The sequence below is a fragment of the Sarcophilus harrisii genome, chromosome 3 (genome assembly GCF_902635505.1).
Source record: "Sarcophilus harrisii chromosome 3, mSarHar1.11, whole genome shotgun sequence".
In the NCBI taxonomy this organism is placed as follows: Eukaryota; Metazoa; Chordata; class Mammalia; order Dasyuromorphia; family Dasyuridae; genus Sarcophilus; species Sarcophilus harrisii.
The window spans coordinates 590,265,672-590,403,983 of record NC_045428.1 but is presented as its reverse complement, the minus strand read 5'-3'; the positions used below and the strand labels follow the sequence as shown (position 1 = coordinate 590,403,983).

The window sequence follows — 138,312 nt, the reverse complement described above, 5'->3', positions numbered from 1 at the left end:
GGTATAGAAACCTGGTATAAAGGTCAGAATGAATACATGAAGGAACTCCCTGAAGCCGGCACAATGAATTCTGGGTTTGGAGTGAACAAAAAATAAACAGAATTTAAGATCCAGTTTCAGACACTTAACATAGCCATGTAGTGTTGAGCCAGTCACTTAACCCGCTTCTGCCTCATTTTTCTTGGCTGTAACATAAGGATAAGAATAGCACTGACCTCCCTGAGTTTTTGTGAGGATCAAATGACATTATTGCAAAGTGCTTAGCACAGTGCCTGGTACACAGTTGGTACTACATTAATGTATATCATTATTGTTATTTACTTTTGAAAAGTGTCAGTAATATTACAATTCAGAAAGAGCTGGTGGCTAGTGAAGGAAGCCAAGGACAGCAAAAAGGGTTTTTAATTATATTGGTAAATAAAGGAGGATCAAAGAAGGGGTGGAACCTTTGCTTAGCATGGATGGGATGAAGGTGATTTCTTTTGTCATTATTATTATTATAGTTTTTTTATTGACAAAAAATATGCATGTAATTTTTCAACACTGACCCTTGCAAAAACTTCTGTTCCAATTTTTCCCTTCCCTCCCTCCACCCCCTCCCCTAGATGGCAGGTCGTTCCATACATGTTAAACGTGTTAAAGTATATGTTAAATCCAATATATGTAAACATATTTATACAATTCTCTTGTTGCACGAGAAAGATCGGATTTAGAAAGAAGGTAAAAATAACCTGGGAAGAAAAGCAAAAATGTAAGCAAACAACAACAGAAAGAATATAAATGCTATGTTGTGGTTCACACTCATCTCCCAGAGTTCTTTCGCTGGGTGTAGGTGGTTCAGTTCATTCCTGAGCTCTTATTGCTTCATCTTATTGCTAAAGATGGCCAGGTCCATCAGAGTTGATCATCACATAGTATTGTTGTTGAAGAATATAATGATCTCCTGGTCCTGCTCATTTCACTCAGCATCAGTTCATGTCAGTCTCTCCAAGCCTCTCTGTATTCATCCTGTTGGTCATTTCTTACCGAACAATAATATTCCATAATATTCATATACCTCAATTTATTCAACCATTCTCCAATTGATGGGCATCCACTCAGTTTCCAGTTTCTGGCCACTATGAAAAGGACTGCCACAAACATTCTTGCACATACAGGTCCCTTTCCTTCCTTTAAAATCTCTTTGGGATACAAGCCCAGTAGTAACACTGCTGGGTCAAAGGGTATGCACAGTTTGATAACTTTATGAGCATAGTTCCAAATCGCTCTCCAGAATCGTTGGGTGTATTCACAATTCCACCAATAATGCATCAGTGTGCCAGTTTTCCTACATCTCCTCCAACATTCTGCATTATCTTTCCCTGTCATTCTAGCCAGTCTGACATGTGTGTAATGATATCTCAGAGTTGTCTTAATTTGCATTTCTCTGATTAATAATGACTTGGAGCATCTTTTCATATGGCTAGAAACAATTTCAATTTCTTCATCTGAGAATTATCTGTTCATATCCTTTGATCATTTATCATTTGGAGAATGGCTTGATTTCTTATAAATTAGAGTCAATTCTCTATATCAATTCTCTATATATTTTGGAAATGAGGCCTGAAGGTGAATTCTATGTCAACAGGAAGGATGAGACTTTGTTCATCTCTTATTTGTTTTCTTTATCATCGAAGATGATCTGTACACAAGAAATGACAACAAAAAGTGACTTATGGGAGTTGACCCAGAGGGTAAGAAGAAAAGAACAAGAACATCTGGTTGTCTTTGATCCAAGAACCTGGGGCAGGTGAACCAGGTAATTTGTGAACTAAATAGGAAAAGCAATAATTTGGAGATGATTCTGTTCTGTGATGGCAATGGAGATTATGTGTCTACTCACTCTAGGCTGACTCAGAATGTCTGACCTTGACCAGATGAAATTGAATCGGGCTGGTTTCTCCATAGTTCGTTGGTTCTCTAGCAGATAAATGGGGGGATTTACTGCACATGGCTTAAATTATTTCCATTTTTTGTATTTTAATTCTGTGATTTTAAACCATAGATGTTACACCGAGGAAATATTCAAAAGTTGTAACTCGTAAGGAGCACACTTCAATGACTACTAGTAACAATTCAGTGGCTACTGGTGTATGGAATCTAAGCATTTCAAAAATCGTTTAAGCCTAACATGAAAAAGGATCAGTCACACCAAAGTATAAATGAAAGTGAGGGGGGAAACACCCTAAACTGGCAAACTATGGCTGCCCAACTGCCTAATGAATTCTCAGAAACACAAGCAAAAACCTTTGGAAGGACACTTGGAAAGATTGTTGTTTATTGTTCTAGAGTATGACATAAGCTTTTTGAATTTGGAAGAACAGAAAGAAAACCAGTTTTAAGAACACTGCTATGCAGGATGATTTCAGAAAGGCCTGGAGAAACTTACATGAACTGATGTTGAGAGAAATGAGCAGGACCAGAAGATCATTATACACTTCAACAACAATACTATATGATGATCAATTCTGATGGACGTGACCCTCTTCAACAATGAGATGAACCAGATTAGTTCCAATGGAGCAGTAATGAACTGAACCAGCTACACCCAGGGAAAGAACTCTGGGAGATGACTAAGAACCATTACATAGAATTCCCAATCCCTCTATTTTTGCTCGCCTGCATTTTTGATTTCCTTCACAGGCTAATTGTACACTATTTCAGAGTCCGATTCTTTTTGTACAGCAATATAACTGTCTGGACATGTATACATAGATTGTATTTAACTTATACTTTAACATATTTAACATGTATTGGTCAACCTGTCATCTGGGGGAGGGGGTGAGGGGAAGGAGGGGAAAAGTTGGAACAAAAGGTTTGGCAATTGTCAGTGCTGTAAAATTACCCACGCATATAACTTGTAAATAAATAGCTATAGAAAAAAAGAACACTGCTATGGGGGGCAGATAGGTAGTACAATGGATAAAACACCAGAAGTGGAGTCAGAAGGATCCGAATACAAATCTGGCTGCAGATATTTAATAGCTGTGTGACCTTGGACAAGTCACTTGAGCCTGATCACCTCAATGGAAAAAAAACAAAAACAGCATTGCTATGAAGAAAAGACTTATTATAATCAGAATCATTCAAAGACCAGAGTACTAAAGACTGATGAGGAGTAGAAAATTTATATACTAATGAAACTTACTTTTCCTATTCTTGACTTCCCATTGATGGACATAAGTCCATCTATAAGATTTGGACATCTTCATCAGGCATAAAACATCTATCCTTTTAAAAATCTTTTGAAAATTTCTTTTTACTTCTAGTATATCTAGAAGTCTCATCTCCATTAAGGAAATGATGAACTCAGATTAACATGTTAATATTGTGAGAAATAGAATTACCCTGGAATGACATAAATCCCTAAAGAGAAATGGAATATGATCTTACACCATACCACATATCAAGAAAGGCTAAAAAATGTATCCGAGATGGAGTTCAACATGTTAAATGACTTGGGAAGTCACCTGATATAAACTCCATTGAAAATATATGGGTTCCCACTACATAGAATTCCCAATCCCTCTATTTTTGTCCACCTGAATTTTTGATTTCCTTCACAGGCTAATTGTACACTATTTCAAAGTCCGATTCTTTTTGTACAGCAAAATAACTGTATGGACATGTATACACATATTGTATTTAGCTTATACTCTAACATATTTAACATGTATTGGTCAAACCTGCCATCTGGGGAAAGGGGTAGGGGGGAAGAAGGGGAAAAGTTGGAACAAAAGGTTTGGCAAATGTCAATGCTGAAAAATTACCCATGCGTATAACTTGTAAATAAAAAGCTATAATCAAAAAAAGGAAACATTTGGGTCCCTGTGCCCTTTGATCTATCAGTGTTACTACTGGTTCTATCCCAAAAAGATCATAAAAGAGGAAAAGGACCCACATGTATAAGAATATTTGTAGCAGCTCTTTCTGTAGTGACAAGGAATTAGAAAATGAGTGGATTCTATCAATTGGGAAATGACTGGATAAGTCATGGTATATGAGGGTAATGGAATACTATTGTTCTATAAGAAATGAGGAGCAGGCTGATTTAAGAAAAGCCTTGGAAGACTTATATGAACTGATGCTAAGTGAAGTGAGCAGACATAGTAACAGACATAGTAATAGCAACATTGTATGATGCTCAACTACAATAAGACTTAGCTTTTCTCAGCAATAGCTGATCCAAGATAATTCCAAATAGACTGGGGATGGAAAATGTCATCTGCATCAAGAGAAAGAAGTATGGAGACTAAATGTGGACTGAAGCATACTAGTTTTACCTTTCTTTTGTTTTGCTTGTTTGCTTTTTCTTTCTAGTGATTTTCCCTTTAGTTTTGATTTTTCTTTCCTATGTGGAAATATGTTAAAAATCGATCACACATGTAGAACCTATATCAGATTGCTGTTTTGGGGAGGGGGAAGCAAGGGAGAGAGGGAGAAAAAATTTGGAACTCAAAATCTTACAGAAATGAATGTTGAGAGCACCAGCCCTGAATTCAGGAACCTGAATTCATAGCTGGCCTCAGACACTTAACGCGCCCTAGCTATGTGACTTTGGTCAAGTCACTCAACTGCAATTGCCTTCCCAAAAAAATGAATGTGGAAAACTATCTTTACATGTATTTGGAAAAATAAAATACTATTGAGGAAAAAAAAGAGAAAATGTATGGGTGCTCTTATATCATCATTTAAAATCCAACTCTCTGCAAGTCTCCCTCCATACCATCTGTCACAAGTCTCCCAGTTAGCATCGCTGCTACAGCAGATTGATGATAAAATCATCAGAATTATTGGCAGCTAAACTGGACTAAATTTGGGCAGCTAGGTGGTACAGTAGCTAGAATACCAGGTCTGGAGTCAGAAAGACCTAAGTTAAAACCTGGCTACATCAATGAGCAAATCATTTAACCTTGTTTGCCTTAGTTTCCTCATATGTAAAACTGGAGAACTGGAAAAGGAAATGGCAAACCACTCTAGTATCTTTGCCAAGAAAACTCCAAATAGGAACACGAAGAGTTGACACAACTGAAAAATGATTGAACGATTTCCTGACTCCAGGCCCAACACTCTATCTACTGTGCCCCTAAAGGAGTTATTTAAAAACATAGCAAGTGGATTCTGGGAATTGTTAAATTAGAGTTCTATATCCCAGAGAGGTAGATATCCGGGCAGCAACGGCAACAACAGACAGAAGGAAGGGGTGCTGCAGCTGATAGATGAGGTATTATTGGGGGTCATGGCTGAAGTCAACAAAACTGGACCAAAGTTTTAATAGCTATTATGATTCAGGATTGCCAAGAAAACCCTAAATGGGGTCATAAAGAGTTGGACATGACTGAAAATGACTGAATAACAAGAACGATCCAGGTTAGATGATATTGTCTATGGTGGAGATCAAAATGACAGTATCCTGGGGTAGATATGATTATGCTTACCAAATAATTATGGGAACCATAGATGTGGTCAGGAATATAGAAACCACAGTTGTCCACAAGCCTAATATGGCCAGGCATCCCAAGGGGGTGGTAATCAATAAAACAGTGACTAAGGAGACAAGTAAAAAAGTACAAGACAAGTATAAAAGGAGACAAGGGGAAAACAGATTTAGATGCTATAGCAACCTATCTGGCAGGATGATGACTCTGAATAGACAGTGGTCTTCTAATAATCTGAAATGTCTGCTTTGCTAAAAAATTTTGCTGTATCTGATTGTATATAATAACCAATTGTTGTCGTTCTTCAGTCATGTCTTCATCATGACCTCATTTGAGTTTTTCTTGGAGTGGTTTGCCATTTCCTTCTGCAACTCATTTTACAAATGAGGAAATTGAGGCAATCAGGGTGAAGTGACTTGTCCAAGGTCATACAACTGTTCAGTGTCTCAGGCTAGATTTGAATTCAGGAAAACTCATTTTCCTGACCCCAGATGGGGTTCTCTATCCACTGCAGTGCCACCTAGCTTCCTAGCAACCGATAAGTTTTCTTATTTTTGCTTTGTACTTTACCATCTGTGTCATAACATGTGAATTTGTGTTGACACATATTGTATTTATACTTGATACTAAATGATTCTCCAAAATGAATTACTTGCTATTGTTTTTATATGTCAGAATATTGCATATAATAATGCAATAATATTTTCTAGGAGTCAGAGAATAGGGGAAGGAACTATGATCTTTGAAAAATGATGAATAGAAAACTCTTACTTTAGTTATCGAATTTCTCTACAAGGTCCACGCGAAAGATTCATGTCTTTAATAATCATAAATCCTACTGTATAATAACTGAATCATGCATATCTGCCATATGCATCCGTGGGATCTTCCTAACGAGAAGTGTCGATTCAACGTGTTACAAGTAGCTGAAGTTGTTTCTCTCAGACCAGAGATCCCTTGACTTCTATTTTCAAGAGAATCATTTTCTTAATTAAACACATAAAATCAGGCATCATTAATTGCTATTTTTCTGTTATGACAAGATGTTTTGAATCTTTTTTAAAAAATTAGTTTTTTTAAACTTAAAAAAATTAGTCAACTCTTGCATTGAATGTGAGTGCAGTTCGACTTACATGTTTCTATACTTATCCATTGAAACTGGATCAAAGATTAATATGGGCAAGATTTTTACTATAGAATTGTAAACAAGTGAATTGTCCTCTGAAATAATGCATTATGTCACTGTTACTGCCAAATCATAAATAGTGATTTCCTGTTGGAACACAGATTTGGAAAGTTTTAGTAGAGTTACAGCTTTTATTGTGAAAGTTTTCAGGAAAAGTCATGATAGTCAATCTCACAAACTTATGAATCGTTTTGTAGGCTAAATAAAGGTTATTTTCCATTTTAAATAATATTTTTTATAAAAGAAAACTTGAGGTATATAATCAAAGCTAGTCACAGAGTATTTGTTTAAAAAATACACTTAAAATTCAAAGTGGTATATGGTTTCCTCATGAGGAATTAAGGAATGAATCAAGATTTCTGAAACTTAATAGCAAATCATATAAACAAGTAATAGGAGCAAAAGCAAAAGGAGGATTCATTACACATTAATGTTTTTTAAAAACTTATTGTAAATTTATTTTGGTGTTCAGTCATGTCTTTGGAGGAACATGAGTATTTCTGACTCTAGGACTAGTACTCTAATACTCTATCCACTGCACTTTCTAGCTCAATCCTAATTAATTTATACACCACTGTACATTTTGGGGTGAAAAAATATCGAAAGATCTGATAACAGACTCTGTAAGTGATATTTAAAAGATTATGAGGAGGCAGCTAGGCACAGTGGATAGAGCACCAGCCCTGAAGTGAGTAGGACCTGAGTTCAAATCTTGCCTCAGACACTTAATTCGTCCTAACTGTGTGACCCTGGGCAACTCACTTAACTTCAATTGCCTTCCCCACCCCCCAAAAGGAAGACTATGGAATGCAAGAGAGATTCCATAAAATAGGCAAAGAATAAATGTCCTATTTTTAGGAAGCAGAGTGAATAAATCGCCAGGCCTGGAGTCAGAAAGACCAGAATTCAAATGCAGTCTCAGACACATTCTAACTGTGTGACCCTGGGCAAGTCACTTCACCTTGTTTCCCTCAGTTTCCTCATCTGTAAAATGAACAGGAAAAAAAAATGGCCAACCACCCCAGTGTCTTTGCCAAGAAAACCCAGAAACGATCCCAAAGAATCAGACATGACTGAAACACTGATGTATTTCCTTCCTTTTTGCCTTTCTTCCTTCTTTCTTTCTTTTCTTCCTCTTTTCCTTTGTTCCTTCTTCCTTCCTTCCTTCTTTCGTTCGTTCCTTCCTTCCTTCTTTCCTTCCTTCCTTTTTTTCTTCCTCCTTTCCAACTGTGAGCTTCTTGAAAATTGGGACTGTTGAAAGGGTATCTCCTAAGTTTAGCACAGTGCCTGGCACTTAGTGGGCACTTAATAAACACTTGTTGACTTGACTTGACTTGGAAAAAGGCATAACCAGCATGTTCACCAAATCTGCAGGTGACATAGAGCAGAGATATATAAATGACGCAGGGGCACTAGGAAAAAAAGAAATTCAAAAGGGGCAAATGTGACTCTCACTCTTGGGAGCCAAGAATCCCCAACTACAAGATGGTGGATGGAGGAATGGAGAGCCTGCAGTTTGCACGACACTGGAGAGGGCAGGGAGCGGTACTGGGCAGCAGGCTCTGTGTGAGTCAGCGCCGATGAGGCAGCCAGGAAATCGAACATTATCTTAGGCTGCATTAAGAGAGGCAAAGCTTCCAAGAAGAGGGAGGTGATTATTGCACCCTCCTCTGCCCTCATCCGACCTCATAAGGAGCAGCGGGTTTGGTTCTGGGCCACACTGAGGAGGTACTGTAGCTTTAGTCAAGTATAGGCTAGAGACAGATAATTTCTACTTGTAGGTTTCAGTTTTCTCATCTGTAAAATGAGAGGACCAGTCAGAAGGAAGTATGGTACAGTGGGTAGGGCACTGAACTTGGAGCCAGGAAGACCTAAGTTAAAATTCTAGCCGTGACCTTGAGCAGCCCTTGAGTTTCCTTCTCTGTAAAATGTCACAGAGGTATGAAAACAAACTGTTAATATACATAAAATGCTTTGCAAACCTTAAAATGCTGTGTAAGTGCTAGTTATTGTGCTTATTATCTGTCAAATGAAAGAGTTGGATTCAGCTCCCTGAGTCTATGAGGTCTATGATCCTATGGTCTAATGAAAGAGAGGAGACTGGAGGGTGGATAGAAGGAATGGAGAGGACCAGTTAAGATACTGTTAGTCGGTCAACCAGAATTTCTTTTTCTTTTTCTTTTTAATATAGTTTTTTATTTTAAAAATATCTGCAAAGATAGTTTTCCACATTTGTCCTTGCAAAATTTCATGTTCCAAATTTTGTATCCTTTCTTTCCCTCTACCCCCTCCCCTAGTCAGCAAGTAATCCAATATATGTTAAACATGCAATTATTATCTGTCAAACGAAGGAACTGGATTCAAACCTCTGAGTCTATGAGATCGATGATCCTATAGTCTGATGAAGGAGAGGAGACTAGAGGGTCAATACATGTGACTTGCCAGGGCCATTATGATACTGTTAGTCGGTCAACCAGAATTTCTTTTTTTTAATAATAGTTTTTATTTTCAAAATCATAAGCAAAGGTAGTTTTCAACATTTTTCCTTGCAAAACCTTGTGTTCCAAATTTTTTCTCCCTCTCTTCTCCCCACTCCCTCCCCTAGATGGCAAGTAATCCAATATAGGTTAAACATGTACAATTCTTCTATATATATTTTCACAGTTATCTTGCTGCATAAGAAAAATCAGATGAAAAGGGAGGGGGATGAGAAAGCCAACAAAAAAGCAAACGAGCAACAATAAAAAGGTGAAAATACTATGCTGTGATCCACACTCAGTTCCCACAGGCCTCTCTCTCTGAATGAGATGGCTCTCTCCATCCAACTGCCCTGAATCTCTCACTGTTGAAAAGAGCCACGTTCATCAGAATTGATCATCGCACAATCTTGTTGTTGCTGTGTACAATCTTCTCTGGGTTCTGCTCACTTCACTTAGTTCACGTAAATCTCTCCAGGTCTTTCTGAAATCCTCCTGCTGGTTATTTCTTATAGAACAATAATATTCCATCACATTCATATACCACAACTTATTCAGCCATTCTCCAGCTGATGGGCAGCCACTCAGTCCCCAGTTTCTGGCCACTACAAAGAGGGCTGCCACAAACATCTGTGCACATGTGGGTCCCTTTCCCTCCTTTATGATCTCTTTAGGATACAGCCCAGCAGAGACACCGCTGGATCCAAGGGGATGCAGTTTGATAGCCCTTCAGACTGGAGATTGCTCTCCAGAATGTCAAGCAGCATTTCTTAGGCATCTGCTACCCGTGCCTGTCATTGTGCTGAGAGCTGAGGCTACAAGAAAGGGAGGAATCCCTGTTCTCCAAGGGCTCAAGGTCTAAGATGCGATTATGTGCAAACCGCCATGGATGGGGTCAATGGGACCTAACTGAGAGGGGAAGGCCCTGGAATGAGGGGGGGCTGGGCAGGCTCCTGGGAGAAGGGGAGACCTGAATGAAAGGGGAAAGCCGGGACATGGAGAGGAAGAAGCACTTTACAGACCTGGATCCAGGCGGAAGAAAGCCAGCGCTTAGAGATAAAGTGTCTTGTCTGCTGCGGAGCAGGGAGTCTGGATGGAAGAGTATGTGGGTCTGGGGCTGGGAAGTACAAAAAGCCTTAGCAAGGGGACGTGGGGGAGGGGGTCCCATAAAGGACTTTGGACACCAATCAAAGAGTTTTGTATTTGATCCAGAGGCGATAGGGAGCCACTGGTGCTTATGGAGCGTGGGAATGACACGCTCAGACTGGGGTTTTAGGAAAACGTTCTGGTGGCTGAGTGACCAGGGGGAGAGAACTGAAACAGGAAGACCCGCCATCGGGCTGTTCCACTAGCCCAGGTGGGAGCACGTGCACCAAGATGGTAGCAAGTTGGAGGAGGGAAGGAGGTGAAGACAAGAGGAGCTGCAGAGAGCACATAGTCCTGCTCCCTCCATTTGCAGATGGGAAAATGAGGCTCACGGAGGTTATTAACCCCAGTGCTGGGGCCTCCTTTCAGCGGATGTTCCAGGAGCACATAGCACCTCTGGGGGTCCATTGGGAGCGCAATCTCACCATGTACCACCAGATGGCGATACGAGCCTCGAGTTCCTTACCCAGCTTCTAACTAGCGGGTAAATATATTCCCACAGCAGTTAGTTCATAATTGATTGAAGGAGCTTCGCTCGTGCCCTCGTTCCCATTATGAGTTTAATCTCCTTCCACGGGGCTCCTTACATGCATTATCTCAATGGCGCTAATCTGAAAGGAGCCGCCGCTGAATTAAATGTGCTTTCTCTTAACCGGAGCCCAAAGTGGGGCTTTGGGTATTGGCTTCTGGGCTCCCGTACACGGTCCCTGGCACAATCTGACAGCCCGATGCCCCCCTTCTGTCCGCCTTGTTTGTCCCCACAGGCTGAGGGTCACCCTCGCAGCCTCCCTGGGCTCCGACATGAGAGGGGGTCCATGCCGCCGCTTGCGCCAAATGCCTCCCACCGCCTCCCAGTCCCGGTGCCCGGCAATTCCCCCCTCCCCAGCTCTGGGGAAAGCCCCTGGCTCCCGGCCTGTCCCAGCTGACACCCGGAGCACCCGGATGCGCTGGACGGAGGTAACGCGGTCCCCGGTATGGCGGAGCTCACCAGCTGGGGCCGCTGGGCCACAACTCCTGCTCCAGGCCCACCCTTCCTGTCCTTGTTTGACATTTAAAGGATTCTGGAACTTGGGAGGGAAAGGGCTGATTTCACTGGCTGAGAGAACAACCAAGGAGCAGAGTTCTCCTCCCTGTAGCAGCCAGCATCTCTCCCCCAAGGGAAGCTGGAGGAACCACTAAGGTGGAATGGCATGGTGACCATCAGGACCCTCCTCTGTCCCTGACCTGGCCCAAAGCTCCCCCCCAGAGGAAAGCTAGTCCTGGTTCAGGGGGCAGTATCTGGGCCCTCTGATTCTCACAGAACAGTTTTCTTGTTCTGTGACACTAAGAAATCCGGAGAAACATCATGAGCCAGCATTTATCTAGCGCTGGGAAGTTTGCAAAGCGCTGTCTTAGAGCTTCCCAAAGGAAACTTGCTCTGTGGAAACTAGCCTCACGAGACACAGCATGCGGTCAGTAAGCCCAGAGGACCAATGACAGCTGGGCAACTCTGGGCAAGTCACTTGCCTCTGTTTTCTGATCTGTAAAATGGGGAGTAATTGAAATTAAAATCCTTAAAGCATTATATAAATGTTAGCTGTGTTATATATGTTAGTGTATTATATATGTATCTATGCAGTAGATATGTATTATATATGTGTGTGTATATAACATATATATATATATATATATATATATATATATATATATATATATATACACACACATATTTATTTTCTATTTCGCTTTATCTGCCCTTTAGAAAGTAAACTTTATATGCCTGGCATATAGTAGGCGCTTAATTTGGACTTACTGATTGATTGGCCCTTCCTACCCATGAGACACCCACCCACACGCCAGGATTGGTTCCAAAGATAGCAAGAAACTAACCATTAACATCAAGAAAGCAACAATGGCCTAGCAGTGGTTCTCAAAGTATGGTCTAGAATCCTGGGGATCTCTGAAACCCTTTTAGAGGGTCAACAAATTCAAAAATAGTTTTAATTTCCAATATGGTAAATGTCTAGAAATATAACCCAGATAAACAAAAACGCTTTGGAGAGATCCTCAATCGTTTTTAATAGGATAAAGATACTGAAAACAAAAGTTTAAGAACCACTGATGTTTGAGCCAATGAATTGGAGAGGAGAGGAGACTTACTGCGCTCGGGAACTGCAGCCACCAGAGGGCGCTGCCCCACCACTTACCATACTGTGCAGGATGGTTCTGTGATTGATGCAAAGTGAGACCCCAAGGCTGACCTCCTGCAGAAACAGGCCCCCAGGGAGGAGGGCGTGATGGGAGCACGGCGCTTCTCGTCCCTAAGAGTGAGGTGAAATTAAGCCTGATTTGTCTGGAGCAGTAGAGGATTACAACACACTCTTTAGGAACTGTGAGGAACCAATGGTCAAGCGCAGCCCACTCAAGCCGGAGCGGAGGGGCCGGAAAGCTAGACCCATGAGGCAGGGCATGAGCCAGTGAACTTTGAGTCAGTAAATCCTGGGTTTGGATAGCTCCTTAATTTCTTTGGGCCTCAGTTTCTTCATCTGTAAAGTAAAGAAGTTAGACCAAATTGTTTATAAAATCTCAACCAAATCTAAATCTTGAATCCAGGGAGGATTTTTCTAGTAAGGACAGTTTTCTAGTAAGTCTGGGACAATTCAGAAGCAAGGGTTGTATGTGTGAATGAAATAAATTTTATTTATTCCTTTTTATCCACTAAAGCCCATGTCACACGCTATTCTTCTCTTCTAAGAATTCTCCAGCCGTGTCAGCCTTTAAGTCCTCCCCCAGTTCTTGGTCTGTTCCTCTAAAAAGTATTTAGCCCACACCATTCTGTATGTCAGTTGGCTGTGGGGTTTGGGATTGGAGCAAAGGCATCGAAGGAGCCTCATGGTCAATTTAGCAGAGTTAAAGCCCAAAGATCTTTGTTCTAGCCCTTAACAGATCTCTCTCTTGATTTTTCTCCTACCTTTTTGGCCCCTCCTCAGTACACTCTGCAGAATAATGACCCTTTCTTTTTATGTGGGAAGGGAAGAAAATAAGCATTTATATAGTGCCTACTATGTGCTAGGTACTGTGTGTAAGTGATTAGTACTAATATGATCTCATTTGATTCTCACAATACTGGGAAGGAAGTGTTATTATTTCCCCCATTTTACATTTGAGGAAATAGGCAGACAGAGCTTGCCTGACTTGACTGGGGTCACACAACTAGTGAATTTCTGAACTTGGATTTGAACTTTAGGTTTTCAAACAGATAAAGTTCTGGGTCTGGAGCCAGGAAGTCCTGAATTGGAGTCACTTCACTCTGCCTCCGTTTCCTCATTTGTAAATGAGCTGAAGAAGGAAATGACAAACCATTCTAGTTATCTCCACCAAGAAAATGCCAGAGTCATAGAGAGTCAATCATGACTGAAACACTCTCATAACTGAACAACAACTTTCTAACTTTGGGTCCAGAGCTCTAACCACTATACCACGAGCTGCCTCTAAGTAAGATTACTTCAAAGCTCCATTCTAGACCCTGGCCTCCAACTTATCATCAATAAAAACTTTTGCAAAGACAATTTTATTCACCATCTGTGCAAGGAATATGCACACACTTATGGAAAACACTAAATTTAGTAGACTTGAAAGATGAACAGCTCTTTTTGCAAGAGAACTCAGCAGGTATCACATCCAAACAGCAGCCCTAAGTGAAACACAGCTGGCAAATGAGGATATATTTTTCTAGAGTGGTCGAAGTAAAGGAGCACAATGTAAAGTTGATGTACATTTTGCAAGCAAAGCTAATCTAGTCAACAAGCTCATATGCCTCCCCAAAGGATCTTTTTTTATTTTTTTAAGTTTTCTCTTTTCAAAATATATGTGCAGATAATTTTTCAACATTGACCTAGCCTTGTGTTTCAGATTTTCCCCTCCTTCCCCCCACCCCCTCCCCTAGATATCCATGTTAAAATATATGTTAAATCCAATGTGTGTAAACATATTTATACAATTCTCTTGCTGTGCAAGAAAAATCAGATCAAAAGGAAAGAAAATGAGTAAGAAAACAAAATGCAAGTGAACAACAACAAAAAGAGTGAAAATGCTATGTTGTGGTTCCCACAATCCTCTCTCTGGGTGTAGATGGCTCTCTTCATCACAAGATCATTGGAACTGCCATCAATCTTCTTATTGTTGGAAAGCGTCACATCCATCAGAATTGATCATCATATAATCTTGTTGGTGTGTGCATAATGATCTCTTGGTTCTGCTCATTTCACTCAGCATCAGTTCATGGAAGTCTCTCCTGGCCTTTCTGAAGTCGTCCTGCTGGTCATTTCTTACAGAACAATAATATTCCATAACATTCATATACTTATTCAGCCATTCTCCAATTGATAGGTATCCACTCAGTTTCCAGTTTCTTGCCATTACAAAAAGGGCTGCCACAAACATTTTCGTACATGGAACACCAGGATCTTGACAATGCAATTGCCACCTTCAGAAAAGCACCATGATGAACCTTGATGAAGTCCAAGAAAATTTTTATGACAGCCTAAAGACCCTTATCATTAATGTGCCAAAAGAAGACAAGCTTAAAATTTTAAGTGATTTTAATTCCAAACTAGGCGAAGACTATCACAATGTGGCAGAGAGGCCTTGGGAGGAATGGAGTTAGAAACCGTAATACTAATGCTCAAATTACCAGTGAAAACTTGTGCATTCTATGACCTAAAAACTTTGAGGATGCTCGCTTGCAGCAAACATTGGCATTTATTAGACTATGTGACTGAAGAAATGATAGATAGGATGTGAGAGTGATGAAGGGGAAGAGTGCTGGACTGATCACAGACTTATCCTCTTTAAGCTAAATATTTGCAATCAATAAAAGTGGAGGCCCCAAGGCAAAATGATGAGGAGAAAACATAATGTCAATGGACTGGAGCTGTTCTTTGAGCAGAGTAGTTCATTGTTAAGTTGGAGGGAAAGCTGTGGATAAGTTCATTTACTTCTCCGGGGATGTCCACATTGATAATGAGATCGACACACAATCTGCCAGAGATAGCTTAGTATTTGGGAAGCTTCACAGGAAAGTATGGAAGAGAAGTATTAAAGTGATTATCAAACTGAAGATCTACATTGTGCTGACTTCGTTGTATGACTGAAACCTGGACATTCTACCAGCACCATTCCAGGAAACTGAATGGTTTACATTTGAATTATCCCAGGAAGATTCTGAAGATCTCCTGGCAAGATAAAATATCAAACACCAAGGTCTTTTGTTGAGCTGAACTGCCAAGTATTCAAATTGTACTGCAGAGTGTACAACTTCAAAAGGCTGGCTGCATTGTTTGAATGTTAAATGTGTTTGTCCAAAAGACTTTTTACAGAGAATTTATGTGAGGCAGGTGCTCACATGGAGATCAGAAGGAGAGCTACAAGGACACTACCAAGGTCTCTTTGAAGAACTTTGGGATGGATTGTGAGACATGGGAGATACTAGCACCCTATCACCCACCATGGCGTGCCCTCATCAATAATGGTGCTGTGTTCTATGAGCAAAGAGTAGGGATGAACAGATTTCACTCCAAAGGTTCGCATGGACTATTTGTACTCGACCTGTGGCAGAGCCTTCTGAGCTCACTTTGGTCTGATTAGCCACTTATACTTATTTGATCCCCACATAGTGATGTCATGTTGATCTTCAAGTGCGAGAACCAATCAACTTATTTTTTCTAAAAAATCCTCTACAAATTTCAATCTTCTCTTTCTTCTGAGCACCAGGTTCACATCTTCACCAGGTTTTCTGGTAGTTATCTCAATCATAGCATGCGCGCGCACACACACACACACACACACACACCTCCTTCCTCCATAAATTTGCTATTTCTGTTCAGGATATCACTAATTTTTCATCTATACAAGTTCATAATGATGGAATCATCCTTCATTCTTCATCCGAGTTCAGGTCCTCATTTATTTCTCACATGGAACATTACAAAAATCCTTGCCTTTAGCCCCTCCCCTTCCCAATCCATCCTGCATATGGCCTCCAAACAGATATTGGCCAAACCATCAATGGCTCCCTATTTCCTCCAAGATAAACTCCTCCATTTGACATTGGTGGCCCTTCACTTCTGGCTCAACCCTATTTTTCATTACTCTCCCTTCCCACCCTACAGTATATTCTTTATTCCAGTCAAACTATCTTGTTGCCTTAGTTAAGATGATGATGATGATCTCCCAAAAGGTGTTGATTAAGAATAAGTTGAGTAACGACCCATTCTCTGGCAGGGAAATGGTTTCCAAGAGTCACCCAGAGCCATCCAGAAGCATCCCGAGAAAGTGAAGTGGGCAACAAGGCCACGGGGCGGGGGGCCCTCTCCTAGCCAAAAGGGTCATGGGGTTTCCAAGCCCAGAGTCACAAATTCTCTTCCTCTGAACTGGGCTTGGGCAACAACCATAAGACAACAAGTAGAAAAAGGAAATTTATTGAAAAAAATTGAGGGGGGCTGTCAGGGAAAGGGAGGGGAGGGAATAAGCCAGGACCAGGCCTCTGGGCCTCAGTGTTCCCTTAGGGGGAGCAGGATCGCCGTAGGCCCTGGGCCAAGGTGGAGGGCGTGTGTCCGGAGTGGTATCTGTCTGTCCCTCTGCCCATCTCTCCATCCATTCATGTGTCCCGTGCATCTGAGCAGAATTGTGAGCAAAGCATGTGTGGGGGATGGGACACGTGTGTGCAGAGTGTGGTGGGGAGGGGAGTTACAGTAGATGGGGCTGGCCTGGGGCTGCGTCAGCCACGTCCAGCCCCTGCTGGAAGCAGGCTCTCGGGGGCTGGGTCCTGAGACCTTCTGCGATCCCTTCTCTGGCTCAGCCCAGTCCGTGGCAGGGGGCTGACCTGGCTCAGGCTTGGGGGCGGGCAGGGACACACCGGTGAGGCTGATGTGACGGCATGTAGCCAGCCCGGCAGAGACAGCGGAACGAGCCATCGGAGTTGAGGCAGCGGCCATTGACGCACAGCGAGTTCCGGTCCTCTGCCTCCTCACACTCATTGATGTCTGCAGGGGAACAGACAGGCTGGATGGGGAACCGGGCACTCGGGAATCCTCACAAAGAACTGGGACCCAGGAATCCCGGCCCCCCTCCTTAAGGGAGCCAGACCTCTTGGTCCTGGGGGAAGGGCACCCAGACCCTTTTTTCCCTTTCAGACCCGGGGATCTGAGCACTCCACACTTTGCCTCCTTGGGGATCTCTGGGTTGGGGAGGGACAGCGGCTCTGACGCTCTGCCCATTTTCTCCTGCCCTCCTTTCTCTAGGTCCCAAGCTCACCCACGCAGGCCATGCGGGTCATATCCAATCGATAGCCCTCAAAACAGTCACAGGTGTAGCCCTCGGGGACCCGGATGCAGTGCCCATTGTTACAGCCGTCCAAAATCCCACACTCTTCAGCCTGCAGCCCCTCGAAGGGCTCATAGCGGCCGGCTGAGGGGGAATTAACATCATGGCGCCACAGGTCCTCTCCTGCCACCCAGAAGCCAGGAACCCTCGGGGATATGAACGAGAACTGCCCGGCCTCAAGCATCAGGCAACCACGGTGGGAGGAGCAGGGCGGGAGGAGCGGGGCAGGAGGAGTGGGTTAGGAGGAGCGGGGCAGGAATCGCCTGACCAGGGCTCAGCCACTAATGGACCGGTCCTGTCAGAACTTTTGTACAACATGAGCAGGTCCCGCCATGGTGAACTTGAGCACCCTCCTTCCTGCTCCAGGACCAGCCAACCAGGCAGCCCTCCCCAGCGGGGACGGATCCTGTGATCAACTGATCTTGGCCGAGGGCCTTGGGGGAGGCGGGTGGGCAAGGTCAGGCCATCCTTCGGATTGTGGCCTTTTCAAATCTGAGCTGCCCCTTTGGCGCAGGCCAATAAAAGGGAGTGGGCAGCAGATGTGGCCAAAACGGCAGATATTGTGACAGACACCAGATGCTGGAGGATGGGTTTTAGAAGGTGGGGAGGAGCTGGGGGGGGGGGCAGGAGTGGAAAGAGGCCCAGAGTGGTGCCTTCAGCAGCCCAAGAGCCCCGAGCATGCTCACCAGCATAGGGGGCTCTGGCTTCCTCTTCCTCTTCCTCCTCGGGCTCTGGGAAAGAGCCCCCCGTGTCCCGGGGCCGATAGCGCCAGCGGGCAGTGGAATCCAGAGGGGGGCGGCCCTCGGGCTCCCCGTAGGCTCCAGCAGCCACCGAGTCAAAGTCGGGCACCTCGAAGGGTGGTGGGCCATAGGGGCTACCTGGGCCGGGGAAGGGCAGGGCACCAGGAGGAGGTGGGTAAGGGTCATAGCCCAGCCCAGGGACTGGTGGGGGTGGGGGTGGGTACAGCTCTGGTCCGTAAGGGAGACCTCCATAGCCTGGTCCAAAGTCTGGTCCGTATTCGTAGGGGATTCCAAAGCCTCCCGGGCGGGCTGGCCCATAGGCCGGTGGGCGAAGCACGTTGCAGAGAGCCTCAAAGTCGTCTGGAAGAATAAAAGGAGGCCCAAGAGCCCAGATCAGCCCTTCTGTCTGTCAGGAACTTGCAGAGGAGCTGCGAGTCTAGGAGGCTGAGTGCTAGGCCCAGCTCTAACTCCCACTGACTTAATTAAAAAAAAAAAAAAAAAAAAAAAAGGTTCATCTGTCTTTTGTTTATCTCTATCCCCATCCTTTCCCCAGGGTCTCTTCCTTCTTTTCCCCAAAAGCCACTGCATAGAATGAACAATTCTGTCACTGACTGGTATAAATGTAGACATCCCTCCTGGCCTCAGTGTTCACATCTATAAAATGGGAGCACCAGATTAGATCTCTAAGGCCTCCTCTGATCTTGTGAACTAGGTGAGATTACAGCAGGCAGACAGATTCTGGAGTCAGAAGACCCCAGTCCAAATCTTGCCTCCAATACATTATCAGCCACGTGGTCCTTCTTTGGGTGTCAGCTGGTGACTCCATTGGTCTAGGTGACCAGCCCCTGGTGAGGTGATCCTCCCTCAGCCAATGCGGACCTGCCCCACTCGTCATCTTATACCCACCACAAACTCGGCCTTAGGCACTGAGAGGTGGAATGACTCGCCAGGGTCACCTAGCCAGGAGGTACTGGAAATAAAATGGGGGCTCTCCAGTGGTCCTGCCTTGGAGACCGGCTCCAGTGACTACATCGTGGGCTCTCCCTCTGTGGGGCCCTCACTTCCCCCCCTACTCCTGTGTTCGTTCACCCACAAAAACGGGGAGAACACGGATTCTATCTCACGGGTTTATCGTGGGGGACTCTTAATGCTGACGAAACGGGAACTGGAGCAGCATAGGCGTCCCAAGTTGGAATTCGGGTGAATATCATGAATGATAATTAACACAATAATATAATATATAATATTAATATAACTAATGCCATCATCAATAATATTAACGACCAATATTATTAACTAGAGAAATACGCTGTAACATTGTGATATAACAGCATGTTAATAATTAATAATATTGTTTGATTACTAATTTATTAATGGGCAGTTAGGTGGTGCGGTCCATTAGGAAGGATTTAGGAAGATCCTGAGTTCAAATACAGCCTCAGACACTTCCTAGCTGTGTGATCCTGGGCAAGTCACTTCATCCTCTTTGCCTCACTTTCCCTGTCTGTAAAACGAGCTAGAGAAAGAAATGGCAACCCATTCCTGGTATTTCTCCCAAGGATACCCTAAATGGGATCACACAGACATAGCCGCAAACAACCGAACAGCTAGTTATTAATAATTAAATAATAAACATTCAAATAAACATGATATAATAAATAATAACCTAAAATAGCAAAATTGACTATCAATATTATGAATTATATTCATATGTATGACATGTATGTGTGACACAACCCCTATGATTAATGCTAATTATAATGTTATCGTGTTATAAATATTATAACACACTGTTATTTTGTTATGATAATTATTAATAATAATTTAGAATAATATTGACCTATGTCCAAAACTGGGCTCTGCCGCTTAAGGCTGACATGACAGCCGTGGACGTTAACCTCTCTTCTCGGACCCTCGCCCGGTTATTGAGGGGATCTCTAAGGTTCTCGAGTTCTAGATCTGACTCTTCGCCTTCCCCCTCTGACGCTGGGATTGCCCGAGGAGCCCCGGCTGTCACTCCAGCCACGGCCACCAGGGGGGCAGGCGGTACCCACAGAGCCGGCCGCGGCCTCTCCTGGCCCTGACTTTCTGGGAGCCGGAGATGCGCCCGAGGCCCCCGGGCCGGGGGAAGGAGGCCGTACCTGAGTCCCGGGCTGGGCAGAGCGCACAGTCCATGCTCCAAGCCTCCCCGTAAAGGCAGCAGCACTCGGTGTAGGTGGCCTGGCGGTCCAGTCGAGGGCGACTACATACCAGGTCCGGGCCCACCTCCTGCCAGCACACGGCCAGGTTGTCGTCTGAATGGGGGGCAGAGGGAGGGAAGGATTTGCCCACGCTCCGTCTCCTGCCCGGTGCCCCCTAAGCGCCCCTTCAGTTCCTTTGAAAGCCGTCTCCCACTCTCCTCTCTCCACCTCCCAGGCCCACTCGGGCTCCAAGATCCTCTTCTTCCCGGCCCTCTGCCTCTCCCAGACTGAGCCTCCCCCAAGACACTGCCCCCCCCCCCAAGGCCTGGGTGACTGGAGGACTCCGGGGGCAGCCTCCGTTCTCCGGACAGAAAGCGGGCCCTCCCTCCAGGCCCGGGAGCGGCGAGAGGGTCCCTCGGGTTACCCAGACTCTGACTGTCGTTGGTCACGCAGCGCCGCCGGGAGCCATCCAGCACCAGCGGAGGGACACAGGTGCAGTGATAGGAGCCCACGGTGTTGACACACTGGCCGCCCTCACATGCCTCCTCCTCGTCCGCACACTCGTCATTGTCTGGGGAGACACGGGGCTGAGGAGGCAGGGCCCGAGCGCCTCCCCCCCCCCAGCGCACCCCCTCCGCCAGAGCAGAAAGGACCCACGGGAGGCTTTCCAAGGACTGGGGGGAGAGGTGGATCCGATCTCATGAGAAGGAATGGAAATGGGACTGGAGGACCGATGTCAGTCCCTCCCAGAGTCCTCTGCGCCCGCCCACAAGTTCTCTCCTCAGCTAGGAGGGAGGAGGGGGCAGACCTGGGGTGGGGAGGCCTTACCTATGCACTCCAGCCTCTGCGTGTGGTAGTAGTAGCCGTTGCTGCAGTAGCAGGAGTAGCCGGGGGCCGTGTTCACACACACCCCGCTCTTGCACACCTGGTCCCCGAACAGCTGGCACTCATCCACATCTGTGGGAGGGAGCCGGTCACTCAGCCCCGCCCCCACCCGCCCGGGGGGGCGGGATCCCAGACCCCGAGAAAGAAACCGGCAGACACAGCTCTGCCAAGGAGGAGCCGCAAGCTGGGATGGGGGGCCCGGGGAGAAGCGGGGAGCCCCAAATCAGGCCAGGGGCGGCCCCTGGGCTCCACCCTGGAAGTCAGCTCGCACTTCCTTCCCATTTTAGGGATGGGAAGTGACCTGCCCCGTGAGAAGAGCAAGGAGGGGGGCGGGGGAGGGGGAGATCTAGCCCGTGGGCCATCATCCTCTTCTACGCTGCCAAAAGGCTCACCTCTGCGGACGCTGGGCTCTCCCGGCGGGGACAGGTAACCCCGGCCATGTGGGCACAGAGACTGGTATTCCGCTGGCAAAGAGAGCAGCTTGTTAGTGACTTACTGAGGTAGGGCTCAAACCCAGGGTTTCTGGGGACTCCGGAGTCCCAGCTCCTCTCCTCTCCTGTGTCTCTCTCCCCCCTCTTTCTGTCTTTGTCTCTCTGATCCCTCTCCCTTACTTCCCCCTTCCTCTCTCTCTCATCCCTCTCCCTGTCTTCCTCTTTCTCTTTTTCTCTCTCTCCCTGAATGGGGGGGAGGGGGCAGAAGGAGAGAAGGAAGGATTTGCCCCACTCTCTGTCTCCTGCCTGATGCCCCCTAAGCACCCCTTCAGTTCTTCAGAGAGAAGATCTCTCTCTCTCTTGCTCTCTATCTCTCTCTCCCTCTTTTTCTCATCCCTCTCCCTTCCTTCCTTTTTCCCTTTTTCTCTCCTTCCCTCACATTCTCTTTCCTCTCCATCCCTCCCTCCCCCCTCCCCATCTCACAGTACTTTCTCCCACCTCCCACCCCCCCCCACAGGGGGCAGGGTCTGGCCTCTTCACACACACACCCCCAACCCCGGCACCTGTCTCAGGGCCTGGACACTGCTGGATGCGGCAGCCGTTGCCCCAGCCCTCGCCCACAGTACAGCAGCATTCCCGCCAGGTGACGTTCCTCGCCAAGATGTTGTCACAGGCGTCGGGGGCCCCGGTGTCATAGTAACACTCCCTCCGTCCGCTGCTAGCCTCGGGGCCAGGGCCCGGCCTCGGTGCCGTGGGCCTCCGAGGAGGAGCTGGTGGAGGTGGTGGACGGGCAGGGAGCCCAGGATTCGAGGGCAACTGAGGACTCGACCCTAAGAATGGAGAAAATGGGAGGTTCTCATTGAGGCCCCAGGACAAAAATATTCCCAGTGTCCCTAAAACCACATCCACCAGCAATCGGGAACATTAGTGGGTCAGGCCTGAGCCTCAGCCGGACCTTTTGTAACTAATGGCCCACTAGCCATGATCGGGAATGTGTCAAAATGTCTGTCAAGCTGGACCAGTCAGGTGACTGTGCTATGATAACTCGGGCAATCGAGAATTTTTAGAGCTGAGGAGTCCTTGTGGCCCCATGCTCCACACCCTTATTTTAGAGACAGAAAGAGTCCAAGCGAACAGCGGTCACAGCCGGCTTCCCTTTGTCCTCAAGGCTGACTGCTGATTTTTTATTTTACTTGTTAAAAATCTTAAGGAACATCTAGGTCACTGAGTGGCTACAATGCTTGGTCTGGGGTCAGGGGGACTTATTTTCTGAAATCAAATCTAGCATCAGACGCTCATTAGCTGTGTGACCCTGGGCAAGTCACTTCATCCTGTCTGCCTCAGTTTTGTTCTCCATCTGTAAAATGAGCTGGAAAAGGAAATGGCAAACCACTCGTGCCTTGCCAAGAAAACCCGAAACGGGGACGGGGGGAGCATGACTGAAAAATGACTGAGCAAGAGGCCTAGACAAGCAGCCCAGAAACCTTTGCGATGGTTTAATGGCCTGTAGGCTGCCACAGGTGCCTGCTGCAACCCTCAGTTAAACAGAGAGAGGAACGGCACTCACTGGCAGGGGGTCTTGGCGGAACACAGCGTCCAGTCATGGGGTCGAATTCATCGGGGCTGGTGGGGCAAACGCAGAGGAAGGAGCCCTCCACGTTCTCACACAGTGCGGCCCCACACACACCTTGGAGGGTCTCACACTCATTCACATCTGTTGGGAGTAGGAAAGGCAAATCTGGCTCCCTTACACCCACCAGTGTCCGCATCCCCTAGGACCCCCTTCCCCCAGCAGCCCCCGTCATACCCACACAGTGGCGCCCATCCCTGGCTCCTTCATAGCCCTGGTCACAGAGACATTGGAAAGAACCCGGCAAATTCTGACACATGGCGTGGGCCCCACAGAAGGTTCGGTTCCGACATTCATCCACATCTGCAATGAAACCAGCAATTTTACATGGATTCTTACCGCCCTACTCCAGTCCTAGGACCTGGAGAGAAAGGGTTCACCCATGTGGCACAGCCCCATGTGGCACCAGCACCCTCATGGCACTGGGCACCATGGCACAGCCCCACATGGCGCCAGCACCTTCGTGGCACTGGGTGCTATGGCACAGCCCCACGTGGCACCAGCACCCTTGTGGCACTGGGCATTATGGCACAGCCCCACATGGCACCAGCACCCTCGTGGCACTGGGTGCTATAGTGGATGGAACACTGGACTTTGGGATAAGGAAGATCCAGATCTAGATTCCACATGTGTCATATTCAGCTGTGAAATGAGGTCTTAACAACCTCTTTAAGGTCCTTCCTGGCTCTACACCTACTAAACCCCAGGGAATTCTCTAGGACAGGCAAAAACCCAGGACTAAAATGTGGAATTCATATAAGACCATTGGAAAACCCTACCAGGAAAGGACCCTGGCAGCTAGAATGGACCTAGAGGACTGGGATTGTGGGCCTACCGTAGGGAGAGGGCTGGAGGAGATGTAGACTTCTTTGGTGTTTTTTTTTTGTTGTTGTTTTTGCCGAGGCAGTTGGGGATTAAGTGACTTGCCCAGGGTCACACAGCCAGGAAGTGTTAAGTGTTCTAAGACCAGATTTGAACTCAGGTCTTCCCGACTTCAGAGCTGGTGCTCCATCCACTGCACCACCCAGCTGCCCCAGACCTCTTGTTTTTTTTTTTTTTCCTTTTAAACCGGCATCAAATTATTTGGAACAGCAATAGTTATGGCACTGGCTTGGAGGACCCTGGCAGCTAGCTGTGTGACCCTGGGCAAGTCACTTCACCCCATTTGCCTCAGTTTTCTCATCTATAAAATGAGCTGGAAAAAGACGTGGCAAACCACTCCAGTATCTCTACCAAAAAAACTCCAAAAGGGGTCTCACAGAGAGTTGGAAAGACCGAAAAATGATTTACTAACATCAAATCATATGAATAATTATTACTTTGTAGCACAGTTTGAGATCTGGTACTGAGAGACCCCCTTCCTTCTCACTGTCATTTTTATTCTATTGACCTTTCCCCTGAACAATAAATCTGCCTCGGGTTACTTAGGTATGTCTATTTCAGCAAAGAACACTTTATATGTACATGGATGTATATATACATGCAGACACTGTGTAAGTGCTTATTTCCTCCCCTGGCCCGCAGGGAAGATTGCCCCGCCGTTCCTCCCCTGCCTGCCCCGGGAGTTAGCGCTACAAGTGGCTTTACCTCCATCATATTACAGAGAGGGACACAGTCCCAGAGCGCAAGAGCCCAGCGGGCCCCAGATGTTGGGTCTCATTCACTCAGACTACACGCGGTCATTACCCTGGCAGCCACCGCTGGGCGTGGGCTGGTAGCCCGGCTCGCAGACTGGCACACAGCGGTAGGAGCCGGGGGTGTTCTCACAGCGCTGGGTCCCACACAGCACAGGCCCGTATTCTCGGCACTCGTCCACATCTGCAAGGAAAGGAAAAGCAGTAGAAAAGAGAAGGCACAGGAACGGGCGTCGGCACGCCCTCTCGTGGGCAGCAGAGGGACCGGCTGCCCGCAGCTCTGAGAGACGGAGTGCCCAGAAGCGGACCACATCACGGGCCACTCCGCCTCGGCCCTTCCCGTGGCCACGCGGGAGTCTGCCGTAACTCTCCAAGATAGAACGTCAGGCCCGGGGAGGCGCGAGCTGCCCCGTCCCAGTTTGCCCCCCAGCCCAGCCCACTTGCACCTCCGGGCAGGGGAGGAGGAGATGGGCTATCTTGGGCTCCACGCGGGTCCGCGCGCTTTCTCACCATCACAGTTGCCTTCGGGACCTGCGAAGTAACCCGGGTCACAGTCCCGGACGCAGAGATAGGAGCCTGGGGAGTTCTCGCAGCGCTGAGTCCCACACAGGGCCGACCCTCCTTCGCGGCATTCGTCCACATCTGCGGGGACACGACACAGCCCCGGGCTGGGGTCAGTCCCTGGGAGATCTAAAGACCCAGGCCTTGGGGGGGAAGGGGAAGGACGGGCCATCACCGAGGCACGAAGTGAGGTCGGCACTGGCCCGGTATCCCGGAGGACAGGCGCACTCAAAGGAGCCGTCCGTGTTGGTGCAGAGGCCTCCCTGACACAGGCTCTCGTCTCGGCACTCGTCCACGTCTAGGGGACAGCGGGAGAAAGGAAGCGCAAGGATGAGCCGCCCCTATCCTCCTCCCTTGTCCCATCTAAGCTTCTCCCCCGAGCCCTTCTGACCCCGTCCCAGTCCCAGATCTCGGTTCCGCCCCCAGGCTGGGACCCATCGCTGTCCAGGATGCCCCACATTCTGATCCCTCCCACGAGGTTCCAGGCTGGGTCCCTCCACAGCTCGCTTCCGTTCCAGGGCCCGCCTACCGATACAGGAGGATCCGCGGGGCCCGGTCTGGTAACCCGGAGCACACGTGCAAGCAAAGGAGCCGTCGGTGTTGAGACACTCCCCGTGGGGAAAGCAGAAGTCTCCCTCCAGGCACTCGTTCACATCTAGGGAAGGCAGCAGGGAGAGGGGAACGGTGAGGGCCGGAAAGCCCGGGGCCTCTGCGGGACCACGGACGCCCCATGCCCCTGCCCACCTGCACAAGGACCGGGTCGCCCGCCCGGTGGGAGCCGGTAGCCAGGCTCGCAACTGCAATGGAAGGAACCGTCCGTGTTGGTGCAGTGTCCGTGGGGTCCGCAGGGGGCACCTGAGCTGCACTCGTCCACGTCTGAAAACAAGGAACGCCAGGCCGTGAGGCTCCGAGCGCCGGACAGCCGGGAGGGGGAGGGGGAGGCCGAAAGAACAAGCTGAGGGAGTGAAGGAATCCGGGGCTCGCCGGGGTCTGGGCTCCCCAGATCGGGAGAGTGGAGGACGACGGGCCTGTGCCTCCGTCAGAGGGATTGAAGGCCTGGGATGCAGGGGAGAGACGATGCTCCAGAATCCTCATGGGAGAAACTGGAGGCACGTCTTGGGTCTCTGGGTCAGAGGTCTGAGGGGCTGGGTCCAGATCACACGATGGGGAGGGGGGAAGGGCAGATGTTCCAGGGCTTTCCCGTGGGGAGGGTTGGGGGGGGGGTCACCGGGCCCCCAGGGCAGAAGGAGGAAAGGTCTGGGGTTCAGTCACAGGCTGTGGGAGACACTGTTCAGGTCCTCCCAGGCAGAGGGAGGGGGAGCGGGAGGAGAATGTGCCTCAGGGCCCTAGTCAGCAGCACAAGTGTCTCAGCTGGGTGGCTTGGGAGTGAAAAAAGTCCCGGGCCGCCCATCTCACCAGCGCAGCGCCCCTGGAGCAGCCGGTGGCCGGCGGGACACGCCCGGCACTGGAAGGACCCCGGGGAGTTGACACATTCCTGCCCTGGGCAAGCCACGTGATTTTCACATTCATCAATATCTGGGGGAAAGGAGGAGCGGAGGCAGGGCATGAGCCCCGCCCTCGGGACGCCCAAAGCCCGCCCCTTCCTTTAAGCCCCGCCCCTCACCCTCACAAGCCTGGCTCCCGGCGTTGAGCCGGAAGCCCGTGGGGCAGGTACACAGGTAGGAGCCGTCCACGTTCTCGCAGCGCCCGTAGCTGCAGGGACTTCGCTGGCACTCATCCACGTCTGCGGGAGAGGAGACGCCACAGGTGGGCCGCGGGGCCTAGAGACCCCCGCCCACTCGCAGGCACACCCCGGCAGGGTCTTCCCGAGGTTGGCCACCGCCCCCTTCCCTCCGTCGTGATGGGACGAGCTCTTAGAGCATCCAGAGACCCCGTCTCATTTTACAGACGGGGAAACTGAGGCTCAGCGAGGCAAAGAGAATCACCCCGAGGGCCAGGGCCAGAACAAGGAGTTAGAGGCCAGAATCCCCAGTAAGATGCCAGTCTCCACTTCACTAATTTGCCTGAAACATACTCCATCCTCCACTCCATCCAAGGAGCAACTATTGAGTACAATTTGCTCCTCTCCCTCCCCTCCCCCCACCATGTCACAGATAGTAATATAACCGTTTCCAGTGTAATGGTAATGAAGAGACTGGGCTTGGAGCCAAGAAATGTGGTTTGGGACTCCAGCCTCCATATTTACCGTGACCTTATAGGGAAGCCCCTTACAATAATAGCTTGCGTTTTGAAAGCTTTCCCGAGTTCTACTCTCACCACATTATAAGTCTTTGTCTCTGTTTTACATATAGGGAAACTGAGGCTCAGACATCTGAAGGGACTTGTCCAGTATTACACAGCTAGCAAGTGTCTGAGAGCCCTTTCCTGGTCTCCTTTTCAGCAGAAGCTCAGAACTGGAATGACTTGTAGAGTTTCCAAGTCCATCATGTCCCATTTTTTTAGATGGAGGAACCGAGGCTGAGAAATGGGAGGGGGCTTATGTGCTTTTCCTAGGCTGGCCCAATAAAAGGGATGTCAGGAGATGGGCCAGGGAAGAAATGGGGCAACGTGGAGCACTGGGTAGAGTGCCGGCTTTGGAGTCAGAACCGGGAACTGGGTTTTGACGCCAGCTGTGTGATTCTGGCAGGTCATGTGATCTAGATAAGACTATCCTCTTCTGTCAAATGATGCCCCCTAAGTTCCCTCCTAGCTCTTAAATCTATGAGCCCTCCACCTAATAGGAGAGAAAGGCGTGGGGGACAATACCGGGGACAGAAGGGGCAGTGAGGATCATACCAACACAGGGTGCTCCAGGCCCATGGGAACGATATCCGGCGGGGCAGGCACAGTGGTAGCTTCCAGCTGTGTTGTCGCACCGGCCGGGCCCACAGGGCTGGGGGTCCCGGGCACACTCATCTATGTCTTCACACTCGGGGCCTTGGAAGCCGGGCGGACAGGAACAGCGGTAAGAGCCAGGCAGATTTTCGCAGTGGCCCCAACCACAGGGCCCCGGGCTCTGGGCACATTCGTTGATGTCTGAGAAGGGAGACAGAACTCACTTCACCACCAGTCCACGTGGATGTCTCAGGAAGCCTTTCTGCCCTCTACGGACCCATGGGATCCCTCGGCCAGCCTGAGAACTCAATCCGACTTTGACCATGGAGCCTGCCCAAGAGGCCCGATGCTTCGAAGACCACTCTCGGTGCCCTACTTTGTCCTTCAAACCCAAGCTCCTACCCACCATGTCCCTCTGACTCGCAACTGTCCACCCTGTGTATACACAGGGCCCTTGGTGTCCCTCCCCCATTTCCTTTGTCCAGCTGCCTGCTGATTCCCCCCCACCTTACCTTGGCAGCCAGCTCCATGGGGAGCAGCCTTGTACCCAGCCGGACAAACGCACAGGTAGCTGCCGGGAGTGTTCTCACAACGCCCGTTGGTGCAGGGCTGTTGGACGCATTCGTCTATATCTGCAGGCAGAAGGATGGGAGTGGAGCCGGGCAGCAGAACTGGGAGGGGGCTAACAAGTCCAGCTTCCATCCCAGGCCCAGGTCTGGCCTTTGGGGGTATCCTACCAAAGGATCTACTGCTCCCCCCTAACCCCAGAATTGGTCATAGCGGTTGGAAAGGACAAAGTGTTTAGCCTGTCCGATTCTGGAGAAAGAAAGGACAACAACTCACCCTGACATTCAGTGCCCTGTGGATTGGCATAGAAACCAGGGGCACAGATACAGCGGTAGCTGCCTGCTGAATTCTCACAGCGCCCATGGGCACAGGGTCTGGGTATCTGGCGGCACTCATCTACATCTGTCTCAGAGAAGTGGACAGGGAGGGGAGGTAAAGTCAGAGGGGTCAGAAGTGATGAGCCCTCCTCCCTCCAGGCTCCCCCATCCTGCCCCTTTGGTCCCAGGCTCACCAGAGGCGGCCATGGGTTGCTGGGCCAGGCCCGAGTCCCAACACGTGTTAACCACCCCTGGGGGGGATACAGCGCCCTGGACCACAGATCTGGGGATTCCGCTGACACACGCCCCCTGCCACTGGGCCTGGTGGGCCAGCCAAAAATCAGCATCTTCCCTCAGCTCTGTGCCCAGTCTCCTTCCCCATGAAATGGGCTTCTCATTCCCTCTCCCCACAGACTCTCCCAGAATCTCTTCCCCTCCGGTCCCTTCTCCACTTAGCGTTCTCATTCCAGTTCACCCATCATCTGGGGCTCCTTACCTCTTTCAGGAACTTCAGGGATTGGTTGAATGGGGACAGTGGGCAGGGGTTCCTCGGGCCTAGGCTGGGGCTGGGGCCGGGGTCTGGGTCTGGGCTCAGGGTGGGAAGTAGGTGGATAGCTCCAGACAACTGTACAGGGAAATAAGTGAAGGGTCAGGTCAAGATTATAGCACCAAGAGAGTAATGGTGCCTGATGCCATCCATGCCTTCCTCTCATTTCCCAGCATTGCTACCCACAATCCTTCATTTTACCTATCATCTAGTTTAAGGCAGATGGAGAGATTCAAAGACTCAGAGCTTACCTGTAGGAACCCAGACTGGGGGTGCTGAGCTGGCAGGTGCAGGCACCCGGGGCTGACTGATGGGTACTCGGGGTGGTTCCGGGCCCAAGGGGCGAGTGTTGTATCTGAGGTCAGAGGCCGAGTAATGATAGCCAGGGCCAGCTGGACATATCTCTCTGAAACCCTCTGTAGGAGAGATGGCAAAGGGTGGAGGGAGTAGGTCAGCAAAGGGAAATAAAAAGAGAGAGACAGGGAAGAGAAGAGAGAAGAAAAAGAGACACAGAAAAGAGAGAGACGGGGGAGAGAGAGAGAGAGAGAGAGAGAGAGAGAGAGGTGAGAGTAAGATGAGGAGATACAAACAGCAGGACTCATAGAGGTATTGATGTGGGGTATATGAGGCAGACTGGGAACTGGGTGTGGGGGCCCCAGGCACAAAGATGAACAGGAGCATAGGTCCTAGGGGAGGTGTTACTGGGTAAAAAGGCTCCAACGACTTTGTGAGTGTCCAGCCTGTGAGATGGGAAGGGAGCTGGGGTGCAGAGCTAGCCAGGACATGGGATTTGGGTGACTGGGGGCTGGATGTGTGACTACAGGTCAGGGCATCCCCTCAGGATGTGGGTATTGAATAATCAGTGGGGGATTTGGAGGATGCTGGAGGCTGAGGTAATAGTTGGTGGAGGGAGGTCAGGATGTAGAAGAGGATACAGAGACCAGGTTATAGGGGAATCCCGGAGCCCACCTGAGCCAAAAGGTGGGCACAGCTGGCAGCTATGGCCCCAGGCCTTGCCCACCCGACTACAGCAGCAGATTTGTTTGGTGATATTGCGCAGGATGGGCAGCGAACAGCCTCCAGCCCTGAGTACCCGAAAGCAAGGGCCCTTTGCTTCTGAGATCACATGCTGGGCTAGAGAAGAGCCGGGGGCCAGAGGCCCGGGTCAGAGGGCCAACTTTGGGAAGAGGGAGACCAGCGGGGGGGAGGTGGGATGGGGAGGGGGGAGGAGCGGGAAGAGATCGACCTGGGGTGAATCGGAGGCAGGTTTTGGAATGGGGTGGACTGGAGCAGAGAAGCGGGTGTTTGGATTGAGCAGAGAGGATCTTGGTTTCAGGGGCTATCTGAGGGCTGGCTTGAGCGGAAATCTTACAAGTTGAGAAGGGCAGATGGCTTGGGGGAGAGTGGAATGGGGCGGAGCTTAGGATTGGGGGGGTTAGGGGTGGGCGGCTCCCGGAGGGAGGAGCGGAGGAAGCCGAGGTGGGCTCTCTCACAGATGCAGCTGCTCCGCGAAGAATCCAGCAGGTAGCCATCGACACACGACGCAGCCGCCATGAGTGTCTCGCTGCGACTTCGTGTTGGCAGCGCCTACCGGAGCACTCATCCACGTCTAGGAAGGGGGAGGGGGAAATGGGGGCAGGCGGTCTGGAGGAGCCCCTGCGCCCGTCCCGTCCTGCGGGCTCTGGCCAGTCCCGTTCCCGGACTTTAGCCCCCCACCCCCACCCCCACGCTCGAGTACCCCCTCACCGACGCAGGAGCCGTTGATTCTTTCAAAGCCCGTGGGGCACGCTGCCTCCGAGGAGCCCACCCGGCCTACGGCGCCTGGAGAAACGGGAGAGAGCGTGCTTGAGCCGGCCCCGGGCCAGAGAAAGTCGGGAGGGGGCGGGGCTTGCTGCTAACAGGCCTCCCTCAGCCCGGAGGGGAGAAGCGAAAGGGATAACTTTCGGCTGACAACGCCCGCTGGGGGGGTGGGGGGGGAGAAGGCTGGGCTAGAGGGGAGAGAGAGGGTAAAATCTGGCGCCCCTTCTGGCGGGCGAGGCAGGGAGGGGGGTCCGTGCGCCTGGGGGGCTCGTGCCCACTCCAGGCCAGCTCCCTTCTTACTTAGGTGCTCGGAGCAGGGCTGGCAGTCGTGAACTCCCCAGGCCAAGCCAGCCCCTCGACAGCAGACCTCCTGAGTTCGCAGCCCTGGCAGCGGGGAGGCACACTGCAAAGAACAAAGGGAGGGGCTCGGCGCTGCCGGGCGCCTTCTCTGCCCTCCCGGGGGGCCCAGCCCCGCGGCTCACCTCGCCTTCGCGGAGTTGGCGGAAGCAGTAGCCGAAGCCCGAGGCGTCGGTGTACCCGCCACCTTCCTCCTCCTCCCCCCGGGGGCTGCTCTGGGCCAGCACCGTGTACAAAGCGGCGCGGTCCGAAGGCACCCCCGAGGCTCGGGCCTGGCTTTGGCCCGTAGCTCCCGACTCCTCGGGGCCCAGGCTGGGCCCTGGGCCGCTCACACGCTCCACTTGGTGGATGATGACTGAAGCCTCCTGAGGGTGTTCCACATGGACGCTCACCAGAGACGCCACGCCTGGGGTGGGGACGGGTGTCAGAGTAGAGTGAACACATGTTGAGCCAAGACTGGAGGTAACCCAGCCCGGGGTGGGGGGTGAGGGGCCCATGGGAGAAACCTAAGTGCCTTCGGGGAGAGCAGGTCTTGGGGACCTACCAGAGAGAATGGAGGGACAACATTCTTTCCACAAGAATGGAAAGCTAGGAAGGACTTTTAAGAAATTTCACAGGTGGGGAAACTGAGGCCAGTGGACTGGGAAGCGGGCTCCCAAATGCATTAATCGGATCTTAAAATTACGTAAGTGAAAACTGGGAAGAGAGCATTTAGAGCTGGAAGAGACTTTGGAAATCATCGAGTCCAAGCCCTTCACCTTACATATAGGGAAACTGAGACCAAAGTCCGAAGGCAGCTCTTTTCCTATGACATCCTGCCATAGATGTCTTTTATACGGACCTACAGCTAGAGCAACTCGGGCCCAGAACAGTTTGGCCAAGACTACGCCCAGTGCGGGGGAGCTCCAGGGGAGGCCGCAGGCCTTCTTCACCCGGCCTGGACCTGTCTCCCTAAAACCCCCTTGAGAGCCCCCCCGGGCACTTCCCTCCCGCCCGACTCCAGAGGGGTGGCTATTTTGTGGGCTTGTTCTCCCCCTGCCCCTCACCATCCCTCTTTCCGGTTTGGGGCGGGCAGGTGGTAATACTTGGGACCCCAGGTGGGGGAGGGGGGGGGGGGTGGCGGGAAGGGCTGGGTTTGCTGTGAAGTTTGGGGGGAAAGGGGGTTTCAGCAACCCCTGTTTGGAAAGAGGGACAAAGTAGGGAAGGGGGGGGGTGGGCAGACCCCCTTTGCCTTTTGAAAATCCCCCTAGTTTTTTTTGTTTCCCTTTTTGTCCAAGAACCCATTTTTTCTTTTGGTTTTTTTTCGTTTTAAGGAGGACAGCTTTCCCAAATCCCTTTCAAGGGAGGTTTTCCTGCCCCACCACCAACACAAATTAAATGTTCCTTTCCCCGGCTCCCCAATTAGGGAGTTTTCTGCCAGGTCCCCGGGAGGGAGAAGGTGGTTCCCAGAGGGGAAGGGGAGTTTGCAGGGGACATTTGGGGGGGCCAGTGGTGAGGAGGGGAAAAAAAGGGGTGGAGGAGGAGGGGGTTTCCCTGGTTTTGGTGGGGGTTTTGAGGGTGAAAATTTTATTTTTCGCCTTCCCTTTTCTTGGAGATGAGAGGGAAGTTGTGGGAGTGTTTTGGGGGGAAAGGGAGGGGTTCCTGTTTTCCTTTCCCTTTTCCCTGGGGTTTTTCGGAGTTTTGAAGGTTAGGGAAAGGGAGACAGTTGGGTGGGGGGGGGGCCAAGGGGAGTGGGGGGGGAATGGGTCCTGGGCAAGGTGGAGGGAGGCAGAATTGGGTTTGGGGAGGAGAAGGAGGGGAGAGGGCAAGGGGGAGGGGTTTCTGGGGAGGGGGAGGTAAGCCAAATTAGGGGCAGGGATTTGTTGGAGACGGAGTTGTGTTGGGGTAAATGGGGCCGGGGGGGGGGGGGAGGGGGGGTGGGGGGGAGGGGGTTGGGGAAATTTTTCCGTTGTTTTGGGCCAGAAAGTTTGTCCCAGGGGCCGCCATGGGGGGCCCCGGGGTGGCCAACCTCCGCCTTTGGGAGGAGGGGGAGAGGAGGGGGGGGGAAGATGGGGCGGGTCAGGCCCGGTTCTTCCAGAGTGATGTGCCTTTTCCCCCAGGCGAGAGGCAGGGATTTCGGAACCAGGGTTCAGCCCCGGACGAGAGTTGGACGTGGGTGACGTTTGGTTTCTGGCCCCGGGGGGGTCCGGGAGGGGGGGGGAGGGGGGGGCCGAAGGGGAGATGAGCCTGGGCCGGCGAGGGGCGGGTGGCCTGGGCTTTGGGGCCCCAGTCTTTCTTGGGCTGCCGAGTTCTGAGGTTGGGGCCCCCGGGGGCTTTAAGAGGGAGAGAAGAAAGGGGGTAGAGGGAGGTTTGGGGGAATTAGGCCCGTCTCGTTTGCCGGAGGGGCGGGAGGTGAGTCGGGAGGGGAATGGAGTGGGAGGGGGTTGAGAAGGAGGTGTTTAGTGGTGGATTAACCTTTTTGTTTTTGTGGAGAGGGACAGGTGGGATTGGGAGCGTAGGGTGGATTTTTAGTAAAGTATTCTAGGAATTGGGTCTTGGTTTCCCTACCAACACAAGTTCTTTTAATTTGTTGGACTTGAGGAGAGACGTTCCATTTCTTCGGAGAGGCGGGGGGTTTTCTGCCGGTTTTTTTGAGGAGTTACCCCTTTTCGTCCTCTTTAATACTTTTCGAGGTTTCATAGCCCGAAGGGACCCTGACGTTCTATTTTGGTGTCTCCTTGGGATGCGACCCTCTCCAGGGAAGTTTTTGTCCCTTTCCGAAGGTTTTGCTGGAGGTTGGGGACGACCTTTAAAGGGGAGACCTCCCTTGTGCCCTTCACGTGTTGCCCCCGCCCCTCTAGGGATCCGCCCTTTCCCGGAGCGCCGCCCCGGCAAAGGGTATTGGCCCCCTTCGCGCCTTTGCTCAGGGCTTCCTGCTCCAACCGGGGCCCTGCCCCCCTCTGTGGGGCCCTGGCCCCTTCCCGTCCCCGTCCGGCCCCGTCCTCGGACTGGCACTCACAGACTCGGAAGCCTGGCCCCGCGGGCGGTGCCCCGCCAGGGGCGCCGCTCTCCACGCTCGTGGTGTTGGCGCGCACGCAGTAGGGCACGCAGCGATTCCCGGTGCAGCGCAGGCGGCACACAGCCGGGGTGAAGAGCACTCGGAGCCGCTCGCGGGGCCGGGCGGCCGGGCCGGGCAGCAGCGGCAGCAGCGACAGCACTAGGAGCACTAGGCGCCGGGGCTGCCGGGCGCCCGCCATAGCTGCGCACTGTGCTGCCTCGCCGCCCGCCCGAGGGGCCCAAGCCCAGACAGCAGCTAGCGCTGCGCAGTGCGGGGAGGGGAGGGGAGGGAAAGAGAGGGGAAGGGAGGAGAACAGAGGGGAGGGGGATGGACCGGGGAGGGGGCGGCCCCACGCGCCCCCGCCCAACCCGGCCCAGCCTGGCCCGGCCCGGCCCGGCCCAGTCGGGCCAACCCCCTCCCGACTCTTTGGCGACCGCGCGGGGGCGCGTGGGGCCGGGCTCCGTGCCAACACCAATGTTTGTGCGCGACGCGGGGGAGAGCGCGGGCCGGATCACCGCCCCCCTCCCCACTCACACACACTGCTTTTCCCAACCCATTCCCTCCCCTTCCTCCTTCCTTCCCGGGCCCCCGCGCTCCCCCCCCCCAATTCAGGCCAAGCCTAGCCCAGCCCAGCTGCGACAAGTGGTTGGGAGGGTGGGGAACAGGTGGGGGCGCCGGGGACCCCGAAGCGCTTCCTGGGGCTCACGTATGATCGAAGAGCTGACCTTGGGGCGCACACCTGGAAACTCCCCCCCTCCCCATTCCGCTCCACACAGCTGGAGAGAGGACTAAGTACCGTTAGAAGGCAAAGTCCCGGCGGGGGGGGGGGGGGCAGGCAGTAGGGGGGTACGTTTGAGGTCGAGGGGAGGGAACACTGCTGGACTAAGAAGTCGGGAGTCCGGCGCCTCTAAGGGCACATCTGGGGCCCGAGAGGGCTACAGCTGGGGGAAGAAACTGGCAGCGGGAGGCCCAGCTGGAGAAGATTCTGGGGCTACAGATGTTTCCAGGGGCTGAAGGCAGGGGCCCCGGGGGAAGCTGGACCAACCCGGAGGTCGAGGCAGGGTTCCCAGTTTTCCTGGCCGCGCCGCCGGCTCTCTCCTTCACACACACACCCCCACTTCCTCTTTTCTTCCCCCCCGGTCCCGCAATCAGACCAGACCCTTCCACAGGCGCCACCGTCGCTGCTTCACAATCCCCTTTGTTGTCTGGACTGGGGTTCCGCCAGACGCCCCTCGCTCCCTAGCCAGCCGGGCCGGCTCGGGACCCGCTTTCTTTCCTGCCTGCCTTTCCCCTTGGGAGTTGGAGCGGGACTCGGACTGCGAGTTCTCTCGCTGGCGACGAGGAAAGGGTTAAATGGGTGGGGGTGGGGTCCGCTCCCTGGGCCGGCCGCCCCGTGGGTCAGCGGCTCTGGACAACATCTTCCCTGACAAAAATCTCCCTCCCCCCGCCCCGCACCTTACCTCCCTCCCCCACACCCGCTGTCACGGAGCCACCTGGGGAGAAGGGCCGGACGCCAGGGTCCCTCAGCTCTCGCCCTGGGGGAGGGAAAAGAGAGAGTTAAGAGAAGGGCGTGAAGAGCCCGGACTCCTGTCCCCACCCCACCCCCAACTCCGGGTCCCCTGAGGCTTGGGGAAAGGGGCTGCCAGGGCCCCGCGAGAGGGCACCCCAGGCCCGGGACAGCGGCGCCACCCGTGCTCACGGTCCCTAGGGGTTTCCCCTTGGACAATGCAGGGCGTGGGAACCAGACGGCCTTATCGGCCCCTGGGGAGGAGAAGGGAGGGGCCGAACAGCTTACCGGGGGCCCGGGCAGGAGCAGCGGCCGCTCTCTCCAGCTGGCGGCTTAGCCGCAGAAGGCCCCTGTGTCCGGGCCCTCGGGGTCGGCGGCGCTGCAGCAGTGCCCGGGCCTCCTGCAGCCTGAAGGAGGGGAGGGGAGCTGGTTAGCCCGGGCCGCGGAGGGCGCCCCCTGGCTCCTTCTGGGGCAAAACGAAGAAAAAGCCCCCCCCAAATAAACCTACCCCCCCCAGCTTCCCTCCCACCCATCCACCCCCATTGTGGCTAAGACAGGCGCCCCCTGCAGGCACTGCCCGAAGGAGGAGGGTACCCCGAGAGCCCTGAAACAGAGAGAGACGGAGTGACCCGGTGACCCCGAGAGAGATGCTCTCGATGGAAGAAGCGTGTGGCACAGAGCCCTGGCAGTGGAGACAAACGAGACCTTCGGAAAATAAAGAGACCTGGCGATGACAGAGGCCCCGGCCAGTAAGGCAGAAAGGGAGCTAGAGCAGGGACAGAGAGCCAGGCCCCAAAAGCTGAGAGGCGCTGCCCAAGTCCTCAGCCCGACCTCACTCCTTCCCTTGAGAAGGGGGAAGGCCCAAAGATGGGGAGACCCGGAATCTCAGATACGGGGGAGCCACAGATCTGTGGAGACAAAAAAAAGTGAGCCTAGGGACGAGAGACAAAGACAAAGAGACACAGACAGAGAACCTGGGACACAGAGACTTGGGGAGAGGGGAAGGGAAGAGGCTCCAAAATGGAGATTTCCATCTGAAATGACTGAAAGTGTCCCACACAGGGAGAGTGGAGAAGATCAAGGAAGAGACGGGGGACACAGGGCAGGACAGGAAGACAGTGCGACTGACAGAAAGACAAATTCGGGGACATGAGACACAGATGACTTACAGATAGAACCATGGAGAGAGACAGAGCCTGGAAAAGGGGGGAAGGGAGTAAGAGGAGACCAAGCCGGAGACAGACACTAAGAGGAGATCCCGAACCATGTAGATATAGGGAGCAAAGACACCCACAGAAAGATGAGGACTCACAGAGAGGGGCCCACCCACAGGGAAGAGACATGTGGTGGGAAGGAGGGAGAGAGAGGAGAGAGAGAGGGGGACGGGGGGGAAGAGAAGGCGGGCATGGAGCCAAGAGGGAGATTCTGAGTCAGAGTCGTGCAAGAATAATGCTGTGGAGGGGGGTTGGAAAGAGGGGGGAGAGAGGAGAGAGCATCCGAGACAAAAGATGAGCAAGGAAGACAGAGACAGAGATGGGGAGCAAGCGGACAGGGAGAGCTATCAGAGAGACACGTGGAGAGAGAGACAGCTGGGTGAGAAGGCAGACATCACCACTTGGGGGAGAGGAAGAGAAAGTACTGATTTCAGGCCTTCCACAGGGAAAAAGAGACAAGACAATGACATTCTAAAGCATAGCTCCATGGCTTGGAAAAGATGTTAGAGGTCATTTAGCGGAATTGTCTCATTTTACTGAGGAGGGAACTGAGGCCCAGGGACGTTAAGTACTTGTTAAAATAGAAGGGCTGGGACTCGTTTGCTCCCAGGTCCTCCACTGAATCTAGCCTTCTTTCCCAAGCACAATGAGGCTTCTTGAAGAAGGCAGAATGGAGAAAGGCAAAGGGAGGTAGAGACCCAGAGATAACACCCCTAATCGGTGAACCCCGTCTGGTGAGGTCCAGAGAGAGACAGCGTCTCCCAATGGCGAGTAGAGAGCAGCAACACAGTCCCCATGAGACAGACTGTTCAACAAGGAGTGAAAAACGAAAGAGACGGCAGAGGCAGGGGCAGCACTGGGTCAGGAGGGGATCCCCCGGCTCACACTCACGTCAGCGGCTGCCAGGTGAGGGACGCCTCTCTACGGGTGACAGGCCCGGGGCTGGGGGCGGGGGCCGCTGTGGCCCGGGGAACCCGAACCGGCCGACAGCCGGGCCGACAGGGGCACAAGTGAGGAACTGCACACTGCTCCCCCGGGGGACACTGCCGAGGCGAACAGGGAGCTGCAAGGGAGAGACCGGGACAATGTGGGCTAGAGCCTCCCTCCCTCCCCTCGGGCTCCGTGGGAGCAGGCTAGGAGCGTCGCGACCCAGCCTCCGTCCACCCCGCGCCGCGCCCAGTGCCAGCCCAGAGACGGCGGCAGGAGCTCAGGCAGGGCGCCCCTAGCGCTCCGCCCCCTGCTCGCGCGACCCCGGCCGCCCCGTCCAACCTCCGGCCCTGGCGGACACTCACTCACCTCTAGGACACGAGCCCGGGCGTGCAGCGCGCCCAGCGCAGCAGCGGCGGCAGGCAGCTGCAGGGCTGGAAGCAGAGGGTCGCCAGAGGGAGGAGAGGCCGGGGTCAGTTGGACATCACCACCTACGGTTGCGCTGCTAGCCTCCAGCCTCCAGCAGCTCCCCGCGGCCCCCAGACGCACTCCCTCCTGCCTCCACAAGGTGGCGCCGCCCTCCCGGAGGCCCGGGCTCCTCGTTTGGGGCCAGGTTCCCGGGGCCCCCAAACCCCCAACGTCCCTCCTCCTCTTCCATCTCCAGCCCCTGCGCAGGCGCACCCCCTCCTCCGCACCCCTCCAAGACCGCTCCATTCTCCCCTGGAGGGGGTTGCGAGACCCACGGGCGCTCAGGCCCCTAGGATGGGAAGGGAATAGAACAGTGGGGCGACGTGGGGAGCAGTGCGCCGGGGCCCTCGGTTGCCTGTCCCGGATCCCCACTGCGTCCAAGGAGAAGAAACGTAGGAGAAAAAATCCCTGGAGAATCCCCCTCCCCCCGGGCCTGCCAGTTAACCCCTTCCCGGCCCCGCCCCCGGCGCGGCCCTACTGAGCTCGGGTTACTAAGCGGATTCGCAGAGGCGGGAGCCCGAGCCCTGGCCTTTTGTAGCGGAGCGTGAGGGCCGATCTGGCGGGGGACGAGGGGAGAAGGGGGAGGGGAAGGGGGAAAAGGGGGAACAGACACGGCTCTCTCCACCAAAACCCGGGGAGGGGCCTTGGCTTCCACGCCGGACAAACGGAGGGCTGTCCGGGACCAAGGGTAGAGGGAGACAGGTGAAGACCCTTCCTCCCTTCTCCCTTCCTCCCCTGTAATGGGGACTGGGGGAGCGGACTACAGTCAGGAGCTGCCGCCACCTGGATCCCGGGGGAGAGGAGGGCTCCCTGTGCACACACTGGGGACTCTGTGTCCCTCCCTCTTTTTCGAGGACCAACTACAGGCGGAGGGGGAGGGCTGGCACTGCCTGGGGATGGGGGGCATTCTCTGTCCAACCTCTGGGGGTTGAGTTCCTCCCTAACCCCTTTCTTTCTTCCTCCCTTTCTACTAGTTTTGGGGGCGCTGTTTGCAGGCTGGGGCGGGGGGATGGGCTGGTACCACCTGGGACGCAGGGGCGGGGCCTGAGTTATGAGGGTCCCCCCCCCCGGTCCTGGGCACCCTACCCACCCACTTCAATCCTTTTGAGATCCTCCCCGTCTCCCGGGGGGGTTGCTGTTTGAGAGTGAAAGGAAAGGAAGCGAATCAGGGGAGAGAGCGGACTTACCGGGCCTGGCCCCCTGGGCGGCCCCGGCCTCTATTCCCCTGCGTCCCTGCAGCCCCGACGGCCTGCCCTGGGCGCGGCTCGTGGACCAGCAACAGGAGCAGGAGGAGGAGGAGCAGGAGGAGGGGGCGGTGGCGGAGGTGGCAGCTGGGGCCGGGAGGCAGCATCTCGTCCTGCTCCGTGTCCCTACCCCTGCCCTTGTCCCTGTCCCGTCCAGTCCCTGGCTCTGGCCCCTCCGTCTCCCGCGCCCCGGACTCCCTCCTCTTACCCCGCCCTCCCCCTCCCCGCCAGCTCCACCAGACCAACTTTCCCCCGCTGCCCGAGCTCCAACTTTGGACCAATAGAGGTGCGGCGCCGGCCGGGGGAGCCCAGATTTAACCAATAAGAGCACAGTGCCGGCTGGGGGGGGGGTGCCCGGAAAGGGCCAATGGGGATGCCACGGGGGCGGATTGTCTGAGACAGGTGCCCTGGAGGAGATGGGGGCGTGAGGGGGGGTACTCTGGGCTGCCCACGGGTGAGTAGCGGAGCACATCTCGTGTGGATCCCTTGGGGGCAGGAGTCCAGGAATCCCGTCCGGCTCGGACCCCCACGTGCAGCAGGCCTGAGTGAGGAGGCAGGGGGTTAGGAAATCCTGTAGCGGGTTCCATTCTCCCGCCCTTGGCCCCTGTCGCAGTGACGAGGCTGGTTCTCTCAAGTCCGTTACCAATGGCCGGGGGCGGATTTATTTCAAATTCGATAGTCCCAAAGAATATCCCCTCTGATCCCACCCCAGATCTCCAGAGGGCTTTTCGAGAAGACTCCATCCTTCCCACCTTCGACCTCGGAGAACCCCCTGGCTCCTCGGGACCCCACCCGGGAATCCTGCTCCGTGGAAACCGAGAGAGAGGGGCAGCCCTACTGAACTGGGGATCCGCTTCCACCCTGGTGTAACGAGGCTGGAAGATTCTGCATCGGAGTGTGTGGCGCCAGGTCTTAGCTCCCTGCTCAGCGAGTCTTCACGTGGGAGGCAGCTAGAGCCGGCCCAACTCCTGTTCTGCCCCTCAGTAGAGTGAGGTGTTTAGCCTGGCACCTAAGGACCCAGTTCCCTCCTTACCTGCTCCGCCTCCCTCCACCCGGCTCTGAGTCCCCGCCCCCAAATTCAGCCCTCCGTAGGGGAGTCTAGGCTCCACCCTCTCCTGAAGGCCCCCGTCCCGTCTTTCCAGGACCCGCCTCTCGCCGCCCGTGGCCCTTCCCTCAGAAAGGGGTTCCAAGACCCACCCCTGCTTCCCGGCCCCGCCCCCTCCATGGAGACCCAGGCTTCAGAAGGAGCTGTAAAGGCCCCGCCTCCAGCTCCATATAGACTCCGAGGAAAACCACGGAGGGTTTTCCCTGGCCCCGCCTCCAGTAGGTGACATCAGCTCAGAGAGTGGTGTAGACGTAGACACAGACGAGCACCAGCAGGTTGAGCGCTGTGCCTACCAGGCCCAGCAGCGCCAGCAGCCTCTCTTCTCTCTCCGGCTCCGGGGGCTCGTCCATCCGCAGCCTTCCCTCCTCCTGAAGAAATCACAAGAGCAGCTGCGGAGGGGTCGGGGAGAGGGCGGGACCGAGAAAGAGGCCCTATCTCTATCCATCCCACCCCCCATCCCCCCGGCTCTCGGGGTCACGTCCAAGGTCTCATCTCTCGCCCCCTGCCCCCGACCCTCCCTCAGGAGTAAAGGGACAGAGGAAGACACAGAGAGGAGACGGAGACACCCCGAGACAGGCAGGGTGCAAGGGCAATGACACGAGGATGGTGTCTGGGAGGATACAGAGAAACAGTGAGACCTCAGGGGCAGAGAGAGGGCTTGACACCGACGGAGCTCTAGAGGGACAGGAGCGGTCTCCCTTCTCCGCCTGTCTTCTCTCCCACCCGGCTCCCTGAAAGCCCGGGACCTTGTGTGCTGGCTGAGGCCCCTCCTTGCTCCTCTTCCCTGCGACACACAACGTCAAAATCCCTGCCATTCAAGGGCCAGCTCGGTGACAAGCTCCAGAAAGCCTTGGGGATCCCTCTCATCCTCCCTCTCCCTCCAGTCTAAAGCAATGTCTCATCACCTCATTTCACTCCTGACCCTGACCTTGTCCAGCCTGGTCCTGGGCTTGGAGAGTCATGAGGTCTGAATTTCAGTCCCACCTCGATGTACTTCCTGTGTGTCATTGGGCAAATCACTAACCTCCAGGCTTCTGTAAAAGGGGCCATCGTGATCCTTGCCTTCCCTGTTTTCTATGAAATTATGTTTTATGAATTATTGTTTTGGCTTGTGTCTGACTGAAAGCCTCTACTAGCCCACGAGCCCTCTTAGAGCCAGGTCTGGCCTTTCTTTCTCGTGCCTCCATGGCCTCTCCTAGGGACCTCTCTATCCTTAAGAAATGCTTGTGGAATAAATGAGTGAAGGAGTGTTCATGGCCATGGCCACGACCATGGCATTGCCCACTGGTGCAGACAGAGACAGATATCAGCTATCCAGATAGTAAACGAGGGCAGAATCGTGCAGAGACGTGGACACAGATATAAAGCCAAATTGTTCCCAAGTATACACACATACACACACTCGCAGAGGTGTACGTGAAGGGGGAGACACTGACTTATGCACACCCACATGCTCACAGCTAGGTACACACACAACTGCTCGGAGGACACACAAAAAGGCAGGAGTACAGAGACAAGAAATGAAATACTCAGAAATATAGACACACCACAAATGGCACACGTGACATACACGGACACACGCAATTATTCCCAGGGGCCCATGGACCCACCCAGAAAGAACTACAGCTCCACTCATGCCCAGAGACACAGGGGTGTCCAGGTTCAGACATGTGCCAAGTTGCAGATCCAAGCAAACCTGCAGAGAGTAACATGCAAACCTATGAGTAACATTCAAACTACAGAGTAAGATGCAAACTACAGAGTAACATGCAAACCTACAGAGTAGAGAGTAACATGCAAACATAGAGAGTAACATGCAGAGTAGCATGCAAACCTACAGAGTAACATGCAATCTACAGAGTAACATGCAAACCTACAGAGTAAGATGCAAACAGAGAGAGTAACATACAGAGTAGCATGCAAACCTACAGAGTAACATGCAAGCCTGAAGAGAGTAACATGCAATCTACAGAGTAACATGCAAACCTACAGAGTAAGATGCAAACACACAGAGAGTAAGCTCTGAGAAGCACAAACCCGGATTACTCCAGACACATGCAACCATGCAGAAGTTCATACACACAGGGACACAGAGAAGGCACAGACGCCCAGCCTCGCACACCCATACACATTTGCACATTGCTACAGGGATATACAGAGGTGCACACACAGTGACAAAGAATGGCCGCGGTTACACACAAGTGCACACAGACACACTTGGAGGATGGGACTTGCTCCAGGGAGAGAGGGAAGAAGGGAAGAGGACGAATGGGGAGGAGAGGGAGGGGGCGGGTCACTGGGCCCTCACCAGGCGCAGCATCGGCCCCTGCTCCTCCTCTCAGCATTAGCTGGTGTCTCCTCTTCCTCCTCGGTCCCCAGATGCAGCCGCCGCCAGGGCTCTCCGGAGCCTATGGGAGGCAGGCCCCGTGAGTGCGCGCTGCGCCCCGGGAATGAGATGGAGAACCGTGTGTGTGTGTGTGGTCCCCGGCCCCCCGTACCTGCTGTTTCCGGGCCAGGACTCCGGAGCCCTCTACCTTGAAGAGGGCCTTCTCGCCCCTGCCCCAGTCTGCCCTGCCACCCCAGACCTCCCTCCGCCGCTCCTCTGGCCCGGAGGTGGGGAGGGGGAGGCAGGTCAGCCTCTCGGGCTTGGCCAAAACGCTCCTCCTCCCGGCCTGGAAGCCCTGCCCCTCGGAGGCCCCGCCTCTTAAAACAAGGAGGAGCCCAAGTCAACCCCACCCCCAATTCAAGGAGGATTCTATTTCCCGCCCCCCAACCCCCACCCCAGGTCCTTAGCTCAGGGAGGAATCTGTACCCCTGGCTCCTCCTCCTTTGAGTCATCACAACTGCACTCTCTGGTTGCTAAGCAACTGCATCTTGCTCCTGGTCCATGGGAAGGCGAAGGGAGAAAAATTGGAATGGACAGTTACTGGACCCCAGTCACCCTTCTGGGTCACCCTCACCTTCTTGAATTCTTACTCCGAGATTCTAGGATGTATTCTAGACTCACTTGAGATCTAGGTCACCACTTCCTGGGTTCTAGGCAGCCTGCCTGTGATATGGCAGCAACTAGTATGATCTTAGAATGCATCAAAAAGCGTGCCTTCCAGGAAAAGGAACAAGGAGGTGATGGCCCTGCCATCCTTTACCCTGGTCAGACCATCGCTGAGTGCTACAATTTAGGGAGGACGTTGTTAAATTGGAGAGCGGAGTGCAATCAGGATGGTGAAAGGTGTGATTAGGAGAAGGAGCTGGGGATCTTTAGCCTGGGAAAGAGAAGATGGGGGGGGGGTGCAGAGAGTGGGACAAGAGAGCTGTTTTCAAATATTTCAAGGACTAACACATGGCAGATAGATGAGATTTACTCTCTGGTTCCAGAGGAGCAGTGCAAGAGAAAGTTTAGGGATTTCATACATCAGAAGGAAAACCCCAAAGCTTTCTAAAGACTGGAGCTATCCAGAATTAGAACTGATTGTCCAAGGAGGTGATAATTAGAATGGATTGTCCGAGGAGGTGATGATTGGAAAGGGCAGTGGGGGAAGGACACACTGCAGGTCCGTGTGGAGGCTGGATGATCATTTGGAGGCTGTGTTGTGGTGGGAATTCTTTGTCAGGTATGGATTGGACTAGATGACTGATAAATGGACCTTCTAACGCCAAAATTTGTTGCAGCTAGGATTCTGCTAGGTCCCCCTGGTCTTCAAATTCAGGGTTCTCTACTGTTCTAGAGTCTTGAAGTTCTAGGTCACAGAGTGTCTAAATGCACTGAAGAATAGAATCTCTTTGCTGTGTTCTGGGTAGTGAAGATACACATATTCCACTTATAGGATACCAAGTTTTGGCAATTTAGGTGCATTGGAGACAGTAAGCCTTTGACAATTATTTAATTGAATTGACTTTTCTAGACTTCATATTGTCAGAAGAGGAAGGGACCTAAGGGGATCTAGTCTGACCTGTACTTGCAGGCACATCCATCCCTGCAACATCAGTGACAAGTCACCCAAGCCCTGATCAATGCTGAGGAAGTTGTCACCTCCCTAGAAAGTTCATGTAACTGTGGGTTGGCTATCTTAGCTTAGAGGGCCTGGAGAGGGAATTTCTCCTCCATTTGGACCTTCCAGAGGACAACCTTCAGGCTGTGGTGAATGCTTTTCATGAGGAGACATCTCTCTGGTTTACACGCCTTACTGAACATTAATAATTAAAGGATGGCTGGAATTATTTATGTTTTCATTTACCAAAGACTCAGATATGATCTTAACATAGGGACAAGAAACTCCTCATTGGAGGAGAAACCTTTCGGGTTGCACTGTACCTTACCAGGTCAAATTGTTCTCGTTGATCAATAAACACAAGGGAATTTGGGATCATCTTCCCTTTGCAACCAGGAGTGTAACTTCAAAGATCTGGTCTAATGCAGAAAATAATGGGAAGCTAGGTGGTGAAGTAGATTGAGCATCAGTCTGGAGTCAAGAAGAGCTGCATTTAAATCCAGTCTCTGACACTAAATAAATGATCCTGGACAAGTCACTTCACCCTGTTTACCTCAATTTCCTTATCTGCAAAATGAGCTGGAGGAGGAAATCACAATCCGCTCCAGTATATTTGCCAAGAAAACCCCAAATGGGGTCAAGGAGACTTGGACATGACTGAAAAACAATAACAAAAAAATACAGAAGCCTGCCTGTTTTCTTCTCATATATTCTCCATGAATGCTTTTTATACATATAGAAGTAATTTTCATAAAGACTGTAAAAAAATTAGCTTTTGGCTAGAATCAAGTGAAGATTTTATAAGAAGGAGGAAGTAAACATGGGAATTAGCAGCTATTGATGTAAGACTTCTGTCTTACAGTCAACCTTTGGGGTAACGGCATTAATATTGTTGGTGATTTTTTTCTTGGCATTCCTTTGGTACCTTCCCTTCCCTGAGATATCTTATAAAATTATATCTCGATGCTTTCCAAGATTTTGTTTCTTCCATTATGGAATTTCTCCGTGTAGATGTGGTCTAGTTCAGCGTCTTTCAATAAATTAATCAGCCAACTATATTTGAGAAATTTCCAGTTCCTTCAACTGACTCTTTAATGGGTGGAAACAGAGTTATAGACTTAGCTTTCTCTGTTGTAGTAGAACTTACTATTCTATTTTTGGAAGTCTCATTTTTAATAGTATTTTTTAAAATTATATGTAAAAACAATTTTTTGCATTCATTTTTACAAAATTGTGAGCCCTAATTTTTTTCTCTCTCTCACCTCCACTCTTCCTAAAACAATAAGCAATCTGATATAGGTATTATATGTACAATCATGTAAATATATATGTACATATATATGTGTGGGTGTGTATTTCTATATTACTCACAGTTATAAAAGAAACAAACCAAAAGGAAAAAAACATGAAAAAAGTGAAAATAGTATGCTTTAATCTTTATTCAGAGTCCATCGGGTTTTTTCCTCTGGATATAAATAACATTTTCCATCATAAATTCTTTGTATTTGTCTTGGATCACTGAACTTTTGAGAACTTAGGAGAGCTAAGAGCTGGTTATCATACAAGGTTGCTATTATTGTATACAATGTTTTCCTGGTTCTGTTCATTTCACTTTGTATCAGTTCATACAAGTCTTTCTAGATTTTAGAACTTTTCATTCTAGCAAAAGGCTTTAGTCAGATTAGACATTGCTACTTTGAAGGATTATGAGAGATTGTCTTTCCCAAGGGAAACTTGACCATTCAGCCCTCTCCCTCAATGAAAAACACCTGCTTTAGGACCCTTATAATTCTTCATATATTTCTTGTTCCTGCAATGTTGCAGCTACTCCTAACTCCAGCTGCCAGCACTGCCCTTTTTGTCTTCTCAATTCGGCAAGAAAGACAACGGAATATTCGAATTTGTCCCATTTTAATAAAGAACCTGGCTACAATACCTCTTTGCATGTTTCTTTTTGAGCTCTTCCCTTGTGGACTGAAGAAGACAAATTGTCTTGGCTCAAAAAGAATGTGCAAAATACTGAATCAGTTCTCCAACATAAGTTAAGAGATGCCCTCCATTCTCATCATTCTTATCCCCTTCCAGCAGACCTTGCTCTAGTTTGTCATTCTTTTGCCTAAAATGCAACTTCTGCAAATACGTATAGGACTCCAGATCTAATATATCCCCTTTATTCAAATCTTAGCTCGTTTCAGAAAAGACTTATATGAACGGATGCTAAGTGAAGTGAGCAGAACCAAGAGAACATTGTATACAGCAACAACAAGATTATGTGATGATTAAGTGATGGACATGGGTCTTTTCTACAGTGAGGTGATTCAAGATAATTCCAATAGATTTGTGATGGAGAGAGCCATCCACATCCAGAGAGAGGATGAATGTGGATCAAAGCATAGTATTTTCATGTTTTTTGTATGTTTGCTTCTTTTTTTTCTTTCTTTCTTTTTTTCCTTTTGAGATGATCTTTATTGTGCAGCATAATGTAGATATAAATTTAGAAGAATTGTACATGTTTAACCTATACTGGATCGCTTGCTGTCTAGGAGAGGGGCATGGAAGAGAGGGAGGGAGAAAAATTTGGAACATAAAGTTTTGTAAAAGTGAATGTTGAAAACTATCTTTGCATATATTTGGAAAGAAAATAAAAATTAAATTAATTCAATTTTTTAAAATGCTAGCTATGGCTATGTTCTAGGCACCCTGTACTCTAGATTGGACTTCATCCCTTCTCCCATTATGGAAGAAAACAGGCTTCACAGCAATGCAGAATCTTAGAATTGAGTGAATTTTCAGAGGGCAGCAGGTCCCTCCCATGTCTGTGTAGAAGTCTCCTAGACTAGCATCCTCTCTCTTTTTAAAAAGCTTTTTATTTTTAAATCATATGCATGGATAATTTTTCAACATTGCTCCTCGCAAAGCCTTACATTTCAGATTTTCCCCCTCCTTCCTCCCATCCCCTCTCCTAGATGGCAAGCAATCCAATATACATTATACATGTTAAGATAACATAAATATACATATACATATTTATACAGTTACCTTGCTGCACAAGAAAAATCAGATCAAAAAGGAAAGACAATGAGAAAGAAAACAAAATGCACGCGAACAACAAAAAGAATGAGAATGCTATGTTGTGAACCACACTCAGTTCCCACAATCCTCTCTCTGGATGCAGATGGCTCTCACCATCACAAGAACATTGAAAGTGGCCTGAATCATCTCATTGTTGGAGTCACGTCCATGAGAATTGATCATTGTTTTAATCTTGCTATTGTATTCTGGTCCTGCTCATTTCACTCAGCATCAGTTCATGTAAGTCCAGGTCTTTCTGAAGTCATCCTGCTGGTCATTTCTTACAGAACAATAATATTCCATAACATTCACATCCCATAACATATTCAGCCATTCCCTGACTGATGGCCAGCCGCTCAGTTTCCAGTTCCTTGCCATTACAAAAAGGGCAAGCATTCTCTTCTTGAACCCCTTTCATACTGGGGGACTCACCACATCCCGAAGCAGTCCATTCCATCTTAGCTCCAGGAAGGACAAGAGAGTGAGCAGGACTGACGTCGAGCTCCCCCTAGTCCAGCATGCCCCCGTGGGAAACCGGAGATCTGCTTAGGCTCCCTCTGAGTGCGAGTGAGTCTGACCCATAGAACATCGGTGATGAAATGTGTCAGGTTTGCAAAGGTCCTGGCTCTTCATAAAGTCCCTTGAGAAGCGATCTATGGTCTAGGATCTACTGGACCAGAGCTATCAGGAATGAAAAGGGCTAGACTCATGTTCCTTCCCTGTCCAACCAGAGGACTCACAAGGTCACTTCTTGCTCTAAATTCTAAAAATTCAAATTGAGTTAGTCCCTCGTTACTGTTCATACTACAGAGCCCAGTCCTGAGCACAAGATCTTGTAGTCTGGACATCGGTTTGGCCCGTACCTAGAGCAGAATTTCGTCTGTAATGTACTTGACAGATCCCTATCAGGAAGGCAGCTGGGGGGGCAGTGGAGACATTGCTGGGGCCAGAGTCAGGAAGACCAGATTCAGACCCCCATCAGCCGGATGACCTTAGGCGAGTCACTTGTCTGTTTACCACAATTTCTCAACTATAAAATGAGGGTAACAGAACCCATCTACTAAGGTTGTGAGGATCAAATGTGGAGCCTCAGCCCAATGTCTGGCACGTAGAGGATGTCTAACAATGCTTATTCCCTTCCCACTCTGCCATTCCTTTCTCTTATCCAGCTCAGCTTAAAGAGGGAAACACCAGCTCCCAGCACAATCATCTAAAAAAGACTCATCAAATTGAACCCATTACATCTCAAGTTAGCCAGTCACTTGTGGGGAGCCCAATAGTCAGAATTTTGTTCTTTCACTTGGCCTAAGTGTGTTTCTTGGAAACCAACCCATTGCTCCTATTTCTGGGTCGCCTTCTCAGGGGCAACTTAGGCCTTCTCTTGTCTAGGAGACCATCCCTCTCTGTGGCGGCAAAATGGAGACTATGGGCCCACTGGCTTGGTTTCCCTGGGAAGTTTCCACATCACCGACGTCTTCACTAAAATTGGCTTGGATGAGCAGGGGAAGGCTGCGGGGGGAGGAGGTAAGGCTGGACCAGCATTGAGAAGCTGCAGCCACCATGTTACGGGGACTTCTCCCCAAGTTCATTTGTATCCCAATAGCTGAATGTAGTTTTGTTGAGTTCTCTTTTAAAAGTGAACTCTAGGCCCAAACACAATCCTCCACATATGGCCTGGTCCAGATTAGATAGGAGCAACACTCTTGAGGGTTCCCACTAGACAAGTTAAGGTAGTTTCTCCCTAAAAGACAGGAAAGCCATCCCAAAGAGCAGATCATGCAAGAGACCAGGGACCGAGCCGTTGACAGCCAGGGGCATAAAAAGCCCCAAAGTGAACACCCCTCAAACTCGATGGGCGTGTCGTTACGGGGCACGGGACACCCCTTTCTGACCAAATGTGTCACATTTCTTCCACGATGGCGAATCTGAGCTTCCTTTGTGGTACATGTTCAGCGGTCTGCTTCATGGATCACGAGCCCAAGCCTGGTCAGGACAATGATGGAGTCTCTCGAGAGGCCAGAGGAGTGATGATCAGGCATCCCACTGAATGGCTGCACGAGCGGTGCTGTGTGTATGGGGTGGCACGTCCTTGTTCTGTGAGAAATGACGCAGGGGGCGGGTTCACAGAAACCCAGGAGCACTTGTATGGACTGAGGCAGAGGGGAGCGAGAACCGAAACGATTGACCAAACTCTGATCAATCCTGAAAGACACTCTGACCAAGACAATAACAAACCACGATCCCAACGGACTCCTGAAGAGACATACTATCATCCCCCTTCTGAGAAAGAGCTGATCAGACTCCGCGTGCACACTGAAATATATTTTCTTCTCTAATTTTTTTTCTTGGAACATGGCTAAGATTTTCATTTGCATATTTATTATTATACATTATATAAATATTATTATATATTAAATACACAATTGTTTTCACAATTATACCTATGTATGATGAGTTTTATTTTTCTTGCCTTTTAAGTGGCAAAGGAGGGGGAAATGGGAGGGAGAGAATTTGGAACTGAAAAAAAAAAAGAATAAAAAGTCTCTGGGCTTAAAAAAAAAATCTAACCTAGGTATAACTTTAAGAGGCAAGGTGATGGTAGGTTCAAATCCCACCTCAGACACTAGGTGCAGGACCCGGGCAAGCCACTTAAACTCTGTGGCTCAGTTTCTTTGCCTGTAACTTGTTGACTGCTATTGAGTACGTGGTCCATTGAAACCTCCAGATCTTTTTCTGGCTCAGGTGTTTGGGGAGGGAGGGGTGGCGATGGCAGCGATCAGGGTGATCTGCCCAGGATCACCTGGTATCTGAGGACGGGTATGAGTCTAGGTCCTCCTCTCCCCAGAACTGGTGCGCCGCTCCTTGCGCCACCCACCTGCACCTTTTCATATCTTTCTCAGACTTTGATCTTATTAAACCCGTCCCGACACCCGAGCCCACCCCTCGAGGCGGTTCTGCGCCAACTCTGAGCCCCCAGCACGCTGCCCCGGGGCCCGCCTCGCTCCTTGAGCTGAGGGTGTGAGCGCCCTGACAAACCTGAACCCCATCCGTGGCACTTCCCTCATCTACCAGCCTAGTTCCCAGCAGAAAAGGAAGTGGGCTCGGCGGCGCAGTTCCTGCAAGTGCCTGCTTGCTGGACAGCCACTTCCTTTTGCAGGCATCTGCCAACCCTTCTGCTGATAACAATGCACCCAACAGTGCCGAGGTCCCAACCCAGGCTTTGCCAGCTCAGCTCCCGTCTCAGCCTCTCCTCCGTGGGCCATCTCCCGCTCTGGGGAAGGTTCCAGAGATCCCGGGGCCCACCGGCAGTGGCAGGCAGCCATTCTTTCCGGCCCCTCCTCAGCCCCGCCGGACCCCCCGAGCTGGCATCCCACAGGCCAGACGAGCCCCCTGCTCCCTTCCTCCGCTATTGTGGGGAAACCACAAGACCTTCAGGCTGGGACAGGAAAGAGCACGGCACAGGGAGGGATGAGAGAGGAGGACAATGGAGGCAAGAGTGGGGAACACTTTATTGGTGTGGAGCGGAGAGAAACGCGGGGCAACTTTGGCTTCTTCTGGCAGGGCTGTAACAGGGAGTCCACCCCGACCCCAGGGAGGCAAGGGAACAGAACGGACAGATAGAGGATGGCTGTCCAAAGGCACGTCACAAGTCCTCCCCTAGGAAGGCCGGCATTCAGAAGGACATCTCACTCAGTGAGCTATGGGGGGTGGGGGACAGCAGGGCCTCCTAGAGCCTGGACGAGGCCGGGGGGCAGGGGCAGGGGGCCAGCGGGGGTCCGGCCCGCTCCGGGCTAGCTCCTGACACCGTTCCACAAAGCTACCAGCCCCCCGCCTCCGCATCTCTGGCTGTGGGGGGCCTGGGCTCCCTTGGTGACTCGGATTGGAGTCTATGGAAGTCTCTGACTGGGAACTGTAGATTGGGGGAAAGTGGGGATAGAATTGCAGCTCAGGAGCAAGGAGGGAAGCCACCCATCCTCCCTCTGGTCCCAAGGAACCACACAGCCTTGAGAACTGGCTGGAGGCCCCCGGTACCTCCCAAGTTCAGAGCAGACACGCCCTTGGGGCCCTCTGCTCCACCCCACCAATGGGCCCCTCGCAGCCCCTCCCCAATACCTGTAGAGGGAATTCCGGGGCGAGGGGCTGGGGGTCAGGCTCCACAGCCCAGGAGGGGCCAGCTCACACTGCTCCAGCTGCTCCAACAGCTCCTCTTCGGTCAGGCCTCCCTCTGCAGGGACAGGGACTGGGTCAGGCTCCCAGGGGCAGAGGCCAGGGCTCAGAGCAGAGGCCAGGGGTTGGGGTAGAGGCCACAAGGAACTTTAGAGCTTGAAGGCACTTTTAATCATTTGGGCCCCTCCTCCAACACAAAGAGAACCAAACCAGGCAGGAAAGCTGCCCGAGATCCCGGGGCAAGTGTCAGAAAGGTTCTGGACCGAGTCCAACAGTCTGGGGCCAGGCAGCGGCCCCTGGGTGGCCGGTCCTAAGTGAGGTCCCCACATGGGAGGCTCCCGTTGGCTGGCGGTGAGGAGGTAGCGTGGCTGACCCAGCCTCGGGCCCTCACCTTGGACCGTGAAAGGCCGTTGTAGGAGTCCCGGCCCCGAAACCCTGCGTCAGGAGGAGGGGGCACGGGTCATCTCGCTGGGACCCCAAGGGCCAAACTCCGCCCCTGCCCGTCCCCCGCCTCCTCCCATGTGCCCCATTGCCGTGGCCTGGGATGGGGGGGGGGCCCTCACCGCTGCCCCGTAGATGAGAGCCGCACAAAGAGCTGGCTGGAGGTGGGCACCACCTTCTGGATGAAAACTTGCTGGTCGTCCCGCTCCCCGTACGGGCCTGGACAGGACCCCAAGGTTTAAACCCTAAGCTCGGTCTGAGCTCTTCAGCACCCACCCCAAACTCTCCTTCGAGCCCCTCCTGGGGCTTGTTGGGCAGGGGATGAGGGAAGGGAATGGGGCCTGGGACCCCTCTGCGAGGCCACTCCCTCCCCCTCCCCAATGCGGACTTCAAAAATGGAGGATGAAATGGGAGAGGGGGACAGGGAAGGGCAGGACAGGGCACTGAGGCGCCTCCGGTTACAACGCCCCCCAGAGGCATGGACAGGGAGGGCTGAGGGGCCCGGACAGAGCGGGGACATCCCTGTTTCCAGCACTGCAGCCCCGTGGCGTCCCGCCTCCAGGGGCGGGGTTTTAAGGAGGGCCAGCGGGGTGAGCCTGGCGGGTGGAATCATGCCCGGCGTGTCACCGCCTCCCCGTGGTTGTTGTCGGCACAGAGGAAGACGGGAGGGGCGGGGCAAGAGACAAAGCCCCTTCCCTCCCCTTGGGAGCAGGCAGCCTGCCCCTTCCTGGCCCCAGGGCCCGTGGGCCCTCTGGCCGGGTCTGGGCCAGGCCCCCGGCCGGATGAGGTGCTTCTCCGACAGCATGATCTTGGTGACAGGGCTGCGGTGCACAGTGAAGGTCTGGAAAAGCTGGGGCCCCGAGCCCACCGTCTCTGGGTGCTGCACGATGACACGGACGCCCCCTGAGCTGGTGCCGTAGGCGATCTCCAGCCAGTTACCGCTGTCACCTGGGGCAAAGAGGGTCAGAGACGGCCTGGGGGGGAGGAAAGGGGGACAGAGAGAGACAGAAGAGACCGGGGAAGGGGCAGGGACAGAGTGATGGAAGGGGCAGGGACAGAGGGATGGAAGGGGCAGGGGCAGGGTGAGCTTCAGACAGAGTGGAGCCCACCAGCTGGCCGGGGTTGGGCACAGAGAGGAACTCACTGGTCTTGGGGGTGAGATAGACGCTCAGGGCCGTGACGCCATCCTGGGCTGGGTCCCGGTACAGCTCACTCACTAGCAGGTCATTGTCCTTCATCCATGGGGGAACCTACATCTGGGGTGGGAGGTCCCACAAAACCCTCCACCCCCCCAAAGCCACAAGGGCCTTAAAGATCATCCTGCCGGGGAGGAGGAGGGCAGGCACAGGGCCTCCCTAAAGTATGTGGCTCCATTATTACAGCCAAGCGAGGAAGGGCCAGTGCTCTAACTGTATGGCTGGCTTCCTGGACCTGGGGAAGAGGAGGCTGCAGTGGGGGTGGGGTGGGGGGCACAGTGGCCCTCAATAATCCCCCCTTGATTTTGCCCTCCTTCCTGCTCATAGTCTTTTTCTTCCTTCTCCCTTCCTTCCTCCTCCTTTTTTCTTCCTTCCTTCCTTTCTTTCTTCCCTTTCCCTTCCCCCCTTTTCTTTCCTCCCTCCTCCCCTTTTCCCTCCTCCCCCTTTTTTTCCTTCCCTTTCCCTCCCCTTTCTTCCTCCTCCCACCGTTCTTTCTTTTCTTACTCCCTCCTTCCCTCCCTCCTTCCTTCCCTCCCTTCCAAGAAGTTTCAGAAAAAGAAAATTTTGAACCCAATCCCATGGAAAGAAACCCTTCAACCATTTTCCCTAACCTTCTCCTCCCAAAAGCCCCAACCCCCCATCCTCCTCAAGGCGGGGTCCCTGCCTTTGCCCTGGGTTCCACCCTGGGGAGGAAGTCAGAAATTCCCAACCCCAGTCTTGGGGCCCAAATCGGCCTGTCTTGCAATACTATTTCCAAAGAACAAGAAAGTCGGCCCCCAGCAAACCCTCCCCAGGGGCAATAAAACTTACTCCAACCATCACCTCACTATTCTCTTAAACGCCCAGGAAAAAGGAAAATGGGAACAAACGGGTAGGAAAAAAACCCCAGAAACAGGAACTCAAAAAACCCCATTTGGAAAACAAAGGGCTTGGACCTCCCCATCCCAAAAAACCTTCAAAAAACCCAATCAAAAATTCCCCCAAGGGACCCCCACCACTTCCTCTCGGCCTCCCCAACAACTCTTTAATACCAACCATCTTTCATCTCCCCAAAGCAAGGGAACCAGGCCCTCTCCAACCCAACCACACCTGGGTAACACTGGCCCCCACTCCCCTTCACCTTTCCCCCCCCCTCACCCCACACACAGGTTGCTCCCCCTTCCCCTAGGCCTCCCCCCCACCCTGGGCCCACCATCAACCCCCCCAAACTTCCCTTGTTACCCCCTTGGCCCCACCTCCTCCCCCCCCAAGGAAAGACAAGAAACTGCCTTAAGGCAATCCATTTTGCCGGAAAAACCCCTGGGGCTCATCCGGGTCCCTCAAAGGGGCAAAAAAAATCAACACCCTTACTACCGGACCCTTAAACCCGTTCCCGTGGCCCCTAGTGGGCAGGGCCCCCATGGGTCTCAAAGATACCCCAGGGGAAAAGGGCCCTTTCCTCCACCCCCACAGGCCCCTCCCAAGTTCATTGCTCCCGGCCCGGGGCCCCCCCCCCTGGGGCCCCCCTTCCTTCCCGCTTCAACCCACTGAAAAAATTCCCCGGGCCCCTTCCCCAGGAAGCGGGCTTCCTCCCCGGGATCAAACCCTTTCCAAAACCCAGTCCTCCCCACCTTCACCCGGGAAACCCCTCCCCCCACCAACCAAAACCCCATCCCTCCGGGCCCCAAACCCGCCCTCCAAAGCCTCCTTCCCTAGGCTCCCCCGCCCACCTGGGGGCGGATCCAGCCCCTGTTCCCACAACCCCCTCCCGCACCAAGCCCCTGCAGGGGGGAGGCAAAAGGCCCTTCCCCTTTGTCCTGGTGGGCCGGTCAGGGGCCCCCCCCCCCGGGCCCCCCCCCTCCCCCCAACTCCCTCCCCCGGCCTCCCACTCGGGAAAGGGGAGGGGACTGGGGGGACCCGGAATGGGCCAGCAGGAGAAGGGGGGGGCCCGAAAGGGAGGGCCCGGAGGAAAGGGGATCCCCCGCCCCCCCCTGGAAAACCCCCCAAATCCCAGGGGACCCGGGGGTACTCCTTGGTAAAGGGGATGGGGCAAGCTTCCCCTTAGAAAGGGGGGCCAAGGGCAAGGGAACCCCCCCCCCCCCCCACCTCCCACCCCCCCCCAACCCCCCCCAAGGGTTAAGGCTGAAAATTTTGGGAAAACCCCAATAACCCCAGGGGGCAGGAAAAAATCAAAACAAATTCCAAAAAAAGGGAATAACTCCCACACTTCCCAACAACCCAAGGGTTCCAAAACCCCTCCCTAGGGGCCCCAACCCCACCCCCCCCCCCTGCTTCCCCCCCAAGGGCAAATTCCCCCCCGGAAACCCCACCCCAATTTCTCCCCCTTCTGGAACCTCCCAATACCGGGTTCACCCCCTTCCCCCACCCCCCCCCCAAAAAACCGGGTCCCACCCCCCACCTTCCCATTTGGAAACCCAAGGGCCCTTTCCCCACACCCCACCCTTCCCAATCGGGCCTCCCCCCAGCAACCCCCCTCACCCCCTTCCCCACCCCCCACCCCCCTACAGGGTGCAATCCCCTCAGAAAAAAACCCTATCTTTAACTCCCCCTCCCAGGGCCTCAGTTTCCTCTGTAAATTCCTCAAAAGCAATACCCTCCAAAAATCCCGGAAACCTCCTCAAAAAGGTTCCCGGGTAAACGCCCCTCCCCCCTGGCCTCTAACTCCTCCAGGACAGCAACAAACCCCATTCCCCTTTGGGGGGCCCGGATCCTACATTTTTCTCCAAACCCCCCCCCCCCCACTCCATCCCACACCCCCAATAAAAACGGCAACAAAAACTGGACAGGAAAATTTATTAAAGGTCCCAAAATGCCCACCCCCCCTCCCTCCCTCCCCCCCGGGGCCCCCCTGGCCCCTTCCTGGGCTGGGGAGGGGCCCCATGGGCATGCAGGGGGCGCCCGGCCGTGCACGGCTGGCAGGCCTCAGGAGCTCCCTTCCCACTTTGGGGGGCACCCGGAGGGGTCAGACCCTTTCCCCAAATCCTACGGGAAGCGGTCGGAGTCTCTACAGGTGGATGAGAGGAAGGTCCATGGAAGGATGGAGGATTGCAAACAAATGGATGGCGCTGAGCATGGGAGATGGGGGGGGGGGGTCAGGCTGCGGGGTCCCCTCTCCTCCCCCCTCACCCTACCGGCCCGTAGGCAGAACAAGGCAGCTTTGGAAGTGAGTAGGCGGGAGGACCCCGCATCCCCAGCACCCTGGGCTGGTCGCCCCAAGGGGCGCCGGGTCCCAGGAGGGCACCCTCCTGCCCCCCCCGGGCCTCCTCCACCCACCCCGATCTCCTGACAGCTTTGTGCTCCCTGTCCCCGGAAAAGACGCGGGGCTGAGGTGGCTCGATCGCTTCACTCGTCGGAGGGTCCTCCCGCCCCCTCCTCCGGCCCAAGGACCCTGGAGGGCAGGAAGGAGTCCGAGGGGAAGGGAGGCTTGGCTCAGTTGCTCCCCTCCCCTCCCAGCGCAGACCCTTTCCCCCCCCTTCCCCTCCCCACCTCTTTTTTAAAAAAAAATGGGCCCAGCCCTGGGGAAGGGGGGAACACGATATGGGAGCGGGCCCAGCAGGGGCCGATGGCGAGGGCTCCCCCGGGCGGGAGGGAGACCCCCCGTTCCCCCCTGCTCAGCGTCCCCGGATCTCGGGCCGGGGGAGGGCATCTCCCCATCGGGGGAGGGGCCAGGTGTCCCGGGCCCGGGGGGGTGGAGGCGGGGAAGGGAGGAAGCGGCTCCTGTGGTTCAGGGCCTGGGCAGGCCTGCCCCAAGGGACAAAACCCCAGGCCGGCGGGGGGGGCCAGGCGGGGCACTTCCGCCGCTCGCTCTGGGGGGGCCCTCCGGCCTCGGGTTAGCCTCGTCGGTGGAAGAAGTGGTGGGCAGCGTCTGGCTCCAGCGGGAGATCTCCGCGTGCTCCGCCACCGAGCCCTCCACGGCCTGCAGCCAGCCCTTCATTTCCTCCTGGGGACGGGGGTGGGGGGTGAGGCCGGGGGCGGGGCTTAGCCTGAGCCCCGCTCTCGGCCCAATCGCAAAGTGCGGACCCCTCTTCTGCACGTGGCTCCTGGGGGCCAGCGCGTCGCAAAGGAAGCGAGGGGACCCAAGGTCGGGGATGACAAAAAGGGGGTATCCTCCCCCAGACATGGCACCCGGCCTCCCTGCCTCCAGCCCGGCCTCCAGCCCAGAGATGCCCACATCCTTTTCCTAAGGTGCAAGTCCCACCCGATACTCTTCTCACACAACTCTGGGGCCCCTCTCACGGGAAGAATAAAATGCCGATTCCCAGCCTGGCATTCAAAGCCCTTCATAATCTAAATAGAGCCTCCCTTCCCAGTCTGGGGGTTCCTCCTCTCTGCTTTAAGTACTTTCCCAACCTTGTCCTGCCCCACACAACCCCCAGGCTTTTGCCTCCCAGAATCCCTTTCTTTCAAATTCAGAGCTCAATCTCTCCAGGTGTCTTCTCTCATCAACACAGCTGAAAGTGCTTTCTCTCCCCCCCCCCTCAAAATTCAGATTTCTTGGTCCCCATCACTTATTATCTTCTTTGGGCATATTTTGGATCATTCACTCATTCAAAAGAGCATTTATTAAATGCCAGCTGTGTCAAAGGCAGGTATTTATTTGCCTCCCTCTGTGGAATATAAGCTTCCTTAGGGAGCTCTACTGTTTATCATTGCACCCAGTGGAAGGGACCTTAATGGGAAATAAATATCTGTGGAATCGCATGGTTGAATAGAACATGAGCTAATGGTTCTTCCCTTGACTCAGAGGAGGGGACTGGTCTGAACTCTCTCAACATCCTCGTCTCCTTACACGAAAGCCGTCCCTTACCTCATCTTTGGCTTGGAGAAGGAATTCACTGCCATCGTGGGTCCTGTAGGGAGGAAAGGGGAGGCATAAGTGGGCAGTCACCCACCGCCCCAAACCCATCCCATTCAAACTCACCCCCTTAAAGGCCGAATTCAAGAACTACATTTCCATGAAGAGTTCTTCAATGACCCCAATATCATGCATCAAGTAACCTGTCTGTAGCTCTCCCATTTACTAGATTCTAAGCTTCCTGAGGGCAGGAGCTAGCATGAGGCAAACTATTTCCCGGCCATATTCTCCACATGGCACTTAACAAGTGCTTGTGGAATGACTGAGGAAACAGCTTGAGGCTAGAGGGAAACAACTTTCCCAGAATCACTTGCAAGATCTGGGGCTGTTTAGGCTAGAAGTTGGCGCTCCTGGCTCCCTGGGCTGGCAAGCTTACTTGAGTTTGAAAACATTCTTTTTCTTTTTGTAGTCACTGGCCACCTCACAGATGGCATTGTGCAGGCTGAGCAGGGGCTCTCCTCCATGAGTGCCGCCCGATGACGGGCCCTTGGCGTCTTTGTAGAAGCCCAGGTCACCTTTGTTGATCACACAGTACAAATTCATCCACGACCTGGGAAGGGAGGGTAGAGAAGTGTGGGGTGGTCTCAGCGGGCCCCAATTATTCCCCATCTGCTTCGGTTACTGGGCTAGCCTCCTAAACTGGCTTCCCTGCTTCCCATCAGTCTGGAATAAACCACCAGGTACCTCTTCCCCATCTCCGAAGCCTGGGGTTCTAGCCCTCATTTCTGCCCTGGGGCATTCTAGAATAAAGGATTTCCAGGCAGGGGAGGAGGAGGGAAGGTGAGCCCTGTCTCCCCACTGGGAATGGAAACCCCAGTCTCCCTTACAGAACCACAGACAAGGAGACTGGAGGGGACCTTCAGAGGGCTTCTAGTCTATAACCTTTCAGCACCCTACCACCACTCTCCTGAGAATGCCTGGTGGGATGGACAGCTTGCTGCTTTTCCAGGTTTCCCAGAATTTTGGAGGTGGAGGATCCCCAGCAACACTCCAAAAGGAAGCTCCACAATGACCCACCCGAAGTGGGGCCACCGGGACTTTCCAGGGAGGAGGCCCGGCCCAAACTGGCTCACTTTGAAACATCTCATTAGGAATGTTTCCGCAAGTGATGTTTGCTAACCTGTCTCCCTGCAGCTTCTTGAGGGGAGTGGGGTCAGGGGTCAAGGGCCGGGGTCATCCCTGCTCGCCAGCCACGAAGAAGTCAGATTTCATGAGCAAGGACTCACTGAGTGGCCAATGAGGGATTGAAGGGAGGGGGCAGGGAAAATGAAGTTCTGAACATTTGCGCTAAATTGGTCCTACAGAAGATTCACACTTTAGAGACCAGGGGGGAGGGGAATTGGGGATGAAGAGAAATGCCAGTTGCTTCATTAGGCTTCCACTTCCCTTTGGGGTCCCTCTGCCCAGCTGGAGCAGGATGCCCAGTTCCGGGTCCGTCCGCTTCCGCCGGCCCCGACTCACCTGTTGGACGCCTTGCGGTTGGGCCCCTCCAGCTCTCTCTTGCGAAGCAAGAAGCCCTCTCTCTGGACCGTGTGGCTGGGCGGCGGAGGGGGCGGGGCGCTGGTGCCCTGGGCTGGGGCCGAGCGAGACCTCCTCCCCGCCCCGCCGCCTTCGCCGCTGGGGTCCCGCGGCCGAGGCCGCCGTCGGGGCTTGGGCCGGTCGCGGGCACGGGGCCGGTCGGGCCGGGGCATCCTCTCGGGGAACGAGGCTGGGAGTTCCCGGGATTGGGGGAGCGAGGGCTGGAGGAGCAAAAGAGGCTTTAGGCCGCCCCGGGGGCAGCTCCTTTGGCCAGTGGCGGCATTAGCCAGTGAAGCCCGTGGCCTCCCTGCACCCGCTCGAGCCCACCTCCCCTGGCTGCCGGATTTACCCCCGCAGTGGCAGTGACAGGGATGTTGGCCGCAGGCCCCGTGCTTGACTCCTTCTCCTGGAGCTGCTCCACGATATCCGCCAGAGTGGCCTTCCTGAAGAAGAAGGTTGGGGGTGGACACGAGCCCCAGGATTGGGAACCAGCCATCAGCTCTTAGCAGCTTTGCCTTTCCTGCTCTGCGCCCTTCCCCCAGCGGCCAGCTTCTCCCCTCCCCGATTAACCGGCATTCAGTTGGGCTGGGTTTTAGATCTTCAGCCTGGTCCGTAACAAGCGCTCGATAAATGATTTCTACCTTGCAATCTCAACGTTTAAATGTGCCCAGGATGTTTCCCCTGAAGATAAGGGAAAGCTCGTCGCCCGGCGCCTGGCACACAGTAGGCTTTTAATAAGAAATGTCTGTGGCTTTACGGCTGGCTGGCTGAAAGACCCCACCGGGACCTCACACAGCAGCAATGCCCAGATTTCGGACATGCGCCCTGGGGACGCGGACCCCAAACGGCCAGTTGGGCCCCAGGGCCGAAGCTAGCGAGCAGCTACATCACCAAAGGCAGTTCTATTCTCGGCTTGTTTAGAGCCTTAGGCTGGTTCTGGGGTAAATGGGGAGGCAGGGCTGAAAGGGAGGATGCCCAATGAGGAGCAAGGGGCGGAGCCTGGGGACCCTCGGACTGCCCAGGGAGTCCCGAGCTCCCAGGGAGCTTCTGGAGCTGAGGTGCGAGGTGAGTGGCGGCTGGCTCCGACAGGCCCAATCATCGGCCGGGGGGGGGGGGAGGGGCGGGGCTTCCCCTCCGCCAGGGGTCCCTACTCACCCGCGGGCAGGGTCCGTTCGGGGCGTCTCCTGCTCACTGGACTCCTGGCGCTCCAGCCTCCTCTCTCGGCGTTCCCTCCGCCTCTCCTGCTGCTCGTAGCGGCCCAGAGTAAGGCTGGCGGCCGGCTTGGGCTCGTGTTCCACGGCCTCTTGCCTTTCCGGGTGCCTGTCCGCCCTCCGCCGAGGCAGCTCCTCCACGCGGCCCACCTCCAGCTCGCTGGACACTTGGCGCTCGGGGCGGCCGCGCTCCACCGTGACCTCCACCGGGGCCGCCCCCCGGGCCTCGAGCCTCTCCCGCCGCGGCGCAATGGCCTCCTCCACCGCCGCCCCGGCCGCGGCCGCCGCCCCGACGGCGAGGCCAGACAGGACTTCCCCTGGGCTCTCGTAGAGCCGGTCGAGCCTCGGCTGTAACCTCTCCGGCTTCAGTTCCTGCCGCACGTAGCCCACCCTGGCTCGGCCTTCAGCCAGGGCCGAGTCCAGTCGGCTGGGGAGGGCCAGGGGCTCCGGGCTCCTCCTGCCCAGCGGATCCAGGGCTCGCTCATAGGACCCGGGCCGCAGCAGGGGCGCCGCCTTGGCCGCCAGCTCCGTGGGATCCCCGAAGATCTTGCGGCCCAAAAGGGGCGTGGGAGGCTGCTTGCTCTGCTCAGCCTTCAGCTTCTCGATCTAGAGAAGGCAGAGGGAGGCTGTCAGGCTGCCCTGCCCCCGGGACCAAGTGGAGGCGGGGGCGGGGAAGGGGCAGAGGAGGGCTGACCGTGGTGAGGCGTCGGAGGGAGCTGAAGCGCTCTTCCCAGGCCGCCGCCGCCTTGCGGAAGGCCTCGTGCCGCCGGATCAGCTGCTCCACCTCGTCCACGCTGCTGCCCAGCTCCCGGCTCTGCAGCAGAGGCTCCTGAGCATTTAGCCAGGCGTCGGCCACCACGGCCTCCTGCGCAAACTGGTGTACCTCCAGCACTGAGTGGGGCGTGGGGCAGGCGGGAGAAAGGGAGGGATGGGGGGCTCACTTCCACCCCTGCCCCAGCCCACCCCGGAGGGGGTGAGACAGGGCTCCAGGTGCCCGACCCGCTCCAGTGGCCCTCATCGGGCCTCCCCTGGGAACGAGGGCCCCCCGGTGGCTACTAGTGGGCAGCAGGAGATGAGGGCCAGAGTCCACTCGGAGGTAGGCGCATGGAAGGGGCTGGCACCTTCCTACTCTGACGCTTAAGTCCTAACCCATTCGCCTGAGGGACACTGCCACTGGCCACCCCCACCCCAGAGCGCCTCAGACCTTTCCCCCAAGTCAGGATCTCCCTGGTGCATTATGAGCAGCTCCCCCAATGTTCCTGTTCACCAGTGACCCCTTTCTCTACCTGTTTTTGAATATTTTCCCCCCACCCTTCTATCACTGGCTTCGGCAGCTCTCCCCGCAGGGAGCAGACATGCGTGGAGGGGCTTCAGAGGTCCACTCACTCTGCTGCAGCCACTCCCAGTGCTGGTCCCACTTATCCGTCATTGCCTCCTTCCTCGACACTAATTTGTCCAGCTGGGCCTGGATCTGCAGGGAAGAGGGGTGAGTTGGGGGGAAGAGTCAGGGGAGGGAACAAGGTCTCCAGGGACTCCCCGGCCTCCCCATGTATCCCAATCCCTGGTCAATAATGGGGGGTCCCCCTCGCCCCCCCGGCCCCTCCCCACCTCATCGGCCATAGGGCTCTTGCTAAGCAACAGGGAACGGCCCAGCTCCAGGCAGGAGGCCAGCTCTGGGCCCCGGGCCTCAATTTCACTCTTCAGGCCTTGGTGATAGTTCATTAGCACCTCCACCGATGACACATCTCTGGGGGATGGGAGGAGAGAGGCGCTCAGAAAAGAAAAGCCACTTGGTGAAAGGAAACCATCAGAGATGTCCACGGTAAAAACAGCTGCTTCAGGAGATGGGAAGGAAGTTCCTATCATTACAGGCCACTGGATGGTTGTTGATCAGAGACGGCACCTAGAACCTTCCCATTCAGGTTGGACTAGCCGGGAACGGGCCGGCTCTGAGATTCTCTGCTTGATTGGCTAAGACGGTGCGCTGACCCTCCCTCTGGCCCTCGCATCCCTGCCTGGGCTTGGCTGCTGCTTAGCAGGGGCAGGGGCAGGACGGGAGGGTCCCCACCTGGGTTTGTCAGTGGCCCCGATCTGGCCCACGATGCCTTCCATCCAAGTCAGCAGCTCTCGGGCCTGACTGTGAAAACGGAGGGCATCCGCCGTGGAGCTGACGTGTAGCCTGGCATCCTCGCAGGCAGCCAGGAGCTCCCGCCAGCCTTGCAGAACCTCCTGCTCCCTCCCCGCGATGGCCTCCGCGTGCTCCCCCGCATACACGGTCCGCAGCTGGGCTGCCCCCTCCTGGAGCTGCCGTACCTGATGAGAGGAGAAGGGGGGGAGGGGTCCTGGGTGAGGACAAACCAATGGGCTGACTGTCCCAGTGAGCTGGACGCTGATGCTGCTTCTGACGCTGCCCTGATGTGTGACCCTGGGCAGCCTCTGCCCACGTAGTACTCTGGACACGGCACCTAATCTACCTTTCCAGTCCTTCTACATCTTACTCCCTGATACATTCTCTTTGATTCAGTTCCACCTGCCCCCGGGCTGTTCCATGAGCAAAATGCTTGCTCTCTCTCAACTGGGCATTTTCTCTGGCTGTTCCCAGGGTCTAGAACCCTCTCTGTCCTCCACTTTGAACATGGACCTCCCTGCCTTCTTTTAAGTCCCAACTAGATAGAATCTGTTCTATTTGTTTCTTGGAAGACTTCTCCAATCCCTCTTAATTCTAGTGCCTTCCGAGAATTGGAAACTGAGGCCATGTCCACTAAGAGGGGAATGGTTGGATTAGCTGGGTTGTGTTATTGTGATGGGATACTATTGTGCTATACGAAAAGATGAGTAGGGAGATTTCAGAAAAAAACCTGTTGCAAACTGATGCAGTGTGAAATGGACAACACCAGAACAGAAAAACCCACTGCAAACTGATGCAGAGGGAAATAAATGCACAACACCAGAACAGAAAAACCCTCTGCAAACTGATGCAGAAGGAAATGCACAACACCGGAGTAATGCAAACTGATGCAGAGTGAAATGGACAACACCAGAACAGAAAAACCCGCTGCAAACTGATGCAGAGGGAAATGCACAACACCGGAACAATGCAAACTGATGCAGAAGGGAAATGGACAACACCAAACAGAAAAACCCGCTGTAAACTGATGCAGAGGGAAATGCACAACACCGGAACAGAAAAACCCTCTGCAAACTGATGCAGAGTGAAATGAGCAGCACCAGAACAGAAAAACCCGCTGTAAACTGATGCAGAGGGAAATGCACAACACCGGACAGGAAAACCCACTGCAAACTGATGCAGAGGGAAATGCACAACACCGGAACACTGTACGCAGTAACAGTAATATTGTCAAAAATGATCAACTGTGAATGACTGAGCTATTCTCAGCAATGCAATGATCCAAGATAATTCCAAAGGACCCATGATCAAAAACACTAGCCACATCCAGTGAAATAACGATGGGGCCTGAATGCAGAGCGAAGCAGCCCACTGCACCAACCAGCCGCTCCTGACTTCCCATCTTTTTGGTGTGTAGTTTTTTCCCTTTGTGTCTGTCTTCTTTCGCAACATAACTAATCCGCTTCAGAACACGTCTAACCTGTCTCAGATTGTTTATGGAAAGAAGGTGATATAGGGAAAGAAAAAATTTGATGAAATAAAAAACAAAAAGATTTTTTAAATTGTCTTTATGTGGAAATGAAGAAAAGATTATTAAAAATCTAGCGCCTTTCCCCCTGTTAATTATCTTCTACTTGTCCTGTATATAGTTGACTTTGGGATCTGTTTGTTGGCATGTTGTCTTTCCCATCAGCTTTTTAAGGGCAAGGATTGTCTTTTGACTCTTTTTATCCTAGAACTAGCACAATGCCTGGTAGGAGACGTTTAAAATGTTTACTGATTGACTTAACATGACTGCCTCGGTTTCCCCATCTGTAAAATGGGGATAATCCCAGCACTTGCCTCCTAGGGTTGTTGTGAGGATTAAAGAAGATATATCTGTAATCTGTAAATCGATGTTAGCTGTTATTACTCCCATCGGCATCATTATTATCAGTCTTTCTTGCTTGGCTCCAGATTAATTACATGGTTCTCCCTTGGATGTTACGTAATCCCCTGCTCTGTGGCTCTCTGACGCATTTATTAGAGCATTCTGGGTATCCAAGCGACCTGTGTGCAAGCCTCACCCCTTTGCTGTACTGGGGTGTCCACAAGGGCCCCCGGGGGGGAGCAGAGCTCAGCATTCTGCCTGACATACACACACAGCCTTCTCCCATCCTCAGAGCCGGGACTCTTCACAAGGAGCGTGACTCGGTAACCAGGGAGACACTGATGTGGAGAAATCCCCAAACATCCCCCGACGGCCTCCTCCAGGGAGCCTCCCCAGCCCGGCCGGGAGGGGCTCAGGGTGTGCAAGAGGGGAGGCTTGTAACCTTCAGCCTCAGCCTGGCCACTCAAGCCCCTTCCTTGGGCTGCAGCAGGCTACCCCGGCTCGGGGGGCTTCAGGCCTCTGGGCCCTGCTGCTTTGGGGAGCAGGTCTGGGACCCTCTGGGGCCATTTCCCAGTCAGCTGCTCATGCTCCCTGGAGAGCTTCTTGTGGCAACATGGGCCACAGGGCTGGCAGAGGCCCTGGAGAAAACCCGGCCCCACCCCTCCCCCACTTTCTAGAAGAGAATATATGGCCAGAGAATGGAAATGGTTTGTACTCAACAGCAGGGCTGGGATTCGAACCCAGAGCCCTCTCATTCACGGCTTCTATAAAGATATTAACAACAAACCAAGGGGCAGCTAGAGCAGTGCTCTTGGAGTCAAGAGGCTAGGAGTTCAAATCCAGCCTCAGACACTAAGGAACTCGTTCCCGATTGCCTCAAATGACAACAGATCACATTTTCGCAAGAAAGATAATATCCCTATTCTTTTTCCCCTTTGAGGCAATTGGGGTTAAGTGACTTGCCCAGGGTCACACAGCCAGGAAGTGTTGACTGTCTGGGGCTACATTTGAACTCAAGTCCTCCTGACTTCAGGGCTGATGCTCTGTCCACTGTGCCACTTAGCTGCCCCCTGTTCTTACAGAAGAAGAAGGTCTCCGGTGGGGAGAGTGACATGCCTGGAGTTACACAACTGAGATCACAGGAGGGTCATTAGAGCTGAGTTAATCCATGCTGCCCTCTCCTCCCCTCCACCTCCATTTTACAACTGATTTTTTGGGGGAAATGACTTACCTAAGATCACCCAGCGGAGACCCCTGAGCCGGGATCCTCCTTATCCTCCTTATTCTAGGCTTACTTAATATCCCTGCCCTAAGCCCATCTCCCTGTGCTTTAAGACTTAAAGCCAGAGCCTCCGCCGGCCCCCCACCTCCCCATGACAAGCGGAGTCTGGAAAGCAGGTGATGTGGGTCCTACTATTTCCACTTTACAGAAGTAGAGCCGGAGCCCCCGCTCCGGAGCCTCACCTGGGACACAAGCAGCTGCAGGTCGTGCTCGAAGGCCCTCAGCGCCCGCTGCACGCTGCCCGCGTTGGACCTCGGCTCCGGAGGGGCCGTCAGGCGGGGCAGCCGCCTGCGCTTCTCCTCGATCTGGCTCTGCAGCTCGCGGGCGTCGCTGAAGAACTTGTGCAGCTCGCGAGAGGCGGCCAGCAGCTGGGCACGCGTGCCCATGAGCTCCAGCAGCTCGGCCCAGGCCTCGTTGAGCCCGTCCTTCCATTCGGCCATGGTGGCGGCCGCCGTGTGGCCGCACTCGATCAGCTCGTCCACCATCTGATTGACGGCGGCCAGCCTCTCCCGCCCGGCGTTGCCCGTCTCGCTGGCGAACTCGGTGAACTTCTCTTGCAGGACCTGAGTGGAGGCGGGGAGGGTGGGACGGGACTCGGTCACCTCAAGGATCTTCTCTAGCTCCGAATCCTCCGATCTCCCAGGCTCCCCCGTTACCCCGACCCAGGCAGGAGAAGCTGAGCCCTTCCCGACTCAGGTCCTATTTTGGAATCCTGAGTCCCTCGCAGCCGGGGGAACATTCTCCCATAGTCCCTCTCTTTCACACGAGACCGAACAACTTATCCAATGTTCTCAGACCCGCTCCTCTTAGCTCCCAAGAACAAACCCTCGATTTTGGGGGTCGGCCCAACTCTGGGTCCCGGCTACCCAAGCGCACGTGCGACTTCCCCCTTCCTGACCCCCGACCCCTGCTCCTCGCGGGGCTTCCTGGGCCGTCCCGCGGCGCACTCACCGTGACGTGCTCGAAGTCCTGGCCCAGCTCGGGGGAGCCGGCCACCACCTCCTTCTCCGCGATCCAGTGCTCCAGCTCGTCCACCTGGCGGCTGAGCTGATACAGCCAGTACTGCTGCTCCAGCCGCGCCCGACGTTCCTCCCCCAGCTCCTTCAGGGCCACGTACAGGCGGTCCACCTGCGACTGCCGGCGGCTGATCTGCTCACTGAGGGACAAGAGGCGGCGGGCTCTAGAGCTAGCCGGGACCCCCGGGGCCGTCCGGGCCGTAAGAGGAACCCGAACCTCAGAATTTGAACTCAGGGTTTCCGGACTCTGGAGACTGCGGCATATCCACAGAACCATCCTGCCCTGGCCTTTGCCCAGGGCCTTTGGCTCCTCCCCCTATAAATCCACTGGGGGCTGGCCAGTGACCCTGAGCAGCGCAGGCGGTGCCAGAGTCCGACTCGCCACCCCGGGACACCCCCTCTCCCAGCTAGAACGGAGAGCGGCCGGAGCCTGTGCCCTCTCTGCGGGAACTGTGGGGGGGGGACGGGAGGGGGTACCGCCCACCTGTCCGGATGCCCCATCTCCAGCAGGGAACGACACTGGCGGGACAGCTGGGCGATGCTCTCCTCGTAATTCTCAATGCTTTGTTCCAGCAGCAAGTGCTTCTTCAGGAGCTGAAGGGTGCTCTGCTCATCCTGTGGGCCCGGAAAGAACGATGGGGGGGGGGGGGGGGCAGACCACTGTCCCACCGGGACCACCAAATGAGAGAGGATCTCGGGGTCAGGGAAGAGATGGAGAGGCCCTCGTCTGACAGATGAGGAAACGGAGGCCCGCAGAGATTCATGGGACCAGAGGGCTAGAGTTGGAAGGGCTCTTAGAGCCAATCACCCATCCCACCCTCATGGAACAGAGGAGACTGAGACTCAGGGAGGCTGAGGAGCTTGTCCGTGTATCAAGGCCAGAATATGAGCATTCTCTCCTCCTTTCGGAGGCTGTGGAAGGGGCCAAACGGGGATTGCCCTCCCGCTCTCCTCCCAGGTCCCCATGACTCCCCTCCCTGGGGAACCCTGCCCAGGCCAACCTTGCCTGTCTCCTCGCTCATCAGTAGCACCTCCTGCTCCCCCAACCAGGCCTCCACCTCCGACATGTCGAAGTAGTACTGCTCCACCTGGAAGGCAGCGTCCAGCACCTGCTGCCTCCGCTCAGCCTCCTCCTGCAGGGAGCTCCACAGGCCCTGCAGGCGCTCCAGGCTCTGGCTCACCACCTCGGCCTCCGGGCTGCGCAGGGAGGCCAGTGCCCCGGCCCGTTCCAGCACCTCCTCCACCCGGCCTCGGTGACCCTGGATCTCCCGACGGAGGCTCTGGCACGGGGAGAGAAGAAGGCCAAGTGAAAAGGAGGCCGGGCCTCCGCTGCCGGCCATAGATACAGAGCTAGCTCGAGGTCATCTGTTCTTTATGAATGAAGAAACTGAGACTCAGAAAAGGGATAGAGCACGAAAGGACTTAGAAACAGAAGAGACCAGGGCACAGGGGCAGGGGGGCAGTGAATAGAGCACCCGGCCTGAGTTCAAATCCAACCTCAGACACTTACTAGCACCTTAGCCCTGCCTGCCTCTTCCCAAGGCAGGGAAAAAACTGGAAGGGATCTTAAAGCTATTATCAGCTCCAAATCTCTTTTACAGAGTAAAACTGAGGCCAGGAAAGGGAAAGAGATTTTTCCCAGAGCTCCATGGCTTGTAAGAAATGGACTGTCCCTCAAACCTAGACCTTCAGTCTGCCCCAAAGGTCACCTCCTCCAGGGAGTCTTCCCCCTTGGACCTTCCGAGTCACTCAGTTTTGTACCTCTCCTTTAAAACTCTTGTCAGGAGACTTCCTGAGTCTTCCTGATCACAACAGCACTTTGACTCTTTTTGTTGTCGTTTGCTTGCTTTTTGTTTTCTTTCTTAATTTTTTCCCTTTTTTATTTGATTTTTCCTGCGTGTGCAGCGAGATAATTGGATAAATATGTGCACATATGTTGGATTTAACGTATTTTTTAATATGTTTAACATATTGGATTGCTTGCCATCTAGGGGACAGGGAGGGGGAAGGAGGGGAAAATCTGGAACACAAGGCTAGGCAAGGGTCAGTGCTGAAAAATTAGCTGCATATGTTTCAAAAACAAAAAAGCGGGAGAAAAAGAGACAGGGCCGAAAAAGAGAGGCAGGAGGGGTGAGGGAGAGAGAGACAAGAAAAAGAAAAAGAAGAGAGAAGAGAAGGAGAGGATGGGGGAGAGAGAGAAAGAGAAAGAGAGGAAGAGAGAGAGAGGAGAGAGAGAGAGGGAGGGGAAGAGAGAGACAGAGACAGAGAGAGACAGAGAGAAGACATTGTTTTATTCTGCTATTTTGAGAAACCATTTGCAAGGATGGACTATTGTTAAGTCCAGGATGGCTGGGCCAGGGGGTGGGCAGGGCTGGTACCTCCTGCCCTGGGTATTTGTGAAATCCGACCCCTCCTCCCTCTAGCAACGTAGGAGGAGGGGCCCTGCCTGGAGCAAGGGTCAGGACCCCACGACATCCACATCAGTTGTGCATTCCCAAAAGGGTATAGATTTGAAGTGGGAAGTCACCTGGTTTCCATTTAAATGGAAACTGAACAGAAAATTCCCAAGGTCCAAGACAACAGAATCACTTAGATGCTGATGCCTTCTCTTTTCTTCAGAAGGGGAAACTGAGGCACTGAGCAATTAAGCAAATTTCCCAGGATCAAAGCCAGGATTCTAACAGTTCTCACTCCAAATCCAGAACCAAATCCAGTCTATGCTACCCCGTCTAGTTTAGAAAAGGGGGGAGCCGCGGTACGGGAGAGGCTGCGCTGTGAGTTAGGGGCACATGTGTTCTTGTTCCTCCAAGCTTCCCCTCACTTCCATGGCCACGGGGCCGAACGGGCAGCAGCGCAACATTCCCGAGTGTTGGGGAAAGTCTGAACAATTTAAGTAAAAATAAAACAGAAGCAGAAGCCAACATGTGGCTAAGTCAGGTGACTTCCCTCTCTGAGTCACCTCTGCCCTCCCCTGCCCCCCCCCAGCTCCCTTAGTCCCCCCTCTTCCAAGGCCTCTTCCCCACCTGGTTTTTCTTGATGAGCTGCTGCACAGACTGCAAGCTGTTCCCCTTGTCCGTCTGAGTCGCCAAGGGCAACCGCTCCTGGACCCACGCCTGGGACAGGAGAGGAAGGAGGGGGGAGGGAAGGGCGCCCTTCCCCGCCCCCCCGCCTCTCAGGGAAGGGCCACAGGTCACCCCCCACGACCCATCTCCCCTCCCGGCAGGTCCAGTGTCTGGAAACTTCCAGGGAGGCAGCCCTTCACCAGGCCCTTTCCAGTTCCGGCAGGTGTGCTACCGGCTTTTTCCCAAGGCCTGGGGCCTAGAACAAGTTTCCCCTGAGTTGGCCCTTCAGATATCTGCTCCCAAGTCTGCGCTCTCTCTAAAACGGGCCCCAGGCCCCAAGGGGCCCAGGTCCCCGTGGTGGGTGGGGCACGGGCCCCAACTCCCTCCCCGCTGGGCCTCCCCAGTGTGCAGCTCCTTCGGGCTCCCAGGGCACCCTGGGGGCTTCCACCAGGCCCGCAGTCTATGGGATGCTGCCCTTCCCCCCCCCCCCGGGCACTCACGATCTCGTCCTCCAGGTCGTGGGCTACTTGGTGCAGCTCCTTGGAGGCCAGCAGGAGGCGCCGCCTTTCCTTCAAGGGCTCGATGAGGCGCACGATGCGCGTGCCCACCGCCGTCTGCCGCTCCCCCACCAGCTCCTTGCTGGCGCGGGCTCCAAACAGGGCCGCCCGTCTGCCCCAGCTCCCCCCTTCCCCCCCTCCTCCACCTCCTCCATGGTCTGCGGGCAGATGGGCGAGAGAGGAAAGGCCCATCGAGGCTCCCGGAGCCCCCCAGGCACGGAAGGCCAAAGAGCCCCGCCCTCAGGTGGGCCGAAGGCGCTCCTGCCAGCCCAACCGCCCTTCCCCCGAAGCTGCCTCCCGGGGCCCAACCCGGGGGCTGGGTCAGTCTGCCTCCCTGGAGGGGGCCAGGGGGTCCAGGGGGGTCTGGAGATTGGCCAGTATGGCCCCCTCCTCGTCCACACGAGGAAACCAAGAAGTTAAGTGCGCAGTCCCAAGCCATAGAGGAAGCTGATCTCTGCCCGCCCTGGCCCAGATCCAGCTTCCTGCCCCGGGGCCACTGAACCAGGGCCGATGTTGCCTGGGGTCTCTGCATTTCCCTCCCGCTTTCTACTACCCAGGAGGGAGGAGTCCAGGCCAGACCCCTCCCCCCCCCCGCCCCCGGGGCTTCACACTTTTCTCACTCAGGGCTTTGATCGCAACTTTCTCTGTTCCCCAACACTCTCCTTTGCCCTCCGGCAACCTCAAGCCTAAATTAAATACCGTCCCCTCCGGCAGCCACATGGGGCGCGGGTGTGGCGGTGGCAGGGCTGTGGGACTCGCAATCAGGAAAACCTGGGGGCAGCCTCCCTCACCTCAGTTTGCTGTTCTGTAAAATGGCTGTAAACTACTTGAAAGCAAGGATTGCCTTTTGTCTTTATATTCCTCATGCTTAGTATATGAATGAAGAATTTGAACTCACTCAATGACCTCTAAACCTGGCATCCTGATTTCCTTCCTTCCTTTCTCCCTCCTTCCCTCCTTTTCTCCTTTCCTTCCTTTCTCCCTGCCTCCCTTTTTTACTCCTTCCTTCCCTCCCTCCCTCCTCTTCCTTCCTTCCTTCCTTTCTTTCCTTCTTTCCTTTTTCTTTCTTTCTTTCTTTCTTTCTTTCTCTCTCTCTCTCTCTCTCTCTCTCTCTCTCTCCTTCCTTCCTTCCTTCCTTCCTCTCTCTCTTTCTCTCTCTCTCTCTCTCTCTCCTTCCTTCCTTCCTTCCTTCCTTCCTTCCTTCCTTTCCTTCTTTCCTTTTTCTTTCTTTCTTTCTTTCTTTCTTTCTTTCTTTCTTTCTTTCTTTCTTTCTTTCTTTCTTTCTTTCTTTCTCTCTCTCTCTCCTTCCTTTTCCTTCCTTCCTCTCTCTCTCTCTCTCTCTCTCCCCTTCCTTCCTTCCTTCCTTCCTTCCTTCCTTCCTTCCTCCCTCCCTTCCTTCCTTTCTCACTCCCTCCTCAGGGCTGTTTCTACCCCTACCCCACTTCCCTGTCATCCTAATTTTCAAAAAGCCCCCACTCTCATTTCTAACTCCTTAAACTTACCACTCTCCAGGAAAAAGGAAAGAATTTCCAACCTAAACTTCATCCACCCCAATCCCTAAAATTTAAACTCCCATACCTAAAGAACAATTCCCCCCCAGAAAACTTCCACCCCTCCAGGGTTAATACCTCCCAAAGGGTCTCCAACTTGGAAACGGGCAATAAACAACCTCCAATTTCACACCTCATATGTTCTTTAAAGGTATTCTGCATCAGAGCAACTAGGTGGTACAGAATGCCACCCCTGAAATCAGGATAGGATCAGAGTTCAAATCCTGCCTCAGACACTTAACACTTACCAGCTGTATGACCCTGGGCAAGTCACTTAATGCTGACTGCCCCCCCCCAAATAAAATAAAGGTATAGGGGATCTCCATACATGTGTTCATATTGTCCTCCTCCACCATTAGAATGGGAGCTCCTTGAGGGCAGGGGAGATTTCGTTTCTGTCTCTGCATCCCCAACACTTAGCACATAGTAGGTCCTTAGGACACTTCTAGTCTGCTTCTTGCTCCTCATCTTCCCGCCCCCATGGCTACTGGGGGTAAGCTGGGAGGCTGATGCCCCGCCGGGCCCCCTCCTTCTCCCCGCCCCTCCCAGTCCCATGGCCGGGCCTTCTTCCTTTCTCAGAGAGAGGAAGGTGCGCTGAGTGAGGCCAAGCAGTGGGAGCCAGGGGAGACGTCAGACTCTTGGAAAGGTGGCGATGGAAAGAACGGAGACAGAAAGGGAGAGGGAGCAGTTGATGAGCCAAGCCGAGGTGGGCTGGGGGATGGGAGCAGGGCTGGGATCCATAGATGGGGAATTATTGGCAACCAGGAGCCCTGATGTGGAGGGGGCAGGGAGGAAGGACTTGCCCAAGAAAGAAGTCCCACCAGCTGCAGCTTCTCCAAGGCATTTTCCATTGTCTCTGCCCTGCGTTTCTTCCCCCCCCCCCCCCCCCCCCCCCCCCCCCCCCCCCCCCCCCCCCTCTTTCACTTCCCCCCCCCCCCCCCCCGCCCCAGTCTCCTCCAAAGCAGGAAAACAGGCCACCTCCCCCGCAGCAACAGCGGCGCAGCCAGACCAGCTGGCTGGGGCCTGCAGGGGAGGCAGAGACCTGGATTCTGGGCCTGCCTCCGCCATATGGCTTCCTCACTCCCGCCACCTCCAGGCAGGGGCTGCCATAGGGAAAGGGGGAGGGGGCTGCCCATAGTGAAAGGGGAGGGGGCTGCCCATAAGTGAAAGAGGGAGGGGGCTGTCATAGTGAAAGGGGAGGGGGCTGCCCATAATGAAAGGGGGAGGGGGCTGCCCATAGTGAAAGGGGGCAGGGACTGCTAGGGCCCCAGGGGCCCACTGTGCTCTTCCTGCTCCTCTCAGGCTGCTGCTGGGGCCCTGGGCCTAATCCCCCTCAAGAATACATCAAGGTTCCTGAGTTTTAGGGGCTGGGGACTGCGAGGAGAAAAGAGCAGGCTGGCAGATAAAAGCAGGTGTCCTGAACAGGTGAGGACACAAAAAAGCCAGAGAAGTAACTGCAGGCAGCCGAGGGCAGGGCAGACTGAGCCCTGGGGCCTGGGATCAGGGAGACCTGAATTCAAATTTGAGCTCGGCCACTTATTAGCCACATGACTGTGGGGAAGTCATCATATCTCTATTTGTCTCAGTTTCCTCATCTGCAAAATGGGGATAATGGCAGCACCCAGTTCCCAGGGATGCTTGAGTATGGAATGAGCTTTAAAGGACAGTAACTGGTACAGAGTGCTCATTCTTCACACTGTTTTACAGGTAGGTGTTTGTCGAATGAATGAATGACAGAGACAGACCAAAAGACATAAAGGCAGAGATAAAGCATATGCGTTAGAGAGGAGCAGATAAGCGCCCAAAGGCAGTCCTGTCACATTTTACAGATGAGGAAACCGAGGCCCAGGGAGGGTAAGTGATAGGAAGGACCTCGGAGTCCATGAAGTCTCAGGGACCTCTCTTTTCGGATGGATGGTGTCACAGAGACAGAGACATGGCGACAAAGCAGCAGAGATGCTGACATTCACAACAGCACCAGAAAGAGGGACAGGGAGAGAGGCTGCATCAGCAGCATAGAGGGGGCCGCCACCAGCCCGGAGGCACAAAGGATGTAAGGCACACAGAGGTAAGAGAAGCTGGCGGCGCTCCATCCAGTGCCGCACAGACACAGGGACACAAAAAGACACGCGGCAGGACATGATGCCATCAAGGGGGAAGCCGGAGGCCACACAGCTCCTCAGGCTGGAACTGGGGGAGCGAAGGAGGCTAAGGGGTAATAGGAGCATGGGAGAGGTAAGGGAGGAAACAGCCGAAGCCTCCAGACCAGCGGGGAGTGACCAGAGGATGAGCTTCTCCCACTCCGAGGCCCCTTCAGCTCCCTGGCCCTACCCAAGGATGGAACCAGTGACGGCTTTCTGGAAGGGCCCTCAGAAATGGCCTCACCCAGAGCTGGCCCAGAGCTGGAGAGGGGGGCCACGCCGGGGGTACCTGGCCGGGGGGAGCTGAGGCGGGGTCCTGACTCTCAGACTAGTTGAGTTGCCAGTCAGCTCTGCTGGGGGTGGTAGACCAGCAGGCTCCAGGCCTACCCAGAGACTACAGTCTCTTTGTGGTGAATTGGGAGCCATTTGTAGAGAAGAAGTGCCTAAAAGGCCCCACTCATCTGACTCAAATTCTCTTGGCAGCAAAAGAAATGCTTTTTGGCTCAAAAAGGGGAAAGGGCCCACGTGGGCCAAAAAATTTGTGGTGGCAAGGAACTGGAAACTGTGCAGATGCCCATCAAATGGGAATGGCTGAATGAGTTATGGTATATAATGTTATGGGATATTATTGTTCTATAAGAAATGATCAGCAGGAGGATTTCAGAGAGGCCTGGAGAGACTCACAGGAACTGATGCTAAATGAAAGTGAATAGAACCAAGAGAACATTGTACACGGCAACAAAAAGATTATGTGATGATCAACTGTGATGGATGCAGCTCTTTTCAACAATGAGCTGATTCAGGGCAATTTCAACAGACTTGTGGTGGAGAGAGCCACCTACACCCAGAGAGAGGACTGTGGGGACTGAGTGGGGATCACAACACACTATTTTCACTTTTTTGTTATCCTTTGCTTGCTCCTGCTTTCTTTCTCATTTCCCCCCTTTTAAATCTGGTTTTTCTTGCGCAGCCTGATAATCGTGGAAATATGTTTAGAATTGCACACATTTAACATATATTGGATTACTTGCTGTCAAAGGAATGGAGATGGGGGAAGGGAGGGAAAAAATTTGGAACACAAAGTTTTGCCAGGGCGAATGTTGAAGACTATTTTTGCATGTATTTTGAAAATTAAAAAGCTATTTATTTAAAAAAAAAAAAAGGAAAAAGTTTTTGTACCCCACAGGCCTAAATCCCTGGTCCTCAACAGTCATATCTTCAGAGGGGAAGTAGGGAGGGGGCTCTCTCTCCTCTGGGCTCTCAGAGCTGGTTCTTGAGGAATAGCCGGGAGAAGAGTTGAGGATGCTGGAGCCAGTGTAGACATGGAAAAGATTTGTAGGTGAGCTAAAAGGTGCCACATACACTTTAGTCTTGGAGGGAAAGAATCAGCCCTTCTTTCCTCCCCACTCTGTGTAGCTCTGAGGTGCTCAGTCTTTTTTCTTCTAAAACCCAGATATTTCATTTTCACCTTTCCCAGAAATCTGAGAATCAAGGATCCCCTCCCCTCTGAAGCCTGAGCCAACCGCCCTCCTAACCAATATCACCTCCCATTCTGTCTCAATTCCTCCTGCCCTTGACTTCTGTTTCATGCAGAAGGGAGGGGATACAGGGCCTGAGGTAGCTCCTTTCCTCCCTTAGACTGGGAGCTCCTTGAGGGTCGAAATTTCCCCTTATCCCTCTGTCTCTCCCTTGTAGCCCTGAATAAAAAAAAAAAAAAAAAAAAAAAAAAAAAAAAAAAAAAAGGCCTGAAACAGACACTGAAATAAATACATACTAATGACTTTCCCAGGTTGTGGAGGGATATAATGTTACTCTCTGTAATCCGGAAAACCCATGACCCCTACTGGAAACAGAGATAGAAGCAGAGCAACAAGAAAAAAAAAATGGACCTAATATCATACAGAAAGAAGCTGACAGGCAAGAAAAGAGGGATACAGTATCAGAGGAAGAGAGAGACACACACAGAGGGGCCAAGAAGCAAGAAAAAATAGACACAGTAACATAAGGAGGTAGAAAGGGAGACACTTGTAAGGTATTGGACACAGTTAACTACAAACTGCTACTAAGTAGCATCCTCCGAGGTTTTTGTGACATTCCACTCGTTTGGTTCTCCTTTCTGTGGGACCAAACTCTCTTGATGTCCATTAACCAGACTGTGCCCCAAGCCAAAGATGTTCTTCCTGGACTCTCTTCTCTTGTCTCACTCCTCACTAGCTCCCATGGGTTTAATGATCAGCCCTTAGGCAGATTTCTCCTAGATCTCTACATCTAATTCTAGGCTCTCTCCTGAGCTCTAACGTGACATCACCAACTCACTGCCTGTTGGATGGTTCAAAGTGGATGGTCTTCAAGCACAGCAAAGTTGACTTGTCCAACACAGGACTCTGTCTTTTCCCTTAAATCCTGTCGTTTCCCTTAAATCCTATCTTCTTCTGGAATTTCCCAAAGCGTAGAGACGGCCACGATCCCTGCAGTCCCTCGGGTTCACAACATCAGTCTCATTCTCAACCCTTCTCTCTCTCTCACCCCACACATCCAATCTGCTGCCAACATCTTAACGGCATGTCACATCTGTTCCCACATCCACCCACACAATCAACACCCTAATTTAGGTTCTCAGCCTTCTGGCCTCAATAATTATGCTAGCCTCCTAAAGTCCTTCCTGCTTCAAGTGGCTTCCCTCTAATCCGTCCTCCTCACAGCTGCCGAAGATATTTTCCCAAAGCAAAGATCTGACCACATTAGGTCCCTTCTCAGTAAATCCCAAATGGCTCCCTTTGCCTTTAGAATAAAATGAAATGCCTGCGTTTCCAAAACCAACCAAAAATAAAATAAAATAAAATAAAAAATAATTTTTAAAAAAGCCCTCTGAAACCTTAGTCACCCTACTTTTCTGGCCTTAGTACGCTCTTTCTTGCCTTCCCATACTCTATGTTTTGGTTGTTTTGTTTTTCACACTCTATGGTTGAATCAAAATGGTCTTAGTCTTCACATAAAGCATCCCATTGCCCATCCCTGGGCTTTTGCACAGGCTAGAATGCCCCCACCCCCTTGTCTGTGCTTCTTGAATCAATCCTTTTCTTAGAGACTCAGATTAAGCTCCTTAAGAACTTTTCCTGATCTCACCAACTGCTCCTGATCTTTCCACACCTATCGCCTTCTGTTGATTTTGTATCTATCTATAGATCGGGAGGGAGAAAGCGAGGCAGGTGACCTTGCAAAAGGCCTTCCTCACTCACATCCAGTTCACTTGCAAGTCCTGGCATCACTTCCTGACATTATGGTCATCCTCCAGAACGAAGGACATACAACAATCTACAGTGATCTGCTGCCTCCTCCACATAGAACATAAGCTCCTTGAGGGCTTCATTTTTGTCTCTGTGTCCCTTCTGCATAGACAGAGGCTGGCCCATTTTCTTCTTCCATCATCATCATCATCTCCTCCTCCTCCTTCTTCTCCTCTCTCCATGTCTCTGTCTCTGTCTTCCTCTCCCCCCTCCTCTCCCTCCCTCCCCCTGTCTTTGTGTGTGTGTCTTTCTCCCTCCTTCCCTCTCTCTCTTTGTCTCTGTCTCTCTGCCTCTCTGTCTCTCTCTCTCTGCCCCCTGTCTCTTTCTCCTTCCCTTTCTCTGTCTCTTTCCCCCTTTCCCTCTCTCTCCCCCCTCCCTATTTTTCTTTTTCTCTCTCTTCCTCCCTCCTTCCCTCTCTCCCTCCCTTCTCTCTCTCTCTTTCTGTCTGTTTCTGTCTCTCTTGCCCTCCCTCCCTCCCTTCTCTCTCACTCTCTCTTTCTGTCTGTTTCTGTCTCTCTTTCCCTCCCTCCCTCCCTTCTCTCTTGCTCTCTCTCTCTCCCCCTCTTCCTTCCTTTTTCTCTCTCTCTCTTTCTCTCTCTGTCTCTCTTTCTCTCTTTTTGTGTCTCTCTCTCTCTCTGCCTCTCTCTTTCTCTGTCTCTCTCTGTCTCTCTGTCTCTCATACACACACACATGTGTATATACATGCATATGCTCACATTGACATTTGCCATGGCTGACCATCTTTCCCTAGCTTGGTTCTTCTACCATTTGTCTAGCTAATCCTTTTCGGTCTCTTTTGATTCATATCTATCCCATTGACCTAACTATGGGGGTCTACCAAGATTTTGGAGCCTGTTTTCTCTATATTCTTAGTGAACTCATCAGGTCCCAAAAATTTAACAAATACCTTCTCTATGCAAATGACTTCTCGATTGCTTGATCTAATAGATATATAAGCTCTCTATGTTACATTACTTGTTTTAAAGTAATATGTATATTATTATATAATATACACAAAATAATGTCATCTATAAGATATTGTGTATATAGTATATATACATGTATAGGAATATCTCTCCCACACTCTGTATGTTTATATGTTGGCCCACCCCTCACTAGAATGCAAAGCTCTTGAGAACAGGGACTGTCTTATCCTCATCTCTGTATGCCCAGCATTTGGCACACTACCCCCGCACACAGTAGGCACTTAATAAATGGTGAATAAACAGAATTGCTGGTGAATAAATGATTAAAACCTCAAACTTCCCCAGCCTCATCTCCTGCTCTCTTCCTTCTGAATCCCCACCTTCCAGGAAGCCTGTATTCTCTCTGGCACCCCCTTTTCACAATCTGTGCCCCCTCCTGCTGCCCTGACCCGTCCTGATACACCAGCATGTGGAAGAGAATGACTGGTAACGTTCGCAGTCCAGATCACGCTCTCTAATAAGCCCATGCTCTGGTTTCTCCTGGACGAAGAGAGGCTGCATTTGTCTCATCGTGGTTTTTAAAGTTAGCTACGACAGAGCTTAGAAATAAGTGAAGAAGACTTGCCTCAAACATTTATGAGCTATATGACCCTGAATAAGTCTCACTGAACATCTCTCAGCCTCAATTTCTACACCTGTAAAATAGGTATGATAAAATGACCCCCCAGGAGACTATTATGAAGATCCAAGTAGATAATACCTAGAAAGTGCTTTGTAACTTTAAAGTGCCAGATAAATGCTAGCAATTATTATTAAAAAAGAATCATTATTTGATTTTACATCTTCTACATTTCCCAATGTATTCTTTCCCTTCCCCCTTACCAGAGTATCTTTTAAATAAAGAAGAAAATGTGATCAAGAAGAATAAAAAAACTCAGCAAAACTAAACCATCGTTGCCCCCCCTCAAAGAAACGGGAGCCATCCCCACCACTTACAAGGAAACCCCTTTGGACTGAGAAAGGTCACCTCTCGCCGCCCCAGTCATCCTTTCCAGTCCCTCCATGTCAGCCTGCTTGGTCTGACCTACCTGCAGCCTCTTCAGCTGGCTGGTGACAGTGGCCAGGTCTCCCCCAGGGTCCACGCCCTGCAGCTGGCTCTCCATGTGCATGAGCCGCTTGTCCAGCTCAGCAAAGCTCTGGACCAGTTGGTCGGCCTGACTGGCCTCGAACAGCTGCCGGGCCTTGGCCTGGGTGGTGCTCTCCAGCTCAGCCCAGCACTGCCGGATCTCCCCCAGTTTCTTCTGGACAGAGCTGGCCAGTTCGGGCTTCTCCTGCATCAGCTGCTGGCCCTCCTGCCGCGGGAGACAGGCAGGGGTGAGAGAGACCCGGCAAAAGACAGATAGGTACGTAGGGAGGTGGGAAGGGGATGGGGAGGGACACACACATACCAATGAAGACAGGCACAAAAGTGGAGAAGAAAAGGGATACGTGTAATAAGAAACCACAGACCCATACATTTGGAGGGACACATACCCAGGAGGCACCGGAAATGAAAGAGACGGTGACACAGGTGCAATGGGAGACACACTCAAGGAAGAACATGGGGTACACAGGGACAGAGACCCAGCAGGGGAGATAAAGAGCAACACGGAAAAGGGATCCGAAACAGGCAGAGGTAGACACATGGGGAACAGACACGGGGGAACAGATCGACACACAGGGAGACCCAGGAGGAAAGACAGCAAATAACATGGGGAAAGGCAGGCGTACGGGTACGGAGACAAGAAGTGGGTTGTCATCAAGGTGGGGCAAATGACCAAATCCAGGAAGCCCAGAGACCTGATCTGGGGGGGGGGGTCCTAACTCCAGTAGATGGCAGCTCAGTTTTGGGCTGATCCCATGAGGGCAGGGTCTGAGGGCTGAATCCAAGGGTTCTGTGGGGGCCTGTCAGGGATGAGGCCAAATTCTGAAGGCAGCCTCAGAACTCAGTGTGTTTTCTGGAAGCCTCCTGATGTCCTGATTTGGGGGGGGCTTAACCAGAAGTTGAGGAGAAAGGGCATTCACCCTCCTCCCTTCCATCCTACATCACTGGGGTTAGAGGAGCCTGTCTGTCTGTCTGTCTGTCTCTCTTTCTGTATGTGTGTGTGTGAGAGAGAGAGAGAGAGACAGACAGACAGACAGACAGACACACGGGGCGGGGGGGGGAGGGGAGGGAGAGTTCAGCTAAGTCCAGGCCTTCCCATTTTTGAGTGCTATGTTTGGGAGACATGTGTGTCCCCCCACCCACCTCAGCCTCAGGGCCATCCAGGGAGAGAAGAAAAGGGCTTTATGGGAATCTGTTCCCCCAGGGCCCTCTGCTGGTGGATTCCATCCCAAAGCTCAGCCTGACAAGGATTTATCCCTTTTAGAGATGAGAGGGAGCCTAAAGATCATGGATTATTTTCACAAGTGAACCAACTGAGGCCCAGAAACAGAAAGTTACTTGTGCAAAGTCACCCAGATAATAGGAAACGGGATTCCAACGCAGGGTCTCTGCCCTTCAGCTCTCCATAACAACTGCTCCCAGTAAGCCCAGAAGCTAGTTAAGGGAAAGGATGCTTTGGGAGCACGACGAGGCCATTCCCCTGCTCACCTTCTCAATCTTCTCCAGCCATTCCTTATTCTGGGCCAGCTCGGCCATGAAGGCCTGGTGCCGGAGCCATCGCTTCCTGAGTTTGTGGCCTTCCTCCCGAGTGCTGTCCCGAGCCATCAGCATCTTTTCATGAATCCAGCCATCCAGCTGTACACAAGCAGGGTGGGGGATGGGGAACCCTTGGTGAGGGGCCCACAGCTCCCCAGAGGCAGCCAGACTTAACACTCTGTTCCTTATCCATCTGTCCACTCCTAGTTCCCCACACTAACCTCCCCCCCACTGAAGCCCCACGAATCTTATTCTGCTCTCTTCCCCTTGACTCAAGGGAACAAGGTGTAGGATTTGTAACACTGCTTGCTAAAACAGATTTGAAAAAGTCCTCTGTGCCCACTTCCTCTTTCCCAGAGTGGCAGGGTGATGGTAGAAGTGCCTCCATTCTTCCTAAACCTGAAGGGGGGCAGCTGGCCGAAGACAGCCCTTCCAGGAACAAACCAACTCCAGCCTCCCCCCCACCATCCCTGCCTGCACATTCCCTCACATCCTGGAACCAAGGCCATCCCTCCAACAAGAAAGCACCCTGGGTGTCTAAACAGATTTGGTACCACAATTACCTGCCCCCCACCCCAGTGCCCTAGGATCAAAGCCAACTAAAATCCCTCACTCTCAAAAAAAGGCGGGGGGAGGAAGCTTTCAGATCCAGATCTCCCACCCAGCCAATTCATTTATACTCCTCTCCCCATAAAAGCAAAAAGAAATTAGGTCTCAACCTGGTCTCCCCCCACCCAAATGGAAACAAACCGGTGAGATCCAGCCCCCTTCCAAGACATAGCAGCTCCCCAAGCACAAATACAAATATATATAGGGGCCGATACAGCCCAGGAAAAATGAATTACAATGTCGACCTAAAGCTGAGTCTAGTTCCGGGACCCCCGAGCAAACCTCTCCTCAGTCACAGGCAGACTTAGCTTGTCACTCCAGGCAGAGCCAGTCACCAGCCTTCCCCCAAATTGTGGCCAAATTTAGAGCAGCTCTCCATTCCCACCACCACCACCACCAAGGGAACACCAAACATCATGCTTTTCCACTTAAAAAATCAAAGAACGATTCAGTCCCTGTTCCCCCCCCCCCAAGTCAATCATAACTCCTAATCAGAGCCACTTCAATCAGACAAAGACAGTCAGACACCCCCTCCCCCCAAAAAGGCAACCACAGCACAGAAACAAATCCAGTTCATCACTTTCAGGGAAGATAAGTCACAGTTCCCCTTCCCCACACTAAAGACATCACTTGAGCAGGCCCAGCATACTCCCCCAGGCCAGGCCAGTTAAACGCCATACGCACTAAAGACAATTCACAATCACCACCATCCCCCATAAACCCCACAACATCTCCCCAAGAACAGATTAGAAGGCCTGTCCCCCACCCGGGGCAGCTTCAGAACCACGGACAGTTCTCAGCCAATCAGGCCACTGCCTCCCCAGGGGCCCGATTGAGTTAACAACTACCCCTCCCAGGGCCCTATCAGCAAAGCTGCCCTCCCCCTCCTCTAGAGACCAGTGCAGTCACGAGTCCTGTTCCCCACCCCCCGCAGGTTCAGGACCAAGGACAGCACCCTCTTCTATGGGGGGGGAATACCCCCTTCCCGCCCTCTTGGGGCGCACGCGCTCTCTCTCCTCCCCCACCCCCACCGTCCTTCCCGGGGGCGCGCTCCAGCCCCCTCCTCTACGCGCCCCAGGCCCCGGGGGCCGTTACTGCGGCGGGCGGCGCTCCCTGGGCCACTGCAGCAATGGGCACAGACAACCACGGCGCGCGCGCACTCTGCGCCTTCCCACTCCCCAACCCAGTCCCGCAAGGCGCTTTAGCCTCCCCCTTCCCCACCTTCATGTCTCCTAGGGTGCGCGCACTGGGGAGACCCAGCGGAGGAGGATGGAAGGAGCCTCGAGGCGATAGTGAAGGAAAGGGGGAAGGGGTAGAAGCAGGAAAGGTTTAGGACGCGGAGAGAGAACGGGAATGTCCCGGGGCGGGGGGAATAAATGGAGAGGGGGGGGAGTCGAGGATGGAGAGTGAGTGGGGAAAGGGAAGAGGGAAAAGGTAGAGGCAGGAAGGGTTTGGGGTGAGGAAAGAGGCGGGGAATACTCCGGGAAGGGGGAATAAATGGAGAGAAGGGATGGGGAGGGGGGAGAGGTTTAGGGTGGAGGGAACAAGACGGGATGCAAAGTGAACGGAGAGGGGGAAGGTAGAAGGGGCTGAGGAAGGAAGAGTTGGGAGTGAGGAAAGAGGCTGGGGATGATGGAGGGAGATAAACGGAGAGAGGGCATGGGGGAGGCTGATGATGGAGGAAGGAGAGTGAGCGGAGACAGGGAAGAGGGAAGGGGTAGAGGCAGGAAAGGTTTAGGAGGAGGACAGAGGCCGGGAATGCTGGGGAGGAAATAAATGGAAAGAGGGGATGGGGGAGGCTGAGGAAGGGGAGTGAGCGGAATCATGGGAAGTGGTAGAGGCTGGAAGGGTTTAGGGCACGGAAAGAGACTGGGGATGCTGGGGGGAATAAATGGAGAGAGGGGATGGGATGGGGGAAGGCTGAGGATTGAAGGAGAGAGAGTTGGAGATAGGGGAGGGGGAAGCCTCCGAATCCTGAGGCAGGACCGAGGGTCTTCCCAGGAAGAGCTGACATTTAGGGATCCCCGGAGCTTTTGATATGCGCCATCTAGGGAGCCACCTCGCAGCCTTGGGAGATAGGATTATCCCATTTTACAGATGAGGATACAGGTTCACAAGGTCAAGAGGCTTACCCAAGGTCACAGAGCTAGGAAAAGGTAGGGGTGGGAGAAGGACGGAAGGGGAGCGCAAGGAGCTGGAGGATGGCTCATCCATTTAGGGTTGGAGGGGCCTTCGAGTTCATCTTATCTCATCTCATCCTTTTACAGATAAGGAAACTGAGGCCTAAATAGGGTAAAAGACTTGCCCAAGGTCGCGGGTATTAGGCTTGGGGGCGGGGGGGGGGGGAATGTAAAATTTGAACCCAAATCCTCCAACTTTAACCCAAGTTCTCTTCCTCCTTGGGGGGCGGAGCACAAAAAGGGTGGGGGGGGGAAGAGATTCCCTAGGAAGTTAGGGGAACGGGGGGAGGGGAGGAAAGGGGGAGGACGCAACTCCTTGCGCTCGCGCCCCGCCCCCGTGAGGTCACGGTGCTCGGCTCTCGGTGCAGCCCCTCCCACCTCTCAGCTGGTTCTCGCTTCCCCGCCGGCGCTCGTCCCTCCCCCCAGGTTCGCGTGCTTCCGCTGCCACACGCGCAGGCGGGGTCTGCGTTGCTAGGAAACCGAGTTGCCGGGGCATCGTCCTAGCCCCGCCTCCCAGCAATCTTCGCAGAAGCATGGGATGATGGCGCCGTCTGGTGGTTTAGTCAGTTCTCTAAATGCCCCCCGCACCCCCACCCTCACTGTAGGAAATACGGGGAGGAGGGGGGAGGCGGCGAAGCTGGGCTCTCAGCGCAGCCCCGGGAGACGCGGGCCCCATCCTCTCCAGCTCTTTTCCGGCTATTCCAGGGAGAAAACTCCCGAGCCTAAACTTGATTTCCCCCCTGCTTCCTCTCATCCCCACGGGCCCCTCTTCCTTTTCTCTCCCTCAGGTCCGAGGGGATCCTGGGGAAGCTCTCCCTCCTTCCCCGCCCCCTTACCTCCTGACAGTCTCTTAGGAAATGCTGCAGCTCCAGGTGGTCATAGAGACACTGCATCCACTGCTGGGCTCGAAGCTGAGTTTCTTGGCTCCTGGGGGCGGGGGAGGGGGTGCTCGGTGCCCCAGGGACCAGGGGGACCGTCAGGGGCTTGGGCAGGGGAGTCGGCAAGCAGAGGAGGGGGAAGGAAAGGGGGCTGCGGGGCAAAGCGCTGTGGGCTGCCATCGGAGAGGAAAGAAACGGAAGAAGACAGAGACGGGCACAAGAGGGGTCGGGACAGTGAAGCAGGAGAAGGGCCCAGGGAACGAGCCAAAGAAAGGAGAAAAGGGCGGGGGGAGGAAGAAGCTGCGGCTTCCCAAGAGAAGAGGGGATAAGATAAAGTAATGAAAGAGAAAGTGTCAGGAAGAGAAAAAGAAATGAGGGAGGGGGGGAGACGGGGGGGGGGGGGGGAGAAAGGAGAGGCAGAGAAGGGGATGGGAGAAAGTATCAGAGATCAAGAGACAGAGGTAGAGCCCAATACAGGAGAAATGGAAGAAGCAGGAAGACATAAGAGATGTGGACGAGGGTGAAACCAATAAAACAAAGAGGGATGGAGAGTGAAGAGGAAGTGGCAGGAAAGCCAAATGGTCAGAGATGGCAGAGAAAGGGACAGGAAGAATAGCAAGCAGAAGAGACAGACCAGAGCGGTCTGAGGAGACTGAAAAAAAAAAAACTGAAGAGGCAAAAAAGAAGGGAGATGGAGAGGCAGACTGACTAGAGACAGAAAATTGAGGGAGAGACAAAGACAAGAAGCAGGAGAGACAGAGACAGAGAGAGGGTAAGGGGGAGAGAGCCCTCCTGGTAGATAGGAAGAGGGAGATGGAAGGCTGCAGAGCGAGGGAAGGAGGCTGAGGCTGGGGTCAAAACCAGGAATTCTGGACACTTCAGACGGGTGGGGGCCCATAGAGAGCCCATAAATACCAAAGAGGACCACAAAGGGCCAAGGCCGCCCCTCCCCCTCCTCTGGTTCAGCTGGCACAGATCCAGAGTGAAAGCCCAGGCCCGGAGTGGGGGGGGGAGAGCCCCAATGGGGGCGTCTGGGGATCCCGGGCACATCATCTCACAGGTGAAGAATTCTGCATTTCTCTCCCACGGACGGAGACAGACACACAGAGAGGGAAAACAGACAAGTGAGGCAGCAGAGGGAGGGAAGAAAAGCAAAACATTTAGTGTGAGACAGAAAAGAGCCCCCAGAGAGAGGAGAGGGAGAAAGAGAGGGACCAGTGAGAAAGAAGGAAAGCGCAAAAGTCATGGAGAGAAGAGGGCTGAGAGACAAGAGGCTAAGAGGGAAAGAGAGAAAAGAAAGCACAGGAGGGAGGGAGAGAAAAAGAGACAGAGGAAAAGAGAGACAGAGGTGACAACATCAAGGACAAAAAGGAGAAAAGACATGAAAGATAGGAGATAGGATGAAAGAGATCAGGGTGGAGGAAAGATGGGAGAGAAAAAGACACACAGTGACATGGGAGGAAAGAGAGAAGGGAGAGAGAGGAGAGACAGAGACAGAAAGAAGGGGAGCGGGAAAAAGAACCAAGGGACAGAGATGGAAAAAACAGGGCACAAAGAGGCGAGGCCTACGAGACATGGCAGAGACAGAGATGGAGCCTGGCCAGAGGGGCAGAGCATGTGTCACCCTAACATCCCTCCCGGGCAAGCTCTAAGTGTCGGGGTCCCAGTGGGGTTTCCCTCTCCAGCCCAAGGGGTCCTGCTCAGGGGTGCAGGGCTGGCGGAGGTGCTGGGAGCCCCTACTTTTGTAGCAGCTGTGCCCCATGCTCCTGGGCTTTCTCTGCATAGGCATTTCCCTGCCTACGCAAGATGTCTCCAGCTTGCGCGGCCAGCTGGATCTTCTGCAGGTTCAGTTCCAGGGTGGTCAGGAAATCCCGGTGACACTTGATAGCTTCCACTACTGTCTCCACTGTTCCCGGTATCTCCAGGCCTGACAGCACTGTCTCCTGGGGGAGCAGGGGAAGGAAGGGAAAAAGGAAGGAGGGAAGGAGGGAAAGAGGGAAGAAGGAAAGGGAAAGCAAAGAAGTTAGGAAGAAAGGAAAGAAGGAGGGAAAGAGGAAGAGAAGGAAGAAAGGAAGGAGAAAAGGAGGGAGGAAAGGAAGGAGGGAACGAGGGAGAGATGGATGGAAGGGAGGGAGGGGAAAAAAAAGCAGAAGGGAAGGGAGGAAGAAGGAAGGGAAGAAGGAAAGAGAAATAGAAGGAAGGGAGAAAGGTAGGAAGGAGGGAAGGAAGGACAAAAGGGAGGGAGGAATGAAGGAAGGAGGGGAGGAAAAGAGGGAGAGAGGGAAGAAAGGAAAGAAGGAAGGAAGAAGGGAAGGAGCAAGTCTTAGAGCTCTGGGTCTGAAGTCAGGAAGACCTGACAAATTCAGCCTGAGACACCTAGTGGCTGTGTTACCTTGGGCCAGTCACTTAACCCTGTTTGTGGCAAACCCTTCCAGTAAACCCCCATGGCCAGTATTGTAGGCCATGGTCCACAGGGTCACAAGGATTTGGACAGGACTAAACAACATATATGCCAGTTGTGGTTTGTGTAAGTGTTTCACAAATATCATCCAGTTAGATCCTCACAACCTTTGGGGGTGGTGATGGTGTTATCATTATTCCCATAATTACAGTTGTGTGCATTGTGGCTGAGATTAAGTGACTGGCTCAGGGTCACACAGCCAGTGTCAGGCTAGATTTGAACTTGAGTCCAAGCCAAGATTGTTGCCTCCAAGGAACCCACAAAAACCCCTCCTCTAACTCCCCATTATCTGCCCCCGGGAACCCACGAATCTCGTGAGACCATCCAGGCAAAGCCCAGTTTCAGAGAGCCCCTCACTCTGCCAGAGCCCATCTCTCCCCATCGCCCACCTGGTTGTGGAGGACGGTGTGAGCCTGGCGCACGTCTCGGAGGAAGAGCTGGTAGACGTGGGCTTGGGCCAGCGCTTCCCTGCGAGCTTCCCACAGACTCAGCAGCTTCTGCCAGCCCAGTTCCAAGTGGGGCAGCCAGTCCTCCAGGGCCAGCTCGGGCCCCAGCTCGGCCCCATCGGCCGCCAGAGCGTCCCCGGCGGCCTGGATCCTCCCGAAGTCTTCCTCCCGCCGGTCCATCTCTTCCTTGAGGGCGGCGTGCTGGCTCAGCAAGCTATCGGCCTCCTCCAGGCAGCCTGGCAGCTGGCCCCCGCCACTTGCCGACTCCTGGGCGTGCACCAGCCAGTCAAGGAAGGCGTCCAGGTCGTGCAGGAAGCCCTGGAGCCGGCTGGCGGTGGCCAGCGCCTCCCCGCAGTTCCGAGCCGCGTGGCCCAGGGCCGCCCACTCCGTGTCCAGTTCCTCTATCTCGGGCTGCAGCCGGGGGGCTTGGGCTGGGTACCGGGCAGCTAGGGCCTCCCCCTCCTCTCTCAGGGCCTGCAGCCTGGGCTCCAGCGCCAGGAGAGTAGCTTCCAGGGAGCTGAGGAGCCGTTGGAGGACCCCTCCGGCCCGGGGCGCGCTCTCCACGGCCAGCCGGCGCTCTCGGACCTGGCTCTTCACCTCGGCACACTCCAGCAGATGATTCTGGACAGAGAGAACCAGGTTCACCTCCTCCTTCCGCTGTTCCACGAGTTCTACGATGCTGTTCCACCTGAGTCATCGGATCACAAAACAATAAAGCTGTTGGGGAGCTCAGAATCCAGAACCGTTCAAGCTGAAGGGAACTTAGAACAAGGAACGAGCAAAGGAGCTTAGAACCCAGAATGTCCATTGGAAGGGAGATCACACGACAATGTCAACAGCCGGAAGGCAGCTTAGAAGACCGGGCGACTCACGGGAGGTGCAGAACAAAGAATATTGGGGGCCAGAATGGAGCTGAGCACATGGAAATCGGGGCTTGAAGTGAGCTTGGAACAGTATATCAGACAGAGATGCTAAACTTTAGACAGAAGAGTGCCTAGAACACGCAATGGCAAGGGCTGCCAGGGAGTTTAGCCCATAGAATGTCAGAGTTGGAGAAGAGCTTAGGCCAGAGAATGTCAGGAATCAACGGAAGCTTGGAGTCCAGAACATTAGAGCCAAAAGAGAACTCAAAGCGGAAAATGGCACGCTGGAAAGGAGCTTAGAACATAGACTCTAAGAGCTTAAGGGAAGTCAACTGAAAGGGATTGTCAGAACTAGAAAGGAGTTCTAGAACTCGAACTAGAACATGGAATGAGAGGGATGGAGGAGAGCTCAGAACATTGAATGTCAGACCTGGAAGGGAATTTGGAACAAAGAATGGCAGACTAGAAGACATTTTTAATACAGAAAACATTGGGAATTAGAATATTAAAATAAAAGACCACAAATCAAAAGGGAGCTTAGAACATAGAATTGGCAGGGCAGGAAGGGCACTTAGAGCATGGAATATCAGAGCTGAAGTGGAGCTTAGAATAAGGAACATCACAACCTCGATGGAAGCTTAAAACACAGAAGACAGATCTAGAACACAGTTTAGAACACTGCATTTCCGAACTGAAAGAGAACTTACAATACAGAACTTTGAGCACAGAATGTCAGACAAAATACCAGAGTTAGAGGGCAGATCCACATGTACTAAGCTATGGGTCTTGACTCACCCCCTCCAGAAACCTTCAAGGGCTCCCTCTTGCCTCTAGAATAAAATACAACTTCCCATCCAAAATAAGTTCTCCAAGTTGGGCTCCATGCTACCTCTCCACTGCCGGTGACCCACCCCCAGCTTTCTGCCTCTCCCCACCCACTCTCTCCTTCCTGGATACCTTCAATGCACACCCTCCTTTCTCTGGAATATTGCATTTCCTTCCTTGAAGCTCTTCCCTAGCTCATTAACTGTCCATTGCTGGCTTTTCCCTCAGTGTCCCCTTCCTTATATACCCTGTTTCCAGAAAAGCAGTAACTCCTGGCCAGGGGCGGACTCCTTTTTGTCTGTGTCGGTGCCAGGTCCACGGCCTGGCACGGAGGAGTCCGGAGCACTCTTGTGCTTTTTTGGCATTTGTTTCTAATTGCTTTAGGAATCGTATTAGGAGAGAAAAACCAGAGCAAAAGGGGAAAACAGCGGGAGAGGTTAAAAACCAGAAAAAAGACGTGAGGGAGGTGCGTCTCCCCCAAGGCGCGGGAGGTGGGCCGGGGCACTCACCTGCTGTTGAGGTGGTCTTGGCAAGAGCGCACCTCCTCGGAACTGGGGTGCCCGCCTTCCACCAGCTGCTGGACCGTGTGGTTCACGTCGAGCACGCGGCCCATCAGACTGTTCATTTCCTGGTCCAGGCTCTCAAACCTGTGGGGGGCCTCTGGTTAGCGGCCGCGTCCCCAGAGTCCCGCTCTGCCCCCAGGAGCTCCGGGCCCCGCCCCGGGCCGGTACCTGTGCTGGACGACCTCCACCTCGTCCAGGTCGTCAGGGACACGCATGGCGAGCAGCCACTTCTCCTTCTCCCCGATCCAGAGCTCACAGGCGTGGACCTCGCTGAACATGCGGTACACGGCCAGGGCGTCCCGCAGCCACTGACGCCGCAGGCCCGCCACCTCCGCCACCTCGGCGAAGAGCTGCTCCACCTCCACCACGCGCACCTGCAGCGCCATGACGCCCCCCGCCGCCGCCCCGGCCGCCGCCTCGCGCCCCGTCCCGCCCAGGCCGGCCAGCTGGCGCCGCAGGCCCGCCACCACGCCCCGGTGGGCCTCCACTTCCCCAGACAGAGCCCTGTGCTGCCGCGCCAGCCGGCGGCTCGACGCCTCGTCGTGCCCGAAGTCCCCGCTGGCCGCCAGTCGGTAGGCATCGCGGAGCCAGGCCAAGAGCCCGTCCAGCTCGGTCCCAAACTGATGGAGCGCCCGCGCCTCCTGCAGCCGCCTCTCGCGCCGGGCCGCCGCCTCCTCCAGCCGCTGCCAGCGCCGCCGCGCTCCCGCCGCGCGCTCCAGCAGCCCCAAGGCTGCGGCCTCCCCGCCGGCGGCGGCCGTCAGCTCCTCGCCCCGCTGCAGGGTCTGCTGCAGCAGGGCCCGCCGCCCCCCCAGCTCCCCCTGCAGGATCCGGTGCTGCGCCAGGAGGCGGGCCGCGCTCGGGAGGTCGTGGGCACCCGCACCGCCGCCGGCCCTGCTCTCCAGGAGGTGCTCCTTCTCCCGGGCCCAGGCCTCCGCCTCCTCCAGCTCCTGCAGCAGCGCCCACAGAGTCCGGGAGGCCTCGAGCTCCGCCCGCCGCCTGCCCGCCAGCTCCTGCAGCTCCGCCAGGCAACCGTGCACGTGGCTCACTCGGTTTCGGATGATCTGGGGGTCACAGGGTTGGTAACCTGTGGGCAAAGGGCGCAGAGCATTTGGGTCCGCCTCGGATTTCCCCGTGGGCCTGGCAGAGTCCCTTCCCGCCCTTCCCCGGAGTCCCAGCCCAGCAGGAACCAGTGCCCAAGGAGCCGGTGCCCAAGGAGCCGGTGCCCAAGGAACCAGTGCCCAAGGAGCTGGTGCCCAAGGAGCCGGTGCCCAAGGAGTCGGTGTCTGAGAAACCGGCACCCAAGGAGCCCGTGCCCAAGGAGCCTGTGCCCAAGGAGCCCGTGCCCAAGGAGCCCACGCCCAAGGAGTCGGTGCCCAAAGAGCCCGTGCCAAGGAGCCTGTGCCCAAGGAGCTGGTGCCCAAGGAGCCTGTGCCCAAAGAGCCGCCCGGGCCACCCCACACTATAGGATAGGAAAAGCAGAGCTTCCATCCTTCTAGCCAGTGTTCACAGAATAAGATGCCCAGGTTCTCTTCAAGGCTGTAGCGCGGGGCCTTGTACTTAATAAAAACTTACTAAACTGAGGCTCATGGAGGGGGGGAGGGGGCAGGGCAGGGGCCATGGCTTCCAATCTCTGCTGGGGACTAGGATGCAGAGAAGGGAAAACTGGATTGGAAGTCAGAATCCCTGTTTTCAAAACTCAGCTCTGCCACTGAGCAAGTGATTTCCCATCTCTGCATCTTAGTTTCCCCACCTGTAAAATGAGGGGATTGAACCAAATGCTATCTCTAAGGTCCCTTCCAGCCCTGATAATTTTAGCTTGGCAGGAATGGGAAGCTCACCACCTCTCCAGGCAGTGCATTCCACAAGGAAAGAACTTCTTACCTGTCCACCCCATTTGTGATCCACTCCAAGTCCAGGGGGCTGTACTAATCCTGCCCCCTGCCCCTCACCCAGCAGTTCTGCTACCCCTGGGAGTCCTGGTTCCACCTTGGGAGTTTCTTCCTGCCTTCCCTTGCCCAGGGGAAGCCCTCCCCCCACTCCTCTATTTTTTGCTGAGGTGATTGGGGTTAAATGACTTGCCCAGGGTCACACAGCCAGGAAGTGCTAAGTGTCTGAGACCAGATTTAAACTCGGGTCCTCCCAGCGATCTATTCCCTTCACCCCCTAGGCGCCCTCCCCCTCTGGCTCTGTACCCTGTAGCTGGGAGAATCTCAGGGCCGTGGCGTTGAGCGCCTCCACGCGCTCGCTCTGGGCCGTGATGTCCCCCTCCAGCAGGCCGTGTTTCTGCAGCAGGTCTTCCACCTCCAGGAGATGCTGGCCACACTCTTTGGATAGCAGCTGGGCCTGGCCAGAGACAGAGGGAAGGACACGGGGTTCAGCCATTCCCAGCTCCTCCTCTCCCACCTTCTTTTCTTCTGGCTGCCTCCATCGTCTCTCCTACATTCTGAGAGGCCAGAAGGGCCTCGGAGGGCACTTATTGAAGGAACCCGGTCAGCCCAGGGGGGTCTCACCCTCCCCAAGTGCACAGCCCAGCCCTGCCTTGGAGAGAGCCAGTCTCGGGGAACTCACTACCTTTCAAAGTGTCCCCTCCCAATTGTGAGCTGCTCTCATCTTTCCTCAAACCTAAAGTTGTCACTACCTCTGTCCCTTGGGATCAAGTGGAAAAAGCCTGGATCTAGGGGCAGGTGGATGGTACAGTGGAGAGAGCACTGACCCCGGAGTCAGGAGGGCCTGAGTTCAAATCTGACCTCAGGTACCAGGTTCCTGGGCAAGTTGCTTAACCCCACCCTGCCTCGAACACAAAAAGCTCTTTTCTTTCCCAGGATAAACAGCTCCCGTTCTTGTCTTTCTGACTCAGCCTCCCGGCCACTCTCCCCATCTGTGTGTCTCTTAGCTAAGGAACCGAGTAATTTTAAAAAATCTTATTACAAAACACAAGGCATCACATATTGGCAGCTGACTGGTGCTTGGACTGAATTGAATCTCCCAGCATCTGTGCCAGTTTCTCTGTAATCTCTATCTTAATGGCAATCCTTTTCTTTTCCCCCTTTGCTGAGGCAATTGGGGCTAAATGACTTGCCCAGGGTCACACAGCCAGGAAGTGTTAAGGGTCTGAGATCAGATTTGAACTCAGGTCCTTCAGGGCTGGTGCTCTAACCATTGCGCCCCCCAGCTGCCCCCTTAATCTCCATTCTTAAATGAGAGTTACACTGGCGTAGATGACCCAGAAGAGGCCTTTGTTCAAAACCTGCCTCTGAGATATCCTCCCTGAAGGATCATGGGCGACTCCGTTTCCTTATTAAAATAGGCAAAATTAAGCTTTGACGCCAGCTCACAGAAGCATGAGCGCAGCGGCAAAGGGCTTTGCCAGCATTCATCCCAAATCAGAAGAAATCTGGGATCCCTTCTAGGTGAGTATTTCCTTGGATGAGGCGGAAATCTGACTGTGCTACATAATTATCTCTTGATCCTATTTCTGTGTCCCTATTCTTTGTTCTCCCTCTGTCCCCCTGTCTTTTTCTCTCCCCTTATCTCTCTCTCTCCATTTGTGTGTGTCTGTCTCTGTCTCTCCCTCTGTCTTTCTGTCTGTCTCACTATCTCTGTGTCTCTATATGTTTCTCTGTCTCTGTGTCTCTGCCTGTTTCTGTCTCTATCTCTCTCTATCTCTGTCTCTCCATCTGAGTATCTGTCTCTCTCTTTCCCTCCATCTTTGTGTCTCTGTCTCACTATCTCTGTCTCTCTCTGTATGTTTCTCTGTGTCTCTGCCTGTTTCTGTCTCTGTCTCTATCTCTGTCTCTCCATCTGAGTGTCTGTCTCTCTCTCTCTCTCCCTCTGACTTTCTGTGTCTCTCTGTCTCACTATCTCTGTCTCTATATGTTTCTCTGTCTCTGTGTCTCTGCCTGTTTCTGTCTCTATCTCTGTCTCTCCATCTGAGTGTCTGTCTCTCTCTCTCTCCCTCTGACTTCCTGTGTCTCTCTGTCTCACTATCTCTGTGTGTCTCTCTCTATACGTTTCTCTGTCTCTGTGTCTCTGCCTGTTTCTGTCTCTCTATCTCTGTCTCTCCCCATCTCTGCCTCTGTAGAGTGTTTTCCTCTGGTCCCCAGTCCCAGGCACCTGCATCTCCTCCATCCAGTCCACCATATAGACCATCTCCTGGAAGACTTTCTGTAAGGCCAGATTCTGCTCAAGCCGAGTCCTGCGGGCTCCCACGAGCCCCGTCAGCAGCTCCCATTGGCGCAGGACACTGTCGCGCTGGGCAGCAACGCGCCGTGCGTCGTAGTAGCCCTCCCCGGCCAGAGCCTGGGCCAGGTCAGCCACCGCCTGGATCCTCTCCTCGTAGGACGAGATGTCAGCTTCGATAGCTTCGTGCTTCTTCATGGCCGCCTCCACCGCCGGCAAGTCATACCCAAAGTTGTCCTGGGTGCAGAGAAGGAAGGGATGGCATGGGATGGAGGGCTGGGGATCTGGCGATCCCCCCGTCTTGGTCACCCCCAGAACTTTCCCTATCCTGCCCGCTCACCTGGGACACGAGGCGCTGGTTCTCACTAAGCCAGCTCTCCCTCATGGCCGCCTTATGGTCAAACCTCTGAGCCAGAAGCTCTAGTTTCTCCTGCCGGATGAGCTCTCCTCGAAGAGCAACCTCCCGCTCATGCTCCGCCTTTTCTAGTCGGGTCCATGCCTAGGGATTTAGGGGAGTGGAACTGGATCTCACCCCCTTCTGGGGTCAGACCCAGCCCCCGTGTCCTCCAAACTCAGCCCCAAATTCAGTCCCCTAAACCTCGCCCCTCAATCCCAAATCAGTCTCCATCATCCCAAACTCAGGCTCTGTTCCCTAAAGCTAATTCCTCTCCCCTCCCCCAATCTGTCCCTCCATCCCCCTTCAAACCCAGATTCTCTTAAACCTCCACATCCAACCTCTTAATCCTCTCAGACCCTCACTCAACATCCCCCAAACAACCCAGCTTCTCCAATCACTGTCACCCTCAACCTGAAGTCTGTCTCCCCGTCTCGATTTCTCGGGAACCCAGTCACTGCCCCAACACCCTAAGAGACCCAGGCAGTCTGCCCCCCACCCCCGTGCCGTCTCCAAACCTTGTTGATGTCTGAGATGCTACAGCCCTCTCTGGGGACGTAGAGACGCCGGTTGGTGGCCCTGAGTTTGCTCTGAATACTGAAGAGCAGAACTTCCAGGTTCCCTTTCTCTTGGAACCTGAAATCCAGGGAAGAGGAAACAAGCCAGGGCTCCTTGGCTGCTGGTTCTCTCTCCAACATCCCATCTGTCCCACACACCCTCCTCCTCTCTCTGTCCCTTGGTAGTTTGCTCCAACGCCATTCCCCCAACACCGAGACTACTTACATTCTCCACCACCCTCCCGCCCTACTCCGCCGCTCCCGCTGATGCCATCCCAGCCCTCTCCAGTTCCAGGCGCTCCTCACTTGATGGGCTTCTCCAGGGTGCAATAGGCCGTGAAAGCCTGTAGCTGCTGCTGGACGCCGCTGAGAGAGTTGGCAAACCTCTGGTTGCTGATGAGAGCCACAGTTCTTTCGATCCAGGCCAGGAGCTCCGAAGCCAGCTCCTCGTAACGCTCCATGATCTTCCCGATCTCTATCACCTGGTCCAGCACCTAACCCCGGCAAGGGCACAAGGTCAGCAAGGACTTAAGGAGGTTCGCTAAGATGGCCGTCATTGCTCTGCCCACCAAGTCGGGTACCTTCCCTATCCGCTTTCCCTCAACTGCCAGGGCCTTCATCTTGGAGAAGTAGTGATAGTAGGAGACCACATAGGTGATGATGGATTTCTCATCTGGAGCTTCCATGTTCACATCTGGAGAGAGGGAGAGAAATACGCTTTGAGCCGAGGTGATCTCATGGGGGCAGGAGGGAGAAAAAAGGCAGTACCCAAGCTGGGGACTCTGGGGCCCAGGGAAGAAGGAAAGGCAAATTGGTAACCAGATGTTGGGAAAGTGCTAGAGACCTTTTGGGGGGCGGGGGGTGGAAAGAGGATGGGAATCACTGGAGTGGGGGAAGAATAAGTCATAACAGTAGAGAGCAGGATGGCTCCAAAGCCAGAAGGATGACTTCCAGTCTCCTGACACAAACTGTCTGGAGAACCTGGGAAAGTCTAACCTCCCTAAGACCTTAAGGTCCTAGAAAGTGCCACCATGTGTTGGTGGAGGGAGATTCCTGACCTGGGAGTTCCTTATACCAATAAAACACTGGTCTTGTTCCAGTCCCATCATAGAAATAGCACCAAGTGTAGAGACAAAGGATCTAGGGAGTAAACTACCTCTGTTCTTTTTTTTTTTCCCTTTTAAAAATGATACTTATATATTATCACTAAAGGAAGTTCCCTTCTAGCATTCCAGGTCAGCGCCTTCTCTGGACTTTAGTGTCTTAAAAAATTATTCATTTTGAATTCAGATATATAAAGACCAAAAACCTTTCCATGTACAGAGCACACACTAAAAAGAGGATTCACTACAAAACCATGAATTTATGTTTCACAGTTTGCTTTTTTAAAAAACTCCCTTCCCTTCCCACTTTCCCGCCCCAGAAATAGCTACTGTTAGACACGAAATTGTCTGTGTGTATTCAGATATAGATATAATCACATTGTATATACTTCTATTTTATCTGGACTTTAGCACCTTAAAAAGTTTCCTTGGCTTGGAGGCTGGTTATCTGCCCACCAGGCTAGGCTGTCTCCCTGCCCTGGCTTCCAATCTTCCTCTAAGATCATTTTTCCCTTCCCGCCTTCAGTTGTATACATAAACAATCCTTCCCAACCCTAAGGTCCCTTTAAGTGTCAGCACACGTGTGTTCTAACGGCACTTTGAACTCTGACAGTTTGTTTTGATTTCCGGGGGGTTACAGCTAGGATGTGAGGGATTAGAAGTGAGTAGATCCTGGGGATTCTGGGGCAGCCGGAGAAGAAATTTCACCTTCTGGGTCGAGTAGACGGGCTAGGCCCAGCTGCTGCTCAGCAGTGTGAAACGCCCGCTGTAAGTTGTAGGTAGCATTGGATTTGGTGAGTTTGCTGAAGTCCACTAGGTCTGGCCTGGGGATGTGAACAGAGAGGGGAGGGCAGTAAAAGCAGAGGGTGTGGGCAGGAAACCCCCCGGAATAGCTCCCAGCCGAGGGGGAGAGAACGCTGGGCCAGGGCTGGGAAGGGCAAGGGGTGTGGCGGGGGGAGAGCTGGGTCTCCATATGTCTGTATACAGAGGCAGGAACCGGGACAAGGCATCTACCTGTGTCGATGGATGAGAGCATTGAAGGCCAGGCCATCCCTCCAGCTAGTAGTGAAATTCTGAATGTTCACCTCAGGGTAACTGAGGGGGGGTAGGATGGGGAGGGGCGTGTGTGACACACAGATACGAGCGATCAAGAAGCAAATAGGCAGATGGAAAGACAGCAATGAAAATTTAAAGAAAGAGGAGTTCAGGGAAAGAACATTAGTGGTGATTGACGTCAATGTGACAGAGAAAGAGGGAGAGAGAGACAGTGAGACAAAGAGACAGACAAAGAGGGAGAGACAGGGAAACAGAGAGAGACAGAGACAGAGAGAGAAATAAGAGAGACAGAAAGAGACAGAGACAGTGAAAGAGGGAGAGAGACAGAGACAGAGAAATAAGAGAGGCAGAGACAGAAAGACAGAGGGAGGAGAGAGACAGAAACAGAGACAGAGACAAAAAGAGAAATAAGAGAGACAGAAAGAGAGACAGAGAAGAAATGTAAAGAAAAAGAACCCAGTTCCAAGAGCCAAGAGCCACAGAAAAAGGGAGCAGGGGAAAAAAGGCAATTGAGACAGAAAAGCACAAAGTGAAAGAAATGGATATGTGGAAAGGGGACAGGAGATGCAGAGAAGCAGAAAAAGGGAAAGGGAGAAAGACAGAAAAAAAGGAATCAGAAAGACAGAGGAAGGCAGAAAGGGGTCACTTCACCCATCAGGCATCTCCTGCCCACCCATGCACACCCATCCTCCATCTACCTCCCCACCCAGAGCTCCCTCCCTCTCTTCCCACCGGAAGACTTTTCCATACTCTGAGAAGGGGAGGGGGTCCCAGAAGAGGGCAGGGGAGCCCCTACCCCGCTGTTTTCATCTGACACCAGAGCAGCAGGGCATCTTTGGCTGATCGTGTTTCCTGATTGTCCTCCGTCTCAATCTTGATGACCTGAATCTGGGGTGAGGGAGGAAGGTGTGAGTTGGGAGAGGAGGATGTCTGGGACAACACACACACTTGGGGGACCTCAAGGCCTCTGATGGCAATAGACATCTCAAGGGAAGTCAGATTCCTGGCTTTAGATCCTGGAGAGAGCCTCCAGCATGGACCAGCAAGGACTGCAGAATCAAGGGGAACTGAGGCCACCTGGGTGATCATGGGGCAAGCAATTTTCCTTCTTGGAACCTCAATTTGCTCACCTGTGAAATGGGGATATTAATACATTCTCTGTCACTGTGAGGACCAAAGAAGATGATATGTGTGAAGTACCTGATAAACCTGAAAGCCCGTGGAAATGTCAGCTAGTACTCAACCCCGAGGACCATGCTATGTACACAGTAGATGTTTAATAAGTACTTGCCAAAATAATTTCAATTGAAGCAGGGTTAGGATTGTGGCCTGAGCTCTTGGGTAGTGCTGGTCTAGACCATCTCATAAGGATAACAAAGCAGAGATTCAGAATCCAAGGTAAATAAAACACTAGAATTGAATTCTGGGTTAGGACGGGATTCGAGATCAAGGTTGTTCTAGGTATGACATTCTAGATCCCAAATTCTCCTTCCCCCTCCCCAGGTTCCTGAGAAGGACATCTAGGGTGGGACTGATTTAGGTTCCAGGTCCAAGACTCTAAGTATGGTCTCAAAGAAAAAAATTAAGACTTTCTCCCATTTCTTTGAAGAAGTGAAGGCTCCTGGGTAAGAAATTCTGCATAGAAATAAGATCAGGCTTTTTCAATATATTTTTTTATTTTATTTTAATATTATATTATTTTTCATTTTAATATTATATTATTTTTCCAATTAAATGTAAAGATAGTTTTCAACTTTCACTTTTTGTAAGATTTTGAGTTCCACTGTTTTTTCTCCCTCCCTCCCTTACCTCCCCCCTCACCAGTCTAGTAAGCGATCGGGTATGTCATACATGTATATTCTCAATATATTAATTTTACTGGCTTTTTCTTCCTCTTAAAAATTCCTTATTATATGGAAAATACTATGCACATTCAGAGAAAGAACTGATGGAACCTGAATGCAAATCAAAATGTACTTTTTTCACTTTCTTTGATTTTTTTTCATAGTTTTTTCCCCCTTTTCTTCCATTTCTTCTTTCATGATATGACTACTATGGAAATACATACATGATTTTACATGATTGCACACGCATAACCTATATCAGATTGCTTGCCATCTTGGGAAAGGGAGGGGAGGGAAGAAGAAAAACTCAAAATCTTATGGAAATGAATGTTGAAAATTGTACATGTAATTAGAAAAAATGCTATTATTACATTAAATAATATAAATTATTATATGTTAAATTATATTATTATGTTAAAATGCTTATTATAAAAGATGACTTTTGGGGAGGGACTGGGGAATAGATAAAATGAAAGATATAGGTGATGTTAAAAATGTATCTCAATAAAATCTATTTTAATCTAATTTTAATAAAACCTATAAATAGTTCCAGGCTCTATCAGGAAAATGGATTCTGAGTCAGAAAAAAATATACATTATGAAATACAAAATAGATCATTTTGATTACATTAAATTAAAAAGGGTTTGCATGAACAAAAGGAATGCAGCCAAAATTAGAAAAGAAGCAGAAAGCTGGGAACAATTTTTACATCCAGTGTTTCTGATAAAGGCCTCGTTTCTAAAATATATAAAGAACTGAGTCAAATTTATAAGAATACAAATCATTCCTCAATTGATAAATAGCAAAGGATATGAACAATTTTCAGATGATGAAATTAGTCATTTATAGTCATTTTTTAAAAATGCTCTAAATTGTTATTGATTGGAGAAATTCAGATTAAGACAGCTCTGAGATACTACCTCACACCTACCAAATTTGCTAAGATGACAGGCAAAAATAAATATAGAAGGGGATGTGGGAAACTTGGGACACATACATTATCGGTGGAGTTGTGAACTGATCCAACCACTCTGGATAGCAATTTGGAACTATACCCAAAGAGCTATAAAACTATGCATAGCCTTTAATCCAGCAGTTTTTCTACTAGGTCCATATCTCAAAGAGATCTTAAAGAAGGGAAAGGGACCCATATATGCAAAAATGTTTGTAGCAGCCCTTTTTGTAGTGACCAGAAACTGGAAACTGAGTAGCTGCCCATCAGCTGGAGAATGGTGAATAAGTTATGGTAGATAAATATTATGGAATATTATTGTGCAATAAGGAATGATGAGCAAACTGATTTCAGAAAGGCCTTGAGAGATTTAACAAGAACTGATGCTAAATGAAGTAGAACCAAGAGAACATTATACATGGCAATCACAAGATTATATAATGATCAATGGTGATGGACTTGGTTCTTTTCACAATGAGATGATTCAGGGCAATTCCAATAGTCTTGCGATGGAGAGAACTATCTACACCCAGAAAGAGAATTATGGGGACTGAATATGGATTACAAGATACTTTTGTCTTTTTTGTTATTATTTGCTTGCTTGTTTTTTTCTTTCTCTTTTTTCTTTTATTTTTCTATATTTTCTTTCTTTAGTCTTCTTATTTTTCTTTTATTTTCACAATAATCATTGTGAAAATATATTTAGAAAAATCACACATGTTTAATTTATATTGGATTGCTTCCTGTCTAGGGAGGGAAAGGGAGTGGGGAGAGAGAAAAATTTGGAACACAAGGTTTTGCAAAAGTGAACGTTGAAAACTATTTTTGCATATTTTTGAAAAAGAAAAAGCTATTATTTAAAAAAGAAACTAAAGGGCTGTCCTATTGGGGAATGGCTGAACAAGTTATGGTATGTGACTGTGATGCAACGCTCTTATGTTATAAGAAGCTACAAAAGGGATGGTTTCAGACAAATCTGGGAAGACTTGGATGAACCGATGCAAGGTAAAGTGAGCAGAGCCAGGGGAAAAAAATCATATCACAACATCAACGTTGCAAAGGCAAACAATTTTCAATGACTTAAGAGTTTTGACTAATGCAGTGACCAACCAGCGTTCCAAAGAACGCAAGTTCAAGAATGGTCACCATTTCCTGACAAGAAAGGTAAGGGGCTTGATAGAGTCGGGAGTTGGGAGTCGGGAGGGTTAGGGTTAGAGTCGGGAATCAGGAGGCGAATTTGACATACGTTTTTTGGACATTACCAATAGGATAATTTTCTTTTGCTTGACTATGAATATTTGGGAAGGAAAGAGAATGGAACATGCATTTATTTGTGACTTCTGGGTACCACAGACTGTGGTAAGTATTTTATAAATATCTTATTTTATCCCAACAAGCCTGGAAAGTAAGGATTAATATTCATTTTACAGTTGAATAAGTTGAGGCAGAGATTGGTTAAGTGAGTTGTCCAGCAATCGTACACTTGGGGTAGAGGGATATGGGGGGGGGGGATAACTTAGATTACTAGCGGGAGGGAGGAAAGGTCACCAAGGGAAAATTCTGAGTTTGCTTCTGGGACAGGACAAAAGTCTGAGAGTCCTAGACTCCTAAGTAGGGGAATGCTGTAAGTCAAAATGAATCTTTCAGACTCCCAGGTATGGATTCTAGGTTAGGGTAAGCACGTCAGAATTCTAGGGAACCAGAGGTACATGTTAATATTGGGGGACCACTGTTATTCCTATATTCTAAAAGGAAGAGGAGAAAGTTCTTTGTTAGTGGAAATGACGGGATCCTGTCTGAGTCAAAATGAAAGTTTCAGATTCTCAGGGTCTTCAGGTTCCAGAATTAGGTTCCGAGTAGGGATGAAAATTGTAGCCTCCTTAGGCAGAGGGGAGTTTTAGAATCTGGGTCACAATCAGAATTCCAGATTCCCAGGAAGGAAAATATTCTAGTTCAAGGTAAAGTGGGTTTTTAAAGACTCCCTGGTGGTGGTTCTAGGTCAGGATAAGTATTTCAAATCCTGGGGAGGAGGGAGGAGAGATTCTTGTGTCGAGTCTTATTTCCATTTGGGAATTTTACTAGAATTCTGGGTCTAGGTAAGAGTTGCAATTTCTCAGGGAAGGGTTCTGAGATTGAGTTCTAAGTCAGGTTGAAAGATTAAATCTCCTAGACGAGAACTGGAATTGAATTCTGGGTTAAAGTAAGAGTTCCAGATGGATGGTTAGTCATTCTAGGTCACAGTGAATGTTCCATTTCCTGAATGAGGGAAGATTTTGCAGGACAGAATTGTAGGTCAGAGCAAGAGCCGTAAAAGGTCTAGATGAGGGTTCTAGGATTGAGTTCTGAGTCAAGGTAAGCATCTCAGGTTCATGGAGCAAGAAATGAGAACTGACTTTTGAGGCCCAAGAGTTTGAGACTTTTATACAGGACACTGGATTTGGGCTCTGGGTCAGGAAAGACTCCTGCCTTCAGAGAGGAATTTCAAGGTCAGAATGAGGGACAGGGGCAGAGAGAAGGCTCCATACCAGGACACGATGGGACAGGGGCAGAGAGAAGGCTCCGTATCAGGGCACGATGGGACGGGACAGAGAGAAGGCTCCTTATCAGGGCACGACGGGACAGGGGCAGAGAGAAGGTTCCATATCAGGGCAACGCTTCCACTCTCCCTGGGGGAGACAGGATTCTGGGTCATTAGTACCTGGAAGCGAAGAATGATGGTCCAGACCAGCCCCAGGGTGAGCCGGTGGTTCCCATCTACGATGTCATGGGAGCCCACATTCTCCAGGTGCACGCGCTGCTCCTTCAGGAACTGCAACGCCTTGTCCACGTTCTCCAGGGAGTGGATCCTCATCCGGCCCCGTGTAGGCCGTGGCTGGGGAGGAAGGGGGTGGGCAGGGCATGCAGAGCTACCCTTCCCCGGCCACCCCAGCTGTCCCACTCCCTGGTCTCCTGCTCCCCGGCCGGCCCAGCCCCAGCTCTCCTCACCAGCTGCTCCCCTGACAGCACCTCCAGCAGGCGGGTGAGCACATAACCGTCACGCAGGTCTCCGTACAGGTCACTGATGCGGCAGCCCACGCGGCCCAGGTGGGAATTCACCCACTTGGTGAACGTCTTCTTCTGCACCGCCTCCCGCTCATCTAGGAGCAAGGTCACCCTGCTGCTTCCCCCATCCGGCCAGACCCGTCAGCCCCCCTGCCCCACCTCCCACAACACCATGGCCTTGAGCTCCCACTGCCCCGTCCCCTGGGTTCTGGTCTATCCCGAAGCCCCGGCCTCCGGTCCCCACTTGCCTGGTTCCTCGGCCTCCTATCACGCACCTGCCAAGGCCTTGATCCGGGAACACTCGAAGAGTGAGGCAGCTGCATTGGCTGACCCGGAAGCTGGTGGGGCCGCCGTGGGCTCCCGGTCCCAGCCCCGCTCGGGGCTCTCCCATCGGTTGGGGTTGTTATTGATGGAAGGGGGCCCCTCCATGTTGTCCACTTCCCCAGGGCCTCCCGGCATGTGGGCCATCGGGGAACGTGTGGGCCTTTGGGAGGAGAGAAGGAAAAGGAAACTCATCAGCAGATCTCAATCCCGGGTCAGCAAATCAGATTCCCAGCAGGACCAGCCTCCTCATAGCCCAGATATGGGCCCCAGCATCCCCAGAATCATTTCCCTTAGAGAGCCTGTAATATCCCTGCTCCTATCCATCCATCCATTCACTAAAGCATGACAGGCCCCACATGCAAAGCCCTGAAACAGGGAGCTTGGTAAATGTAATATACATTATAGGGACCGTCTGGTCCATTTTACAGAGGAGTAAACTGAGGTCCAACCAGGCAGATGATGAGCACCCAGATGTGGAGCTGGCAGAAGCCCTTTATTTTACAAATAAGGAGCTTAGGGCTGAAAGAAAAGACCTTGAGCATCGGGATTCTAGAGATAAGAAACTGCCCAGAACCTGCTGGGCTGGCCAGGGCTTTCCTCCCCCGTGGCAGAAGGGAGGCCTTTGCACCCAGGGAACAATCTGAGCCACAGATGGGGGAGCACAGAACATATCTAAGGAACAGGAAAGCCCATGAAGAGCCAGCATGTCAGCTAAGACCAGAGTGTCGGGGTCATACCCGTTGCATCCCATCCCATCCTATATGACCCAATTTCTGAAATGCCTTATAAGAGAGACTGGCAATTGGGCAACCGAGGTACAACCGAGGTCTTTGTCCTCAAGGAGTTTCTGGTCACAGTCGTTTGAAGAGGAAGGAAAGAGCAGTCACAGTCAGAAAAGGTCCGAGGGAGGAAGGGAGCACGTGAGGGGAAGCCTGAAAAAAGATGGCGGTCTGAAGGGGAAGTGAGAAAGATGAGGAGTGAGTGGCAAGGAGCCGGAAGATGGGAGGACGAGCTCAGCTGAGTAATAGCAAGTAATGGGAGTATAATAAAATAATAACAAAAGTTAATATCTATATAGTGCTTAGAAGGTGTCAGGTGCTGTGCTAAGCCCCTTATAGTTATTAATCTCATTTCAGCAATGAGAGGATCCAAACCAGTTCCAATTGTTCAGTGATGAAAAGAATCAGCTACACCCAGAGAGGACTATGGGAAATGAGTGTAGACCCCAACATAGCGTTTCCGCTCTTTCCGTTATTATTTGCTTACATTTTTGTTTTCCTTCTCAGGTATTTTTTACCTTCTTTCTAGATCCGATCTTTTTTGAGCAGTAAGATAACTGTATAAATATGTATACATATACTGGATTTAACATCTACTTTGACATATTTAATATGTATGGGACTACCTGCCATCTTGGGGAGGGGGTGGAAGGAGGGGAAAAGTTGGAACAGAAGGTTTTGCAAGGGTCAGTGCTGAAAAATTACCCATGCCTATGTTTTGTGAATAAAATGCTATAATAAAAAAATTATTAATCTCATTTGATCCTTATTGGAATCCTGGGAGAGAGATGATCATTATCCCCATTTTACAGATGCAGAAACTGAAGCAAAGCGGGGTTAAATGATTTGCCTTAGCAAGTAAGAGTCTGAGGCTGAATTTGAACCCAAGTTTTCCTAGCTCCAACTCCAAGTACTCGAGTATGTAAAGGGGAATTTCATGCAAGTCTAGAAAAGTTAGCGGGAGCCTGATGAGAATGCCATGCAGAGGATTTTTTTTTTTTTTATTTTATCCAAGAGACAATAGGGAGCTACTGAATATTCTTGGTCCAACTTGATTTTAGGATTGTTTTCACAGCTTCATGGCAGATGGTTTGGAGAGTAGAAGAAAGGGAAAGGTAAGAAGGCATCCAATTAGGGCAAGATTCTAAGCCAGGGGTGATGGGGGTGAGAACTGCCGTGGTAGCTGTCCAAACAGGAAGGAGAAAGCAAGATCCAGAGACGTTAGGGCCATGGAATGGACAACACTCAGCGACTGATCAGATCTGAGGAGCGATAGAGAGCATGAGGTCACCAGTGATTTGGAGATTCTGTGTCTGGTGAGTAAGCTGGAAGATGTTACTGCTCTGAAGAGAAATGGGGAATGGGGAGAGGGGCAGGTTTAGGGGAGGAAACAGAGGAAGTCCATTGGGACGTGGTGAGTCTACAGGGCCGGTGGGACATCTAAGGGAAGCTGCCCAACAGGCAAATAAAGGTGTGAGACTAGAGCTTAAGAGAGAGAGCGTGGGATTCAGTAGATGATCTGGGAATTGTGTTGGCAGAGGTGGCCCAAGGACTCATGGGAGCAGAGGATGCAGGGAAGAGTCCCAGGTGACCCAATCATTCATCTGACAATCATTTATCGAGTGTCATGTGCTAGAGGGGAAGCATGGGATCTCACAGCTAGGAAAACTCGAGTCTTCTCTCTAACAAGCTGGCTGTGTGGCCCTGAACAAGATGTTTCAGGCAACGCTATGAGACTACAGAGGAGGGGATGACTTGAATTAGTAATTTAGATTCTTGTTGAAATCTCAATTCCACTTTCCATCCCCATAAACCAGGAAGTGAATACACAAAGCCAAGATAATTCCTGCCCTCAAAGATTACATTCTTTGGGGATGGGAGGGACATAACAGATATACAGACACGTGAATACAAAAATTGATGAGGTGAATGAAGAGCGCTATTTAAAGGGGAGGGTACAATGGCCAGGGGTGGGGGAGGATCAGGAAGGTCCCCAGGTTCCCATCGGTGGAGGGAATAAGGGATCCTACAAAGCAGAGAGGAGGACGAGCTTTCTGGAACCAGGGGACGGTCAGCCTGTGCAAAGGCAAAAACCAAGGAGACGAGGAGATGGAAGGTGGCAATCAGGGAACAGCAAGTAGGTCAGGGCAGTGCCAATGAAGCGTGTGAAAGGGAAAAAAAAATGTGTAATGTAATAAGCCTGGGAAGGAGGGAGGCTGGGAAGGGCTTTAAATTCGAGGAAGAGAAATTTATGTTTGATCCTAACAGTGAAAGGGAGCCATTGTAGTTTCTTGAGCAGGTGAATAATATCGCTGGACCTCTGCTTTAGGAACAGCAAAAGAATAGCAACAGGAGGCATGGAAAGTACTTTAAGATTCTCAAAGTGCTGTATATTTATCATCTTATACATCTAACCACCTTGTGGAATAGATTCTGTTATTATTTTCCAGATGAGGAAATTAGAGTCAGAGAGTTTAAATGACTTGCTCAGGATCACATAGCTACTAAGTGTCTGAGGAAGGATTTGAACTCCGTCTCTACAACAGAATGTGTGAAAGAAGGGAGTGGCCAGATAAGGGCCATGTGAGGGGAAGAGCCATTTGGGAGAATGGCAAGACTTAAAGGTTAATCAGACTTGGGAATGAGGGAGGGAGGAAATGGAGCATGGCAGCCAGTTTGTGAAGCTGGGAAGCTGGACAGGTGGCTGCGGCACCCTTATCAGAGAGAAGGGTTTGAGGGAGGTGGACGTAGAGCTCTGCTTTGAACACATCCAGATAAAATGCCCCCAGAACATCCACTGGAAAATGGCCACTAGGTAGGTTAAAAAATCCCAGGATTTTAGAGCTGGATGTACTCTCGGTGGAATCCAGTCCAACTCAGGCCCCAAAGAAATCCCTGTTCCAAGATCCTTTGCAAGTGATCATCTAACCTCTGCCTGAAGAAATCCATTGAGAAGACCCCCTTTGCCTCCCGAGGCAGCCTGCAGAACTAGGGGGCTCTCGTTGTCCAGAAGGTTCCCAGAAACCAAACCTAACTTGACCTCTTTGCAATTCCCTCCTCCTCTCATTCCCACTACCACCTGGTTTTGCCCTCTGAGGTTAAACAAAACAAGTAAAAGCTTTATTCCACAGGACGGTCCTTCTAACCCATGAAGAGAGACCATGCTTTCCTCTTCTTGGGGCTAAACATCCCCAGTTCCTTCAAATGGTCTTCCTATGCCACGGGCTACCATCATTCTCATTATAGCCCTCTGAAAACTCCAGCTGTTTGCTGCCCTTTTAAACTGTGGCCCAACAATGGACCCAATACCAATCCAGCTGTGCTCTGACTGGGGCAAGCTGCACTGTAAGCCTCCCCTCCTCGTTCCTAGAAGCTCTGCCTCTCAATGCAGCCCCAAAGCTCATTCATTTTCCTGGCTGGCTCATCACTCTGTTGACTCACGTGACTTTGTAGTCTACTAAAACCCCAGGCTCTTTTTCAGAACTGCCTACGCACACCATTCATACCCCGTGTGCCCTTTTCTGAGCATTTGAACCCATGTCAAGTTTTCCATTAATCACAATTGAATTCGATCTTATTAGATCCAAGCCAAAGCTCTAACTTGTCAGGCTCTCATGGGGTCCGACTGCCAGGGGGTTGGCTGTCCTTACCCAGGGGGTTCACTGGGTTCCCCTTGACGATGTGAGAACAGAGTTCAGGGCAGAAATTTGAGTTATGTAAGACCCCACGGTCACGGGCTTAGAAGTAACTAACAGCAAACCCACAGGAGTTTGGTCAAAAAAGAGCAGCTAGAAAAAGTAAAGGAAGAAAACTCAAGAATGAATCTTGGGGGACAAGGCAGCTGGTTGTGAAATAAATAGAGAGCCTCTTTGGAGTCAAAAGGACCTGAGTTCAAATCTAGCACCAGAAATTTACTTAGCTGTGTGAGCCTGGCCAAGTCACTTAACCCTCAGAGATGGAAACAGAGGGAGAGACAGAGAGAGAAAGAGATCGAAAAAGAGAAAGAATCTCAGGGAAATCTGCCAGTGGAAGAGGTGGGGCATCAAAGGAGATTGAGAAGGAACAGATACATAGAACCAAGGGGAACCAAGAAAAAGAACCAAGAGAAAGAACAGGGAGAAATTTACATCCAGGAGGAGAGGGGAGTCAAAGTTTCAAATGCTGAAAAGGGCAACTAAAATGCCCATGCCCTTTGACTTCCACTGCTAGACATTTACCTACAGGAGGTCAGTGACAAAAATGAAGTTCTCTTATGCCCCAAAATATCAATAGCAGCACTACCTTTGGCTGCAAAGAACCCAAAATAAAGTTGATGTCTATTGAGTGGGGAATGGCTGAACGAGGCTGACCTATGTCATATATGTCACTGTGCAACAAGAAACAATGATGAATCTAGATGGCATGGAGAATTGGGCTCTGAGAGCTCGGTGTGTGTGTCATGGACCTGTGACAAGGTGTCTGATGACGTGGAATGGAATCGATTCAGAACATGTGCTGATATTGAAGGTTGAGAAGACTTAGATGAACTGATGCAGAATGGAGGACGCAGAGCCAGGAAAATAAGGTATAATTGTTTATCAAGTGCCTTATATGTGCCAAGAATAAGAAAAGAGGCAAAAGACAGTCCAAAAAATGACTGTAATGATGTGAGAAAGAACTATAAAAAAAATTACAAAATGAATTCCTGGAATTACAATGACTCAAGTTTGGATTCAAAGAAACCCCATAAAAAGACACTTCCTCCCATTTACCAGAGGTGGAGGGCCATGACTAAGAAACACTGAATAGACTTTTTGATAAGTTGGTTGATTTGGAAGAATTTTTTTCTTTTCTTTTAAAAAAATTATTATTTACTATAAGAGATATCCCTCTGGAAGGGAATAGAGAAGGGAGAGATGCAGTAGGGAATCTAGGTGACATAAGAGCAAAAGCTAGTAAGATTTTTTAAAATAGAGAACCTTGCTAGCCTTGAAGAATTAAGTGTGGTTGAGTGATGAGGATGAAAGTGGAACAAGAAGTTGGAAGTGAAACAACAAAAGGTTGAAAAGTGAGAAGATGGCAATATTGAACAACTCTTTCTAGGTTTCATTGTGAAAGAGCAGAGACAAACAGCATGTGAGAACGATTCAGTCGGGTTGAGACTTTTTAGGGATGAGACAGACATGAAGCAAGGAAGGAGCCGGTAGGCTAGGAGAAATTGGAAGAAAATATAACTAAAATTTGTACAGCAAAGTGCTCCAAATATAATATTGATAAGAATAGCTAATATTTACATATGTGCAACGCATTCTCCAAATATATTATCTCATTTGATCTTTCTGAAAATCCTAGGAAGTAGGGGCTATTGACATCCCCATTTTCCAGTTGAGGAAACTGAGGCAGACAAAGGTGGAATGACTTGCCCAGGACCACACAGCTAGTAAGCATCCAAAGCTAGATTCAAACTAATCTTGATTCGAGATGCAGCACTTTATCCATTTCAACCACTTGGCTAATCTTATATTGGAGTCTTCACCCCTTAGTCATCTTCCATCTATCGTGTATGTACCTTATATGTACATATTTGTCGGAGACAGCATCCTTCCCATATGCTGTATGCCTCTCCTCTTTCACAATGAAACCTAGAAAGAGTTGGTCAATATTGCCATCTCCTCACTTGCTTTTCAACCTTTTGTTGTTTCACTTCCATCCTCATCACTTAATCACACTTAATTCTTCAATTTTCTCATGGAGAGAAAGCTGAACTCAAACCCAGGAAGACTCTGTGTCAAATCCTGTCTCTGACACAACCCGTGTGACACTGCATGGGCCATTTAAACAGTGATTCGGACCAGGGCTTCTTGTCTTTCCCTACTCTTGACCCCTTTTTGCCCTAGAAATTTTTATGTGAGTGGCAGTTAGATGGCACAGTTAGATGGCACAGGGCACAGCTCTGAAGTCAGGAGGACCTAAGTCCTCCTTAGACACTTACTAAGCTGTGTGACTCTAGGTAAGTAACTTAACCCCAACTGTCTCAACCACAACAAAAAAGTGCAATTTGTATGTGACTCTGGGCATATAGGTATATAAAGTAGGTATATAGATCAAACATTTATTGATAGTACTTCATAACCCTCACATTCAGTCATGAATCCTCCATATGGGGTCATGAGCCACAATTTAAGAAGCTGGGATCTAACCCACTCTCAAAGACTGTTAAGTGGCTGAAAAAGTTGTTGTTTGTCCTTTGTTCTTGAAGATGCATCAGGGAAGTGATGTCATGACATGCAAGTGAACTGGATTGGAGGGAGGGAGGGCTGTGCAAGACCACCTGCCACACTTTCTCCTCTGCATCCAGCAGCAAGATATAGATCAGGACGACTGGAGGTGGGCCTGGATGCAGTGGAGAACTTGGCCTTTTAAGCTAAGGTCTTTAACAGGTCTCAATCTTACTGAGGTAACCACCTGTTCAGTGACTAAGGGTAAGTAAGAAACTGAAAAGGTATATTAAGACAAAGGAGTTTCATCACCTCAGAATTCCCTGGGCTACTAAAAAGGCTTCTCTCCCATGCGAATGGAGGCTCCTTGAAGGCAGGGACTTTTTCTGCTTTTCTCCATATCCCCATTGCTTAGCACACATGAAGCACTTAATAAATGATTCTTATGAGTGGCTAGAGGAAAAAGGAAGGGATGGGATAGAGGGAGAAAATCGAGGGATTAGCCTTAGTGAGGAGAAGAAACTTGGGCAAAGGATGTGAAGGGATCTTGAGATTCAGAGAAGAGGAGAGGGAAAGGACATTCAATAATCTTGATTTTCTCAGTAAAGTATGAAATGAGGTTCTTTGTAAGGACAAAGGAGGAAATAATATGGAGGCTTAGGAGGGGAAAAAAAGGTTTGGAACGGTTACGATATAAGGAGTCCAATAGCAGATACTCAGTTGGATTGCTTTGTAGACATAAGAACCCAATTGGGATTGGATAATAACTATTTGTGGTGGACCCTGTCAGAGCATTTATAAGACAATTTCAGTAAGAATGGAGACCACAGAAGACAGGTTTAGGTGGTTAAGGTTTAGAAAGGGCAAAGGATAAAGAAAGTAAAGGATGTGTATGGCTGACCGGGGTAACTTCCGGACCAAGACCGGGCAAGGAGCAAAGCAAAGCCAAGGGGAGATGATGGCCTTGGAGAAGGGGTGAAAGGATTGGAGGTGATTGTAAGGGCAAAAAATAAAATCGGAAGGGATGCACCTCAGTGAGTAATGAAGGGCTAGGGGATAATGGGACCGATTTCACAGTTGTTGTCTTCGGAGTGGAACCTTCATGGATGATGGAGAGATCACCAAGGTGTGATACCTTTGTGGGTGGCTGTATATGTTGAGGAAGTTGATAAGTGAACATCAATGTACATGGTGAAGTCTCCAAGTCTAAAGGCCGAAGCTGGAGTTCTGAAGGAGATTGTGAGTGAGGTGGTTCATTATCTGACAAAGGAAGAGGCTGACAGATAACTCCCGCCCAGATCTGGATGGGGGGATTGATCCGGGAGGAGTGGATCTCAAATGAGGAAAGGATTCTGGGGGATGGCAGTCAGTGGTAAGGTCTGGAAATGACCTTGAGGAACAAGAAGCATATCTTCTGCTAATTCTATGGGAGGTTTTGCATAACTTCATAAGTGCCTTCTTAAAGTGGGGGAAAAAGTGGGGAGGAAGGGGGAGAATCTGGAACTCTGAGTTTTAAAAACAAATGTAAAAAATTTGTTTTATATGTAATGGGGAAATAAAAATATTAAATAAATATTAACTTAGTTGGGGGAAGGGAAATAACAGGAAGGGTGGCTGATACTGGATGGAATGCCCAAGGAGGCATCTCTCCTTAGGGATTCAGTTTTCCCTGAGTAGCAGAAGAAGGAAAGTGCACAACAGAGAAGGCCTAAGCTGAAGGTTACTTTCTTAATCAACTCATATGTTCCTGCCTGAGCACAGAAGGGTTCAGGGAGTACTGTGGAAGGGGAGAGTACTGGGCAGCTGGATACAGATCTAGGAGGTCTAAGACTGAGGGAGATGGAGATGAGAGCAGAGGTGGTTTTCCAGGTGGCCGCTGATGATGCTCTAAATCATGAGAGTTAGGTGAGGAAGAAGTAGGCACTGGCTAGCTATAAGACAAGGTTGCGTGTTTAAAGAATAGGAAAATAAATGTATGATGACCTCTGCAAAGCAAACAAGAAGCAGGGCAGCTAATTGGTGCAGTGGATAGAGCACCAGTCCTTAAGTCTGGAGGATCTGAGTTCAAATTTGACCTCAGACAATTAACACTTCCTAGCTGTGTGATCCTGGGCAAGTCACTTAATTCTAATTGGGAAGGAAGGAAGGAAGGAAGGAAGGAAGGAAGGAAGGAAGGAAGGAAGGAAGGAAGGAAGGAAGGAAGGAAGGAAGGAAGGAAGGAAGGAAGGAAGCCCAAGCCACAGGAGGAGAGAATGTCCAGAAGAGACATACTGGCACCCATATCAAAAGCTACTCAAATATCCAGGAGGAAGAGGATTGGGATTTAGCAAGAGATTATCAACAATCGCTGCGTGGATAGTTTGGGAACAGGAGAAGGGCTGAGGCTACTACAGATTGGAAAGTGAGTAGGGAGTGAGGGAATGGGGATGGAGGATGTAGCCTGAAGATGTGACTTGATGGGGTCTTGCTAAGAGTGCTGGGAAAGAGCAGAAAGTGATAAGAGAGGACAGTAGCTTTCCAGTTAGACACCTGCCAGCTCTGACAGGCTGACATGCCCTGATTCTGTGATTCAGGGAAAGGGCCATTCAGAGCCTGAGTTAGGGAAAGGGAGGGCCCGGGAAACAATGAAGACCACCTGAAGTCAGACACAGGTTTAGGCCTGAGATGTAGGGGAAAGGGCTGGTTTTTTGGCTAAAAGATGAGAGAGATCCCACAATTTCTAATCCCCCTCAAGATTCTATATCCTATGAGAGGAAGTTTTTTCTGGGGCGGGGTTACAGGGGTGAAGGGGGAGCCAATCCTGTGTCCTCTCTTACTGGCCCCATCCTTTCTGGAGTCCCTGGCTCCCCCATACTCCTCTCTGCGGGAGGACAGGAGAGGGGGCCAAGGTGTTCTTTTCCCCCGCAGATCAAAAGCAGGGGTGGGGAGGGGAAAAACCTAACCTGGGAGATAGCGAATGTTCTCGGGGCCTACCGGGGCCACAGACAGGCAGGGACAGAACAAGGACTAGGGGATCCTGGGGATGCCTAAAGCACCACGTGGTTAGAGGGAGCAGGGCTGGAGGGAGCCTGGGCTGGGTGTGTGAATGCGGGAAGTGACTGCTCTGGTCTCTACACCCCAGACCCGCCCTCCCGCAGGCCCCAGAACCTCCAGTCCTACACTTCCCCCACCCCCAACCTGCGGTTCTGAAACCCTGGGGTGATGGGTGATGAGCCCGGAATAATGAGCAGGGAGGGAGCCAGATCCCGGGCTCGGGAGGGCATCCTGACCCCGTCCTGTCCCACGGTCCTCCGGAGAGAGACCCCAGGGGAACTGGCCCCTCAGCACACGCATGCCCGAGGCCAGCAGCCCCCTGGCCTTGGGCCGGGGAGTGAGCTCTGGGCCCCCGGGGCCTGGAATGGACCCGGGGGAACCGGCCCGTGGGAAGATGCCCTCCGCCTCGCTCCTCCCTCCTCCCTCCCTGCCGCAGGTGCGGGCGGTCCAGGGCGGAGTGGGGCCTCGGGGCAGCGGAGGGAGGGGGACGGCAGGCTGGGTCACAGCCCGTCCCCCATCCCTCTCTGCCCCGGGCGCTGGGCCTGCCGCCCCAGGGTCTCACCTGCGCCTGCCCGGCCCGGGCCGCTGCCTCCGCGCTCCGGCCGCCCCTCCTCCTCCTGTCCCTCCGATGCCGCCGCAGCTGCCGCAGCAGCCGCTGCCGAAGCTCCGGCTGGCCCCGGGTGCTCTGACCGCCGCCGCCGCCGCCGCCGCCGCCGCCGCCGCCGCCGGGCTCGGGCCTGGGCCGCATGCGCCGCCGCCGCAGCCTCAGCCGTGCCGCCCCCGCCCCATGGGCCCCCTCCGCCCTCCGGGATCCACGGCAGCGGCCTGCTCCTTCACCCCCGCCTTCGACAGGCCCCTGGACCCTCCCCCACCCCCCCAGCGTCCGCTTAGCCAGGGACCCCCTCATGCCCCTCATCTGACTTGACCCCTGGTATCTGGAGTCCCTCTCTCAGCCCCTCCCCAGGACCTCGCCACCGCGATGGGGGCCCCCCCTTTGCACCATTCGCACCGGCCCGGGGGACCCCCATCCGTCTCCCCACCATCCGGCCCCCTCGCCATTCCCTCCCCTCCGGCCCCCCCGCTCCTCCCCCCCCCTAACCTGAATCCCCCAAGCTATCCCCGCTCTTTTCTGCCTCCTCCCACCCCGCCCCTCCCTCCCTTTCATCCTTTAACCCAGGTACTTCCGGACTTTGTCCAGTTTCTTCTCTCAAATCTCCCCACCCTCTCCCACCTCCCGAAACCTCAATCCTGGGATCCCCGCTCGCCGGGCTTTTCCTTTCTTTCTCTCCCACCAACCCTTCTCCCCGTCTTCCCCCTCTCACAGGAAAGCTCCCTCTAAAAACCCCTCAGCAGGGACCCTCATCCCGCCCTCCCTCTGGGCCTCCTAACTCAGCTGGGACACCGCCCTGCCAGCTTGCTCCCAGCTTACCCTCAAACACCCCCTCACTCAAAAACCACCTCCCACCTCCTAGCTGCGACCCCTAACTTCCTAAAACTGGAAATCCCCATTTCCCCGCCCCCACTTCTGAACCTTCAAAGCACTTTTACTGGCCTTCCAGATTAAGTCCTTCCTAACAGCCCCCACCCGCAAGGGGCGGGGTTTGAGCTGGGCCGGTACTGAGGGAAAGAGGCAGTTACTTGTCCCAATGGACCCGAAGTCATGAAAACAGGACTTCAAATTCGCCCTCACACCTCTTACTGGCTGTGCCATCATGGGCAAGTTACTTAAGCTCTGTTTTCTTTAACCACTCCAGAATCTTTGCCAAGAAAACCCCATGCCCAGTATGGACCTGCCGCATGGTCCACAGGGTCACAAAAGTGGACACGATTGAGCAACAACAGAAGGAGAAACTGAGGCTAAGAGAGCAGCCTCTATTCTGGACAACCATGAAGAAACAAGGGTTTAGCAGTGCAGATCCCTCTTGGGTGTTGGTCTTCAGGCCTTATCTCTCAAGGGGGTACAGAGGGGCAGACGGGCAGAGAGCATAAGACACAGGGATTCTGACACATACAAAACCAGAGGCACCCAGTGGAACCGACACAGACACCCCGAAACCCATGCAGCCAGAAACGGGTCCCAGGGACAGTGACCCCACACACATGCCAGCCAACCGACAGATACACGAAGCTTACCCTCAAGAGCAAAACAGTAAACAATTGGATGCAAATAAGACACCCAGACGTGAGCTGCTACAAGAGGAAAAGCTGGGCTCAGATTCTGAAAATCTTGGTTATGACAAACTTTAAACTTGACTTTGGGAGAAACTCATCTTTCCCCATTTTGAGTCCTCATTCTTAAGGCAGCTCATCTTTTCTTCCCCAATCTCTGTCCTCTGCCCTCCCAGTTCCACCATGCCCCATGGAGCCTCTGAAATTCCCTTTCTTCCTAGAACTCATTTATCTTCTGGCACTGAGAAACCTGCCTCTCTCTGAATCATCCTTGGCCACTATCTCCAGCGATGAGTACTTCCCTCATGTCCCCACTAGGTGACACTAAACTAAGGGAGAAGGAAACACTGCTTTTCACTGCCACTTCCAAACCATCCTTTTGTCCCCATCATCCTCGCAGATTACTCCATTGGTCCATGGCACGGCGGCCAGCTCTTTGTGATATTTATCTATTGGAACTCCTGGCTTTTAATATTTCTAATTTGAGGAGTTTGGTCCTCTCAAGCCCAGCACTTCCCATCTTCCTCTCAAGCCAGGAAGATGAAAGTCAGACATTAAACTCCTCTAACAAAAACCCCTAAAGGCCTACTACTGCAAAATCAGTAGTTCCTCAGCCTCTTCATTTTCCATGACTTACAATGTCGCTCCCTCCACCTTAGTGTGTCCCTCCACAGCTTGGTCACCTGCAGTTAGAGGTTCACAATCACCCACCACTATGTTATCTCCATAACTTTCAGCGCTGAAATTCCTCTCTCTGATCGCCTTCCATCTTCCCCAGACCTATTCTTCACCATCATAACTTCCAGTGTTTCCCCTTCCCTCTTCTCTCAGTTCATTTTCCCACTTTGGCTTTACTTTCCTTCCCTTTACACTCTTGAATCCTATGGATGACCAGCTGAATTTCACATTTCCTTTACCTTTGAATCGATCCCTTACACCTTTCTCGTGCTTTGCTGAACCATAAACTTGGTCCACGCTTCTCCATTCTTCACATTCTACACACTCCTGAGGAAAACCAACTACGCTGGCTGAAAAACCTCACGAGGTCCGATCAGGACTAGATCATCCCTGTTGCACATCATTTTTTTATTCTCTCACTGACTTTTTTAAAAATTACATTCCCAGTAGTTTTCTCTCCTCAGACTCTTCTCATTCCCTCATTCCTGCATGAGTCTCACCCCTACTTTGCTAAGAAAATCAGTCATTCATTGTGAGAGCTCTTTTCTTTCCTATTTTACACCTCAAAACCCCTCTTCGCAACGCCCCCCTCCCCATTCTCCTTTCTCTTGCTCTAGTCTGTGAGAAAGAGACGTAGTCCTCTTCCTGGCCAAGGCCAATTTCTTCACATGTGCCCTTAATTCCTACCTCTCCCATATCCAGGAGCTTTGTCCCTTTGACTCTCTCAATTCTCTCTCATTCTCTGTGTTTTCTTCTCCTCTCTCTCCTCACCACCTATAAACCTGCTCGACTTCCCATCCTTAAAAAACTCATTTGTCTTCCCCTTAACTATTATGCTATATTTCCATATCCCTTTCATGGCTTAATAAAAACATTATCCCTTCATTCCCACCATCTTTTCATTTCTCCATCCTTTGTAATTTGACTTTGAATCTTAAAACTCAACTGAGACTTTTCCCCAAGGTTGCCAATGAACTTGTATTACTGATTCCAAGTCCTTATTCTCTCAGTCCTTATTCTTCTCCACCTCTCTGCAGCTGGTGACACCATCAGCCATGTCCTTCAACATATTCTTTCCTTGATTTCCTGACACTGCCCTCCCCCGGTGTTCCTCTTGCTTGTCAGACGTCTTCATTAGTCTGCTAAATTGCCATCCATCTCCTAGCACTTTAATTGCAGGAATTCCCCAAGGTTATGTCCTGGGACTAACTCTCCCCCCCCCCCCCCCCCCTGCTCTTTCTTAATGATCTCCCTTGCCCCCATAGGTTCAATGATCTCTCTACACAGATGATTCCCAGACCTCAACATCCAACCGTAATCTCTCTCCTGTATTATCTGCTGGACAGCTCCTTATGGACATCCTGCAAGCCCTATGCTCCCCAAAGAGAACGTGGGTCTTTCCATCTAAATATGTTCTTCCAGCAAACTTGCCCGTTTCTCTCCAGAGCTCCATCACTCCTCTTGTCCCCTTCAGGTCATCCTCCATTCTGTCCCCTCTCTGCCCACCCCCCACCTCCATATGCACCCAGTTCCAAGCCAATACAGAAATTATTTACCCGGGATGTGCTAGTTGCTAGGGATAAAAAGTCAACATGAAACTTCCTCTCAAGCCACCGCCTTACATCCACCTTAGTACAGAGCATAAGACAGGGAGATAGAGATTCTGACAGACATTAAAAAAAAAAAAAAAAACCCAAACGAAAAACAAAACAAAAACAAAAAACAAAACAAACAAAAAAATCGAGACAATGAATGGAACAACCACAGACGCAGAAACCTATGAAAGTCCCCTAGAAAGGAGAGGGATGTGTACGGCTGGAAAGACAGGTTGGAGCTCAGTTTTGACCGGCTTTAAACGCCAAAATGCATCCGATTCCGGCGGTGAGAGAGAGCCACGGGAGATTATTCAGCGGGAAGGGGCAAATTCAGACTCCCTGCTTTAGGAAATATCTCTTTGGAAACATGGACCGAAGAGGGGAGAGACTGAGGAAAATACTCAGCCCTTTGTCCTTCGGAAAAAAGCTCTTGGAAGGTCGGGATTGCTTTGTTTCTGCCTTACTCCGAGTGCCTGGCTGGTGTGAATGGGCTGTAAATTTTGCCTCAGTTTCCTCACCTTTGAAGGCGTGGAGGATCGGAGCGCGCTGAGCTCTGCGCGGCCGCCAGACGCCCAGCAGAGGACTTTGTCTACGACGGGACCTTTAAAATAAAACCGGAGGGCTAAGGAGGACGGCTTTCCCCGAGCCGTGGGCGGGCGCAGTCCGGAGGCGGGACTCCCGAGGACAGGCCTCCCGGGAGGTGGGGCCCGGCTGAGGCTGGGGGCAGGCGAGCGGAGCTCGGGCTTTAGATCCGGGCCCGAGGTTTCGCCGCGAGGCGCGCTTTTTGCCCCGCTCCCGGCCCGAGAAGACGCCCCCCGCCCCGGCAGCATGACCATCAAGAAGATCGCGCTCTTTGGAGCCACCGGCAGGACCGGGCTCGCCACGCTGGCTCAGGCTGTGCAAGCAGGCACGGGGCAGGGGCGCTGGGACCGGGGGCGGCTCTGGGGGGAACGGCGCGGGGGGCTCTGAAGGCGCAGAGAGGGGCGCGGAGGGGGCGGGGGGGGGCGCAGAGGGAGGGGCCGCGGAAGCCGAAAACGGAGGGCTCGAGGTCAGCGGGGAGAAGGCTCTGGCTCGGGAGGGCACGGGACGGGGCAAAGGGTACTGGGGCAAGAGGAGGCACTGGGAGACTGAGCTGGAGCAGACGGACTCGGGTGCCCCGGGGCAGCCGCGGGGATGGGGCACGGGGGTTCTGGAAACGGGGGCAGGATGGAGAGACTCGGGGCCATGGGGACGAGAGGCGGGACCGGGGGCTCTGCTGGGGACGTGGGAGTGAGCGCGGGGACGGGGCTGCGGACGGCATGAGGACGGAGCCAGAGCCACGATGGAGCTGTGTGGGGGCACATGGCTGGTTCAGAGGGAACCCCTGGCTTTCCGGGACACCCACAGGAGGTCTTGTGAAAACACAGGTCTAGAAGCAAAGTCATGACGGGGTCCCACATTGTCTCCAGCCTGGGCCACAGTGATGTATGATGTCAGCTTCTGCGCCGGGACCCCTTGGGCTAGGGCCCTGCCTGGGCTGGGAGCTTCCTTTGGGGAGAACTGTGAGGGGACACCAGGAAGCCCTGGGCCCCGCTCCCTGCCTAGTCCTCAGACTGGCAGCAAGCAGAAGCATTAACTGACCCAGGTGGGAAGCCAGATAACAGCTATCTGAGGCCCCACGGGGGTGAGTGGGGCCGTGCCTCTGGTATCTAGCCTGGGCACCTTTGAAATGGATACTCCCAATACTCTAGCCCAGACCAACACCCCTCCCATCCCCCAATGCCCAAGGGGTGCCCTTTTGTGACATGGGACATAGAGAGGAAGCCGAAAGGAGATGTTCTTGCTGACTAGGATTTCAAGAGTAGGGGGGCAATGTGAGGAGGGGAGGAAGTTGGGAGTTGCTGAGTCATTCCTTTCCTAACTTCCTCCTGCCCCCACCTTCTCCCTCCCTACTGCTCACCCTTGGGATTGCACCCCGGGAGCTAAGGCACATGATGGGGTGTGGGAGTCTGGACATCTGACCCCCCCCAGACCTTAGTTTCCCATGTCTCTATGATAAGGAGCCTCTGTTTTAGGGGGAGCCTGGTGCCTTGGAGCTGAGAAGGGAGAAACCTGGGGTTTGATGCCAGTTCCAACACATACTCATCGGAAAACTCTTGGTCAAGTCCCTGGGCCTCCGTTTCCTCCTTTGTAAAATGTGCCATCTTGCCTCCCTCGAGAGGAAAGGCCGTTCTAGAAATGGGCCTTATTTAACTATTAAGAGCCTGCTTGGTGTAGGTGGAAAGGAGAATTCTGGTTCTGTGCGATTCAGTAACCTTGAGGTCAGATCCTTGCCGCCTGTCTCCTGCATGCATTATTTACCTCCCCAGAGGAATTGGGGTCATGAGATCCTAGAACTAGAACTGAGATGGACCTCAAAGGCCATCTAGTCTGACTCCTTAATTTTACAGATGAGGAAACTGAGGCAAACAGGTTAAGTTGTTCAGGGTCACTTTGGTGGTAAAGAAAGGTTTCAGAGATAGCATTTGAATCCAGGTCTCTGACTCCAAATTTAGAACTTGCTTTCTATGATACCATCCTTGCTTCTCATACAATGTTAAAATCTTTTTTTTTCCTCCTCCTCTCCTCCTCCTTCTCCTCCTCCTCTACCTCCTTCTCCTCCTCCTCTTCTTCCTTCTTCTCCTCTTCCTCCTTCTCTTCCTCCTCCTCCTCCTTTTCCTCTTCCTTCTCCTCCTCCTTTTCCTCTTCCTCCTCCTCCTCCTTTTCCTCCTCCTTGGAGTTAAGTGACTTGATCTGCATGATCTCTTGGGAGACTCCTTGATCTTGGCCTTCCTCTCAGGCTACTCCTGACACATCCTGTTTATGTGTCATTTGGACATCCTTGTTTGCATGTTGTGTCCGTCTCCCATTAGATTTCAAGCTCTGGAAGAAAGCTTTGTCTCTCCCCTTCTTTGTACCCCAGGCACAGTACCTGACAGAGTATAGGTTTAATAAATTCTACTTGGTTGGTTGACATCGAGTCATTCTAAATCGCATTGCCTCAGGCTCCCAGTTCCCAGACAACCCCTGACCTCTCTATCTTTTTGTCTCTCGTCCATGTCTAGGTTATGAAGTGACAGTGCTGGTGAGGGATGCCTCCAAGCTGCCCTCTGACGGTCCCCAGCCAGCCCGGGTGGTGGTGGGTGATGTCCTCAAAGCAGCCAACGTGGAGGAGACCGTGGCAGGGCAGGATGCCGTCGTTATATTGCTGGGCACCGGCAGTGACCTGAGTACTGAACCTCCCCTGTGCCCCCGGCCTGTCCCTGTGCCCCGGCCCCCTCAGCCACAACCACCCCCGCCACCTCCACCACTCCCGCTGCCTCCACCCCCTCCAACAAGTGACCGTCACTCTCTGTCCTCCCCTCCAAGGTCCCACCACCGTGATGTCGGAGGGCACCCAGAACATCGTGGCTGCCATGAAGGCCCATGGCGTGTTCAAGGTCGTGGCCTGCACCTCGGGTGGGTGGAGCGGGGACTTTGGGCCTTCCTGGGGGCCTTAGCCAGCACTCAGAAGGTTGGAGGATGGGGGAACACTGGAAAAAGTGGGGGATCTGAAAAGGGTCACGAGTGTCATCCTCAAATCTTGATTGAGGGAGTACAAAGGGAGAAAATTGGGGGAGAAAAGAGCAGCCAAATTGGAAAGTTGTCTGGAGACCAGGCAAGGTGACTGATCTGGAAATACTTAGCTGGAATGGGGTTGGGTTGGAGAACTTTATATTTAACTATTTATTTTAACTATCTTTTAAGATTGGCCAGGCTCGGAGGCAGGAAGTCTTTAGACACTTTCTAGTTGTGTGGCCTTGAACAAGTTGCTTAATGTGTTTGCCTCAGTTTCCCCATCTGTAAAATGAAGAAAATAGTACTCGTTTCCCAAGGTTGCTGTGAGAATCAAATTAAGATACTGTTTGTAAAAGCACTTATCATATTTCCTGGAACATAGTAGGTACTATATAAATGTTAGCCCTTATTATCATATAAATGTTTCCTGTTATTATCATTAGTATGAGATAATATTTGTAAAGCACCTAGCACAGTGGCTGGCACATAGTAGGCACTTTATAAACGTTATCTATCATTATCATTATTCAGTGAGATAATATTGATAAAATGCTGAGCACATTGCCTGGCACATAGTAGGTGCTACCTAAATGTTATCATTATCATTATTAACAAGTGAGATAAACTTATGAAGTGCTTAGCACAGCACCTGGCACATATTAAGTCTGTATATAAATGTTAGCTATAATTACTATTATTATTTCAAGAAAGAGGAACTAGACTTATTCTGTTTTCCCCTAGATGGGAAAATTAGGTCCTTTGGGTAGGAGAAGCTTCAGGGAGGCAGATTCCAAATCAACCTCAGGGCCAACAAACGAGCAAAAACTGCCTAATGAAAATACGGGCAGGGGCAGCTAAGTGGCCCAGTGGCTAGAGCACCTGCACTGGAATCTGGAAGATCTGAGTTCAAATTTGGTCTCAGACATTTAACACTTCTGGCTGTGTGACCCTGGGCGAGTCACTTAACCCCAATTGCCTCAGCAAAAAAAAAAAAAAAAAAAAAAAAAAAAAAAAGAGGGAATGAGCTCCCCACCACTAGGAGTCTCTCATGGATGATGTGTGCCTGCTCCTAGAGGTAGTTGGCCAGGACTGCCTGCTCCGGTCTGTGACGCTGTTCCCTTCTTGCTCTCTCTGCAGCTTTCCTCCTGTGGGACCCAGCCCAGGTCCCTGCCCGCCTCCAGGCAGTGACCGATGACCACATCCGGATGCATAAGCTGCTGCAGGAGTCGGGTCTGCACTATGTGGCTGTGATGCCCCCACATATTGGTCGGTGATTTCGGGAAAGCAGGCCCTGGGCTCTCCCTTGTTCATCTGGGGGTGGGGGGTGGGAAGAAAGCTCAACTCCTCCGGGGACCTCTGAGAGCCCTTCCATGTAGTGGGGCCCCACCTGAGTTAGGGGTGGCCTTGGCCTGTTACAAACCTGATTCTGAGCCTCCTAGTTAGGCCACAGTCTCCAGGATGTGCCCTCAGTTAGAGCCCCAGAGGACACCTTCTCCCTTTTGGGAAGGGCAAGAGAGAAAAGGGCAGTCGAGCTCCAAGATGTCTTTTCTTCCTCTTCCCACTGCAGCCGGGGACCAGCCCCTGACCAAGGCCTACAATGTGACTGTGGACGGACGGGGGCCCTTCCGAGTGATCTCCAAACACGACCTGGGGCACTTCATGCTTCGGTGCCTCACCACAACCGAGTATGACGGGCATAGCGTCTACCCTTCCCATCAGTACACTTAGAGATGGCGGCCCCCGCTCTCCTGGATCGTGAGGGAGAAGGAGCATCGTGTGGGCCTGTCCTTGGAAAGCAGGGATGACACACTGCTGAAGAGGGCCAGGGCTGGCTACAAGAGGAAGGCAGAAAATAGAATAATAAAAAAGTACTGAGTCATATGGACTCCTGGACTTCTCTCCTTCTCTTCCCTCCCTCCCTTCCTCCTCCTCTCTCTCCCTCTCTTCCTTCTTTGTCTCCCCCACCTCTGTTCCTCGCTCTCCCTCCCCTCTCCTTTCCCTTTCTCTCCTTCCTTCTGTCTCTTTCTCTTTCTTTGTGCACATAACAATCTCTCTGGCTCATTTCTAATGTTTGCTCTCCAGGGAGGGTTCTCTTAGCTTTTCACTCCTTTAAAAAAATAAATAAATGAAACCAAAAACAAGCAAACTATAACTCACAAACACCCGGTAACCATCAATCAGCGTAATTAGTCATTTACAAAGGTATTACTGAAGATAGATGGCATGGTAAGAAAGTGAGTATAGGATAAAACTTGGGGTTCACTCTCCCACAAATACATATCCAGGCTGGGAGAAGGGTAAGCTCACATTTCAGAGGGCAAGACTGTGGGGCATTCAGCACCCAGGTTCTAGTATCGCTGGGCCTGGAAGTCTTTTCTTAGTAGAGTGCTCACATCCCAGATTCCTAGGCTGAGAACAGAGCAAGGACTTTGGAATTGCTTTGTTTCCTTCAGTGACCGCCTCCTAAGTATCCTTGGGTCCTTGGTCCCTCAACTGGGCCTCAAATTCTCCTGAACCAAGGAACTCTCTCACCTCCGGAGGGAAAGTCTCCCTCCGGGCAATTTCTGGGGAGAAATGCAGAAGCTGGGGCGGGGAAATCGATTTACCCCCCGCAGGGATCTCCAGCCTCATTCTGAGCGAGAGCCTGGATAGCCTTAAACTCCTTAGATTTCACTTTTTCAAGTTCTCCCACTGGCAAGGAGCCCCATGCCTCTGCTTAATTAGAAGTGGGTTTATCTCTGGTCAGGCCCCATTAATCCTTTGTAATCAGAAGTGGGGGTTGCAAGGAAATCGACCTCTTCTCCCTTTAATTCAGCTTTCCTCCAGTCTCTCTTCCTCCCTTTCTTTTCCCTTCCTGCTTTTCCCTCCTCTTCTTCCTTGCTTTGACTTCTCTGTTCCCTTCCTTGTCTTTCCTCGTCTCTCCCTCTTCTTCCCTTGGGTTGTCCTCGTTCCTCCTCTCTCTCCTCTCTCTGTCTTCTCTTGTCCTCTCTTGCTCTCTCTCTCTTTTCTCTCCTGTCTCTCTCTTCCCTCTGCTCTCTGTCTCTTCTCTCTTTCTCTGTCTCTCTCTGTCTCTCTCTGCTCTTCTCTGTCTCTTTCTCTCTGTCTCTCTCTCTGTCTCTCTCTCTCCTGTCTCTCTCTGTCTCTGTCTCTCTGTCTCTCTCTGTCTCTGTCTCTCTGTCTCTATCTCTTTCTCTCTCTGTCTCTCTCTTTCTTTCTCTCTCTGTCTCTCTTGTCCTCTGTCTCTGTCTCTGTCTCTCTTTCTCTGTCTCTCTGCCTCTCTCTCTCTCTCTCTCTGTCTCTCTCTTGTCTCTCTCTCTGTCTCTCTCTCTCTTTTCTCTCTGTCTCTCTCTGTCCCTCTGTCTCTGTCTCTGTCTCTCTTTCTCTGTCTCTCTCTGTCTCTCTCTGTCTCTCTCTGTCTCTGTCTCTCTCTGTCTCTGTCTCTGTCTCTGTCTCTGTCTCTGTCTCCCTCCCTGTTCTGGTCTCCCGGTCTCCATTTCACTTGTGGTTATTTATTTCTTTCCCTCTGCGTCTCCATGTCAATGTCTCTCTCTGCTTTCCTCCCCTCTCTCCATTCCCGTCTATCCCCCTCAGGGCTTTCTCCTTTTCTACCTTGCCTTTCCTGTTTTAACTCCCGCCTCTCCTTCCTCGTCTTTATCGCTACTAGTTCCCATGCCCTCGGACACCTGGCTGTGCGCGTGCACGTGTGCGTGCTCACGGGTGCGTGCGTGTGTATAAGTATGCGGAGGGGAGCGGCAGAGGGAGGCTCGGAACCCGGCCCCGCCCCCGCCCCGCCCCGCCCCGCCCAGGACAGACCCACCGCCTTCCCCAGCCTCGGGCGCCTCCAAGGCGGGGCCTCGGAGAGTCGGAGGAGGCAGGAGCCTGGTCGCTATGGCAACGCTACGCCTCTTCTCCTCCTCCGCCTCGGGCCGCTCTGATTGGCTGCCGGAGGGGCTGGGGACAGTTGCGTTAGCCGTCTCTTTACGCCTGCGCTGTCCATGCAGCCCGGTGCGAGGGGCGGGGCCGGGCGGGGTCCCCTTTCCGCCAGCCCTAGCGAAAATAACTCTTCTTCCCAACTCACCCCCTCCCTCTGGGCTCTTAGATGGTCCCGGGAGGAGGAACCTGCGCGGGCTCCGGGAGGCCGACCCGAGAGGCTAGTTAATCCGGTAGTCACGCGACTCAGGTCTTTAAATGGCCCGGGGCGCAGGTGAGGAGGAGGAGGAGCGAGAGACCAGCATCACCTGTAGTCCGATCGCTATCCTCGCCCAGCCAATCAGCGCGTGGCGCGGGTGAGGCTTCAGCCAGTCGCCGTGGGCGGCGGAGCTGTCGACCGGGCTGCCTGGGAGGGACAAGCCCAGGCTCCGGGCCCCTGCCCCGCCTCCAGTCCGGAGCCATGGAGCCCGGATCGGTGAGCTTGGGAGAAGTGGGCTGGGGGGGAGGAGCAGGAGGGAGAGCCCAGGGACCGGAGCTGCCCGAAGGCACCTGGGGGATTCGAGAGAAGATTGCTGGGGATCTGGGAGAATCGGGGCAGGTCTTGGGACCCTGGGAGATCCGAGTCAGAAGGGGGCGATGGCGGTGGCCATCCAAGCTCCAACCCCCGGGGGAGTGCTGGTCTGGCTTTGGGCGCCGCCGGACGCTTCTAAGGAGCCGCGCGCAGTCGTGAGTTCCAGCGGTGGGACTGGGGTTGAGGAGACCCGGGTTCAGTTCCAGTCTTTTCCCCTAATACTAGATATATGCCTGTGAGCACATCGTAACTTTTTTGACCCTCAGTTTTCCAGCCTGGGAAATGGGGAGAAACTTAGGGCGTTATTCAAACGCGTGAATGGTGATGAACCACACTAGAGGTGCCGAAAGGAAGCAGGCAGGGAGACCTCGGAGGCTGGAGACTGGTTTTAGAACCCTGGGGGGGGGGGGGCAGGGTCAGCCTGGCTTTATTTGGGAGAGGGAGAAGGGAGTGAAGGGCCCCTTTCTCCTGCCTATCTCTCAGGGATCAAGGGGCTTGTGTCTCTCTGCCTAACCTCCCCAGGCTCCCCCAGAAGAACACCGAACTTTCTCCGTAGCAACAGTCTGGAGCGGGGATGGGTGACTGGGGAATTTCGGGGAGTGGGGAGGAGCTACATTTTTGGGTAGTGTACTTTCCTCCCCCCCCCCTTCTTAAAAAGTTGAGAGAGGGGCGGAGCAGAAGGCTAAAGATGGAGTGGCCTTCTGGGAGTTGTAGTCCGTCGCTTAAATGGTTTCAGTGGCCCTCTCCCAAAACAGAACCGCACTCCATTCCCCAGTAGCCTCCGGGCTCACTCGCTGGGCGTGGCCTGGAGAGACGGGGCCCTCTGATTGGAGAACTGACCAAAAGGGGCCTGTCCAATTCTAATGGAGGGGAGGAGCAAGAGAGTGCTCTGGAGTAGGTGCTTCGCCCCGAGGGGGGGGCCGCCTCTGGGGCACGTAGGAGCCATAAGCATTTCTTAGCTGTACTGGGTCCTTTCCATTTTTGAGTCTTGTCCAATGAGAATCTAGAGAACCGGTTCTAGTCTTGAATTGCCAGTGAATGACTAATTGGGGCAAGTTCCTTCCCTCTCTCTGCCCCTCAGTTTCCCCCTCTGTAAAATGAGGGGATCCTCCCGAAATGAGCCCGGAGGGATCAAAGTCCCGGGATTTCAAAATCATAGGACCTAGAAGGGACCTGAATGATCATCTTACAGAAGATCTCCTTAAAATGTTCACTACTTAGGAGTAGTTGCTGAGGGTCAACAAAAGGGGACTCCTACTGAGATATTAAACGGATGAAGGCCTGTGATCTTATTGGTAAAGGAAAAATGGGTATCATGCTGGGGGAGAGGGGTCAGAGGGACTGAGTTCAAATCCTGATTTAGTCAGGTCTCTAGTTAAACCATCAAACTTTTCTGTCTAAATTTCCTCGTTTGTAAAATGGGAAAAAAAACTCAGACAAACTGGTTTCCAGTCTCCTAGTTCCTTTTCAAATCTAAATTCACCATCCCAAGCGAGGCTAGTGCCTTACCAATGCAGGGTCAGCAATTTACAGTCTGAGATTTACCACAGGCATTTAAAAATAAAATGACTCACCCACGATCTCATCATAAGAACTGTGAAAAGGTAGGATTTGAACCCAGAACTCTCTGGTTTTGAAGCCAATTCTCTCCACCCATTGCTTCAGCCTGTTTCTCATACTATGATAATATAAAAGCCAAATCCAATGCATTTCCCTCTTTTTTTTTTTAAAGGATAAAAGAGAGCATCTCTAAGCTAATAGTTTATCCTTTCCTTGTCAGCTCCAAAATTCCTTCTACCAGTTTTCCGAAGAGGACCCTTGCTTGAATCTTCAGTCCAACCCCGTGGCTTTACCGAGGGACAAAAGGGAGGCTTAAAGTGGGTGATCTTCTCAGCCAAGACCACATAGCAAGTCAGTGGCAGAAGCTAGACTGAGGCTCAGGGGCCCTGTGAGGGACAGACAGGCCTCCTAACTCCTGCCTCCTCTCCTATCAGGGAACAATGGTGGTCGGTGTGAAGCGCAAGCATCCCGGGGACCATGGGGATCCGGAAGAGGTGGAGGCTGGAAAGGAGTCCCAGGAGCAGGCCGCCTTCTCCCAGTCCAACCTGTGCCAGACCTTACTTCAACTTTCAATGGACAAATTCCAGCTAGGCCCACCTAGCCTCCTACGGCAAGTGCTCATCACCAACACCCTGAACCACCTCAGGGAGAAGATGAACCTGGAGGGGAGCCCAGCCCCCTGCCAGGGAGCCGGGCTGGAGATGCTTTTCCCCTTCACCGCCCAGTCGGCTAACATCTTGCTCAGGGAGCTGGAGGAGCTCTTAGGCTTACGAGCCGCTCAGGACTGCTGTGAGCCCCCAGATGGGACGTGTGCCTCTACCTCCGCTGATGGCCTGTTGGGAGACTGCCAGCAAATACTTCCGCCTCTTGGGGCCTTCATTTCCCCACCGGTCAGGGCTGAGGAGCCTCTCCTGGGCAGCTTTGAGATCATGAGCCACAGGTACCTCGGAGACCTGGTTCCTCAGGACTTCTTCACTGACATGGACACCTCAGATGTGGAAAGGGAGCCTTGGCCCTCCTCTTCAGCCTTTGCCTCTTCCTCTGGGGCAGTCTGCTTCCCGGGACAGTCTGCCGCCGAATGGGACTGGACCGAACTGGACCAAATCTTGGAGATCATCAAGGGCTCATAAGACTGGGCTGGGGGGTGGGACCCCAAATTCCCTAGTTGGGATTTGGAACCCGTCCCTTCAGACGCTTGCTAACTCTGGACAGTGTCAAGAAAGTGGTCTCCAAAGATTTCCTATCTCAGGAATCTGGGGGGGAAGCTTCCTAGTGATGGGGGGTGAAAGCCTCCTCTCTTAGGGATCTTCTGCCCTGGTCTCACTGCCTGCTGAGGGCAGAACAATTGAATGTATTTCCCTTTCCTATTGGCTTGATGGAACTCTGCTCCCTTGCTGACACTCAATCACCCTGACAGGCCCAAGGCATGCCGGGGCCAAACACTTTGGGGCTACTGTTCCCCTTCCAGTTAACCCTGTGTCTTCTGGGAACCTGGTTCCCAGGTGGGATATTGTTTAAAATGTAAAGTTCTCTGGGAGCAGGTTTTTTGGGGGTCTCCGGAGGCAGCCTCAGTTTTAGTTCAGTAATCACAAGTGCAGCTGGGGATTAAAAATCCGAATCCTTTATTGTCTCCTTCCCGGGCCCGGTTAGCTTTCTCAGAGGCCTCCTTGATTCCCAGAGCTTAAGCTGCCTTCCCTGGCTTGTGACTGACTCCTGGCTGAGGTTCCCAGAGCTTCTAGTGGGCTTGACCTCAGAGGAGCTTGTCAGCTCCTCCTGCTATATACTCTCTTAAAGGTGTGAATCTTGTGGAATTAAGAGTAAGGACTAAATACATGTAAATGAGAGAATCTTTATCTCATCAATTCCACTTACTTAGCCTAGTGAGACTCCAAAGGCCCTGGTGCTCTCTCCTTTTTCCCTTGACTCGGAGTCAGATCCAAAGAAGCTGGTCTGAGTTGAGTAACTGCCTAGGGGAGGAAGGGGGCAGGGCAGGGCAGGGCTGAAGGCCAAGAGGCCTCAGGGGAGACAAAGTCCACATTACTGGGAGGAGGGGCTGTAGACCAACCCCCCCCTCCACCCATCTCCCAGAGTTGACAGGTATGAAAACAGTAAAAACTTACATCTTCTTCTTCCCCCTCCCCACGCCGGTGCCTGGCCATAACTGTGAACCCCCATCCTTTCTCTGTGCCCCTCCTTTGACCTTATTCACCCCCTTCCCTACCCAAAGTGGCCTCGATGAAGTGCAATAGGGATGAAGGAATCTTCATCTGCGGTCACCCTTTTTTGATTCTATCTCCAAAAGGCCTATTTCATCTGGATTTTGTGAATAAAACCTTCATGTTCCATAATGCGCCTTTAATCCCTTCTTCCCATCATGCTTTTGGCCTGGAGCCTCTGGTGGGTCGGAACAGGTGGCCCTCCATATAGGGCCTGGGTCAGGTGTTTTCTTTTTCCACCAGGCCCTCCCTGCCTTTAGGGTTACTGCAGGATGGGAGGGTGGGGGCAGGGTGGTCAGTTTAAACTTCTTCATTGGAAGGGGCCTTAGACATATCATCCAACCTCTGCATCTTAGAGAGGGGGAGATTTAGACTAGGAAGGGAAAGAGTCTTATTAGAAGTCTCCCACCGTGGAGCCCTGGGAGCCTCTTTCTGGAAACTTTTCATCATCGTTTTTCATAATTTGATAATAATTCATGTTTACCATGTTGGAAATGAACATCTTAGGACGATCATTTCCAACGTAGAGAACACAGATTGAAACTGTGATTTGGGGAGGAGGGAGGGAGAGGGGGAATCTCCTCAGTAATTTTAAAGAATGGGAAAGGATCCTGGGACTAAAAAGTTTGCCTTTGTGGGGTGTAGTAAATGCCGGAGGAAATTCTTTTCCTCCGCGGGGGGAGGGGCGTTTGTGGAGAGAGTAAGGCAGGCTGGGATTTCGTGTCTCCCTCCTGACTGTAATCCACTTTATTTGGGAGGAGGCCTGGACGGGGCTGGCCGAGCTCCACCCAGACCCTCCAAAGCGCTGGCCCTCCAAGCAGGCTCTGCTCAGCTGTGAGGAGAGAGCAGCCCCCGCTGCCCCCTCCCCCGCTGCAGGGCTCTCTCCTCCGGGCGGAGTTGAGGGGCAGCGCCTGGCCACTTCTGGATGCCCTCCTGGGAAAGCTGGGCCCCTTCCGTCGCCCCACCCACGCTGGGGCCCCGCTCGCTCCTCCCGGGCCGGCCCAAGACTTTTCCTGCCCTAATAAAGGCCCGAGGTGGCGGCTTGGGAGACACAGGCCGGGCTGGCTCCTTTTAACTTTCGTTTCTGGGCCTAGGGCAGGCCTCCCTCGCCTGCTCCGCAGCTGCCAAGGAGTGGGGCACTGACAGGGCTCAGCTGCTCAGAGTCGCCCAATGGCAGCGCCCCGAGGCTCGGCTCCATTGCCAGCCTGCAGGAGCCGGGAGGGGTCCCCGGATCCGGGGTCTGCCACAGCCTCAGCGACCCCCCAGCCCCCCCTTCCACGTGAAACCCAGAAAGGGGCGGGCCCTGCCAAGATCCCACAGGCTGCCGGGCCCCGGACCGCCCGCCTCAGAGCCGGGGCTGGCCGTAACCGTCCGAGACCCCCCCCCCAGCGCTCGATGAGGGGGCTTTTTGCGGCAGCCGGGCCGGGGGGAGGGGAGGGGAGATGTAGAAGGGGAAGGGGCTCCGCGATGCCCTTTCCGCCCGGATTCCGGGGGCCGCAGTCTTTGCGGCACAAACGGGGGGGAGGGAGACGGCTCTGCGGGCGGGGGGAGCTTCTAGCGAGACACAGGTGCCTGGGGGTCTTGTCAACTCAGGCGGAAGAGGCTCCTGGGGGGGGGGAGGGATACGTTCTCCAGCTCCTTCATCCAGCCCTTCCCAAGTGCCCAAGAACGGACCCCCGCCCTGGCTCTCCCTCGCCCGGAGAGCGACAGCTGAGAGCGAGCCCAAGGCGGCTGGCCAGGCAGAGAGTGCCCCCGTCCCGGGCCTCTCGGCCTCGGGAATCCAGCCTCGGGCGGCCTGTCTCTGCTGGCCCCGCCTCCCCTCCTAGACACGCCCCTTGCTTGGAGCGAACCAATCCCGCTGCGAGGGGCGGAGTCTCCTAGGGGCGGGGCAGAAGCGGAGGAAAGTAGCAACCCCCCGACTGTGCGTTGGGGCCAGTGCAGCTTCTAGCGACCCAGGGGCCAGCCGCGGGAGGAGCGAGAGCGCGAGCTATGCGGTCGCCGCCGCCGCTTCCTGATTGGCTGCTGCTGGCGTCGCGGACCCTCTGATTGGCAGCCGACGAGCCGGGTATGTAAATGAGGCGAAGGGAAAGGGGGGAAGGGGGGCCGGGTTTGGGGGCCGGCGGGGGGATCGCCGTCCGGGGCGCGTCCGAAGCCGGGGCGGCGTCCGATGCTCGCGCCGCGGCCTCCGGGCGCCAGGCCCGTCCCGGGCGGCCGCCGCGGTCGCTGGCGCCTGCTCGGGCCCCGGGTGAATCACGCCCCAGCCCCGGGGAAGGGGAAGGGGAAGGAGGCGGGGCGCGGGGGCGCCGGCTCCCTGGCTCCGGCTGCGTGACTCACCCGCCCCCGCGGCCGCCGCCGTGCCGGGCCGGGCCGGAAGCGGAGCGGAGGCCGGGCCGGGCGGGGACCAGCGGGGCCGGGCCGGGGGCGCCCGCGGGCGGGGGCGGGGCGGGCAGTCAGCACCTCCCTCCGTGCCGACCCTCCAGCCGCGGCCCCTGCGCCTTCCCCGGCCAGGAAACGGAGCCCCTGCGCGGTTGGGGGCCGGGGTCCTGGGGGGCCGGGGTCCTGGGGAGCGGGGTCCGGGGGCCTGTAACAAGCTGGTGACCCCCGGACTCCTTCCGGGAATCACGTTCTAAAGCACACGGAATCAACACTCTCAGAGTTAACCAGAACTGGAACTCGGTTACGAAAATGAGTGTGGGAGAGCCCGGCTCGGCCCCTGCCCTAGCGGCCCCTCGGGCCCGCCGCGGGCTGGGATCCCTGGCGGGAGGAGAGGGCTTTTCCGGGGCCGCGGGAGGGCGGCGGGAATCTCCTCCCTGACCCCAGACCCCCGCTTCTTCACAGACCCATGTTGTGCAAAGGCGTGAAGCGCAAGCGCGAGGAGGAAGAGGAGCAGGAGCCCGCCTCGCAGGACTGGTGGCTGGAAGAGGCCAGCTCTAGCCCGAGCCCCCAGGCGGAGGCTAGCCCCGCACCCCTGCCCCCCAGCTCCCTCTTCAATCTCTCCATCTTCAAGCTCCACCATGGGCTGCGCAGGGGCGAGCCGGACCTCCGCCACCTCGTCCTGGTGGTCAACACCTTGAGGCGCATCCAGTCCTCTATGGCCCTGGAGCCCTCCGCCCCAGAACCCCCTTCTCCAGCTCCCGTCAGCCCTCTCCCGGTGGTCCCCGACGCCCCCATGTGCACCTCGGTCTCGACCCTCCTGGACGACCTGAGTCACATCGAGGGGCTCAGCGACACTCAGACGGCCTTCCCTGAAGACGCCCCCCTGAGCCGGCCCCCTGAGCCGGGCCTGGACCCTGGGCGACCAGCCCCTCTGGGCTCCTTGGAGATCCTCCTCGAGGATGGATTGGAGGGTCTTTTTGATGATATCGACACCTCCATGTATGACTGTGAACTCTGGCCCAACCTTAAAACAGACTCTGGGGAAACTGAGGACAAGACGCAGGGGCCGGGACTGGACGTGTCTGAACTAGATTACCTCATGGATGTGCTGGTGGGCACACAGACTTTGTAGGGGGACCAGAAATTGGTTTCCTCTTGCCCCCAAGAGGCCTGAAATGGACCAGGGGTCGTGGGGCTGCTGGGAATTGTGGGGTGGGGAGCGTGAACGGTTTTTAAGATGAAAACAATTAATATATGAAGCAATGTGTCTGTCCCTTGTGTCTCTCTTCCTCTTCTCACCCGGTGTATTTTAAGTGAATATTGATCCTCCTTGCAAGGGAGGTGGAGGTTGTTTGCTTCTCTGCCTCAGTTTCCCCAGCTGGAAGATGAAGAGGCGGGAATCTCATGGTCCACATGCTGCCTCTCATTCTGTCTACTTTGTCTGGATCTCAGTTTCCCTTTGGGTGTGGAGAGGAATATATGTCTTCCAAGATCTCGGCTAGCTCTGTTCTAGTTCTGTTCTAAAGTCACACAAAGTAATACGCAATCTCAGAACTGGGAGGGATAATGGAATAAAGGCTTCTAGGGATGGATGGATGGGTGGATGGATGGGTGGGCGGCACATTACAGGAGGAGCCAGTGTGCCCACTGCTGTTAAACTCTGAAAATGCCCACACTCCTCCCCTCAAAGAGCTTACATCCTGATTGGGGAAATTACTAAATATATGGGGGCTGGAAAGAGAAATTCAAGGAGTCTGGAGTGAGGGGAGGGATCCACGGCTGGGTTCCTTCCCAAAATGGTGATCCTACCCTGGAAGTCTCCAATGAGAAGAGGAAGACGAGAACTGCTTCCGTTTTGTGCTATAGTTTAGATACTTAGGAGGTGCTTAATAAATGTTTGGCCCATCCCTGTACCCAGCCAAAAATAACTTTTACTGTAGCTATTCCCCAACTTTGGTCTCAGGATCCCTTTATATTCTTGGAAATCAAAGATCATCCACCCCTTTGTTTGCCTCTCTTAACCTCAGCTTCCCCAACTGAGAAATGAGAGAGTTGGTTTCTATGGTTTCTTGAGGGCTGTGGGTTATAACTATTGATATTTATAAAGTAGTTTAAGATCCCCCAATCTCAAGTCCCCAGTTTCAGGACCACATTTGGGGAGCCTCCATTCTCCTCTCTACTAAGTGGCCATCCATCTTTCAGGTGGAAATGTCAGTGATGGGGAAGTCACTCCTCCCGGGAAGCGGCCCGTCCCACTTGGGGGAGACTTTTGTCTCCCACGGAGCCCAGCATTGGCCCTTCTGGCCCAGCCATTCTGAGGGCCCCGAGACGCTGCCTCTGGGTCCCCTGCCTGCGGGAGCTGTGGCCGGGCCACATTCCTCCCGCCACTTAGTCGTTTGGAATGAGCCGGGCTGGGCGGGGTCCCTGCACACTCAGCAGCCTGGCATGGGCACTGGCGTGCTTTCTGGGATTGGGGAGATGGGAGGATGGGGGCAGAGGGGGGAGGAGCCGGGATGGCCAAAGCTGGAGCCCTGGGGAGGGAAGATGCTTAAAAAGAAATCCTGTCCCAGAACCCCCAGGCTGGGGGGAAGGAAGGCAAATAAATGGCCCCACTGCTGAGTTCGGGAAAGGAGAGGTCCTAGTTCTCTGGGATCCCGCGGGATGGGGGTCGGGGAAGCTCCGCTGAGGGCTTAGGAAAAATGCTCCCGTGCCAAGCAGGGAGGTGCCCTGGCAACACCCCTGGGCCCAGAGCTGGGGATCTGGGCTACCCGTGAGGCCCCGGGCCGCTTTGGGCCTTCGGCCTCAGTCTCCCCATCTTTAAAATAGGGGGCTGGGGGAGGGGGCGCGGCTTACTCCGCGGACTTTTCAGTTCCTCCCAGATCTAGATGCTTTTCTCCTCAGGCTGCCGAGGAGCCCCAAACAGGTCCCTTCCTGTCTGGCCGGGCCTGGCCCAACCCTCCATCCTCCCGAGCTCAGCTTCCTGCCCTGTAGAGGGGGAGGGGGCGGGGCCAGGGAGCCCTAAGATCCTGCCCCTCCCAGGAGGGAAATGGGCCGGGCCTTTGAGGGACCTCAGAGGGGGAGGAACCCTGAGGCCGAAGGGAGCAAAAGATACCTCCCCGCTTGGGGGGAGGACCCTTGTTTGGGATTCTCACTTACCAGGGTGGGATCTGGGGCGGGGCCTTTGAGCCCAGGAACCCAAAAAAGACTGATGCAGCTGGAGGGGGTCTAGGCAGCAAGAGTTAGAAGAGCTCTTACAAAGGGAGCTGCTATAGAACCTTAGAATGGGGAAAGTGAGAACTCGGTGGGGGGCCAGAACAGGGGGGGGTGGAGGGGTTTTAGGACAGGGGGAATTTTGGGGGGCTAGAAAGAGGGGGGGTGGGGTTAAAAAAAGGGGTTCAGTGGGAGGGGAGAACAGGTGGGCGTGTGGGGGGGTTAGAAAGGGGTGTGTGGAGGGGCAGAAAGGGGTGGGGTGGGGGGGCTTAGAACAGAGGGTGTCAGTGTGGGGGGGGGCTTAGAACAGGGGGGTTCAGGGGCTGGGAGGCTTTAGAAGGGGGAACTGGGGGGCCTAAAGGGGGAAGGTGGGGGGGCTTAGAACAGAGGGTGTAAGTGGGGGGGGCTTAGAACAGGGGGTGTCAGTGGGGAGGGGGCTTAGAACAGAGGGTGTCAGTGTGGGGGGGGCTTAGAACAGGGGGTGTCAGTGTGGGAGGGGGAACAGGTGGGCCAGTGGGGGGGCTTAAACAGGGGTGCCAGGGGGGGGGCGAACAGGGGGGCGTGGGAGGGGCTTGAACAGGTGGGCAGTGTGGGGGGGGCTTAGAACAGGGGGCCGTGGAGGGGCAGAACAGAGGGGGCATGGGGGGGGGCTTAGAACAGAGGGTGTAAGTGTGGGGGGGGCTTAGAACAGGGGGTGTCAGGGCTGGGAGGCCTTTGACAGGGGGACGTGTGGGGGGCTTTAAAGAGGGGAAGTGTGGGGGCTTGAAAGAGGGGGGTGTGGGGGGGCGAACAGGGGTGCTGGGGAGGGGGCTGAACAGGTGTCGTGGGGGGGCGAACAGGGGGGCAGTGGGAGGGGGGCGAAACAGTTGTGTGTGGGGGCTTTGGAACAGGGGTTTCGGGGAGGGGTTAAAGAGGGGTGTCTGGGCTGGGAGGGGGCTTAGGACAGGGAATTGGAGCCATAAAAGTGCTGGCAGGAGCATCTCTTGCAAGGCCCTCACTTTGGCTGAGATGGAGACAAGGCCCTAAGAGGGAACGAATCTGCTCCAAGCCCCGGACACTGAAGATGACAGGGGGTCCTGGGCCTCTCTCTCATGTCCCAGGTGCCCCAATTAGCCCCTCGGCCCCCCGGGAGGCCTTTCCGGATGTTCTCCTTGTTTTCACTTTATGCTCTTGGACAGGCCCCCTCCCTGAGCCTCAGTTTCCCCACCTAGGGGAGAAGGGCTGCGTGAGGTCCCTCCCACCCAGCTGCTTAGACTGCTCCGGGCGAGGTCAGGCTGCCCATTGTGTCCGGCCCTGCCTCTTGCCCACATTCCCAGAGCCCACACCATTCCTGAGCAAGCCGCCCTCCCACCCGCTCAAAGGGCCTCTGTCTCTGCCAGGCCCCGAGCACTCCGAAGGGCGGGCAGCGAGCCCCCTGGCTTCCTCCTTTCCCTCCGGGGCTTAATGCTCCCTGGGGATCGGAGGGTGCTGGGCCGGGGAGGGGGAGGGTGGAGGGGCAGAGATGAGACTTGGGGGGCCCTGAGGTCACAGGGACAGGTCTGCGGAGCTGCTAAAAGGAGGCAA

At 52.9% G+C, this 138,312-nt stretch overlaps 6 protein-coding genes across 10 annotated transcripts; 3 read left to right on the top strand and 3 right to left on the bottom strand.

Moving 5' to 3' along the window:
- Positions 1–16,728: 16,728 nt before the first annotated feature.
- LTBP4 (latent transforming growth factor beta binding protein 4) lies at positions 16,729–40,652 on the bottom strand. Its single transcript, XM_031961632.1, is given in 37 exon segments — positions 16,729–17,308; positions 17,580–17,732; positions 18,335–18,748; positions 20,530–20,682; positions 20,993–21,139; positions 21,397–21,525; positions 21,846–21,917; positions 22,448–22,714; positions 23,452–23,598; positions 23,692–23,817; positions 25,201–25,332; positions 25,659–25,790; positions 25,885–26,007; positions 26,239–26,364; positions 26,454–26,585; positions 27,126–27,245; positions 27,334–27,453; positions 28,506–28,745; positions 29,057–29,176; positions 29,388–29,517; positions 29,603–29,687; positions 29,689–29,749; positions 29,925–30,053; positions 30,227–30,391; positions 30,945–31,109; positions 31,469–31,528; positions 31,531–31,584; positions 31,722–31,796; positions 32,076–32,178; positions 32,258–32,538; positions 34,831–35,430; positions 36,329–36,500; positions 36,586–36,704; positions 36,965–37,083; positions 38,782–38,953; positions 39,187–39,251; positions 40,473–40,652. Coding segments are annotated over 37 exon segments (5,727 nt in total). The 5' UTR covers positions 40,637–40,652; the 3' UTR covers positions 16,729–17,153.
- An 11,533-nt stretch (positions 40,653–52,185) lies between these two features.
- SHKBP1 (SH3KBP1 binding protein 1) lies at positions 52,186–53,916 on the bottom strand. The gene is made up of 4 exons (XM_031961631.1): positions 53,652–53,916; positions 53,426–53,522; positions 52,809–53,009; positions 52,186–52,605 (listed from the first exon to the last, which is right to left on the bottom strand). The coding sequence occupies exons 1-4, from the start codon at positions 53,914–53,916 to the stop codon at positions 52,386–52,388; spliced, it is 783 nt and encodes a 260-aa protein (XP_031817491.1). The 3' UTR covers positions 52,186–52,385.
- Positions 53,917–53,926: 10 nt separating this feature from the next.
- Positions 53,927–115,554, bottom strand: SPTBN4 (spectrin beta, non-erythrocytic 4). Its single transcript, XM_031961629.1, has 41 exons — positions 115,431–115,554; positions 104,811–105,019; positions 104,479–104,630; positions 104,192–104,365; positions 99,493–99,584; positions 98,655–98,735; positions 98,349–98,464; positions 97,119–97,231; positions 96,844–97,031; positions 96,499–96,616; positions 95,927–96,085; positions 95,521–95,823; positions 93,600–93,750; positions 91,576–92,491; positions 91,354–91,491; positions 89,100–89,844; positions 87,990–88,192; positions 86,208–86,298; positions 82,535–82,681; positions 80,899–81,254; positions 75,527–75,756; positions 71,942–72,156; positions 71,403–71,492; positions 69,381–69,659; positions 68,864–68,994; positions 68,315–68,519; positions 67,546–67,926; positions 64,152–64,396; positions 63,692–63,830; positions 63,470–63,554; positions 62,778–62,974; positions 62,028–62,689; positions 61,222–61,315; positions 60,816–61,093; positions 59,731–59,904; positions 59,307–59,349; positions 58,292–58,439; positions 57,631–57,887; positions 54,448–54,553; positions 54,082–54,251; positions 53,927–53,959 (listed from the first exon to the last, which is right to left on the bottom strand). Exons 2-41 carry the CDS (start codon positions 105,001–105,003, stop codon positions 53,927–53,929), a joined length of 8,598 nt encoding a protein of 2,865 aa, XP_031817489.1. The 5' UTR covers positions 105,004–105,019; positions 115,431–115,554.
- A 4,435-nt stretch (positions 115,555–119,989) lies between these two features.
- Positions 119,990–124,771, top strand: BLVRB (biliverdin reductase B). The gene is made up of 5 exons (XM_031963179.1): positions 119,990–120,217; positions 122,394–122,558; positions 122,698–122,787; positions 124,024–124,152; positions 124,454–124,771. Exons 1-5 carry the CDS (start codon positions 120,139–120,141, stop codon positions 124,612–124,614), a joined length of 624 nt encoding a protein of 207 aa, XP_031819039.1. The 5' UTR covers positions 119,990–120,138; the 3' UTR covers positions 124,615–124,771.
- A 2,093-nt stretch (positions 124,772–126,864) lies between these two features.
- Positions 126,865–131,295, top strand: SERTAD3 (SERTA domain containing 3). 4 transcript variants are annotated; one of them, XM_012547092.3, is made up of 2 exons: positions 126,865–127,291; positions 129,382–131,295. In XM_012547092.3, exons 1-2 carry the CDS (start codon positions 127,277–127,279, stop codon positions 130,075–130,077), a joined length of 711 nt encoding a protein of 236 aa, XP_012402546.1. In that variant the 5' UTR covers positions 126,865–127,276; the 3' UTR covers positions 130,078–131,295. The 4 variants fall into 4 exon arrangements, with proteins under 4 accessions (XP_012402546.1, XP_012402547.1, XP_003766742.1 ...); XM_012547093.3 differs by having other exon boundaries at positions 129,168–131,295; XM_003766694.4 differs by lacking the exon at positions 126,865–127,291 and adding an exon at positions 127,298–127,542.
- Positions 131,296–133,061: 1,766 nt separating this feature from the next.
- Positions 133,062–134,798, top strand: SERTAD1 (SERTA domain containing 1). 2 transcript variants are annotated; one of them, XM_031963177.1, is made up of 2 exons: positions 133,062–133,228; positions 134,002–134,798. In XM_031963177.1, the coding sequence occupies exon 2, from the start codon at positions 134,006–134,008 to the stop codon at positions 134,669–134,671; it is 666 nt and encodes a 221-aa protein (XP_031819037.1). In that variant the 5' UTR covers positions 133,062–133,228; positions 134,002–134,005; the 3' UTR covers positions 134,672–134,798. The 2 variants fall into 2 exon arrangements, with proteins under 2 accessions (XP_031819037.1, XP_031819038.1); XM_031963178.1 differs by lacking the exon at positions 133,062–133,228 and adding an exon at positions 133,281–133,408.
- Positions 134,799–138,312: the final 3,514 nt, after the last annotated feature.

Excerpts from the sequence above, each read along its gene's own strand:
- SHKBP1 (XM_031961631.1), bottom strand. The coding sequence starts at position 53,916 with ATGATTCCACCCGCCAGGCTCACCCCGCTGGCCCTCCTTAAAACCCCG. Across the intron at positions 53,010-53,425 it reads CTCTCATCTACGGGGCAGCG|TTCCTTGTGGCCTCTACCCC; the intron begins GTGAGGGCCCCC and ends CAAGCTCTAAAG. Across the intron at positions 52,606-52,808 it reads CCCCGGAATTCCCTCTACAG|TTCCCAGTCAGAGACTTCCA; the intron begins GTATTGGGGAGG and ends CCCAATCTACAG.
- SPTBN4 (XM_031961629.1), bottom strand. The coding sequence starts at position 105,003 with ATGGCCCACATGCCGGGAGGCCCTGGGGAAGTGGACAACATGGAGGGG. Across the intron at positions 81,255-82,534 it reads GGCTGGAGAAGATTGAGAAG|GAGGGCCAGCAGCTGATGCA; the intron begins GTGAGCAGGGGA and ends CTCCCGCGGCAG. Across the intron at positions 61,094-61,221 it reads CTGTCACTGCCACTGCGGGG|CCCTCGCTCCCCCAATCCCG; the intron begins GTAAATCCGGCA and ends TTGCTCCTCCAG.
- BLVRB (XM_031963179.1), top strand. The coding sequence starts at position 120,139 with ATGACCATCAAGAAGATCGCGCTCTTTGGAGCCACCGGCAGGACCGGG. Across the intron at positions 122,559-122,697 it reads GGGCACCGGCAGTGACCTGA|GTCCCACCACCGTGATGTCG; the intron begins GTACTGAACCTC and ends CTCCCCTCCAAG. Across the intron at positions 124,153-124,453 it reads TGTGATGCCCCCACATATTG|CCGGGGACCAGCCCCTGACC; the intron begins GTCGGTGATTTC and ends TTCCCACTGCAG.
- SERTAD3 (XM_003766694.4), top strand. The coding sequence starts at position 127,453 with ATGGCGGTGGCCATCCAAGCTCCAACCCCCGGGGGAGTGCTGGTCTGG. Across the intron at positions 127,543-129,381 it reads CTAAGGAGCCGCGCGCAGTC|GGAACAATGGTGGTCGGTGT; the intron begins GTGAGTTCCAGC and ends CTCTCCTATCAG.
- SERTAD1 (XM_031963177.1), top strand. The coding sequence starts at position 134,006 with ATGTTGTGCAAAGGCGTGAAGCGCAAGCGCGAGGAGGAAGAGGAGCAG.